This window comes from Gopherus flavomarginatus, chromosome 1 (assembly GCF_025201925.1).
Source record: "Gopherus flavomarginatus isolate rGopFla2 chromosome 1, rGopFla2.mat.asm, whole genome shotgun sequence".
NCBI classification, from domain to species: Eukaryota; Metazoa; Chordata; order Testudines; family Testudinidae; genus Gopherus; species Gopherus flavomarginatus.
In genome coordinates, this window is record NC_066617.1 from 173,290,270 (window position 1) to 173,423,835 (window position 133,566).

General features: G+C 41.4%; 2 protein-coding genes across 10 annotated transcripts; both read left to right on the forward strand.

The window, feature by feature from the left end:
- The first annotated feature begins 3,696 nt into the window (after positions 1–3,696).
- Positions 3,697–103,097, forward strand: PHLDB2 (pleckstrin homology like domain family B member 2). 9 transcript variants are annotated; one of them, XM_050956617.1, is made up of 22 exons: positions 3,697–3,746; positions 4,394–4,568; positions 24,521–24,632; positions 29,982–31,303; positions 42,930–43,316; positions 47,122–47,265; positions 48,148–48,285; positions 62,012–62,140; positions 64,251–64,406; positions 67,815–67,925; positions 69,300–69,389; positions 72,337–72,480; positions 73,262–73,435; positions 75,037–75,177; positions 76,036–76,135; positions 86,417–86,452; positions 90,386–90,593; positions 93,650–93,740; positions 95,594–95,740; positions 97,092–97,311; positions 100,258–100,343; positions 102,599–103,097. In XM_050956617.1, exons 3-22 carry the CDS (start codon positions 24,584–24,586, stop codon positions 102,737–102,739), a joined length of 4,014 nt encoding a protein of 1,337 aa, XP_050812574.1. In that variant the 5' UTR covers positions 3,697–3,746; positions 4,394–4,568; positions 24,521–24,583; the 3' UTR covers positions 102,740–103,097. The 9 variants fall into 9 exon arrangements, with proteins under 9 accessions (XP_050812574.1, XP_050812582.1, XP_050812607.1 ...); XM_050956625.1 differs by lacking the exon at positions 86,417–86,452; XM_050956650.1 differs by lacking the exon at positions 73,262–73,435.
- A 3,710-nt stretch (positions 103,098–106,807) lies between these two features.
- ABHD10 (abhydrolase domain containing 10, depalmitoylase) lies at positions 106,808–121,123 on the forward strand. Its single transcript, XM_050960899.1, is given in 6 exon segments — positions 106,808–106,938; positions 106,940–107,084; positions 114,916–115,099; positions 116,197–116,308; positions 117,212–117,349; positions 120,340–121,123. Coding segments are annotated over 6 exon segments (1,017 nt in total). The 5' UTR covers positions 106,808–106,842; the 3' UTR covers positions 120,682–121,123.
- The last annotated feature ends 12,443 nt before the right edge of the window (positions 121,124–133,566 follow it).

Here is a 133,566-nt window from a genome sequence, read left to right on the forward strand (position 1 = left end):
GGATGCTGCGGGCGAGAATGAAAAGGTTCCTACTTTGCTTTAATGTAGTCCTGTTTGAGGAGCACATTATTAACATGGAGTAGGGACATTTTAGTGGCCACAGTGTTCACATGGGAGAGTTACAGAGAAGCACTTAGGTCCACACTGATAATCACACTTCCATAGTCCGATGGCAGGGTAGTGTAGACAAGCCCTCAGTGTCTTGGATAAATTCCAATAGAAAAATCATATTTTGCCTCAAAGTTCCACCTGAAGTATCCATTATCTACAGTGTTCATTGTTTCATGAACTAAGCGCTTGTATACTATTAATCTTCACTGGTTAACAGCTGCTGTGTTTCACTACAGAGGTGGCTGTAAGTGATCCCTCTATTAACCTTATTTACGACAAAGGTATCAAGAAGCTTCCTTAATGCTTGTGAAGTCCTTTGAAGAATCTTGGAAGAAAGATGTGCTAGAATGTTAGAAATGACTGAATAAAACATCTTTCATGAATGTTCACTATAAGCTCACTGGCGCTGTACTTGCTCCCATGTAATGTATTCTTCCTGAAAACATTGTAGTCCTTTATGTTTTACTTGCATGAATTGTAATGGAAAGTAAACTTTTACTGGTCACAGTTGCATACCCAGGGGTAGTGACTTTTAAATGCATGGGTGCAGGCACTCACAGTGGGAGTGGCACATGGTAATAAATAGGATGTTACTGTTGACACCTCCCAGAGACAGAGCTTTCCAAATCACAACTGGAACAAAAGATTAATGAGGGGCTGGAGTGACTGTGAGGTCCATTTAGAACTTTAAATGTAGAGTTCTGATTCAAGCCTCCCTCCCCCTCATCAAAATGGCAGTACTTTGGGTTCACTTTTCAAACTAGATTAAATATTTGAAGCTCTGTTACTTTTACAACTTCACTTATGTCCGTTTATTCATTATTGATTTGGTTTTAGTCTAAATAAATATTAATTTTAAAATGTACCCCTGGACCCTAAAACCTATCCATCCACCTTGATGGCCCTTGTCGCTATAGTATCTGAGCACCAGCCATTACTTTAAAAAACATATATTTTTCACTGTCTCTCTCTTCTGTCACCAAGAAACGGACTTGTGTTTTAAAAAAATAAACCAATTTGTGTGAATGAAAGAAAGCCTATACATGCATTAGCCTCTGAATGTGACAACATTAACATTCATATTGATTCCAGCAGACTGCATGCCCTTGTCCATTTATTACATACATGATAGTGTCTATCAGGCCATCTTAGCCCCCTGCTGAAGACATTGGCACTCTGATGCCCCTTGCTTAAGGAATCATAGAATATCAGGGTTGGAAGGGACCTCAGGAGGTCATCTAGTCCCCAACTAAATCAAAAGGAAAACCCACTCAGGCTGGGATAGTAGCAAAATTTAGTCTGCCAGAGGCCTGCAAGGGACAAGAGGTGACACTGACCAATAGAGAGCCAACAGGCCAGGTAAGAAGCCTTGCCTGCTTTTTCAGCAATTAGTGCTGATTGAGAGTCTGTGACTCAGTGCTAACCCAGAATCCTAGGGCCTAGGCTTAAAGCACTGGCTGTGACCAAGCAGCTGCCTTTTATGTTTGTTTGTTCAAAGATGTGAATGGCCAGATTCTGAGTTGGTTAATTTTCAACCATTTACACACTTGTACACTGAATTCACAGCATAGGCTGCCCTGCTCTGGACTGAACTGAAGCAGCACTATGCCCTGACACAAGGAGGCACAACAGGGTAGGAAGCATTGCTTACAGCATGTTTTTATTATTTTAATTGCTTGTACTACTTTCTTGTTTGACAAATGAGCAAAAACTTTTGGCCAAGTTCAACACCAATAGAAGGGGGCGGGGAAATCACCCAGCAGGCATTCACAGGAACCTCAGAGAGGAATAGCAGATTTGGGCTCTGGCTTGTTGGAATCAATCTCAAAAGGCTTACTTTTTAGATAAAACTACAGTGAACTTCAGCATGGCCGTGGGCCACATTTCTAGGACTCCTTGGATTATGTATTTGGCATTCCTATTGTATACAGTCTAGACTCATTAGGAGTGATTTTTTTAAGTTTATATTATGGTAGAGTAATGGTCTTAACCAAATAAAATATCATTTGTATATTGCAAGACATGAACTAGAATATAACTTACACTATTTCCAGCAAATTATAGTAATAATGAGCACTTTGATATAGTGTTTTACATTTGCAAAACACAGTATAAAAATTCACTAATCCTCACAGACACACCTCCCCCGCCCCTGGCCAGTGTGGTAGATAATGTTACTATCTCCTCTTTACTCACTGGAGAACAGTGAAAGGTTAAGTGACAAGGCCGCACAGCAAGGACCAAGATCAGAATTCAGGAATTTCTGGCTGACAGCCCAGTCCACTAGACCAGGTTGCATCTCTATCGCTGAATTTTTACTTGTGAAGTTGACAATGTACCACTTGAGCTTTTGTTGGTGATGGCCACAATTCAGTTACTAGCCTCACTTTGCGTATACGTTACCTTAGGGGAGGCCTCAACTTGGGACCCTGGCTTGTGTTTCTCCAGCTAGCAGGTCAAGCAACTGAGCTTTCCACCAATTAGTAGCCTAGCTGGCCAAACCTAGCAGCAGCACCATACAGATGTTACAGCAGTGCTGTTCCTCTTGAATCATAGGGAAAGCTGCTTTTTCTGAAGCCTTAGTGCATGCAAAACAGTTGACTCAGTGTCCTCAAGTTACTGTGGAAGCAGGGCAGATAAACACAAACCGGGTTCCTGTGTAATCCAGGAAGCCGGGCGCACACATCCTTTTCCTGTAGGTCTGACTCCACTCCAAACTGGGAGAAAATCTGCCATGCGTTTTTATAGCGATCAGCTCTGTTGTGCTAATGTCCCAGATAGGAAATTGACTCATTTTTTTTTTTTATGATTTATGGTTTAAGCGCCGACAGGCGGCTCTCTGCTGAATTTCGCTGGAAGTTTGATTAAGCATTTCTCATGGTCAAATTGCACAACCTCCAAATCTCCCCCCTACCCCGGGGGCGCTACTTCCATAGGCAGTGAATGGCGTCATCACACTTTCCTGTGTGCGGTGGGGAGTGTCAGGATTCATGTTGTGTCCCCTCTAGTGTCACTGGGCGGCAGGAGCCCAGCAGCTTGGGGACACAAAGAAGCGCATCCCTGCCCAAATTCCAGCCTGGCTCTTGGCTCACACGACTGAAATGTCCTAAACATGGTTAACAGCGAGAAGAGTTTCTCAGTGTCCCAAAGCACTGCCCGCCCCCCTCCGCCGGGGATTGATACTGGAACCATTACTTCAGCAGCAGACCCCCCCCCCGCCCCTTCCTTCCCGCCTTTGTGTGTCTCTTCGCCTTTTTGCTGGCCTCCCTTTTCTTCTTTCCTTTCCCTCCCGCCCCTCATTTCCTTCTTTTCTCCTTCTTTCCCTCTCTGCCTGGATTGCTTTTCCAACTCCCCCTCCCCTTCCAGCAGCCCCCGCGTGCCAGCCCCAGCTCGCAGGCGGCTGCATGGCTGTGGGAGCCCTGGCTAGGCGGGGGGGGCGCAGCCCCTCTGGCCCGAGGGAGGAGGCAGCCCCCGCGCTCGGGGCAGGCTGGGCTCGCTGTTGTGTGGGGGGCCGGGCTCTGCGCGGGGCGGTGCTGGCCGCGGGGCTGGGAGGCGGATCCCTGTCGGCTGGGGCTTGGCGGCGAGGCGGGGGCAGGAGCGGGATGCGCCGGGGGCAGCCGCTGCGGGAGCAGGAGGTGAGTGTGCACGTTCTCCCCGGGGTGCGCTGCTCGTGGCTCTGAGGAGCCGGGGTGGACGGGGGCTGCGCGTGTGTGTGGCGGGGGGATGGGGGGCTGAGACTGAGGTTGTGGGGAGCAGAGACTATAGGGCAGAAGGAGTAGGGAGATGCTCGTGTTTGGGACTGGGATTTCCCTACCCCCCAAAACTCCGTCATCTCCCCCCCCACCGGTGGTCCACTAGTTTCGCAGTGTTGCCAATTTAGTTGTTTTCCACCCCCCCTTCATAAATTCGAACACCCCCTCTGATTTCAATTCCAGGGGGAACCACTGATAGATTGGGGAAGGGGCTGCTTGTGGGAGGAAAATGGGGCTATTCTGACTTGCTTTAAACATCCCGTGTTAAAGGGGCTTCGCCCAAAACAAAGTGAGGAGACTCCAAAGGCCCTTTTAAGGTTTTTGGGAGAAGGGGGTTGGGGAAGGGGTGCTAAGGGGAGATTTCCTGTTAGGGGGAAAACAGGAGACTTAAACACTCAGATCTTTCCAAATGCCCCTCTGCCCACCCGCCACTGGAGTTGAGTAGTTTGCCCTTAGGGAGGCTCTTGTCTTTTCCTCTTGTCTGGTCCCCACTTTTCCCTCTCATAATTTGTGGTGCATTTGATTTAAAGGTTACATGTGCCCCCAAAGGGACCCTTAAATTGTGGGCAATGCCTCAGCTATGAAAATGGACTAAGGTTCGCTTTCTGTCTGTGCTCTGAGGACTAGTGACTGAGCTGAACTGAACACAGCCAAGGATCTTTCTCGCTGGTAGAACGGATGATCCCTGTTGTTTAGAGATCGTGTGATAGGTTCTGGTTTTATAAATGTTTATGACAATACTATAAATAAAAAGTAGCTTCCTTTCCCTCTCATTGGCTCTTTAAACTGAAGTATTTTTTTCCTCTCTTGTTTGTGTGTTTTCCTCTTCTGCTAGCTAACATAAATTGTTGCGACTTTCCTTTTTACTAAACAAAGCTCACCCCCCTCCACCCTCCACCCCTTCACATCTCATCCTAGCCTGTGGTGAATCCAGACAGTTACATTTGTAGGCTGGGATGCTATAAACTGAGGCTGAAGTCTTGATTGTACAGTCCAGCAGAGAAGTAAAGCTGGGATGTGAAGGAAGGAAATAGGCTCTTATTCAAACACTGATATCTTACCATACTTATTAGCGCGGGGGGGGGGGGGGGAGCACAGAGGAAGACTCAATGACTCTTTGTTTTTTTACTGTTGGTTTTTTCAAGTTTCCTCCAGTGTGGCAGTAACTCTCTAAAGCCACCCTGCTGTTTATGGCCATGGCAGGGGGTTTGTTGGTGAGCAATTCTATTTAGTACAGCTATAGTTAAAGAATGTGAATCCAGCATGAAATCTGATTGTCTTGAATTAATCATGACTTTTAAACTGGATCTTCACTGTCAAATTTCGGACTCCCAATTGTACCTCTGCCAGTGGTAATGATGAAGGCTGTGGTGAGTTCTAAACTGTCCCCATGGAGATGCAGCCTCAGAGATTATGTTTGTAGCCCAGCCTCCTCCCATAAAACTGCCCACTAGCAATAGAAGCACAGGATGCTATCCCAACGTGCTGAGAGATTTCTTCATGGCTGGCACCGTGGAGTGTCAGGGTTGTGGACTGCACTTACACTCTTTGACTTGGCAATGGTTTCTAAGCAGAACTTCTTACACAGATATATTGTTGGAACTCAAGACCAGCTGTGTAATATTGCCATTCAGAATGTGGATGAACATGTAATGATCCACTTACGGCACGTGTATGCTCTATTTCAGTGATTCTCAAACTTTTGTACTAGTGACCCCTTTCACATAGCAAGCCTCTGAGTGCAACCCCCCTTAAATATATTAAAAACTGTTTTTAATTAATAACACCATTATAAATGCTGGAGGCAAAGCGGGGTTTGGGGTGGAGGCTGACAGCATGCGACTCCCCATGTAATAACCTCGCAATCCCCTGAGGGGTCCCAACCCCCAGTTTGAGAACCCCTGCTCTATTTCAAGGAGACGGGGTAGGAGGCAGGCAATTTTACCTGTTTCCAAACTTGGCCCTTACTTGCTTCTCTGTTTAGGTCCCCATCCCTGCCCCAGCATGGTGCTGATTGGGGGGAGAAGGAATGGCAAGGAGAAATACTCTGTATCCAGCTTGATGCTGACTGACTGACAGACTGTCCTTTCTGAAGTTCAGTGTATATCTGTATACTGCACATTTCTTTTTAGCACAGTATGTTTGTTTTGCCAGCCACGTGAAAGAAATAGGAGGATGTCCTACTGGTATTCAAAGCTACTTGGAGGATGTAAACCTTATGTGCTGAGGATTGCAGTGAAAGCTTTCAGGGCTATTTGTTTAGTAAACGTGCATTTAAGTAACTTCACATATGATAGAAAGCTACCTACCTGATAGTGTTATGCTCAACTGTGTAAATACATCTTGAAATTATATAGGATCCTTATGAGGACTAGGTGAGGGACATATGTGCAAGAGGTCATTACCACAGTTTAAACCAATATTAGCTTAAAACCCCAATTATTTAAAGTGTATATGGGGAGAAAGTGGGGGCACATAGGTGATGCAATGAGTTTGTAGAGCTTTTATTTTTGAAGGCTGGAGTAAAAATGTTGATGTGTCACAGGTGAACATGAACTTTAAGATCTTACTCTAGTTTCTTCTTCATACTCTTATAACCACTGATCATGGTTCAATTCTTCACAATTGGTACAAGCCTAAAAAAGCAGTGTCTTGTAGGTATTGATTAAAGGGCACTGGAAAAGCGGTGTGGAATGGCAGACAAGGAAGATGGGTTTTAGCTTTCAGGTTATGGGTACACTGAAAGAGGGTGACAAGGGAACCAGGGAGATAAACAAGGAGGAGGTAACCAAGGCAAGTCTTCTAACTGAGAGAGAGAGGCAGAAAAGAAAGGATGGATATTTTTCAAAATGTTATGGAGAAAGAAGTAACAGGAACAGAGACCACCTCGCTGTGTGGGAACAGGAGGAGGGATTGAAAGTAATAACAAGGTTACAAAGTTGAGTGACTGAATATGGTTGTCTTGTCAATAACTCTGAAAAAAGAGGCAGGGAGGATGATGTTAGGGTAAAGATTAGCTCAGTTTTTGCTCTGTTGAGTTGGTGAGACATCCAGGTGACACATCAGAAAGGCAAATGTGACAGTGGCTAGAGAGGCAATTTGTCCTAGTGGATAGTTCAGTGGACGAGGAATCAGGAGACCTAAGTTTCTGTTCCCAGTTCTGTCAATGGCATGTTGTGTGAACTTGGGCAAATCACTTCGCTGCTGGTTCCCCTCCCACTATTTGTCTGTCTTTTCTAATTAGATTGCAATTTCTTTGAGGTGGGGGCTGTCTCTCACTATGTTTGTACAATATACATAAGGTTGGTTCCTCCAAGTCAGTGGTTCTCAAACTTTTGTACTGGTGATCCCTTTCACATAGCAAGCCTCTGAGAATGACCCCCCCCTATAAATTAAAAACATTTTTTATATATTTAGCACCATTATTTAACACTGGAAGCAAAGCGGGGTTAGGGTGGTGGTTGACAGCTCGCGACCCCCCATGTAATAACCTCATGATCCCCTGAGGGGTCCTGACCCCCAGTTTGAGAACCCCGGCTCTAAGTGTTACTGTAATACAAATACAAATTATGATAATGGCAGTGGTGAGGTGAATAACATTGATGGGGGAAACTGAAGGACAAGACATGGAGGAACTGTCATGGAAATAAGAGCCCTAGAAATCAAGTGAGAAAAGCAAATCAAGGGCAGTGAGGTAAAGGTGACAGAAGAATAAAGGAGGATGAAGATGAAGAAGGCCTTAGACTTGACTACAAAGGAATGGCTGGGGATTTTTGTGAGGAGTCCTTTGTTTTTATAGAAAGAAGGTAAAATCTAAGCTACAAGGGAATCTTAAGGAAATATGAGAAAAAATTGTGAGAGTGGTTAGAGGAGGGGTATTATCAAGGAGCTTAGTGGAAAAATAGAGTAAGGAAAAACAACAATAGCTGAAAAGGTCAAGGTATTTTGTTATAGTTTTTTTAAGGACAAGGGAATACAAGATAATGCTTGAACACTGAGGGGAAGGAGCAAAGTCCAGCAGGAGGAGTTGGGAATGGAGTTTTGAGTGGGAGGAAAACAAAGGGTGGATCAGATGTATATAGGGAGTCCACCTTCTAATCAGAGACTGGGCTAATGAAGCAAAGAATGTAGAGTGGGGAATACAAGTCACTTTGCAGATCAAGTCTGTTTCTTCTCCACTTGAGAATCCCAAGAAGAGGGTTGTGGAAAATGTGCCGGTGATGGTGTAAGACTCAGTATTGTGTTTAATGCAAGTAAAATATACTTGTTTGTTCCATTTTAATTTGTGATTACAAGCAGTTACTTCTGCTGTGCACTGGCAATACTTACTGCCTTCAAACCAACCCTAATGCCCTTAGTCTTAAGTAAAGAGCTCTAAATTGATAACCTGTACTGTGGGATTCAGACCAAGTGCTGCTGGAGAGCCCTGATCCTGAGTTCTGATCTGGATAGATGTGCCCACACAACATCCCCTTGAAATGAAGAGTGTCATTCCCTCTGAAACCACGCTGTCTTCCGCCAACATGGACTGCAGTGCAGGATTGGAGCATTAAAACATAAATTTGGTCAAGCTGAACTCCCTTTTTTCCTGCCCAAACATCCTTTGTAGGTTGAATGAGGTTTGCATTAAACTGTTTTCTTACCTGCCCTAAATATTTCAAATGGTGTAATTACTGGCATGATAGTCATCTGCCCTGCTGGATGTGTGTTAACAGCACAACCTCATGAGCCCTTTGTAAAATGTAGCTGTATTCATTAAGATTGACCTGTATCACAGTTAAGGAGCACAATAGCAACAGTGCATCCTGTCAATTTCAAGCCATTATCATTGTAACTGTAGTAATCTGGCTTGTAAAACTCCTTTGATGAGAAGCATTTAATGGAGGACTGTGTTAAGCTGCTTTTAAAATGCTGGAAAATGAATAAGGAATAAAGACTAGAGGGGACTTCTCAGATATATGGGACAAGAATAATAATAAAAGAGACAAAATTAGGAGAATGGGTAAAGGAAATAGAGAAATTTTCTTAGGATAAGTGGAGGCTGATGGAAACTGACCAATGAAAAGAAACTGACAGATGCAAAGTGGCAGTACAAGACTTATATGATCAAAGAAAACTAAATTAATGATAAAGAGTGCATAGAGACAGTGGGAAGAGGAACAATGTAATAGATGGGTGTGGGGGGTGGGGAAATGCCAAGAACATCTGAGGATAAAAAAAACTAATAATGTAAGAGCAGAAAACCCTTGGAGCTGTTGTGATTAGCGTAAACATTCTGGGGTTTAGCCAACTTCTTTGTGTGGCAAACTCTCATTAAACCTGGTAGGTACATGTATATAACTCCTAAAGGAGAATATAAGTGTCTGTATTGGTGTCAGTTAAGGTAGGATATAAAGGGATAAACTTATTGTTTTTTTATTTTATGATGTATAAAGTTGGATTCACTATTTATTTTGTTTTCCAAAAGTCCTCCTTTCCCTCAATAGTTCACCTTAAAAGTTTTAGGAATATCTATCTAGTGTTGGCTTCCCTGTCTTTTTCTAGTATATACTTCAAAGGAGTAAGGAATTAGAATCAAATAGGTTCCGTCTATTTTTGTTCTTTCACAACCATCAGGACTAGAGGTGTAAATTTTCTTTTTTTGTGGGAACTTGGCAGAAATAGACTTAGGCCTATAGCCAGCATGAAAAGCCTTTCACTTGCCACTGGTAAATATATTTTTGAAGCCTTGATTTACAAGCTTTTCCACCATACCCAATGTTTTAACAGGAAAATATGTAATGGAATAGTGTCACAGGAATACAGTGGGAGCATATTATTGTTGGGGTGAGTTGTGCACATCATAGTGATAATTGTGGATTCTTAGTTTCAACTACCTGATGGGGAACTAATCCTTCCCCAATGGAGAAGATAAAACTTAACTTGGGGGGAGGGAGAAGGGATTACTTGCCCTTCTCTTTCACCCACACTTTGCTCCATGCAAAGTTGGATTTGATTGTGGTTTTTTTTAAAGGTATTATTTTTGTTAGTGGTGGTTTTGTGCTTGTGCAAAATGAATTAACTGTATCCAGCTGGAGATGTAAAGTCTCCATATGGCCTCAATCACCTAAAGTAGCAAGAAGAAACAATGGCTTATATGACTTCAAATTAGGGAGGAAATGAAATCTGTTATTAAATAATACAATATGTACGCAAATGTTTTAATCTATTGCCTTCATATTCAAGGTGTATGGAATCTTTAAGAAAGTTGAGATCAGGAATCCTTGAAATATATTGGTTAGAAAATTCTTAAATTCTAACTTTATCCCATGAATATTTATCCCATGAACTTTATTCCACTAATTATTTAGTAAATCTTCACCTTTTTGTCACAAACAGTTTTCAATTGGACACTCTCAGCAGACAAAGATTTCTCTTATTTCAACTTTTAAACATCTCATTTTGTAGTCACCGAACCATAATATCCAAAGGAAATTCATGTTCTTCTTTTCCAAAACACATTTAAAATTTTCATCTTTCATGGAACTGATTAAACTTAATATGTGGTTTGTATTTCTTCAGTGTACCAGAAATAGCAGAACCAACTGACACGACACCATCAATTCTTATGAAGTAGTATGCTCTAACTTTTTTTTTTAAAATGTGTGGTGATTGTGCGCACTTTTTTCTTTAATAAAAAATAAAGAGAGCAAAATAAAAAGCCTAATTGTGAGGCACCTTTTTGGAACAGCTGAAACCATTCTTTCGATAAAACAGATGTGATCCAAGAGAAGTTTCTTTAGGCAGACAGGCCTAGCTGGGAGAAAAATTGTGGTGTTCCCTTTTGTCCCTACACGGTGCCTTTTCCCATATCCCACATGACATTTCCTTAGGGGGAAAAGGGCGCTTCCTCTGCCACTCCCTTTTCCACATCAGGAAACCTGTAGGACTGGGGTCAGCAGCCTTTCAGAAGTGGTGTGCCGAGTCTTCATTTATTCACTCTAATTTAAGGTTTCACATGCCAGTAATACATTTTCACATTTTTAGACTGTCTCTTTCTATAAGTCTATAATATATAATTAAACTATTGTTGTATGTAAAGTAAATAAGGTTTTTAAAATGTTTAAGAAGTTTCATTTAAAATAAATTAAAATGCAGAGCCCCCGGGACAGGTGGCCGGGAACCAGGCAGTGTGAGTGCCACTGAAAATCAGCTCACGTGCTGCCTTCGGCACATGTGCCATAGGTTGCCTACCCTTGCTGTAGGATTACAAGGGAAGGACTCTACAATGGTAAATCTGATGAACACAAAACCAAATGGATGCTTGAATTTAAGGTTTGAAAAATACTTTTGAGTTAATTTAGTGTTTGCAAAAGGTGCCAGATTGCCAGGTTTTGAGACCAGAACCTCTCTACTAACATAATTAGACTTTGTGCTCATTAGCACCACAGAGGCAGATGTAAAAATAAGTCTGTATCATAGAAAGCTAAGAACTGAGCACTTTCAAGACACTTCTGATTGTATCTTGGCATTTGATGTCGCTCAAGGTTTTGTTTTTTTGTGGGGGTGTAGAGGGGGAAAGGGGAGTGGAGAGGAGCTTGAATTTTTAGGTACCAGCCGTGGAGGTTTCTTCTACAGGGTGGTCGTATTCTCTATTCAAGTTGTAGCCATAGTTGCAGCTCTGTAACAATATATGGATACTGTATGTTCACCTGACTTTTTGGATGTTTACTATATGAGTATATTGGTTTAGTTTAATACCAGACTGTAAGGAAAAACAGGAGGGAGAGGAAGAAGAATAGCTCAAGATAAGCTACCCCTCAGCAAACACATGAGGGTTGCTACAGGACAATGTCAGGGCTATTGGCTCCAAGGAGTCTGGCTCGACTTACTGCTGAGCCTATCAGACTGGTTTTGGGCAGAGGGGCCAAAGCCTAGAAACAGACAAGAACAGAGGAACATTGATTGATTTAAAGAGGCACCCTTAATAGAAGAGGTAATTGTTGGGGAGCTGTTTGGGGGGGATCAGATTGACACACAGGACCTGCAAGGATGTCTGAAGAAAGTAGACCTTTCTAGGGTACCATCAGGTAAGCTGTTTGGTAAGATTAATAGCTTTCAAGGCCTGAAGGAACCAACGTGATCATGTAGTCTGACCTCTTATATAACACAGCCTGTAGAACTTCGCCGAAATAATTCCTAAAGCATATCTTTTAGAGAAAAAAAATCAAATATTGGTTTACAAATTGTGAGTGATGGAAATTTGGTAAATTGTTCTGTTGCTTAATTACCCTCACCGTTAAAAATATGAGACTTATTTCCAGTCTGAATTTATCCAGCTTCAACTTCCAGTGACTGAATCATGTTACCCCTTTCTCTGCTACATTGAAGAGCCTATTATCAAATATTTCTTCCCCATGTAAGTGCATACAGACTGCAATCAAGTAACCCCTTGACCTTCGCTTTGTTAAGCTAAATAGATTGAGCCCCCTGAGTCTATCACTATAAGGGCTGTTGTCTAATCCTTTAATCGTTCTCGTGGCTCTTCTCTGAATGCTCTACCATTTATCAACATCCTTCTTGAATTGTGGATGCTGAATTGGACACAGTGTTCCAGCTGCGGTCACACTGGGGCCAAATAAAGAGATCAAATAACTTCTCTCCTCCCCGCCTCCTCCTCAAGATTCCTCCATTTATGCATCCAGGGGTCTGTTTATCCCTTTTGGCCACAGCATTGCACTGTGTGGGAGCTCATTTTCAGCTGATTATCCACCATTACCCCAAAATCTTTTTTCAGAGTCACTCCTTCCCAGGACAGAGCCTCCAACTGTGTAAATATGGCCTACATTCTTTGTTCCTAGATGTATAAATTTACTTTTAGCCACAGTAAAACACATATTGTTTGCTTGCACTCAGTTCGATAAGTGATTCACATAGCTCTGTACCAGTGAGTTGTCCTCTTTATTATTTATCTCTTCCCCTCTTTTGTGTCATTTGCAAACTTTATTAGCAGTGATTTTGTGTTTTCTTCCAGGTGTTTGATAAAAATGTTGAACTGCTTTGGGCGAAGAACTGATCCCTAAGGGACTCTACTAGAAGCACACCCATTTGATGATGATTCCCATTTGATGATTACATTTTGAGACGTATCCATTAGCTAGCTTTTAGTCCATTTAATGTGTGTCATGTTAATTTTATACCATTCTAGTTTTGTAATTAAAATCTCTTGGCTGCAAGTTATCCAGAACCGCTGATTAAAAAATATCTAATTTTAGTAGCTGCTGTTGAACATCCTTCTATAGTACTGATGGAATGGAAAGCGTGTTATCATCACCATGATGCTATCACTACTATTGTATTAATGTAGATGGCATAAATGGGCCCAAAGTGTTAAATGTGTTAATATGACCCTGTCACTATCCAGTATTAAACAGCGTTAAACAAGGGTTGAGGTTTGGTATACAGAACCCTCAGCCCGGTCAGTATCATACATTAATAAAAATCATTCTTAACCTAAAAGATACAGGAAAAAAGGGGAAAACTTTTAAAGCCTTTGAAATGTAAAATGTTGAGCAAGACTTTCATTTTAAGATCATTCTTTATTCCCTTTCCTTTAGCTGGAAAAAGTCATTAGAAGACACCCTTCTCACCCCTTTTTGACAGTCTCTTAGATGGTAAAGATAGTAATTACTGTCCTTTTGGGGAGAAGAGACATTAGGTGAGATTGGCTGGAGCTGTTGTTAAAATCCAGTTATATTTCCTAGAAGACAAAACAAGACAAACACACAGAGATTGAAAAGAAAAGAACAGCAAAGATAAGAAAATACAACTTCTGTCTCTGGTATTGATACTCACTTCCAAGCTTTTTGCTGGAAAAACACAGGCCTGGCACATGGTCTTATTAGCCATTTTCAGACCTGGTAAACTTGTTCCAGTGTTGCTATTTAAGGCATTGTATTTAGCTGCCTCTTTATTGTCACAGGCTTATGGCAGTGTTGTAAAATATACGGTCTTGGCTAGCAAAGCCAAACTCTTTATCAGACAGAAGGAAAAAGGAGAGGGATAGGAAAGAGAAGAAATAAAGGGCAAAGGAAAACGACACACAAAGGCGAAGGTGGTATGATGAAGTTTCACATCCCAGACGGTGTTCAGGATTTGGCCAGAGCCTGTGGAGATGGCAGTGTTATCTGGATCTCTCTCTCTGGCCCAGTTGGTTAAGGATATCCCTTGGGATCAGGATAACAAAGGCCCATTGGTGTTATGGTAGATACAGGGGTCCCAGGAGACAGTTGGGGTGGCAGCCATCATGGTGAAGCTCTCCTTCCTAATCTCCTATATTTCAGTCAGCCAGAATCTGCATCTGTCCATCCATAATTTCCCTGCAAAGTTTCTCTCTCTCTCAAAAAAAAAAAAAAAAATCCCAAAAGAGTATGATGGGTGGAATAGCTCATCTCCTCCTTATATTGTTCACCATCTAACTTCTGACATACCAAGTTTGGTCCATTGATTTTTGGTCCCACATTTCTCTTATTTACCAGCTATGACTTTAACACATACTTTGAATTAAATTACAAGGCCCTTTTGTTTATACTTATTCAGTTTTCCTGTCTCCCTTTTGCATCTTTTCTCATTAACACTTGTAATTATAGGCTACTGTGACAATTTATGAACTTTCATTTATTTTTCACAGTTGAACTCACTATTAGGCCCAATTATTACAGCACTATATGTGTTTCTCCCTCAAATATATAACAAATATTCATTGAACACTTCTGCCTTTTCTGCATTATTATTGATAATTCTACCATTTTAACCTAATAATGGGCCAATACCATTGTTAGGAACAAAACAAAATTGTAAATATACTTAAAAGACTCCTTATTGTCTTTAATTACACTGGCTATGTACACTGGCCAAACCAAACAGTCTCTACGCAAAAGAATAAAGGGACCCAAATAAGACATCAAAAATTGTAACATTCAAAAACAAGTAGGAGAGCACTTCAGTCTCCCTGGATACTCAATAAACAGACTTAAAAGTGGCCATTCTTCAACAAAAAAACTTCAAAAACAGACTTCAACGAGAAACTGCAGAACTGGAATTAATTTGCAAACTAGACACTATCAAATTAGGCCTGAATAAAGACAGGGAATGGATGGGTCACTACAAAAACGTAATTTGCCCTCTGCTTATACTCACACCTTCTTGTAATGGTTAAGAATGGGCGATGTCCACCTTGATTGCATTGGCCTCGTTAGCACTGACCCCCCCACTTGGTAAGGCAACTCCCATCTTTTCATATGCCGTAATATATATATTGCTTACTGTATTTTTCACTCCATGCATCTGATGAAGCGGGTTTTAGTCCATGAAATTGGTTAGTCTCTAAGGGTATGTCTACACTGCTAAATTAGGTCAAATTTATAGAAATCAATTTTTAGGAAGCGATTTTATACAATTGATTGTGTGTGTCCCCACTAAGCTCATTAAGTCAGCGGAGTGTGTTCACAGTACCGTGGCTAGCATTGAATTCTGGAGCATTGCACTGTGGGTAGCTATCCCACAGTTCCCACAGTTTCCGCCGCCCATTAGAATGCAATGCTTGATGGGGCAAAAACATTGTTGCAAGTGGTTTGGGGTACATGTCATCAGTCACCCCACCCTTAATGAAAGCAATGGCAGACAGTTGTTTCACGCCTTTTTTCCGTGCAGGCGCCATATTGCTTTCAGCAGATGGTGCAGTAGAACTGCTAACTATCGCCATTGAACGACTGCTTCCACTGCCACTCTGCTCTCCTGCTCTAGCCTCAGATGGAGCAATAAGTCGGAAAAACTGGCATTCCAACCACCATATCTGCTGCTCTCCTGCAGATGCCATACCACGGCAAGCATGGAGATCACTCAGATCACTGCAGCAGTTATCACCATTGTAAACACCTCGCACATTATCCTGCAGTATATGCAGAACCAGAACCTGCAAAAGCAGGTGAGGTGACAACGGCAGCATGGTGATGAGAGTGGACACAGACTTCTCTCAAAGCAAGGGCCCTGGCAATGTGGACATCATGGTGGCAATAGGGCAGGTTCATGCCGTGGAACGCTGACTTTGGGCCCGGGAAACAAGCACAGACTGGTGGGACCGCAGAGTGTTGCAGGTCTGGGATGAATCCCAGTGGCTGCAAAACTTTCACATGCATAAGGGCACTTTCATGGAACTTTGTGACTTGCTTGCCTCTGCCCTGAAGCGCAAGAATACCAAGATGAGAGCAGCCCTCACAGATCACAAGCGAGTGGCAATAGCTCTCTGGAAGCTCCGCCAGACAGCTACTGGCCAGTTGGGAATCAATTTGGAGTGGGCAAATCTACTGTGGGGGCTGCTGTGATCAAGAGTAGTGACTCTGAGAGATGTGCAGGCCATAGTGGATGGCTTTGCTGCAATGGGATTCCCTAACTGTGATGGGGTGATCGATGGAATGCATATCCCTATCTTCGGTCCGGAACACCAAGGTAGCCAGTACATAAACCAAAAGGGGTACTTTTCAATGGTGCTGCAAGCACTGGTGGATCACAAGGGACCTTTCATCACCACCAACGTGGGATGGCCGGGAAAGGTACATGACGCTCGCATCTTCAGCAACTCTGGTCTGTCTGAATGGCTGCAGCAAGGGACATACTTTCCAGACCAGAAAATAACCACTGGGGATGTTGAAATGCCTATAATTATCCTTGGGGACCCAGCCTCCCCCTTAATGCCATGGCTCATGAAGCCATACACAGGCACCCTGGACAGTAGTCAGGAGCTGTTCAACTATAGGCCAAGCAAGTGGAGAATGGTGGTAGAATGTGCTGTTGGATGTTTAAAAGTATGCTGGTGCAGTTTACTGACCCGAAGGCAGCACGTGAGCTGATTTAAAGCACACTAATGCAGTTTACTGACGCGAAGGCAGCACGCGAGCTGATTTTCAGTGGCACTCTCACTGCCCAGGTCCTGGCCACCGGTCTGGGGGGCTCTGCATTTTAATTTAATTTTAAATGAAGCTTCTTAAACATTTAAAAAACCTTATTTACTTTACATACAACAATAGTTTAGTTATATATTATAGGCTTATAGAAAGAGGCCTTCTAAAAACGTTAAAATGTATTACTGGTACGCAAAACCTTATATTAGAGTGAATAAATGAAGACTTGGCACACCACTTCTGAAAGGTTGCTGACCCCTGATATATAGACATTATAAATGTGATCAAAGTAGATGTATGCAGACTGTTATTCTTACTGTTAAAATAAACATATTTTAAAGAAGCTGTTTGGTCACTATATTCACTACTGGTCACAGACAGGGGACTAGACTAGATGAATTCTCAAGGTCTGTAACTGGGCACATCACTCACCTCCTGCTGGCCATCCTGGGAATTAGCTTAGGTTGCCAGTGCGCCCGCCTCAAATAGAGTCTCATCCATCGTCACTCCTGTCTCATGTCCAGGATCTGCATCGCTCCCCGGACCACATCATCCTCTTCTGGAGACAGTCCTCCAGCTGTTCCTCACTCAGTTCTTTCCCCACTTCCATGGGACTGACAGTCCTCAGTCCAACCACTTGCCTCAGTGGTAAACTGCAGTCTATGTTCTAGCCACTCATCTCAGTGGCAGACTGCAGTCTGTGCACAGGCCACTTCCCTCAGTGGCCAGTGGAGGCAAGGGGGAGGTGGGGGAGCCTGGGCCCACCCACTACTCGGGGCCCCAACCCAGGGACCCTATATTGGGCAGCCACTTACTGTCCCTTCTCCAACTCTGCCATCTCTTTCCTGGGCCACTTCTCTTGCAGCCCGAGCACCTCCTCTGCTCTTGTGTCAGGGCCTCAGTTTGGCAGCCGTCAGCCTGAAGCTTTCTCATACTTTGCTGACCTTGCCCAGCACGGCTCTATGCCTGGTGCTCCAGCCCTCCTCCCTTAAACTCAGGGAATGACTGCCCCTGCTTTGCTCAGCAGCTCCTTCTTATATGGGCCAGCCTGACCCTGATTGGCTCCTCCAATAAACTTTCCTCTAATTGGCTGGCACCAAAAGCCTTTTCCTTATTGGCTGCATCTCGCACAGCCGCTCCTCTCCCTCCTTTTGCTTTAAGCCCTTACATCCCAGTGAGGGACAGCTGCCCCATCATAAGGTCCCTTCCAGTCCTATGATTCTGAGTCCGAAAGGGAAAACCACAGATGTACAGATCCAGCTGGACCATTTGGGAAAGCACAATTGATACACAGGGTGTTGTAGACCAGGGCCCAGTCTTAGAGTGGGAGGACTGTGGAATTCTACATATGAGATATGAAGGCTTGAAGCCTGACCCCTGAGAGGGTGCACAGAGACAGAGAGAGAGTGAGAGCTACAACAAGCCCTGCAACCAAGACAGTCATATACTCTGCTCAAGATGTAGCCAGATTTCTAGCTGAGTTATCCTTCATGTTTATAGGACAGGAAAGTTCTTCTTCTTTGTCACCCTGAATCAGAGTCTGTTCCATGATATGGGTCTAATAATTCAGAAACCCATACATGTAAGAACACGTTGAACTCCAGTGATGACGTATGGCTGTCTTAGAAGACAGGGATAGAAAAGCTAAAGTTTTTGTCTTTGCTTACAGCAGACCATGGTTTTAATATAAGCTGGTCTGGAATCTTGAGAGAGACAAGGTAGGTAAGGTAATGTCTTTTATTGGGCCATCTTCTGCTTGAAAAAGAGACATGCTTTCAAACTACACAGAGCACTTGGATGAGAAGAAGTGGGGTACATATCTTTTCCAGAGAGTCACTATATTTTGTGAGAAAGTCATTGAGTTCAGCAAAGTCTTAGAGTAGATAGTCAAGTTTGAGGGCTTTGTTTCATAAGATTACTTGCTTAGTAAATGTGCATCTAACGCAGATGTGGGCAAACTACGGCCCGGCCCACAGGCCACATCCGGCCTGTGGGACTGTCCTGCCCAGCCCCCAAGCTCCCGGCTCAGGATGCTAGCCTCTGGCCCCTCCCCTGCTGCTCCCCCTCCCCCACAGCCTCAGCTCGCCCCGCCGCTGGCGCAGTGCTTTGGGTGGTGGGGCTGTGAGCTCCTGGGGCAGTGCAGCTGCAGACCCTGGCCTGACCTGGTCTCTGTGTTGCATGGTGGCAGCGGCAGTGAGGCCCGGCTCCAGCTGGGTGGTGCGGCTGTAGCGCTGCCAGCCACTGGTCCTCCAGGCAGCGTGGTAAGGGGGCAGGGAGCAAGGGGGGTTGGATAGAGGGCAGGGGAGTTCGGGGTGGTGATCAGGGGGCGGGGATGTGGATAGGGGTCGGGGGGAACAGAGGGTTGAATGGGGGCAGGGATTACAGCGGGGCAGTCAGGAAGGAGGGGGGGATGGATGGGGTTGTGGGGGGCAGTCAGGGGCAAGGGTTCTGGGAGCAGACGGGACAGAGGTTGTTGGATGGGGCAGGGGTGGTTGGATGGGGCAGAGGCAGGAGCAGGGGGGGCTGTTAGGAATGAGAGGAGGGGTTGGATGGGGTGGCAGGGGTCCTGGGGCTGTCAGGGGACAGGGAGTGGGAGTGTGTGGATGGGGCGGAGGTCCTGGGGGGGGCATCAGGGAACGGGGGAGTTGGATGGCGCAGGAGTCCCAGGGGCAGATAGGTGGGGGCCAGGCAACAATCCCCTCCTCTAACTGGCCCTCCATACAATTTACGAAACCCGATGCGGCCCTCAGGCCAAAAAGTTTGCCCACCCCGATCTAACATATCCGGTATCCCTGTCAGATTTATTTGGACTTGTCTTTGTGATTCGTTTGTTAGTAAAAGACTAAACTTTCCACTCTCTGGAAAAGCAGACTGTGCTATAGCCATGACAAGCGTTTCCAGGCTAAACAGTCAATGGTAAATGAGAGGAACAAGAGCACATACGGAGAGAGGATGCCATCCCAAATCTGTTTGGTAAACTGGAGGTGGATAAAGCCATTTCTATGGAATGGTGGAATTGGTGTGCAGGAATATTGGTATACAATTTATAAACTAGATGTGAACTCCATTCTTCAAAAATGAGAGGTTTTTAAATGTGAAGTAATACTTGTATTATAACTAGGGTGACCAGATAGCAAGGGTGAAAATTGGGATAGGGGTGGGGGTAATAGGCACTTATATAAGACAAAAGCCCCAAATATCGGAACTGTCTGTATAAAATCAGGACATCTGGTCACCCTAATTATAACTGGACTGTTTTGTTAGAGTAAAAGCCTGTTTGCGAAATGAATCATTGTGTTTTATGATTGTTAATAAAACAAAACTTAAAAGTTTGGCCTGGGCAATGTAAAGATGAGAGTTCAGTCCTAATGCTAATTCTGTGCAGTTCAGATGACTTTGCAAATCCCAGATGTAATCACTTTGTTTCCTAACAGACAAGGCAGAATGCACTGTATGCTCATTAATGGAGTTGGACTCCCATGGACTTATATGGAAGTCGGATCAGGCCATAAATAACTAATCTCAGTATGTGTGGACGACTATATGCAATAAATCATGCTTCTTGACCTATTCATTTGTTTATTTTCCCAGAAGTTTATATTTTGCAGCATTACTGATTTGTAACTTAAAGCAGGTTTGAAAAAGACAGGTTTAATCAGGTGATATCTATATCTATATCTATATATATATATTAGTCCCATCTCTAAAAAGTCAATTTTTAATTTATTCTCCATTGTAATTTCTGTACAAACATTAAACACAATGAAATCCTTAAAGGTGACATGCAAAAGATTTTTTACAATTGTGCTTTACTTTTTTATTAAGAAGGCCTGAAGTATTTTGTTTTTAATTTTTCTAGTTTGTGCTTTCACATTAGGAACAGCAGAAATGTCAAGGTTGGGTTATCTGATTTTGTTAGAGGTCTTCTTGAGGGAGGTCATAACACAGATGTGTTTTGAGAACTCTCAAACTTGAATTGAGATAGTGTGATATGTAATTTTTAACAAAGACATTACATTCTTTCTCTTGCTTGTTTATTAGGCAATGGAAATAAATTAGGTAGTTACAAAAACAAACAAAAAGTGTTTTCAACTGTTTCATTCAAACAGTTGAAAACACTTCCCCTCTTGGTTGCTCAGTGTTCAATCTCTTGTCATATAAAAATTTTATTGGTTACAATGTTGCCATAGAGTCTTCATGAGAGATAAGACTTGACCTTCCAATATAAAAACAAGCAGATTTTTCTTTGTTTTTAACAAAAGCCTTATCAGCTGTTTTCATATATCACAAAGCAGCTAAAATAGGAACAAGCTCAATTATGTTTTTTTTCCTTTTCAGTTTACCTTTTAAATTCTGCACTAGAGATATTTTAGTATGTATAAGCAATTGTGACTTAAAATCTTTCTTAACCTCTCCTCCTCCCCAACCATAGTGCTTCCGTCCCCTGCTTCACTAAAGCTTTCCATCTTTTCCTTTTACTGATTCATAAATATAAATTACATTTTTGGGTGGGAAAATATTGTCATAAATGTATGTGATTCTGCTGTTTGATCAGAAATTGAAAACGTACTGGGAAGTTAAAACACCTATTGCTTTCACTGTTGTGTGGCCATCAGATGTGCACCATATGTGAGTTTTTTGAGCTTTCCATCACTTCCAGTTCTCCTTGGCTTGTAATTTGTATGGCCATTGGAAAAGAAAGGACTATTTGCCCTTACCACAGGCTCTTAAAATGTGGTTAGCGTATATATGCTGAGAGAACTTGTTTCTTTACAGCAAATATATTTACAGTGGAATAAAGTTTTGTTAATACTGCCTTGCCTTGAAACAGTGCCCCAAGATATTAATGCAATTACAGAGCTAAATAGGATTTAAAAGTGGAGGCAAGGGTTAAGAAGTTTTCCAGCTGAGATGCTTAAAGAAATGGAGAGTGATACTGAAGGCTGTAGGAGCAGCATCAGGTAAAGTTCTTGCACTAGTAAGGATGTGACTGTGTGGAGACTAATTAGCTTACAATATGTTTTAGTAATAGTTAAAAATTGACCCTATTGCTTAACTAGAAAATTAGCTAGCTAAAAATCAACAGTGATTACATGTTGCCATGGAGTATGGAACTGAATGCTTGGCCTTTTGCTTTGTTCTCAGGCAGTTGGTAGGGGCTTGGGAGCACTGTACATGATGCTCTGTTAGCCCCTAGAGGGACTGAAAGATTGATTGGGTGCAGATGTAGCAAGGTCAACCCTTTTCCTGCTGGAAGAAGAGCGTCTGCAACATGGACGCTTTGAATAAGGACAGTTAATGGAAGAGGGATGCTGGGGGAGCTGGGAGATAGAGGCAATGGAGAAAGATCCTTTATATTCCTTTAAGAACCCTTGGAGAGGTCGCAGAGGGGTGAACTTGACAATAAACTCTCAGTGGCACAATAACACTAAACTAATGTATTAAGTTTTAAACCTAGGCTTAAGTGCTCTCTGGAAGACTTGGGAGGGCCCTCGTTTACGGGGGTACAAGGCTATCTCTTCCCATCATTTGATCCCTGAAGCAAGAAAGCTGGTAGTGTTTTAAGAAGACACTAGGATGGCAGCTCCCTCCTCAGCACAGTGAGATCTATGATGGGGCAAATAGGCAAATACTCTCCACCCCCAGAAGGTGATTCACTAAAGAAAAGGCATCATCACTGGGGTCAGCACAGGAATGAATTTTAGAAAAGGGGCTATGACTGAGGAGAGGGAAGGGGACTGGGTGTATAAGAAAGGAGAGAATATTCCAAGTGTAAGGGGCAACATGATAAAAGGTAGGAGAAGACAAAGGCTCTCTGTGGAAGGCTGTGGACAGCTTGTTGTGCTTCACCGCCAGGAAAATAATGTACAAAAGCATGACAGGCAAATTCTGTGCAAAGACAACTGAGACACCATATTTTGTGACTATTAAAATTGGTCAGGTTGCCTGTCTATAGAGAAGGTTATACAGCTGCCTCTATTCTTTGCTTGTCTCCTGCAAACCCGTTCCCTCTTTTTTTTTAAATGGGAGAAACCTAAAAACAATCAACATTCACATTGTCATTTAATGGGCAGAAATGGTGTCCCAGCCTCTGTTTGCCAGAAGCTGGGAACGAGCAACGGGATGGATCAATTGATGATTGCTTGTTCTGTTCATTCCCTTTGGGGCGCCTGGCACTGGCCACTGTTGGAATATAGGTTACTGGGCTAGATGGACCTTTGTTCTGACCCAGTATGTCCGTTCTTATGTTCTTATGCATTTTAAAGGATTTTATTTCACTCATTTGTAATCACAGTTGCATTAATTAAAAAAAGACATTTAATTATTTCCTTATTACACAAGGGGCTACTTGACATTTCCCGTATTGATTTTCATTTATTTTTAGATCTCTAATTAATGTCAAGGATTGCGCACTGGAAATCTCATGTTAAAGTTGGGGGGTTTGTGGGTTTTTTTGTAATCATATTTAGAGTGAACATATTTCCTAAAGTAAAATCTAGATGGCTGGGCCCAAGCCGCCCCCCTGCCCCTGCCTGCAGGTCTAGCCAGAGCCACCCCCCACTGCTGACACACACCCCCAGCTCCATGCCCCATGCCACCCATGAGTGGGGCTGGGGCTGAGTGCCTGAGCTCCCTACTGCCCATGGTAGCGGCTGATCCCCCCCCAAGAGCCGCACCACTGACCACTGGGACTGACCTCCCCTGAGCTCTGTGTCCCTGCCATCAACGGCTGGGGCTGAGCCCCTGAGCCCCGTGCTGCCCGCAGTAGCGGATGATGCCCCCGAGCTCCGCACCACCTGACCTCCTCCGCCCCCAGCCCTACCCCTCAGTTGCCACCCTCCTTCAATGTTCCTCCACGTCCCCACTGGGGGGACGGGGGCATGTCCAACTTTTTTGGTAAACTGGGTATCTGTTCGTTTGCTCTTATCAGCTGATCACTTGGGAAGAGCAAATGGGAGAAATGCCCATTTTTCTTAAAAAAGTCGGGACCCCCCGGACAGAGCTTAAAAACGGGCCTGGCCTGGCCAAAATGGGACATATGGTCACTGTAGCCATATCCAGAGATTTTTTCTAAATAAACATGAAACAGTCTTTGTTGTTCTCTTATGGTTTAATTCCTTTAGAAGCTTGAGCTAGAAATTTGTCCTTTCTAAAATATTTTCTATATCTTGGCTTGTGCACTCTGTTTTGATATATGTTTTTGTGTTATTGCAGGGCTGCTGGCATTAAATTTTGTTCAAGTATATTTTTATACTGATAATACTGCTATAGCACTTTTCCCATCTGTCTCAGAGTTTTATGAAGACTCATGCATTAAACGTTTCAAAAAGAGCCCTGGTGAGGTAACTATTCAAAATTTTTACGATTTCTAAAAGAAGGAGACAGTCAGGGCTGCAAATAGAACATTCTCTCTTTTAAAGGAAAAAGAGAGGTTAATGATTTTTTTGTGTGAACAGGAGAAAACCATTAAGTTACATGGACTTTCAGATTGACAAAAGAAGCCTAACAATAAACTGAAATGTTGATGACCCCTATTTCAAATATTTGATATATCCATGCCAAACATCTTTGTACCATTTCTGTTCCAGATGTCGGTGGTATTCCTGTCAGTCAGAAGAATATTGTGAAAAGCTCATTTCAGCTGTGCATTTTAAAAATGCCTTTTAAAAAAGTTTCAGCATGTATTTATTAAAATATATTTTCCTTCTGTTACTTGCAGGTCAAAATTTACCTGGCTGATTCAAACTCGCTTTGTCTTAACCATGCTGTAGAAAAATAAACATGATGCCAAACAGAGGTAACCTCTCTTCCTTCCAGAGCATTGCATCAGGTATAAAATGCACAAAGCACATGTTTTGTAACTTTACTGGAGACTTCATTATTTTTGGTGCTATAATTTTGTTTGCTCTGTAAATTGTCAGTTCTCTGCTCTTGTTATCTTCATAATTTATTTACTAACTAAGAGGGACCTATTGTCATAGCACAGAGGTGGACAAACTTTTTGGCCCGAGGGCCACATTGGAGTTGCAAAACTGTATGGAGGGCCGGGTAGGGAACACCGTGCCTCCCCAAACAGACTGGCCCCTGCTCCCTATCCAACCCCTCCCACTTCCCGCTCCCTGACTGCCCCCCTTAGAATTCCCACCCATCCAATCCCCTTGCTCCTTGTCCACTAACCACCTCCTCCCGGGACCCCCTACTCCTAACTGCCCCCTGTGAGCCCACCCCCTATCCAAGCCCCCCTGTTCCCCATCCCTTGACTCCTATCCAAACTCCCGCCCCCTGACAGGCCCCCCAGGACTCCCATGCCTATCCAACCCCCCACCCTATTCCCCATCCCTTGACTGCCACCCAGAACCTCTGCTCCATCCAACTGCCATAGCATGTGGGTGCATCACAACAAGAACAAATCTCAGTTTTATGTCTGTCCTCAGTGAGTAGCAGAACTGACCCTCTAATTAACCACCTAGACAGAGAAACCAGACAAGGAAGAAAAGAAAAGATGCTGCCTCTTTATAACTCTCTTCAGCAAATACTTGGCTTAAAAGATGATCCTTGCACTGTGCACTGAAGGTTAAGCAATTATAGCTCTGTCTGACTTCCAGAAGGAATGAATTCCTTACACATTACCTAGCACACTCTGCCTCTAGTCTTCATGAGTACATGTGTAGGGAGTGCCAGCAAGAGTATCTAAGGAGCCATGGTACATTTAGAGAGTCATTATTGAAACAATAACTTTAAAAAACTCCACCAAAGATCTGGTTTATGGACAGACAGCTAGATTCAGCTAAGTGTAGAAGTCCTATTGATTTAAGTGCTTTGCTTCATTGAGGCTGATGTGCTGAGGAATTCACATAAGGTAAAGTGTGGAACAGTTAAATTCAAGTGGCTGCATAGAGGTATTTCTGACTTTTGTTTGTTTTGCTCTTTGACATTTGCAGTCCAAGGAACCCTTCATTGCTCTGATGAACAAACATGATCATTTTCATTAGTTTACTTGTTCTTTCGCAAATGGCTTTATTCTTCATTAAATTAAACGTGCCCCTTCAGTGTTGAAGGGTAGTAATGAAACAGTCCCTAAAATTACATTACTGTGTCTGAACGTGTTTCTGTATAGGCATCAGTAGAAATTATGCAAAAATAGGGTAATGTTTGATGCTAATTTAGTCTAGTTGCATCATGATCTTGTTTTGAATGGTTAGTATTTGATGCAAGATTAATTTGAAGTGTGAGAGAGATTTGGAATGGGGGAGATGAGAGGGGTTGTTGAGTACTATTAAGAATGGAAGGGTGGATATGAAGAATGAGCTCTCACAATCACAAACAACTTTCATGTTTTTGGTCTTCGGGATTTGAACTTCTAAACACCACTCTGACAAGTGCTTAATCTTTTTCAGCTGGTTTTGTTTTGTTTTACCAGACAGAGGCCTGTGGAACACGAATGGCTTTTTTTTCTTGTTGTCAATTTGAACTTGATTGTCACCACTAAACAAAACTTCTAGAAGTCCTGCTGAAGTTTTCTAACTAAAATTTCACATTATAAGGAACTGTCTGGCTCAAAGTACCAACAATGAGATATGAAGCCTTTCGTCACTAAACTTGCTGGCTCAAATCCAGCTGAGATTATTAGTATTCAGAAGTTATCAACATTCGATCCTGATTGACTCTGTGAAATGAGTTGGTGGTGGTGTCCACTTTCCAGGGACCTACATGCCCTAGCATGAAGGCATGAAAGGGTATGTAGAGTCAGACTTTGGGTTGAGGTCTGAAGCTGCAGATAGTGTCTTCAACAGGCATAACAGGGAAGATCCTCTCGTGGATAAGTAATTGGTTAAAACAGGGGTTGGCAACCTTTCATAAGTGGTGTGCCAAGTCTTCATTTATTAACTCTAATTTAAGCTTTTGCATGCCAGTAATACATTTTAATGGTTTTAGAAGGTCTCTTTCTATCAGTCTACAATATATAACTAAACTATTGTTGTATGTAAAATAAATAAGGTTTTTAAAATGTTTAAGAAGGTTCATTTAAAATTAAATTAAAATGCAGAGCCCCCAGGACCAGTGGCCAGGACCCGGGCAGTGTGAATGCCACTGAAAATCAGCTTGCGTGCCGCCTTTGGCACATGTGCCATAGGTTGCCTACCCCTGGATTAAAAGATAGGAAACAAAGGGTAGGAATTAATGGTCATTTGTCACAATGGAGAGATGTAAACAGTGGTGTCCCCCAATTGTACTGGTACCTGTGCTATTCAACATATTCATAAATTATTTGAAAAAGAGAGTAAACAGTGAAGTGGCAAAGTTTGCAGATGATACAAAATTATTCAAGATAGTTAAGTCCAAAGCTGATTGTGAAAAGTTGTAAGGGGATCTCAGAAAACTGGTTGATTTGGCAACAGAATGGCAGATGAAATTCAGCATTGATAAATGCAAAGTAATGCACATTGGAAAAAATAATCCCAGCTACACATATATAATAATGGGTTCTACATTTGCTGTTACTTGGGGTCACTGTAAATAGTTCTCTGAAAACTTCAGCTCAGTGAGCAGCAATGGTCAAAAAGGCTAACAATGGTAGGAACCATTAGGAAAGGGATAGAAAATATGACTGAAAATATCATCATGGCACTATGTAAATCCATGGTACACCCATACCTGGAATACTGTGTGCAGTTCTGGTCTGCCCATCTCAAAAAAGATATATTAGAATTGGAAAAGGTATAGAGAAGGGTAACAAAGATGATCAAGGATATGAAATGGCTTCCATACAAGGAGAGACTAAACAGATTATGGCTATTCAGCTTAGAAAAGAGATGACTAAGGATGGGATATGATAGATAAAGTCACAAATGGTGAGGAAAAAGTGAATAGAGAAATGTTATTTACCCTTTCCCAAATACAAAATCTAGGGGTCAGCCAATGAAGTTAATAGGTAGCAGGTTTAATACAAACAAGAGGATGTACTTTTTCACACAGTGCACGGTTAACCTGTGGAACTTATTGCCATGGTGTGTTGTGATAGCCAAAAGTATTACTAGGTTCAAAAAAGAACTAGATACATTCATGGAGGATAAGTCCATCAATGGCTATTAGCCAAGGTGGTTAGGAATGTAACCCCATGCTTGGGACAACTCTAACCTCTGATTGCCAGAAGCTGGGAGGGAATAATGGGGGTGGATCATTCCAACTGCTCCATTCAATACATTCCCCTGAAGCTCTGATACTGGCCACTATTGGAGACAGAATACTGGGCAAGATGGACCATTGGTCTGACCCAGAATGGCCATTCTTATGTTCTTAACCATTAGATGAGACTGCACGGGGTCTATGTGGTGAATAGGGATGAGATAACCCTTTCCAGTTAATTGATTTCAGTTGGAACTGCAGGTATTCAACACCTCAAAAAATCAAGCCTATGACCAGTCCTGTACCCTCACCACAAGACATTGTTGCTCTGAAGGATAATTGCTTCCTTAACTTCAAATACACAGCTCATTCCTTGATTTAGCTTGCCAAAGAGTTGCTTTAAAGGTTAAGTGAGCTGTTTTACATCAGCAAAAGCCTGAGATCAAGCCCCCTCAGGGTTCTGTGTGTCTCTGACAGTGGTTGATGTTATCACTGACAGAAGGAGAGCAGGAACTGCATTCCTGTCACTGCTTTAGGTACCAGAGATTTACTTTCTAACGGGAAACTCAGAACTCTTGGGCTGAAATTTGGATCTTGACATGTCACTGAACAAAAAATGATTTTTCATCTCGTGATCTGTTTGTGTATTTATAGCGTGTAATTCTGAACTATTGTTCTACTCGGGACATAGGATCTTAAACAGCTTAAAACTTTATATATTATTTTACATCTTAAAGACTGTAGTGCTTATAGAGAGTTTTTCATCTTTCAAGTGTTTTACAAACATCAAAGAACTAAACCATAATACCCTTGAAAAATAGGTTGTATTCTCATTTTACAGTGGGAGAAACTGAGGCAAGGGAGAGATTTGTCCACATTTATATAGGACCTTGGTACAAAGCCCACTGAAGCACTCTCATTGACTTGAGTGAGCTCTGGACCAAATACATAGTTAATAGGTTGCACTTGGTCTCTCTGTGTCTTAGTTCTCTATCTGTAAAATGGGATTAATTTCACTTCCCAACCTCACAGGAGTTTTGAGAAGATACATATATGAAAGATTGTGAGTTGCGCAGATTCTGTAGTGATGGGGGCTATATATCTACCTAAGATAGATAGATAGGGATAGGACTTGAGTTCATGAGTTTGTTTCTCCTTCTCATATGTTCTAAACAAGTTGTTCTCCACCATTTTGAGCTCAGGACCCATTTGTAATTGTTTGTGGCCTGTCGCCACCCAGTAAATAGTCTGGAGTGGAGGCCCTGGGGCGGTTTCAGTCATATCCTGCCCTCCCATAGTGTTGGGTCCTGCCCAGCACTCACCCCACAGTGGTAGCTCCTGTAGCCCCTGTGCTGTGGGGCTGGCTGGGATTGGATCTCCACTCCGGGCATTGCAACCTCCATGGTTGCAGTGCTGCTCAAGTTTGGCCCCACTCCCCAACTGGACCAAATTTCCGTGAGTGGAGTTGTAATTTGGCTCATGGGGTTGCAGTGCCAGACACTAAAATATGGCCTACCCGGATTCCCGTCGTCATAATGGCTGGGCTAATGGTGGTGCTGGGACCAGTGAGATGGCAAGGAGGTGAGCCCAGCCCGCCCTGTTGGACAGGAGCCACAGGAGCTGCCCCACAACCCTTTGAAACATTCTGGCTATCTAGTTTTAGGTCCCGAACCATGGGTTGAGAAACCCTGTTTTAAACTACACCTTTTAAAAACTCTGTTAGAAAAACTAGAGTCAGTATTTCTAGTGGGTAGGTCACCAGAACAGGCATCAAGGGGTGTAGATTCTTTTCCCATCCGTGTCACTGATATACTATGTAACCCTGGGGAAATCGCTTGACTGCTCTCTGACTCAGTTTTCTTCTCTGTCAAATTGAGATTATAAAATGTACACACCCACCTTTTCTAAGTGTTCTAAGATATAATTATTAGAAACAAGTTATTTTTCCATGATAGATTAAGTATATACTATTATTTTTAACTAATTGCAGGTTGAGGCTTTCTCATGTATTTGCTGAAAACTAATTTTTCCCCTTTTTTCCTCTCTCTCACAGATTCCAGTAAGATTATGGCAGAGTACAGCCACATACAAAACCAGCTGGAATTACAAAATACTAGTTTAGGAAAAAGCTCTGTGATGAATTCCTTTGAAAATGATCTCCAGGATATTATGGATAGCCTCAACCAGAAGAAATATTCATCAAGCCTTAAATTTAAAACAAATGGGGATTCCTCTGGTTCCTATTTAACCCTATCACAACCTGTGCCAGCTAAACCTAGCCCTTCATCTAGTGTTAAAAATATACATTCCGCTACCAAAATTCAAGGATGTAAACCTTTTTCTTGTGAGAGCCCTTATCTTTCAGATAAAAATGTCTCTGTAAAGCATATTGGTTTCACTTCTCCATCCTCTAGTGGGTACAGTCTGGGAAGGACAGACTTCAATATTCATGCCAACAGAGAAAATGAAAAACTCTTTGGACATGTGGATAAGTTTCACTATTCAAAATATAGTCAAAAAAATAAATCGTATGACAATGTCTTCTTCCCAACAATGCTGGATGGGAAGAAGAACTCAGGCTCTCTTCTTGCATGGAATGGAAGCTCAGGTAGTGAAATAATTCTTTCACCTGTTAGCAGCTCAGGGGCCGCAAGCATGCCTTCCAGCCCAAAACAAGGCAGGAGGATGAATATTCAAGACCACCTGATCCTTCATTCAAGACCAGTTAAGCATAAGGAGGCCATGACTGAGACTCTGGGTTCAAGAACTAGGAAGTATTCTGGTGGGTCACTGGGTCATATGGGAGTTTATAGTCGTTCTCTGCCTAGATTGTACAAATCGACAGAAAGCCAGCTGATGCCATTAAGTTTGCCTCCAAGAAATTCTCTTGGTAATTCCAAAAGAAAAAAACATGGAGAAAAAGATCTACCTCAAAGTGCATTAGATGCTGATAATTACCTTAATTTTTCTTCTTGCAGTTCAGGAGTGTCACCATATACAAATTCTGTGTCTGACAGTAATTCTTATGTTAGTTCAACTCTTAGTGTTCCTGCAAGCCCCCGAATAGCTAGGAAAATGCTTTTAGCATCTTCCTTCTCCCATGTTTCTGATGATTTTGGTAGATTTGGACTCTCAGGGACAAGTCCCAGTAACTCTTTTTCCCCTGTGGATCATGACAAAACATTTTCTGTCAGAAGAAACACTTCCACTAGTTCCATGGAGTTTGATGAAACTGACCTAGAAAGCTTCAGACAGACACCTACCTTACGGGAGAGAAAGAACAGTATTAGTTCAATTTCTGGAAGAGATGACCTAATGGACTATCACAGGAGACAAAGGGAAGAGAGGCTTAGAGAGCAGGAGATGGAACGACTGGTAATTTTTCTTTTCCTTTTAGTTTTCACCACTGTTTAATGGTTGCAAAACTAACTTTCCAAAGCAAACTGTTGAGTATACAGTAGATGCAAAACATCTGCTGCTGTATTTTGAAATTCAAATACATGACCTTGTGTGCTGGTGGCTTGTTTACTATGTCAGTCTCTAAAGTTAATGGGTATATAGTATGCTACATCAGCATATCAGATGGTATCATTCAACCATCTGAAAAAAATGTAGGAAACTCACAGAAATTATGGTAGTTCAATCTGTGGGTTCCACCAAAATATCTATGTTCATCTATGTACATTAAACTCACAAATTGCATGGCAGGAATCCGACGATCTTTTTAATTTTTTCCCCCCAAGCTGATGGCACTGTTTTGTGGTAAACACTGGGTAAAAAAAACCAAACCCAAACCCAAACCCAAACCTATGTCTCCACTATAAGATTTCAGGGTCATGCTTCAATAAGCAACAAAGAATTGAACAACAAAATTACCTGATGCTGTATGTCACCACGTCTAGTGAGCACATTTGCCTTGCTTGGTCAAGACTTTGCCTCCTGAGTATCTTCATCAAAGCATTGATTTCTCTACTTGTTGGTTCTTTCTAGTGATCACAAGGCCAGGGAAGAGGGGAATCATTTCTCTTCTGTAACACGTCCAAAATGTTTGATGCACAAGAAAATTTTAAGATTATATAATGCTTCAAAAATTAAAGGTAAAATAATTAGTTATACTGATCCATCAATTTAAACTGAATAATACCCCAAAAGGAGAAATCATATAACAGAAACACACTATTTGAAAAAAATCAAATCTTACATTTTTTTTAAATTTACATTTAGAATTTGAAAACTTCCCCATGAGAATATTTACCTTTTTGCCCAAATATTTTTACACTTATAGGAAAGTAAAATGCACCCTTTGTTGCAAGAATCATATAAGGTCTTATGTATACACAGAAGTTGCACTGATTTTATTCCATCAGTTTAGAAATTGATGTACTTAAATGGGTGCAGTCTCATTTGTGAACACTCCTAACTAGTTGAAAAGTGACTCTGTATCAATTTAGTTCTGGGGTGGGCAAACTACTGCCCACGGGCTGGATCCAGCCCATCAAGGCTTTGGATCTGGCCCACAGGATTGCCACCCCCATGATGCTGCAGGCCCTGCACCACTGCCGGAAGTGGTCGGCACCATGTCTCTGCATCCCCTGGGGGGGCAGAGGGATTCGTGTGCTGCCCTTGCCTGCAGGCACCACCCCCCGCAGCTTCAATGAGCTGTGAATGGGAAACCGCGGCCAATGGGAGCTTTGGGGGAGGTACCCGTAGGCGAGGGCAGTGCACAGATCTCTATTGCCCCCGCTCTCCCAGGGGCCGCAGAAACATGTCTTAGCCCCGCAGGGAGCCTGTCTTAGCCCCGCTGTGCACTGCTGCCACCCCAGAGATGCTCCAGGTAAGTAGCACCGGGCCGGAGCCCGCACCTTGTACCCCTCCTGCACCCCAGCCCCCTGCCGAGCTCCCTCCAACCCCCTGCCGCACCTCTCCTGAGCCTCCCATACCCTTCCCGCACCCCAGGCTCTGCCCTGAGACCCCTCCTGCACCCTGCCCACACCTCAACCCCCTACCCTGAGCCCACTCCTGCACTCTGCATCCCCTCCTGCACCCCAACCCCTTTCTCTGAGCCCCTTCCGGCACACTGCACCCCCTCCCATACCCCGCACTCCCTCCCACACCCCAGCCCACTGCCCCAGCCCTACATTCATGGCCCTGCATGCAATTTCCCCACCCAGATGTGGCCCTCAGTCCAAAAAGTTAGCCTACCCCTGGTTTAGTTTGTCAGTTCCTTACACATTTTGAGGTAAATTAAACTAAGGCACTGTTAAACTGATCTAGTTATATGGGTGCAACTTTTGTATGTAGACAAAGCCTAATATCTGCAGCAGAGTTTACTTGTTTCTGCTGTGTCAGATCATTGTATGACAAAATTCAGGGATAGAGATGGAAATTTGAGGAAAGAGTGGTGGCTGGCTATTGAATCCACAAATATGCTGATCCAGCGACCACAGATACTCATATAATGAGTATACAGGGTCATGGCCTTTATTCTAGGCCAAGCTGGAGGGCGGTCTCTGGTTGAGGACTGGATTCTGTTTAATTCTTGCCCCTAAATCCTGTGTATTCCTCCTTCCCCCATTCGCCTCCCCAACCTCATTTACATGAGATTCATACCAGTATACAGGTATTAATTTCACCAATATTAGTTATTTAGAGATACTGAACATATTATACTATAATAGGTATACTCAGAGTTAAAGTCTATTATTATTTTAAAAAACAAAGCAAACATTTTTGAAGTTGGTTGCTTAGAGTAAGGTCCCTAAATCTATAGCTGGATTTTTATTTTAAGAGGAAAATCCTGGATTTTGGGGGGAATGCTTCTACAGTTAGTACTGCTGTTCTCTCGAAAGTAAAATGCCAATCTAAAGATATGTTCTGATTCTGTTTTTAGATGAGATGACTAAATCTTTCCTTTTATTTAGCATTTGTTTCTCCCAGCTCAATACTTGCTTAGAATCCTGACCCTATAAAAGGAGAATTAGCCCATGTTTTCTCAGCATGTTAAAATGTGTGAAAGATTGACTGTTTTAGGTGCTGTATGACTTACACATGAAGGAATTTGCTTGTTCTTGATTTAGTCTTCTCTTCAACATCCTACTATATATTACTTTTTGAAGTTATCCAGTTAAAGATTGGAAATCAGAACAATACATTTTTCAGGGATTTGAGAGCTTGAACAGTCACTATAATTAGTTAGCCAAGCCCTGGCAGGAAGTATATATTTGTAAAAATACCATTTCTTTATACCCTGTATATAAAAATCAGCATTGGGTCTCCATGCATTCAGAGCCTGATTTTTTCGAATGGGCTGAGCACCCACAGCTCCTTGGGACTTCTTTAGTTTTAGCTTGATTTTCCACACCTGCTAAAGGTACTTAAGCCTTCTTCTTCCTGCTTGATGGAATGTAGATTTGTACAGCATGTTTCCTGTGGAAAAGGTGATAGATAACCAAAAATGTGTGGGTTCAAAGTGCTGAGTAGAAGTGTGAGTTGAATGGCTAACCTATAAATGATTTGGGGAAGTCAATTTTTATCCAAATATTTGACCTCTTAATGTGAGGTAGGGTAAGCCAGATAGAATGTGTTTAGAGAAATTCTGGAAATGCAAACATCAGTTTTGAAACAGTGTTTCAGGCATTGTAATACTTTAAAGAGTCAGTGTAGTTTGGCCCACCATTTTCCTTTGAACTAACTATTTTTTTCCTTTTCTTTTTATCGTTATGATTTTTTAAAAAACACCTCTGAAACTGCTTTTTTGTGTGTGTTTGCTTGCTTTTCACTTGCACAGGCTGGTGGAGAATGTTGAAACTGCAGCCTTTGTTAGTCCCTGAATATGAAACGAAATGGTCTGTTTTTACTGTTCCCAGAGAGTTAAACACCGAAGTAAACAAATAGCACAAACAATGAAAGTCCATTTCAATTTCTGGAATAATTTTAGCTTCAGTAATGTAATTCTAATTTTGTTACCCATGTGACAAAGTAATTTTTTTTTAAGAGCAGGGTTTGGTGTTCTTTCTCTCTTTTTAAAAAATGTATGTATCTATGGGCCAGAATCCAAACTGGTGCATGGAGGTGTCAATCAAACTTTCCTGCGCCAGCCTGTTTCCCTGTTTCTCATGAGGGTGGTTGTGTCCCTGATCTTGTCCTCCTCTCTGGATTTTCTGTAATGGGTATAAGCTACAGGGCAGGGAAGACAGCTTTAGGGTTATGGCCAGAATTCCATAAGAGCTATGCTGATCAAGATTGCTGAGGAGATAGGCTGATTGGACTTTGCATCTTGGAGGAGTGGAGTGTGGGGAGGTTCTTTCAGAATTTTTACCATCAGAAGCCATGTAAATTCTAGCTGAACTTAGCCAAAGTCTTTAAACATATCTCCCCCTTATAAATTGGTTTATGAATGTTTAAAGGGAAGACCTATTAGACAAATAAACATTCATAAAATACCTGGCTAAACCTCACATGTTTCAGTATAATATTAACCCCAATACATATTGAAGTTTGAATACAATCAATCATCTGAATCTAAGAAAAGTGGGGGGGATGAATAGCAGTATTGATTGAAATACTGACTGTAATAAGGAATTATACACAAACTTCCAGAGACAAGTTGGATAGATATTAAGGACAATCTAGGCAAGTTGATACTTAGGTGCCGTCAAATAGTCACAACCTTGTTGGACAAGTATCAGAGGGGTAGCTGTGTTAATCTGGAGCTGTAAAAAGCAACAAAGAGTCCTGTGGCACCTTAAAGACTAACAGACACACAATAGCAGATTTAAAGGTAGCCATCCTACAGCAAAAAAAGTTCAGGACCAGACTTCAAGGAGAAACTGCTGAGCTTCAGTTCATCTGCAAATTTGACACCATCAGCTCAGGATTAAACAAAGACTGTGCATGGCTTGCCAACTACAAAACCAGTTTTTCCTCCCTTGGTTTTCACACCTCAACTGCTAGAAGAGGGCCTCATCCTCCCTGATTGAACTAAACTCATTATCTCTAGACTGATTCTTGCCTGCATATTTATACCTGCCTCTGAAAATTTCCATTACATGTGTCTGACGAAGTGGATATTGACCCACGAAAGCTTATGCTCCAATACATCTATTAGTCTATAACAGGTCAGCAACCTCTGGCACGCGGCTCGCCAGGGGGCTGGGCCAGTTTGTTTACCTGCCACATCGGCTGACCATGGCTCCCACTGGCTGCGGTTTGCTGTCCCAGGCCAATGGGGGCGGCGGGAAGCGGCGCGGGTGAGGGATGTGCTTACCCTGGCGACCAGCGTGCCAGAGGTTGCCGACCCCTGATCTATGAGGTGCCACAGGGCTTTTTGTAACCTTGTTGGAGATTGTCTAGTGCTGATTTAGAGGCAGTACAATATTTTACCTGTAGGTGGAGCCATGTATTTAAAAATTACTATTTGAAATTATGTAAAATATTGTCCACAGCCTATCTCTTGGAATGGATCTGTAAAGCATACTTTTATACGTCAAGCAGCCTTTCTGGAAATTGGGAATGTAAATTTAAATGAGCAATGAATTAACAAGCAATATGAATATGAAGTTGGAGGAGAACATGTTTTAAGAGACTTGTTTCTCTCAGTTTGCTGAACATTTAAACATGGTCAAAGTTTATTCTGTAAGTAGGAAATAATACAAAATTAGGTTGAATGTAGAAAGCTTGTGGCATCATCATATTTATATGTGATGTGTTCATGTGAGTTAAAAAGAAATAAACACAGGTAGGACTTTGAAAGCAGTACAGGGGATTCACTCACATATCATCCATTAAAAATAATTATAATTAATTTTACAATTAAATTTTATAGAAGATCTCTGGCTCAGTCTTCCATACTGCTTGAAAATCTCAATCACTTTATTTACTCTATCACTTAGGATATTGAAGCATTATGTAAAAAACATTAGTTAGTTAAGTTTTGCAAACAGTGCTGTGAGGTAGCTGAAGGCTAAATATAGATAATTTCTCCCACTGTTTATATTTAGCAATCTTTGTGGTGTTACAGGGCAGCTGTTTAAGAGCAGTTGCATTTAATACAGGAACAAATACCACACATCAGGCTGAAGCCACTAGATGTTTTAGATACACAGGATGTAATTAACCTTGGTATCCTGGTGAATTTCCATCTTAAGTAACACCCCTATTTTTGCAAAATAGTACTGTAGAATCTTTAATGATCCGAAGTGTTAAGGATGACCTTACTTTAGATCTCTTTCAACAGACCTAAATAAATGTAAGCAGTTAACTTATTTTTTCCTGCTTTCTCTCTAACTTTATATGTACACATACACACACACGTAGCTTAGTTTCTCCAGCCTCGTCTTTAATTAGAAGGTGCACTATAGGCCAGAATAGAAATCAATTTCAATTGAGTTACTTTGTTTTTACACAGAGATCAACATATGGAACCATACGAGGGCTTGAATAATTTTGGACTCCTACTAGCCAGACTGTGATATGAAAAATAAGTACAAGTGTGTGTGTTTGGGTAGGGAAGGAAGGCACCAATCTGAGCAAAATGCAATATCCTGGTGAAAATCTCAGCCTCTGCCTCAAAATGTTTTCAAAAAAGAAAAAAAGGTTGGGAGGGTGAGGCTGCTAGGATTCCTGGCAAGTGTACTTTCTGCTCAGGAGCTTCATGTTTGCTGGGTAACTAGTGTCTGTTCTCCAATTCCCCCACCCTTTTCCTGGCTGCTGGAAGAGAAAAAGAGCTTTCTACACTGGGAAATTGACCCGAATAGCTATTATGGAATAAACAATAGCTCTTCCAAAATAGCTCCTCATGTGGACATACTATTCCAAAATAAAAATCACTTTATTCTGGAATAAATAGTGTGCCCACAAAGTGCAGTGATTATTCTGGACTAGAGTGTCCACATGGAGAGCTATTCTGGAATAGTTTATTCTGCCATAGGTTGTTCTGGTCAATTTCCCCATGTAGTGCTCTTCTGTTTAACTAACCTTTGCCCCCTCCACTTTGAGAGTGTGTGTGTGGGTATGTCTACACAGCATTTTGGAACCTGAGACGTAAGCCTCCCAGCTCAGGTCAACAGATTTGGTGGTATTTGTGCTAACACTCTAAAAACTCTGGTCAGACAGTGTTTTGAAGTTGCAACTGGAGAGAGTCCAGAGGAGAAAAAACAAAAATGATAAAAGGTTTAGTAAAGCTGACCTATAAGGGAAGGTCAAAAAAACTTGGCATGTTTACTCTTGAGAAATGATTAGTGAGGAGGACAGGGGACTTGATAAGTCTTCAGAAATATTGAGAGCTGTTATAAAGAGGACAATGATCAATTGTTCTCCGTTCCACTGAAGGTAGGACAAGAATTGAGAAGCTTAATCTAAAACAAGGGGGTTAGATATTAGGAAAACTTTCTAACTACAAGTATAGCTAAGCTCTGGAATAGACTTCCAACTGGGGAATCCCCATCATTGGAGGTTTTTAAGAACAGATGGGAAAAACGCCTGTTAGGGGACAATCTAGGTTCACTTGTTCTTGGCTCAGCACAGGGAGCTGGACTAGATAACCTCTTGAGGTCCCTTCCAGCCCTACGTTCCTAGAATTCTATTAAAGAAGCCTCTGCTCTTTCTGTCTTCAGTTTCCCATAAGCTCCTGGATCTGCGATGAGGAGGAGGAGGTGTCTCTCTACTACTCTACCCCATCTCAGTCTCTCTTTTTGAGTCTTTCTCCCCTTTGAATAGCTCCAATGCACATACTGTTGCTGCTTGATGCACCAGGAAGCTGATAAGCCTCTTGTTAGTTTCTTTGCAACTCACAAGGTTCTAAAGAGTAGTGGTGGGAACTCTGGTCAGTTTTCAGTCTTCTGCTGCTCCTTGGTAAAGCTCTGAGCATATCAGAGGCATTGGAGCAATCTTGCCTGCTAACAGCGGTAGGCATTGTTGCATTGATTATATCTGGTTCATGTTAACTTGTCAATAATTAGGGGTATAGACTCTATTTCTATATATTTTATTAATGGAATCTTAGATTCTGCTAATGGCACTTTCCGTGAAAAGCTTCCTACTTGCTACAGATGACTCATCAAGTGGATTTTGCAAGCCCTGCCCTGATATCTTGATCTGACATCACCATTTTGCATTTACGTAATTCATACACCTGCATGTAAATGAGATTCACAGAAAAGAGGAGTAGCTGAAGTGGTTGCCATGTCTATCCAGATAGCTTCATCAGTGCTAACAATGGTGTGTGTGTTAGTGTAATATAGGCACTAGAGTTGTACACATCACTTTTCACAGCAGATGGCATGGTTAGAACCCTGCATGGATACAACATTTGTTATCTGTGGATATAAAGTGAGTATCTGTGGAGCTGTAGGGCTCTAGCGACAATAGCAAGATCAGCAGGGCCGTGGTCAGCAACCAGGCCAGGAACTGCATAAGTAAAAGCAGCACTGCCACTTGCTGGCTCCTGCGAGCGGCAGCCCAACATGCTGCTGCCTTTGCCACTGTGGTTCCTGGCTCAATCACTGGCCGTGGCCCTGCTGGCCTCATTCATTGTGGCTAGAGCCCTGCAACTCTGGAGATATCTGATTTATGTCTGCAGACAGGGGCAGCTCCAGGCATCAGCATGCCAAGCGTGTGCCTGGGGCGGCAAGCCATGGGGGGCGTTCTGCCGGTCGCCATGAGGGCAGCAAGCAGGCTGCCTTTGGCAGCATGCCTGCGGAGGTTCCACTGGTCCCGCGGCTTCGGCGGACCTCCTGCAGGCTGCTGCTGAATCTGCAGGACCGAGGACCTCCCGCAGGCAAGCCGTGGAAAATAGCCTGCCTGCCATGCTTGGGGCGGCAAAATACCTTGAGCCACCCCGTCCGCAGATATCCACATCCGCTGATATACATTTTGTATCCGCGCAGTGCTCTAGGCATGGTGGGTTAAAAACACAGGCAAATGGTATACACTAGTAGAAAGGAAACTTAAAGGGAAAATGTACTGAAAAAAGGCTTAAAAGTCTTGATTCGAAGCCTCATGCATCAAATGTAAAACAGCACAATCCAATTTGGCATTTTTAATATTTTCTGTAGTCTGTAACCTGAATGCTAGTATGATACATTCCTTGCATAATGTAGTTTAATACATTTTTATCCACATACCACCTCCTTTATCGCTTCAGTTGCTGGGACATTTTCTTGGCTTGCCAGTTGATTTAAAAATTTATGGCTTGAACTGGTGAATGCAGGTGTGTTGGAACTAGAAGAAGTTGGCTGCAAACAAAGTGATAAAAATAGAATACACGAAATAGGATCAGACAGAACTTCCTGTGTGAAAGCCTCTTAATACACTGCTGCACATTTTGAAATAGAAATGAGATAACTTATTCCCCTCTTAGTTGTGCAGTAGGGAGGACAGCAAACGACACTATTTTTGATACTGGACATAAGTATTTCTATAACGTGTCTTCAAATATAGAAGTTCATCAGAAACTTTCTGAAAAGTGAGAGAGATTTTTGCTCTAATTTGTGTTTTTCCCCAAGTGTTTTTCTGCATTGCTAAGACTTGTAAAGATACCCAAAATAACCCTGCCTCCCATCAGCTGACAAAGTGGTAGTTTATCATTGATCCCATAAGCCTTTTAACGAAGATAGTAAAGAATCCTGTGGCACCTTATAGACTAACAGATGTCTATAGCAGGTGCCACAGGATTCTTTGCTGCTTTTACAGATCCAGACTAACACGGCTACCCCTTTGATAATTAACAAAGATAAAATGTTGTTGTGGTTTTGAATCAGGTATGTCCTGTATTGATGAAGTGGGAGACAGGAAATATATCCTGTCATTGCGGGGGAAATGGGACTGTATGTTCTAATATTGTCTGCCTCATTTCTATCTCTTATGACAATAGTATCAAAGGGCTAGGCCTCACCCAGTGGCAACGGCAAGAGATACATAAATGATGGAGTCCCTGGCCAGCCGTTGCGCAGTGTTTTAGGGATTGGGTTGCCTGCCCTAAAGGTAGCAGCTAGGAGGAAAGGAGGATGAATCTGTTAGGGGAATAAGGAGAGGCTTAGAAGCTTGGGGATAGTTGCATGGAGGGCTTTTGGAGACTGGGGTGGGTGGGGTGTCATAGATTTGAAGTTGACATCTATCTGCTGAATCTGCCAACTGGTTTATTGAAGAATGTATAAAAATTACCATATCCAATCAGACTAGTGGACCATATAGTCCAACAGCTTGTCTCAGACAATGGCCTCAGTACCAGAGGCTTCAGAGGATGGTGCAAGAAGCTCTACAGTGGACAAACTGGAATAAGCTACCCAAAAGGAAAATTTCTGTCTTATTTCTGTTGCTTATGCCCTGAAACAGGAAGGTTTAGATCTTTTTAAAAAAATACATACATCTGTTCTCTTTAACATTAACTGTGGATGCTCTTATCCATGTAATTCTGTAATCCTTCATTGAATCCTACTAAAAGTTAAGTACTTGTTAATTTGTGTTAAGATTTATTACACTCATAGTTTGCTTCAGAGAAACCGGAAAGAGTGTCTTGCTCTAACTCTTCTACTTGGTTCTTATTTCTAATTGCTGCTGATTCAAGTGAGATAGGATTACAAGAAGTTAGCTATCTTGCAAAATCTGATTTTGGATTTACTGCCAGGAAGAATTTGGAAAATGAATAAGCCTGTAGCGATTCTGGCAGGAGGGAGATTCAGAAGAGATGTTGTTGCTGTTGTTATTGTTTTTAAATGTTCTGGGTGATAGTCTAGAAGTGTTTCCTAGAGATAAAATGAAAAATGTACAAAAACCTTATTCATTAGTGTTGGTATTAATGCAAAACATGAAGCTATCTTAATGAGGTCTTAATATCTTTAAGTAGGCTTATGGTAACCAGTTTTCCAATTAAATTTTTTTCCCTCTTTTTTTAACAAAAGGAAAAAGGAACTTAAGTCATAGTATATTTTTAAAAATCTAGTAATTTTGTTCTGAATTTGATATTAAAAGAAATTATATATAGCATTACAAATCTGGTTTTGCTTTCTAATAATTTTTTAAAATATTTCAGAGCTGTTCAAAACTTCTGAGGAATTAAGTATTTCTATAATAGCTTGAGCCATGACAGCTTGAAGTCTGTCATAGTTGTTCATATTCTCAATGTTAAGAAAATGGTGTGACTCCTTCATGAGCTTTTATAACTTAACAGTTTGCTGGCAAAGCAATAACCCCATTTTAGGTTCTGTTCCATTTTGGTCAACCTTTGGTCATGACATATTATTTTCCTTCTTAACCTCCTAAGGATCAAAGGTGAATGTCTCCAGATGTAAAGCAACTTACAAAATTGGTGGGGGAGTGTGGAGAAGAAGGGGGAAATGAAAGTTAATGAAACAGAAAATCCTAAAAAAGGGGAATGACTTCTGTGTAAATTGGTTCTATGTAAAATTAGTGTAATCATTTAATCTCTGGGAGGAGCGTAGCCAAAAGTACAAAGTAGATTGACACATCTTTTAGATAGTAAGCTCTATTGGGCAGGACTATTCATGTTTGGGTGCTACTGGAAATAAATAAAAATTATCTTTTTCTGTGGTGAAAAGGGAAATTTGAAACTAGAATGTGGGATCTTCTTTAATGGAGAACAGCTTCTATGTTCTCTATCTTACAACTCACTTTTGACCCAGTTGTTTTTTAAATCCCTTTTTATATGACATTTATATATATATATATATATATATATATACACACACACACACACACACAGTATGACAGTGTTTACTGTTACACTGATTTTACATTAAACTCTTTTCTAAAGAAATTATTTCCCAATTTTAGGATTTCTTGCCTCATTAACTTTTGTTTCCTCTGCGACACCATCATTTTATGTATATGTATAAACATGTATAACACTTTATCCCTAGACTGGTAAAGGCACATAAGGAAATTTAATGACTTTTAAAAAAATAGTGAACCTCTGTGTAGCTTTGGCATTTTCTTTGCTTGAAATTTGTATGTTAAGTTTAGCACTGTTTGTTTCAATTACTAGGAGCGACAGCGGCTGGAGACCATCCTCAATTTATGTGCTGAATATTCCAAACCTGATAGTGATCCTGCTGCTGCTACCACTGTTGCTGATGTTCAAAAAATTAATAAAGAACTTGAAAAACTTCAGCTGTCAGATGAAGATTCTGTATTTGAAGATTCTCAGATGAATCCAGACGCAAGATTTAGAAACCACTTGAAATCGTCAGCAAGTGATTCTGATTTCTCAGAGTGTAGTAGTAATCTCAATCGAAGTGCTTCCACTTTCCTTTCCTCTAGAGGAATTAGAGCTGATGAACACTTCAGTGACAATATGAAGACTCCACCTTTAGCTTCTTTTGCCTTCTTGAAGGGTTCCAATGAATCTTCGTACCTAAGTATCATACCAAAGGTAAGATTCTTGAGAAGTGAACATCGCATATTGGGAACACTTGGCTGAAGTCTTCCAGTTGAATTCAGTTTTCATGGTGGAAATCACAAAGAAAAAGGCTTAAAGATAAGTTTTAGTCACACAGTACAACTGTTTTGGTCCAGTATGAATTGAAATATTGGTGATTTCATTTGCTATGAAAACTTTATTTTAAGTACTTTTCCCAAGTGATAAACTGTCAGGAAGAGGGAGCTTGGTAAATAACAATATTCAATGATTTAAATAAGTAGCATTTCAACTGTCCTGTAGACAGCTCAAGTTTCATGAGCAAAATTAATTTATAATTGTTGTCATGTGGAGACTTACTGTTTTAAGTATTCAGGTCTGTTGCCAGAAGAGGAAAAAATCACGTAATTTCTCTCTTCCCCTTGACTGAGATTTCTGCCTGCTCTCAGATCACCAGATTTTTTCTGACCAGCGAACCAGAATAGTTTTAAAGGGGGCAGAAAAGAATCGCCTCGCTGAATTTACTCCCCAATCCCTTTTTCTTATTCTGAACAAAGCCATTGCTCCAATCAACATGCTGCTTCTTGTGAAGTGTACTGTGACAGTCGACCTATTCATACACCACAAAATCTGTCCAAGGATATTCTCCAATAAATATCTACTGCTCTTTAAGAAACTGCTTCAGAATATTCCCCATTCATTTCACAGTGCAGTCTTGTAAATTAAAAGGGTGCTCCTTTTAATAAAATAAAATAATGTCCTTAGTGATGTTACTAATAGCTAACAATTCAAAAATCAAATTAATATCTTGCTATTCATTATGTCTGTTTATCTTTTGGCAGCTTTCCTTCAGATGGAACAGTGATAGGCTAATCTTCTACATTTTGTGTTGTAGTTAGTTTTACTAGTAAGTTCCTTTGCACTGAATATATGTTGTAACTTTCAGTGGCTCTGTAACCAGTTGGCATGGAATGAGCAAATTTAATTTAGAATTATTTTCATGTAGAGCTGGTTGAAATTCAGAATTTCCATTTCATGGAAAATTCCATCATTTTGAAAAAATTAGAAATTTTCTGCAGAAGGGAAATTAAAAAAAAATTGTTTCAGAAAAATCAAAGTTTTTCTGTTTGTTTTATTTTTAAATGAAATCACAAGCTCCATCCTTCCCCACCCCCAGACTCCAGGGGTCTCCCCTCCAGACTTTGGAGTTGTAGGAGTTTCTGCCATGGAACAGGCAGCCTGGAAGCCCTGAGAGCCCTGGTTCTGTCAGACCCCTGCCTGTCTATCAAGAAAAGTTAATTGAAATCGAAACATTTCCATGAAACATTTTGGTTTTGATGAATGAGAATTTTTTGATCAAAACATGTTTAATGAAAAAATTCCCAACCAACTTTGTTGTCAGAGTTCAAGCAGTCAGGCCTGTGGCCAGAAGAAGAGGAAAGAATTAGAATCATCTCTCATTCCTTCCTCCCTAAAATGTCCACTGTAATGGAAATGTTTCTGTTGGCTTCTTATTTTTTAAGACAGTCGGGGCGCAGAGGCTTGCCCTGCTCCGCTTGCCCACCTGGTGCTCCAGCCAGAACATGGGGTTTTGGCGTGGGGGCTTGCCCCACTCTGCCCACCTGCCTGGCCCCAGCAGGAGTACCAAGTGGGCAGACAGGTGGAATGAGACAATCCTCCATGTCCTGATCCTGCACCCTGGCTGGAGCACTGGGTGGGCAGAGGAGGGCAAGCCCAGATGTCCCAACCCTGCTGCCTGGCAGAAGCACCGAGTGGGTGGAGCAGGACAAGCCTCCATTCCCCAACTCTGCTCCCCAGCAGGAACTCTGGGCAGGTGGGTGAAGCAGGGCAAGTGCTGGGGCCACAGCAGAGCTGGGGTTAGGGGGTGGGGCTGGATGCTAAGCGGGTTGGCCACGGCCCACCCAGTCCCACCCGGGGCTACAACCCTTCCCCACTCTCGCCCCAACTCTTCCCGCCTCCGCTGTACCCCTGCCCTCCTCTTCCCCACCTCATTTCACCTTCTCTCCTGAACGCCCCCCATCCCCGCTCCTCCTCCTCCCTCCCAGTGCCTCCTGCATACCGCCGAACAGCTGTTGCGCAGCATGCAGGAGACACTGGGAGAGAAGAGGAGGAGTTGATCAGCGGGGCTGGTGGGCCCAGACATGACTCGCAGACCCTCTGGAGTACCCTCAGAGACCCCCATGGGTCTGCAAACCCCAGTTTGAGAAATGCTGAGATAGATTATATCAGGTCGCAACAGGAATATCCAGTCAGTTACAGTATAACTAGATCATCATTAATCCATTTCAGTGCTAACTCTTTAAGGACTCTCAAAATAAAGAAGATGTCAAGACGCAACTCTTCAGTTTAGTCATCTTAATCATCACCTCATAGCAGGGGATTTTTCACATTGTGTGCTTGATGGTGGCTCCTGTATTTGATGGTAGCTTTCATATATTTTCTGTTCCTCTCCTTATCCCTTTGTAGTAAGGGCTACATTCACTTCATTGCATTTAAATGTAAGTATCTTCTGTATTGACTTGTTTTTGGTCATGTACAGGTAAAAGGGGATATCATTTACTTTAAAGGAAAAAAAGAGGGATGCTTCTCTAAAAGTCTTTCTGCCGAGCCTTTAGAAATAAGGGTATTTTAAGCAGAAACCAGTTCCCTGTAACTACACCTTAATATTATTGATTCTCTCCTTTCTTTTATCTGAAATTTACATTAAAACACTTCATGTGCATGTTATTATACTCTTGAAACCCTTCCATGCTCATGACTTACTTTCTTTCCATAAATGAAAGATCCTACTTTTAATCTCTATTGGGAAGTTGAAATTGAAGATGATATGTCACCATTAGCCAAACAGGATACCAGACAAACAGAGGCTTTCCTGATAGGATTACTAGCACTACTAAGTAAGGAATACCATTCATTCATGGTAAAGTGTGTTCTGCTAAAGGAAGAGAAGAGCTGTAACAGGCACCTGAGTGTTAATGAAATGCAGTTCATTGTTCTCAAATATCAGGGTCAGATTTGCACATGATCTCCTGTTAAAATGTCTGCCCTCAGAATAGTAATTAGGTAGATGAGCTTCACTGGCTTTTGAAGAGGGCCATATGGTCTAGCAGTTAAAGCAAGGGATTGAGAGCCAGGATCTGATTCTAATTCTGTCTGGAGACAATGAATGAGTGACCTTAAAAAGTAATTTGACCCTATTGCGTCAGCCTTTAGAAAACAGGATAATTTGCAGGAACACTTTAAAAACTAGCTGCTGTTTCAGAACGAGGCTTTCCTGGGTAAAATAAACTCCAAAAATATCTTTAATGCTACTTTTTATATCTGTCATAATCGTCCAATAAATAATTGAGGCAGGAGAGAGGGATTTTAAAGATGGTTTGCCATGCTAATTGTGCACCCATCTTACAAAAACCGCTCATTTTGACACTTGCTTGTGAAATGCTGTAACATCCAGGTTTTTGTTATATATAGAACTGAAGTATACTTTAAAAGGAGAAATTTATCTTCCTGTAACTGTTTTACTTAGTAAGAGAGAACGTTGTGTTATTACAGCCAAAATAACACGATGTATGAAGTGTCTGAAGAATATAGCTAACAAGAAGAGTTAATGAGAAAAGACTTCATATAGTATGAAGTTCAGTAACCAATGCTTCCAAGTGAAGTGTCAATTAGCAGGCATAAAAGGAGAACTCTTGAAATGCAACAATTGTGTAAAGTAGTTGAACACAGAGTGAGAGGAAGGAGAAAATGTACTGCTTTGGAATTTTATTAATAAACACCACCTAATGACTAATTACAGACACCAGAATGCACAAGCGATGAGCAAAGAGGGCAGGAGCTTGGTCGGCTGGAGGAAGAACACATAACAATACTAAATAACTTAGAGGAACTTGAACAGAAGATCAAAGAGTTAAATGACCAGATGGATGAATCTTCAAGAGAGGTATCAAGAAATGAGGTCTCCTGTTTCTTTTCACATGTTTTGATTTTAAATGTCATGTTCATTAAATAGCTAAAATTGTATATATGCACACATCTTGTTTTATACGTGTGTATATATATATTTGTGTATATATATATATATAAAAATATATAGGAGTCTCATGTATCTACATAGCCTTTAAATCCTGTGCCTTTTGGCCAAAATTAAGTGCAATATCATATTAGCTGATATTTCCGTACTACAGGGACTATTTTCTTCCCTTGCAGGAGGCTAGATTATACGATCTATTTGGCCTTTTCTAGTTCTAACTACTATGCTCCTAAATGTAATTAAAATAGTCCTGATTATTGAATGGTTGATGGATTCATCTGAGTATCTTGTCTCACTTGGGAGTATTGTATCTCATGTAGCCTTTTAAAGGGTAAGGATGTGAGATAACTTCTTTTTAAATCTCCTCACCCTTGTGTTGGCAAGACTATGAAGCACTGTTGGTTTCTGGAATCTCACACTTGCAAACCAAGCTGTATGGGCCTTAAGTTGTCCTGTCTCTAATTAGTAACAACAGGAAAGAAGCAGCTGTTCCAAAAGTGGTTAGTGCAGAGGCTGGCACAAGTAGCAGGTACAGGATCATACAGAAGGAAGCAAAGAAGAGGAGAATTAAAAAATAAATGCTGAACAAATAATATTTAAAAGTTGGTTTGTTAGTTTATGTTTCAATATTTTATGGTGAGGTTTTCCTTTTTACATATTTGTGATCTCTTTGTAACATGTAGAAGCTCATGCTTGGTGGCATCAACACTACTTTTTAAAATGTAACAAAAAATGTGTACGAAGAGTTCTTTGTAAGATGGACTGCTTTTGAGAAATGTTTTGTGTTCCTAGCTGGATATGGAATGTGCTCTTTTGGATGGGGAACAGAAATCTGAAACAACTGAACTTCTGAAAGAGAAGGAAATATTGGATCATCTGAACAGGAAAATAGCTGAGCTGGAGAGAAATGTTATTGGTGAAAAGACAAAGGTAAATAAAGTTATCTTCACAAATTTTGGGCTATTTAGTCCTTGATCTTCAAAATATATTCAAATTATTAACATAAAGGAAGAGCTCTGTAACATGCACTGGCTATAGGCGGGTTACTTGGTTTATATATGGTAGAAAATATCTCAAGAGCTTGTACTGTTGCGGAATGATAAATAAGACAGCTGTCCAAATAAATTAATAATGTATACTTTTAGTACAAGTATGCAGGTTCATTCAATTTGGAAATTGTTAACTTTTTAAATTTTGGCAATCTACAAAGAATTTTCTACATGTGCAAATTAATTAATTAGTTCTTTAGTATGTGTAGTCATAACTGTCAAATGTTTTTTAATAGAGTTACTTCTGTGCAATACTGACATAACTCAAATACAAATCATAGATACCCAAAATGGAAAAGACCTATTAGTCCCCATCAAGCCAGAGAAGAATTGCTTCCTCTAAGCTCTTGTCTAGTGTGTTTTCAAATCAGCATGTCTTTTCTTGCAAGACCATTTCACAGCCTATTATATCTAACTGTCAGGAAGTTTTTCTGGATATTCAGCCAATAACTGGTCTTTTCTTAATTTCATCCCAGAACTCAGTTTAAAACTGTCTCCCTGGAACTACTCTAAATAATTCTTCTCCATCCTTTAGTCACTTAATTCTGTTCCTTTGGTTTTAAATTTTGTTCCTTGGATGATCGCCTGAAACAGGCTTCCTTGCAATTATTCCATGAACCTTTCACCATCCCCTTGTGTGGTTTACAGAAACGACACATTTTTAGTTCTTGTAAACTTTCCTTCTAAGTAAAGCCTACAGTTCCTAATAGCTTTTGTTGATTTTCTCTGAACTCTTTCCACGCCATTGCTGTCTGTCATGTATTGAGCCTAAACTCCACATTTCAGCTGCATGCTCACTGAAGTTACACAGAGAGTAATCCTGTTGCCTCCTTGTTCTGTGAAGTGACACATGTAAATATGCTTAAACTTTATTAGGCTTCCCTACCTGCTTCCTTCCTCAGGCCTGCACTCACTTTATATATCAGTGCTGCTGCAACTTTTAGTAATGCTCAACTTGCAGATTCTTTAGTCATATTTTTAACTTGAGCATAAAATCAGTTTAATAGGTTTCATTTTTCTCATTGGCCAAAGACCTGTCTAAAGCTGGTCACTGGCCAGGCTTCAGGTGAAATGGTGGTAAGTTACAGCTCTGCAAACAGCTTTACTTTAAAGGGATGCTGCCAGGGAGCTTAGATTCTCAGACTGTATTGTGTGAGCCCCAAATATTTGGATAATTAGATAGAAATTCAATGTCTGAGTAATGTTTTCTCTCTCTCTCTCATACTTGTTCTCTTTTAATCTCAAACTTTATGACAAATAGAAATTAATCCTTATTTTTTCTACGTTTTTACATTTTGAAGCACTTTTAAATATTCCCTAACAGAACTGTGAATCCAAACATAGCAGCATTGTACATGTGAATGCTAATCAGCAAGTGAGAATGGCAAGTCTAGTTTAATTTTCCAGCTCAGTGCAAAGCAGAAAGTAAACAAGCTGCCTAAAGAGGCTTTTCTTGTTTGAAAAGTAAATTTATTTAAAATATTTAGTTTTTTACAATGCAAGATGCTGTTAGTAATATAGGTTAAAATATTTTAGTTAGTTTTGTCTTGAGTGTACCTTTATAAATGGATTTAATTTTTTTTTCAGAATGCTTTCAGTACTCATACTCATGGCTTTGCCAAAGTCTGAAGTTTCTTATATTAAAAACAAAAAATGTAAGTGAGAGAATACAAATCTCCTCCAGTAGTGGCCTGGGAGGCTTAAAGAAAATAAAAAGTTTTAAAAAAAGAAAAAAAAATCACATCATGCAAATTGTGAAGTAAAATGTCATAAAGTCATAGCTGTAATATTTTGGAGGAGGAAGGAAAAGTTAACAAAAAAAAATTGGGCATGTAATGCAAATAAATATAATTCTTTAGCTAGCTGAAAAAAATAATTTTCAGTATCTTGTTTAATAGTTCTGTTTATGTAAGATTACACTCTCTGAATATCTCATGAGCTAAGCAAGTTCTTGCCTATCCTATAGTTGGATGGGAAACACCTTTCCCCTTCTGTGCCCTCCCTCCCCTCCCAAATGCTGCCTAAAGTGATTCTGACGATTCAGCATATTTCCTCTGAGGCAGTATTAAACTTATGCCCCCTCCTACCTCCCCAAATAGTGTCAGGGCTCAGTTTGGTGCTTGCCGGTGCCATCTGTTGACCCCTTGTAATCATTAAAGGTTCCATGGCTTTTTTTTTTTTTCTCCTAGAGCATATGTGTTAGAAATTTGGCCACCACAGATACTCTCTGACTACTTGGGTATCCCCAACAACAATAGTCATCTTCTTGTGAGGCACAAGTAGTGTTAGTGCTCCAGAATGTAAAATGTCCATTACCCACCCATGACAAAGAGAGAGACCTGGAACTGTCTTGGCCTGGGAGTGCTAATGCAATTTGATACTTGGTTGTAGCTTCATGCTTCCTGGGAAAGAACTTTACTACAGATTTTGACAATGATTTTAACCTGGCTTCTTTGTATAGAACCAAACTGTACAAGTACAAAAAATAAACATTCCCTGCTCCTGCCTCCCCCCTGCCCCGTACCGCTTCCCCAACTTGCTGTTTACTGGAAAGACCACGTCTGCATTCTACTTATGTGATAGTGACACAATTGTGAAGGCTGAATTAGCACCTCTGTTTCATTGCGCTATTTTCAATGACAACTTCCTCCGAATTACACTTTGAGATGGAGACCTGCCATACTCTGTCTCAGTCTATGAGTGATTTTTGTCTTTATGAAAGTTGTATAAAACTGTATTTATCCATGTTGAATTATCCAGATGTGAAAATAAATTTTGTCATATGTAGTGAAATACCATCATCGACTTGGTTTACGCATAACCAAGTTAAAGCATTTTGAAAAAACAGAGATGAAAATTTAGTGAAAAAGAAAATGAAATAATGAATAGGTGGACATGACAAAAGGACAGTGCTTGTGAACTTTGGCACTGATTAATAGAAGTTGTGGCAGAAAGGCTTTGCTGCCTGGAAATAAGTGGCCCAGAGACTTAAACATAAATTTTAGGAGTGAAGAGTTATCCCCTCTCATGTCTTGCTGAAAAGTATACTCTGGAATGATGTCTCTTATCATCCATAGTGTTTCCTGTCCATTTCCTCACGAGTATATTCCATACAGAAGTCAGGGAGTGGTTGGCAGAGGATAACACACCTTACATTTTATTTTGTGAAAGTATTTTGGGGGCAAAAAGTAAAACATCTCACATATGCCAGGATATTTGAAACTTGGCTCTTCAGAGCCAAAACTGTACTGTAAGGATTATGGAAATTGAGCCAAGGAAAAGATGCCAGTCTGCCAATCTTTTAAAAGGGACTGCAAGAAACAAAATTATACACAGTGGTAGTTCTAACGGTGAGAGTCCAGTCTCTTTTGGATCTAAAATTCAGGTTACTGTTTTTGTGCTGCAGTGAAAATGTGCAAAGCCTAAAGAATCAGACAGATTAATAACTCCATAAATTTTTACATCTTCCCTGCTCAATTTAGCAAGATATTTAAGTATATGTATAATTTTAAGCAGTTGAGTAATTTAATTGAAATCAGGGCTACTGGTTACCACCTAAAAGTAACAAACATGCTGAAGTCTATAAAGGCTGTGAATAGGGTCCGGCAACAATGAGGATACTGGTAGGGGAAAAGGATCATTATAGGTGATAATGGATAATTGGAAACCTCAAGTTCATTCCAAGACAACTATAAAGAAAGTAAATTGAACAGTTGGTTGTACTGCTAGAAGGATACGTGTTCTTTTGTATCCTCTTGTTATTAACCAGTATGTGTTAAGATTGTCCAATATTTTGAAGTTTTCGTATTTAAAACATTTTGTGTTGCTGGGAATATTATGGTTAGCTGGGAAGACTGTTACTTGTTCTGTTCTGGGAGTGCTATTAAAGGTGGTGTTTTCCAGAAAGGGAGATGTTTTTAATCAGTGAGGAAGCATGCTTAGAGTTTGAGTTTAGGAACTCCAGTTCTCCATTGCCTTGCTGTGTGTCTGTCAACATGTTGCAACGTCTTTCTGTTTCTCCGTGGGTGAAATGGGGATAATACTTGAAGGATATTTTAGGCTAAATTAGTTGAAAATTGAGCAGCTTTTGGAAGATATGAAGTTCTTAAGGTGTACTGAATATTAAAATGCTGACAAACTGGAAAAAACTTGATGTTTTAAAAAAAATAAATTGATATCCGCTAGTGTGGGGCTGTACTTAAAGCAGCAGTATTGTTTAGTCTAATACAGAATTGCTTAGCTTTGTAGTTGTTTTATGCTTGCGGCATTTGATAGAAAGCTCCTGATTCATATGAGTGAGCCCCTCCTACAATATCTCCTCCTGTATGCCATCTGTTATGGTATGCATGAGAAACAGCCCTTGTTCCACCATAGGAAGTATTTGGAAAAGATAAGGAAATGGCTTTCTCTTTCGTGTCATGTTCCTTTCTCCATGTCTGGCAGGCACTTATCATTCCTCACCACTGGTGTCTGAGTGACAGCCTTAACCATTAGTAATTAAATTGTGCCAGCTTTCATCCACAACTGTGCTTCTCTCCTAAGACAGAAGAGTGTGGGAAACAGGCCGTAAAGAAACAGGGGAAAGTACAGAGGGAAGAACAAACAACGTGTCTGCTTCATTCCATCTTGTTTTTTTGTTCTCAGAATGTCAAGCAGTCCTCTTTGTTTTATGAAATCCAGCCACAATGTTGCAAGTGCTTTCAATTTTGGGAAACTGGCAATATGTTAGAAACACTAGAAAGGCTGACATTCAGCCCTGTCTCACTGTTCTTCAATTAGCCTCCTTTACTGTCTGACCATCAAGGGATGTGTTCCCCATCTGCTGTCTAGTTGGAGGGCTAAGGCTGACTTTTGGGGGGTGGAATATATCTTGACAAATTCCCTACAGATGTTATAGCCCTACTGATAGCAAGTCACTAAAAGCAGAGCGTCCTCCTTCCACTGAAATAGTTAGAACGCAGTGCCACTAAGAATTTTATTTTATGGACAGGGTGAGGCTCCCCTTGGGAGCATATACATGTCTATATAGTGTTGTGACACTTCTCGGGGCACCCGAGGCTGTCAGTCACCTTGTTGACACCCTCCTCCTGCATGAGGGAGGCTTGCCTATGCCACCTGGGTGTCAGATCCCTAACACAACCAGTCTGTCAGTCACTCAAGCACTCTTCTCTGGGACCAGTGCTGCTGGTTGACAATAGATGCACCTCAGCCCCAGAATCCCTTCAGAGTGTCCCCCTGTGGTATCCAGCCTCTGGAGAAATCCCAGAACATCCATTCCCAAAGGAAGCGTATACCCCGGTTTGTACTTGAGTTCAGGTATAGTAAAACAAAAAGAAATTTCTTTAAGAAAGAATAGAGACCCAAATAGAAACAGGTGAAAGTGATGGAAACAAATAGTTGCATACAAAACAAAATACTAAAAGATGAACTAAGGCCTACACTTTATTAATAGTTACCTTCTTTATCTAATAGAGTCAATTCTCACCCCAAAGTTCAGTCTTTCGCAGCATTTGCTTCCCCAAGGAACCAGGACCTCATCTTTCATAAACTACCCCTACACACTGGCATACCTCCTCAGTGAATGGGTGCCGAGTGTCTTCTCCAAACTGTGATATAGTGAATCAGTCTTTTGTCTTTATTCTTAGCCAGGGCAATTCCCTTGCTGTCATATTGTTCCTTTAAACTCCCAAGTGGTTTTGATGTTTATAGTTAGGGCCCCACCAAATTCACAGCCATGAAAAACATGTCACAGACTGAGAAATCTGGTCTTTTATGTACTTTTACCCTATAACAGCATTTCTCAAACTGGGGGTCCCAACCCAAAAGGGAATTGCAAGGCTATTGTAGGGGGTTGTGATATTGCCACTGTTACTTTTGCACTGCCTTCAGAGCTGGGCAGCTGGAGACCAGCAGCTGCTGGCCAGGCGCCCAACTCTGAAGGCAGTGCCATCGCCGGCAGCAGAGCAGAAAAAAAGAGTGTCATGGTATGGTATTGTCACCCTTATTCCTGTGCTGCTGCTGGCAGCGGTGCTGCCTGCAGAGCTGGGCGCCTGGCCAGCAGCCACCGTTCTCCCGCCGCCCAGCTCTGAAGGTAGCACTGCAGCCAGCAGCAGCACGGAAGTAAGGGTGGCATGGTATGGGGTGGTTGTCACTTTTTGGGTGTCGTCATGGGCTTTACATGTTTATATTTTGCTATATTTAAATATGTGTTCTTGTTTTGTTAAAACACTGTGAAATTTAAGATTTAATTATGTGAAACTGTGAAATTCAAGATTTTAAAAATGCTATGACCATGAAATTTATGAAAATGGGTGATGAATTTGATAGAGCCATGTTTATAGTGTATCTTTGATGGTTTCAATTGGTTTTTCTGAGTTGTTGCAATTGTGCAATACATTACATATTCAGCTAGCCAGGGAGGGTTGACAGCTCCTTCCTGCTTGAACAGGCCATTACTGAACATATGATTCTCTAGTGACTCACTTTTGCTCCAAAGCTATAAGTCAGGGTTGAGCAAACTTTTTGGCCTGAGGGCCACATCAGGGAATAGAAATTGTATGGAGGGGCATGAATGTTCACAAAATTGGGATTTGGGTTCGGAAGGTGGGAGAGGGAACAGGACTGGGGCAGAGGGCTGAGGCGTGGGGAGAGGCTCAGTGGTGCAGGCTCCAGGTGGCGCTTACCTCAAGTGTCTTCCGGAAGTAGTGGCATGTCTCTTTTCCGGCTCCTACGCAGAGGCATGGCCAGGTGGTTCTGCATGCTGCCCCATCCACAGACACTGCCCCTGCAGCTCCCATTGGAGCTCTGGAGGGGACCATTGGAGCACATAGGAGGGGGAGAGGGGCCATGCCGCGGCTTCCGGGAGCCATATGGTGCACTCCCCACCCCTGCCCTGGCTGGGTGCAAGCTCCAAACCCGCTCCCCAGCAGGAGCTTGCGGGCTGGCTTAAAACACGTAGTTTGACCACCCCTGCTATAAGGGTATAGTTTTCAATATAGTTACAATATTTCTTAAATATTACCCATATACACCTCTCTCAATAATTATGAATATCACTAAATTACAAGTTTTCATGGAAGACCTCATAATACTACTCTTTATGGGTAAATACCATGAAAATGGTTATTGGGTATAGTGAGTTTGTCAGGTCTAAGATAAGAGTTGCTTGTAAAGAACAGTGAACCATTTGCCAGTTGGCACCAATGGGTATGTCTACACAGCAGTGAAAAACCCATGGCTGGCCCGTGCCAGGTGACTCTAGCTAAGGGGCTTGGGCGAAGGGGCTGTTCAATTGCAGTGTAGACGCTCAGGCTGCAACCCGAGTTCTGGGACCATCCCACCTCTCAGGGTCCTAGAGCCCAGGCTACAGTCCAAGCTGGAATGTCTACACTGCAACTGAACAGCCTCTTAACCTGAGCTCCATGAGCCAGAATCAGCTCACACAGGCCCACTGATTTTCTAAAGAAATGTTCTTTCTCCTCCTTTGCTTGCTGGCCAGTTCTTATGACATCTTTCTATCTGACTGTAGGCTTAGGGGGGCTTTTCTGGAATGTGGTTATGGGTGGCTGGCCATACATGGAAACAATTGGAGTGTGTGGAGATGCTATTCAGAATGAAGACCCGTTTAGGTCCTTGCTTGCTTTTCGGAAAGCTCTAGAAGAATTTGTTAGGGAAGTACTGATTTAATAGTCTAGTCTATTTGAAAGGGTAATAAGCATGATGGGAATGACATCCTCATATAAAGTCTTCTATCTTAGAACAGTGTTAAACGGATGTGGGTTTGGATTCCTGACCGATGCAGATCCTGAGGTATTTCAAATTGGAGTAATTGAAGTAGGAGACTTGACTCTGTGTTGGATCTTTGGTGAACGTTTATTATTGCATGTAGAATTGCCTGTTTGCTCTTTCTTCTTTGTCATGTTTCTCATGTCAAATAACATTTCTTGACCTTTTTTTTTTGAAGGCAGCAGAGTCAGATCTTTGTACCCCATCCATGCAGTCCCTTTCACAATGACCTTAAGCAATTTTTTTATAGTTTCCACTAATTATTTTTTAAAGTTTTTCCCCGGCCTGTCTTTCTCCTGTCCCCCTAACTGCGAGGTACAAGGAAAGACAACTGATCAAACCCTTCCCCCACTAATATCATCGCAACAGAAGGCTGTACTATGTCAGAATCCAGGCTGCGATCATAAATGACCAATTCCCAACAAACCCACAATGCTGGGTTAATTTTGCATTGCCAACCATATTGTACTGTTCCTATTTAGCTTGTATTTTATTATTTATGGATCCTGTATTCAAGCACACTTTTTGGTTTGTGCTGTTAATACTTTGCTGGTTCACTTGAACAAAGCAATCATGCGCAGAATGTGTCATGCCATGGCCATCCAAAATGAAGCTGGTGGTTGAAGTTCTTGCTTACTAACCTTATTGCAATTTCCTCTTAAATCTTGAATGTAAAGAGAAACTGTAATAGTTGCAGACAGATGTTGGTGTTTCTTTTGCTCAGTTTTCTAAGAAAGGTTGTGTTGAATGACCTACAGGACCAGTAAATAAGTGTCCAAATCACAAATACTTTAGATTTAATTATCAAGGTTGCTTCATATTTCAAAGTAATAAATATACTACCTATGTATCCCATAATTGGTTACTGGGCAAAATTATCTGTTTCAAGGGTGCTTCTAAATACCCAAATATCTCTCTCCCCTCCCCGCCCCCCCAAGATACTTACATGTATCTGTAGTTAGATTCAATGGGAGATGAGCACCTGTATATGAAGGTGGAATACGGTCCAAAGTGGAAAATGTGTCAGGGCAACATGTCTCATTCCTGGGTTTTCCTTTTCTCCTGCAGAAATAGGTGTTGATTAAAGGGTAACTCATCTGAATCTAATGTTGTTATGGAATGAAGACTGAAGTTTGGAAAGCAGTTGGAATTGCAGGGAAGGTGTTTAACAGACAGAAGTTGACTTTGTGGCTCTCCCTGTTGTTGAAGCTAGTTTTAACTCACATTTATAACTTTGCTCTGGGCTTGTCTACATCAGAAAGTTGCAGCGCTGGTGAGGGAGTTACAGCGCTGCAACTTAGGAGGTGTACACATCTGCAGGGCACCACCAGCGCTGCAACTCCCTGTTTGCAGCGCTGGCCGTACTCCCGTTTTGTCTCGGGTGTAGAGGATCCAGCGCTGGTGATCCAGCGCTGGTAATCAAATATAGACACTTACCAGCGCTTTTCTTGACCTCCGTGGAATAAGCAGGTATCCCAGCATACCTGAGGAAGCCTCTGGTAATCAAGCTGGTCTCCTTCCCCGGTTTGCTCTCGCGTTCCCCGAACCCCGAGCAAGCAGGTCTCCTTCCCTGAGGTTTGCTGGGTGGTTCCGGGAACGCGAGAGCAAACCGGGAAAGGAGACCAGCTTCGCCGCGGTTTGCTCTCGCGTTCCCCGAACCCCGAGCAAGCAGGTCTCCTTCCCTGAGGTTTGCTGGGTGGTTCCGGGAACGCGAGAGCAAACCGGGAAAGGAGACCAGCTTCGCCGCGGTTTGCTCTCGCGTTCCCCGAACCCCGAGCAAGCAGGTCTCCTTCCCTGAGGTTTGCTGGGTGGTTCCGGGAACGCGAGAGCAAACCGGGAAAGGAGACCAGCTTCGCCGCGGTTTGCTCTCGCGTTTCCCGGAACCACCCTGCAAACCGCAGGGAAGGAGACCTGCTTGTTCGGGGAACGCGAGAGCAAACCGCGGCGAAGCTGGTCTCCTTTCCCGGGTTTGCTCTCGCGTTCCCGGAACCACCCAGCAAACCGCAGGGAAGGAGACCTGCTTGTTCGGGGGTTCGGGGAACGAGAGAGCAAACCGGGAAAGGAGACCAGCTTCGCCGCGGTTTGCTCTCGCGTTTCCCGGAACCACCCTGCAAACCGCAGGGAAGGAGACCTGCTTGTTCGGGGAACGCGGAGAGCAAACCGCGGCGAAGCTGGTCTCCTTTCCCAGTTTGCTCTCACGTTCCCCGAACCACCCAGCAAACCGCAGGGAAGGAGACCTGCTTGTTCGGGGGTTCGGGGAACGAGAGAGCAAACCGGGAAAGGAGACCAGCTTCGCCGCGGTTTGCTCTCGCGTTCCCCGAACCTCCCTTGAAGCCGCCCAACAGCGCTGCAGTGTGGCCACATCTAACACCACTTGCAGCGCTGGTTGCTGTAAGTGTGGCCACTCTGCAGCGCTGGCCCTATACAGCTGTACTAATACAGCTGTAACAACCAGCGCTGCAAAATTTTAGATGTAGACATACCCTCTGTAATAAATTTTTTGGAGGAGAGCACAGAAAGGGAGGGAGGGGTACCACAGTGCATAAAATAACAGTAGAACGTTTATTAGCTAGGTCAATGCCATTTTAAATTGTATCTTTCTCCTACAGGTTTTCCAAACCTTCTCTTAAAAGAGTCAGGATGTTTATGTGGTTAAAGAGTAGCACAGGGAACCAGAACATATGGGTTCTAGTGACAGCTATGTCACTGACTGTAACATTGGACAGTTCACGGAAACAGACTGCAACACATTCTGTGGTCTGTAGTGTGTGGGACAGTAGTACCTACTTCACAGAGCCATTAGGTTTAACCCATGGTTATAAAGCTCTTTCAGATCTTAGGCAGAAGATACTATTGAAGTGCAGATAACTTGTTCAGTTCACTTCTTTATCATATTATGAATGTGTGAAGTAAACCAATGCAAAGTCAGTAGTGCTGGTGGAATTTACCAATTGCAAAACATATAATGCCTCTAAATGCTTAATGTGACATTTCCTGCTATGATTGCACAAGTGAGCCAGTCTGCTGGGATGTTAGAACTTCCTGAGTTATAAATAGAAGAGATGGGTATCATTTACTTTAAGTCTTCAAGGACTACTTTACTGGCTTATTGGTGGAAGTAATAATATTTCTGGCATAGTCCTCAGTGAGTTATATATATTTGCTGATGTTAGCTGTTCACACTTAGATTGATTTGCCTATTATTGCATGAGTTAGTGTGATTGTTAGGTTGCCTGGATCTCCAGGAAGCTGTTATTGGAGTAATGAAACTATGCTCAAGGTTGCAGTAGTTCTTGTCACTGTAGATGGCTCTGCTCTTCCTGATCCCACTCACATAGCAATCTGATGGTGTCTAATGTGAAACTGACAGCTAGAGTTGTGAAGACCTGGGTATTGGTTTATGAAATATTTAGATTCCCTTTTGTGCTGGGGAAAGGGTTGACTCAGGATGTGAGCTACTGCAAGGCCTAGGTCTCAGACCCAGGCCTTTATAGCTACTAGGTAGCTAACATCACCATGCTGCCACCCAGCAGCAGCTATAACCAGGTCACGCTCCACAAGCCATGACCCACTGTGGATACAGACTATGGGAAGTTCTGCCTCAAGGGGACTGACAGACAGCAGCTTCATGGCTCCTGATTGGCTCCCCGCCCTATATAAACCCACGAGGCATTCCAGGAAGTGTCTGGGCAACAGCTGTGATCTCCTGTTGCTGTCATGATCATTTCTGCTCCTGGTTTTTGAACTCCTGGCTTCAACCTCAGCTTGATTTGGACCTCGCTTCTTGACCCAAACCCTGAAACCTGATTTGGACTCTGATCCTTGATATCAACCACAGCCTGGAACTTGACTACAAACTCCTCTGCTACTCTCAGCCTCAGGTTTGACTCTGCGCAGACCTCGGTCCCGACTGCCTTTGCTAAAATCCTGACAGATACTCTGTCTGCCACTTTCTGGGCTAGTAGTGACAAAGCAGTAATTTGATGACTGTTTGGTGGCCTGTTGTGGAATGAGTTTGATCTCAGAACAGTTGACAATAAATAGATGAGGCATTGAGCTCTAGACATTATGTCTCCCGGGTTCTACTCTCAACTATATGTTGCTATCTCATTGTGTGACCTCAGTCAAGTCGGGACTGCTCCGTACTTGCCCATGAGCACTGCTTATGTTGTCTGAGAATAGGGGTGAGGATGTGGAGTCCAGGATACTGAATAGGATGATTCAATCTCTGGGTTTTTATTGAGTTTGTGAAAATTGTCCATTGTTCTGGGCAATTCTGTGGCCTGATAGCATGGCCTGATAAATGACCAAAATGAGCATTTCAGTTCACATGAGATCTGATAGTAAACATTTAAAACAAAAAAAACAACCTGCCTTGGGAAAGTGATATTACCGCCATTTTAGAGGAGAGGAGAATATAAGGAGATTAAACAAACAACATAATTTTGCTTCCTCATCTCCATGGTACTATGAAGGTTTGAGGACAGTTTCAGTAATAATGCAGAGAATATGAAAGAGCATTCAGCGCTCGTGAAACAGAAGATCTTGTATGGTGAGAGAAGTGTCTAGTCAAGGTGTACAAAACATATATCGTGACTGCAAAACCTGAGTGTGAGGAGCTGCTGAAAAGAGGCACTCATTTTCAGAGGACAGAGAAAGAGAAGATAGAGAAGAGAACAAATGAGTGGATACCGTAGCAGTCCAGAATTCAACTGTCCTTGGAAGGTTCAAAGACAGAAGCTGGAACATTTAAGACACCTAAAATATCAAGAAGACATGGAGGTCTGTTGGGAAATGAGAAGCTTGTGTGTAGCTCAAAGAGGAGGAGAAGAAGCAGGGATTGAACAATATTTGAGTGAGTCTGTGAGCAGCAGCTGACTAAAAATTGTGTTAAGAAAGCCTGGCTGTCTTCATAGGTGAAGATGGTTCTTGATGGGTATCCTCTGTTAGAGACTAATTTATCCCATCAAGGTTTCTGGAATTGTACATGTTCTGGCAGCAGCTTTCTATGGCATGTCAGGCATACTGTTCCTTCCAGACACGTTAGAAGAATGTTTAGGGGAATGCACCTAAGTATGTTTGCCAGTGATGAAGTGAGTAAGTTACATTCAAGAATTTCATGTACTCTGGAGAAATGAAAAGAAGATCTAGCTAGGGACAGGGCTGGAGTTTTCAGGGAGGAGTATGTAAAGCAGCCTTATAGCATCCTAGAGAACAAGAAACAGTTCCCTGCGGGATTAACTGAACAAGTTCAATATGTTTTAGATACTGAAACAGAATTTCCTGTCCCAAACATACTACTTCACCGTAATCTGCCTCACTTCATCATTTTACTGCTTTTTAATCTGTGCTCAGGAAGTAGACAGGTAGTTTACCCATCCTGAGAGTTCCAGTTTTCCTGTACAACCAGAGTATATATAATATTTCACCCTGCTCTTTGCAAAAACTACTTTTTTTCCACTTCTCTCCATCATCATACTAACATGCCTGCTGCTTCCTTAACCATTTTTTACTAGATAAGAAAGATTTAGATTAGATTTGAAAGATGGGACTGGACTAGCCAATGCCTTTTGAGCATGAAAGTGGGAAGAATGTAACTCCTGTGCACAAAGAACAAGGACTAGGACGAGAATTAATTACTCAACTGCAATGATTAACTTTTGTTTTATGTCAACTTTATACCCTATCATTGCAATTTCTACTAACAGTGAATATCTGTCTTTGAACTACATGCTTAGGCTTTTAGAGTTCATTAATTATCATAATTGCTAACAACTGCTTGGGTTTGAAGGTAATTCTGTTCTTTATTTTCTGGTTCAAAGGAAAAAATAAAGCTTGATGCTGAAAGGGAAAAACTAGAGAGGCTTCAGGAGCTTTACTCCGAACAGAAGACCCAGCTTGATAATTGCCCTGAATCCATGAGGGAACAGTTACAGCAGCAGCTGAAGAGGGTCAGTAGCAAGTTTCAAGATTGCACAAACTTTTTTTTTTAATTGCTGAGTTAATTGTAATATATTCTATCTCATATATGCAAAGAAGCATCTGCAAAGTTTTTGCAGCTTAGTTGTAAGGGTTAAGTATTTGTTCCAGTGCATTCTTAATTAATATTTTTCATGGTGACAATTGAGTAGAATGCAAATCAGTGGATTAAAAAATTTGTTGTACTATTTTAAAAGCTATAAACCAGTCACATATAATTAACAGCCTGCGCCTGTTGGCTGATGTGAAAGCTGATAAGAATTGTGATATTTAGATGGACATTAGAGCATCACCCTGTAACTGAACAAGCAAAGACAAATACTTGGTTTCAGTAATTAGGATAAACTTAACTCTTGTTGCTATTTGACACAATTATCTGTTGCTTTTTTGCCACACTGTAAACTGGTCTCTCTGTGTTGCTGTGCATACTTATTTTCTTCAGTACATAATTTAGTTTTCAATCTGAATCATGCATTGAAAATGTCATTCCTAAGGTTGTGTCTGCACAATTGATTTACATATCTGAGTTTCTCTTTCATTCTTTGCAGTGACATACTTGCATTTTATTCAACACTTTTACAGTCTAACTTGACTTTATTGCCTGTAACATAACAAAGTTAAAGTACAGTCCAAGTTCAAGTATAGTTAGTTACTGAAAAGACTGTAAAACTGGCATTGCGGGGTTCTTTTCTCTCCGAGATCTCTGAGGCTACCATTTGGAAATTGTTTTTCTTCATCTTCTAATCAGTTGGCACATGTGGTTGTTGAAAGGGCTAGTGAGACAATATGAACCAATGTGCTGTTAGTGCACTGCTGTCACTAAGTTCTGTCCTTCTATAGTCTTTGATGGGCTAGGAGACTCAGCCCCATCCCCATCCTGGTGGATGCTGACTTGGCCTCAGTTGTTTACTCTTAGCTGGACTATTGCAATGTGATATACCTGGGCTTCAAGTTTTCAGCACTTAGGAAACTCTAACTTGAACAAATTGCTGCAGCATGTTTCCTCAACAGCATTGGCTACCACAAGCACATCAAACCTGTCTTCTGCTCTCAACACTGTCTTTCCATAGACTATCAAATCAGATTCAAGGTTTCAGTCCTTAATTTCAAAGAGTTCCGTGGCCTGGGCTCAGCATATCTAAAACATCAACTGAGGCTCTGGGATGAAGACTGTGGTCAACAACTGTGCTCCTCTGGGACAATAGGACTTTCTGCCATTAGGGTAAAGCTCCTCTGTGCAGGAAACAGTTTTCTCTGGGGCTGGTCCAAGACTGTGGAATGACCTCCCTAAAAGCTAAGAACCATCATAACCCTGACCACCTTCCACTCCAAGTGTAAGGTGCACTTCTTTGACCTTGCCTTCTCTGAGATAAACAAATGGATAGCAATGTGTGTGTGTATATATTATATGTAAAAAATCCAAAACAAAACATTCCACTGCATACACTTCTTCCCTTGGGGAGAGAATGAAAGAACAAAAATGACAGATGTTAGTCACTTTGTTTAATCTACTACTGGAAAGCACTCGGATGATGAGCATGTTGTAAGAACATGTTCTGAATAGAAAGTTCTTTCAAATGCATGTATGCACAGATGATTCCACCTTTTAATGTTTAATTCCTGTGAAATTGAATTCTGTGTGACAGTGGGATGTTGGCAGTAATTGAGGAAGTAATCCTACAGTAAAGATCAGTTCTGTTACTTCTGTTTATGATGATGATAATGCTAACTAAAGAAATCAAGTTTGTATTTGTTCAGACAGATTTGTGGAATGAAATTGAATAATAATTTTAGACTGTGATTCATAGAACCAACTTAGAAGGGACTGCAAGGGTCATCTAGTCTAACCCTCTGTTGTGTTTAAAAAATCATCCAAGACAGATGGTTATCCAGCCTCTTTTGGAAAACCTCCACAACCTCCCTCGGCAGTTTATTCTATTATCCTACCATTCTTACAGTTAGGAAGTTTTTCCTGATATTTAATGCTGTTAAGTAACTGTTCTCTGATCATTGTAAATGCAATACTTTTTGTGTGTGTGTGTGTGTGTGTGTGTGTGTTTGTATGTTTGTTTGTCTTTAAAGGATGCTGATCTGTTGGATGTAGAAAGCAAACACTTTGAAGATCTGGAGTTTCAGCAACTTGAACATGAGAGCAGGTTAGATGAGGAGAAAGAGAACCTGACACAACAGCTCCTGCATGAAGTAGCTGAATATCAGCGCAGCATTGTCAGTAGAAAGGTAAAAGGATTAAAACTCAACTCTTTGCTTGATGTGTTTTTTTAAAGTCAAAGCACCATTGTTTCACCATTACCTGTTTCGTTGCTGATGTAAATAAAAGAGATTTAGGTGAATTCAGAATTTGACTGTCCTTAGGAAACATTACAAAACCTTTCTCTCAAAAAGGATCATAGCAAGAATGACACTCATAATGATGACAACCCCATCTATCCAATCACACTCCACTCCAAAAATTAATAGCTAGGGAGGTGGAGGTCAGTGAAACCGCACTCTACTGTTCCAACGACTGACATGGGCGGTAAGAAGGAACTGAGAGGCGGTTGGGTCGGCAGGGGTATATATCCGGCGCCACTCCAGGGGGCGCCCAGCCAACCCACCGAGTGTTGCTAGGGTAAAAATCTTCCGACGAATGTGCACGCGGTGCACGCACACCTTACTGGAATGGATATGAACAAGCACTCGAAGAAGAATGATGCTCATAATGATGACAACCCCATCTATCCAATCACACTCCACTCCAAAAATTAAATTAAATTAAACTAAGGAACAAAGCCCTATAATACAAACTCATCTCCACCCCCAAAATAAAATAAAACAAAAATACAAATAACAACAACCACAAAAAATATCCCAAGCAAGGCTATTATCCTTAAAAGGTAGGAGAGCCAGATATTTGTGATATTCACTAGGGCAGTGATGGGGAACCGTGAGATGTTTTACGGACACTGACTGTCTGCAAGCACAGCACTCCACAGCTCCCAGTGGCTGCAGTTCACCGTTTCCAGCCAATGGGAGCTGCCGGAAGGGGCAACCACGCTTCCGGCAGTTCCTATTGGCCAGGAACAACAAACTGCAGCCACTGAGAGCTGCGGGGGGCCATGCCTGCAGATGGTCAGTGTCCACAAAATGTCCTGCGGCCTGCAATCAGCTTACCCTCGCCGCATGCGTCCTGTGGGCCGCAAGTTGCCCACCATTGCCCTAGGGAGTTTACTCTTGCCACTTCATGTAGTAGCACCTTTACTATGATCAGCTTTATTAACTTCTCTCTTTATCTTTAAAGATAAATTTACTAAGAGGTGAGAAATTGCATTTCTACCTGTAGCAGGACCTCCTACCCAGTCTGGCTTTGGGTTAGCTCCTGCCTCATTTTCCTCCTTGGATTCCCCAATAACTTCGACACAGGCTTTCATGTGTCAATGAACACTCCTTCTTGGGGTCTGGGTCTGGGAAAACAAGAACTCCCAGAGAGCTTCTGAAGCTGGTTCATGACCCTTTGTGCAATGTTCTTAGTCCTATACCTGCCAAGACTTCCCTGTAGCAGACTTGCCCTCCATGCTCCAGCCTTCTTATCTAGCTCTCGATGTCTTTAGGCTTGCAGCCCCTCTGCCTCGTAGCTAGAGAGTCTTAATGTATAAAGCAATTCGGTAGCCCTCCTCCTCTGCATCTCTCCCTGCTCTCTATCGAGTAGCGACTCCCAGGGATTCCTGCAGGGAGCCTCCCTTCTCTTCCCTTTGACTCTGTAAAGGCTTCTCTTTTATCTACACCCAAGAGGCCTGACTTTAGTCACATGATCTGCCTATCATGTGGCATTACTCATTCTGTATCTCTGTGGAGACAAGTGGGGCTGGATCCACCACCCCTTAAAGGGCCAGTCACCCTCTGACACATTCCCTGATACCAGCCTTATACTGGGGTGCAATCACAATATATCAAGACCCAGATCATCTACTATGTATTGTCTTGATGTTTTTATGCAGGCCTCCCCAGCTCTGTCTATATAAAGTAGAAAAATTATTCAAACCCTCTTTCCCCATGTCAGCTTTATGCTTACCAATTGAAGAGTCCCTAATGGTTACTGCTGTTTGTTATTACTCTGTGCACTGCAGTGCCTACTCAAAAATACTTGAATGCCCTATGTATGTAAAAGCCAAAGAAGTTACCAGCCTAGGGACGCAAACAGGTGAAATAGATTTGAGTGAGGTTGCAGTCTTAATGCTGAAATATTTGATTGTACCAGATAGATCTTCAAATGTTTATGGTTTTATGGAGATATTTGGCAAACATCCAAAACTGGGTGGAATAAGAGACAGAAGCAGCCAGAATCATTGGTGAACAATAAGAAGCAGTAGGGCATGTAGGAGATGGGGATTGGCCCTGCTCTGATTAGGGGGTTGGACTTCCAACCCTGATAATCTACGATTCTAAACCAGAGATGGATAAACTAACAATGTGGCAAAGTACAGGTAATGAAACAAGTATTTATTTAAATGAGGGCAGTTGTGTTCAAGATCTTCTGTTTTAATTTTCCCCTTCACTTGTGGAACAACCTGGAGTATAGTGAGATAAAAAATTTAAAACCATCATTGCTTTTGTTTGACTGTTGCAAGCTCAATAAATGAACCAGATTGCTGCTTCAATCTTGCCCATCTCTTATCTGTATTTTAACAAATGGAAAAATATGCAATAAAATGTCAGCATCATGGCAGAACATAACTTGTTCTACTTCAACACAATGAAGTAGACTGAGAATGTCTGTCTTTTTTTTTTTCTTTTTTTGCCCCCAGCTGATCTTGTCTTGTTCTCACGTATATGGTACTTACAAGGAGCCACTCTCTGGTTCCTATGAATCCTCCCCACATTTAATGGAGTGATTGGCTGTTGTTTAAAAATTTCTTTGTTAGTTCTGTATTACTTTCTCTTAGTGCATTTCATCTTCAAAGCATTTAAACATTTTAAAGTAATTAAACCTCAGGCAAATATTATTATCATAACTTCACAGAGGGACCAATGGAGGCAGAGATATTAAGAGTCCAAAACTTTAGAAGAAGTAAGGCTAAAACAGGAATTAGAATTCAGGAGTTCCTGGTTCCTAGTCCTATGCTCATGTGATAAAGCCTCATAGCATAGCACTATAACTTGGAGAAGAGAAAAAACAATTATTTATTTTCACAGATAGGGGACTTTCCATATGCATACACACACACACACACACACAACATAAATACTTTTGCTGAAAGATAGCAACATAATCTTTATTTCTTAGAATTTAGAATGATGACACACAAGAACCCAAAAAACAGAGGCGCAACTCAACCTATCTTACTCTGGGCTGGCTCTCTGGAGACTGATTGATAGCATGCTTCCCTACAGAGACTCCAAGAATGCAAGCAGGACCAGGAAACCCCAAGTGATAGCTTGTCATTTTTAATATTTTTCCATGTACCACGTTAAGGATTCATACATTTTTAATTGTTAAAAATTATTTTCCAGTAGTTCAAATCTTAACTTTAAGAAATAGTTATTATCACAGTTTGCTAGCATGTGCACTCTCTGAACAAGAGCCATGCTGCATATATTGTTCTTTCAAACTTAAATATGTAAAATGTGGTTATTATATTTGTATATTAGGAGAAGATTTCTGCTCTCAAAAAGCAAGCTAATCATATCGTCCAGCAATCACAGAGGGAACAAGATCATTTTGTAAAAGAGAAGAATAACTTAATAATGATGCTGCAGAGAGTAAGTGCTTTCTTGTGTTTGTAGACTTTTTTTTATATTAGTGGGTTGTTTTTTTTTAAATCTAATTGTTACATGGAAGTTGGAAAGACAAAATTATCTCAGCAGGCTTCTGTTTTCCAATAGCATTAAAAAAAACCCCACTTTATTATTACCAGCCGGTTTCCTAGCTAAAAACTGTAGTGGTGTTTTGTCTTATATGAGGTTTTGTAGAGATTACTTCATAATGAACAAGGTCTTTGCATTAAAAATATAATAAACAAAAGCTGTTCCTCTGTTTTAGGATTTTATATATATAAAATGCCAACATTTCATCCGTCAAAGGCTATCTGGGAATGTGCACAACCTCTGCACCTTCCAAACCATCAACATATAATGGCCAATAATTGGCCACAAAATCAGACTACTTGTCATGACCAACTTCTGGCTAATAAAATTCTAGAATGAAAAAAATGTATCTTTCTCCTGGGACCTAAATTTTGGTTTAGACCACAAGGAGGAAGCGGATTCTGTTCTCTGAGAACACTTTGCTCTCATCTGTATGCTGGAGACAGACCTCAAGAGCTTTCTGGTTTGATCACAGCTATTGGCAAAGACTTTTAAAAGTGACTAGTGATTTTGGGTGCCCTTCCCCCTCCCCCAACTTCGTCAGGGGCGGCTCCAGGCACCAGTGCACCAAGTGCATGCCTGGGGTGGCAAGCCGTCGGGGGGCAGCCTGCCGGTCGCTGTGAGGGCAGCAGTCAGGCTGCCTTTGGTGGCATGCCTGTGGGAGGTCCTCCAGTCCCTCAGCTTCAGCGGCAATTCGGCAGCGGGTACGCCGAAGGTGCGGGACCAGCAGACCTCCCGCTGGCATGCCACCAAAGGCAGCCTGACTGCCATGCTTGAAGCAGCAAGATACATAGAGTCGCCCCTGAACATGGTACACCTTAAAAAAAGGGCCTGATTTTCAGAAAGGTTGGAGCCCTCACCTGTCAAGTCAGGCTTCTTTATTGTGTCAAGATGGAAACCCCAAAACTCATGCACCCCAAATCAACAGTCGCTTTTTACAGTCTTTGGCGATTGCAATTGGACATACAGGGTGTGATCCAAAGTTCACTGAAGCCAAAAGGAGTCTTTCCATCAACTTCAATGGGATTTGGATTGGTCGTAAAGTGTGGGACTGCTAGGTCTCAGGCCATTTGGAGCTTAAATCCCAAATGGGTGTTGGGAACCGTTGGAGAGTTTCAGTTCTGCTATAAATAAATAAATAAAATAGAAACTGCTATTGCAATTCTAGCAACACCACACACTTTCCTTATACCCTTTAAATAAATAACTGGCATTCATTTTAGGTGGATAAATATTCATTTCTGAAATAAACACGTCTATTCCTGACAGGAAAAAGAGAATCTTTGTAATTTGGAAAAGAAATACTCTGGACTTTCTGGAGGAAAAGGATTTCCTGTCAGTCCTAGCAGTCTAAAAGAGGTAAGCAGTGTTAACTGCTGTTTTCCTGAACCTCTGGTAAGCTTAATGTTTATTAACATTGTAAGCAATAGTGATTTAGAGTTTGGCAAAACTTGTAAAATATGCAATGCATTGTTCATGTGATTTTCAATATTCTGTTCTTGCTGTGATTAGGAAACTTTGCTGTGTTACTTCTGGAAGTCCAAATTAAGCCAAAAAATAGCTTCTCAGATGTTTTTCCCATTCATTAAACTTTTGCTCTGGATAAATTACCATTTTGCATTTGTTAGAGAATCTGTTTTTCTCTAAATAAACACTTGAACCTGACTGACATAAGGAAAGAGAGATCTACAAACAGCTAAGGCCAAGTGCAACTAAGTTACAGTGTTCTTGCTCTTATATCGTATATTTGATATTTTTTTGTCACTGACTTCTTTTTTGGGATAGAAAAAATCCATTATAAATGTTTATTTCAGCTTCTCATCATTTAAACACCGAGTTAAAGATTTTGAGCTATTGTAACTCTATTTATTTAATCATTGTTGGCAGTCAAAAGGGAAGAGGTTCAAAAGTTTTGGGTGAGGTATTGAGTAAGTATTCCTAATGTGAAAGAAAACCTAGACCTTGCCGTACTTGTGACGCTCCAAAGCTCTGAGGTAATCGTCAAGTCCTCACAACCCACACCTTTGAACTGGGTAAGGAGTCCGAGGGGAGCTGAGCCACAGTCCCTACTTTTTGTAGTGATTCAGCCAGTGCATATCTTAGCAATATTGAATCAATGTATTTATCATCTTAACTCAGAGGTGAAAGTAAGCCGGTCCAGTCTGGTATGGTGCACCGGCAAGAGCCAGTATGCCGTGCCGGATCACACCGGCTTCCACAGCAAGGATTTAAAGGGCCTGGTGCTCCGGCTGCTGCGGGGAGCCCCGGGCTCTTTAACCCCCTACTCTCCCCCTCACAGATCTGGCAGCTGGGCTTGGGCAGGGATTCAAAGGGCCCAGAGCTCCCGAGGGCTGCGGGGAGCCCCGAACCTTTTAAATTTCCAATGCAGCTCCGGCAGCTGGGCTTGGGCCGGGATTTAAAGGGCTCATGTCTCCCCACAGCCACAGGAGCTCTGGGCCCTTTGAACCTCTGCCCCGGCCCAGCTACTGGAGCTGCGGGGGGGATTTAAAGGGCTCGGGGCTCAGCAGCAGCCAGAGCCCCAGGCCCTTTAAGTCACCCCAGAGCCCCGGGGGCTTCCAGCCGCCTCTGCAGCTGAGAGCCTTGGGGTGATTTAAAAGTCCTGGGACTCCCAGCCACAGCCTGTGCCCCAGGGCCTTTAAATCTTGAGAGGCACCACCTCTTCCGGCTGAGGCCACACCTTTTCAGGGTGAGGCCACACACCCCCTCAGGACTCTGGCCATACCGGTAAGTCCTGTAAGTTATTTTCACCCCTATCTTAACTCATCATAATGAAGTTTCTGTGTCTGTGGACTGCAGTTTGTTGTAAACAGAAAATACTAGCGTTTTGAATAAATTGTCAAATATCTAAGGCAGCTCCCTTAACTTAGAATCACACTCAGGGTGAGCAGATGAGAGAAAATATCGGGACAAATTGGGGTGGGGGGCTCCGCCAGCGGAACAAAGATGAGTCAGGACATGGGGAAAACACCTAAATATCAGGACGGTCCCTATTTTATCAGGATGTCTGGTCACCTTAATCACACCTGAGTTTCCTGAATAACATCTGCCTTGAGATTAAGTGAATAAAATCCTCCATCTTCTAGTGTGTCTTTGCAATGCTTCTCCCTGCAGCCAAAATACTCTTTTGCTCATTCCTGAAGATCCCTTTTAAAAGCAGAAATACTGTAGCAATACGTTGTAGCTGTTCTGTTCATTTTCATTCCAAAAGAGGACATCTTTTCATGTATTAATGAATCAGTGCAGTTTTGTAACCATATTCCATTCTTTCACCTGTTTATCTTAAAAGTGGTTCACTGTTTCATTTATTTTTAAAATATATTCTGCCTTATTTTTATGACACTGTTTCAGCAGTGACTTCCCTCCTTTAAAATGGTCTTTTTCCACAGCTCAAGAGTTGGGGCATTGACTTATTTATAATCAATGCATTGAAGCTGTATTTTATTTTTGAAGTGAATGTATTTGACAGCACTAGACACTGAATTTCTCTTGACATCAGAACATTTACATCAACTGTCCTGCCATTGTGCCTCGCCTCCAAGTGTAGCATAGTCTCCATACTTTTTCAGTCAGCCCTTGGCCCTCTTCATCTAAGATTGCTTATAGAGATTCAAATTGCAATGGCTACTTTTAGGATGTGGACTCTTGTCCATTAGGAATCAGACTGATATCCATCAGCATTTTATATGAGCCTCCAAACAGCAACTTTTAGACACAGCTAATTTAAGCAACTATTAGAATAATTTACAGACTAACACCACTGTGTCATAATACCAATCCCGTGAGCCATCCAATCCCCACAAATTTAATTAAAAGGTATATCAGAAAATAAATAGGGATGGGTTTTAAAAAAAAAAAGTGAAGAGAGGAAAATCCTAAGCATTAAACATCCACAAATAAGACTTTTGTTTTGGGGGAAATGCTAATGTTATGTTTAAAACCTAGGTGGCGGCTCTAGCTAAGTGGTTCAAATTTAAACATACTAAAACAGAACAAGAAGCACTAATGGCTTTACTTTGATAAAGTGTCTTGCTCACTTACAGTTGGTTTGCCTTTTGGTAACACAGATGTATTTGGAATGATTGAAAACATTCTTCAAAATTAAACTATTCAGTATTTTAAAAATATAATTGTTATTGCTGCTTTAATGAAATATTTTGATAAGACCACAGATATTTGGCTGTATCACTCCAAACTAACCTTCATTGTACTGGATACATTAACACCTTTGCACGTCTTTTGGCTTTTACTCCTTTTTCGTGTTTAATTTCTGAATTCCTCCTTTTAGGGTTATATCAGTGTAAGTGAAATTAGTGAGCTGTATGGCAATTCCACGAATAGATCCCCTTCCACTCAGCCCCCCACAGATGCTGACGCTGTTGCCACTGAGCCTTCCACGGCTGTGCTGGCGAGCCAGCCACAAAATAAAGAGGTTTGTTTGAGAGACATTTCCCTTTGTTTACATCATTCTTTGACAGCTTTTTTTTTTTTTTTTTTTAATTTCTAGTGTAATAAATTTAACCCTAAAACGAACTGTAGACTTAGCAATGAAGGGTCAGATGTTGGTCTGACAGAAAAGGCCAAAGGAATTCTCCAATTATAAAATGTGTTTGGTTTTGGATTTTGGATTTTAGAGGCTAAGAAGAAGTCACTTATTTCTGACAGGGGCAATCATTGCCTTTCATATGGTAGGCGTCCTTCGGAAAAGTAGTCTCAGGTCATATAATATAATGATGATTTGTATGATGGAGGTGAAGAGTTGATTTCCTATCTTATTATAGCTCATTTTTGTGGGATGAATCTATGCAGAAGTAATATCTATCTTTTATATTTTGGGTACAGATCAATACCTTCACTTTTCTTTGTTGTTCCAATCTGTTCTTTCTGGCCTTTTTTGCACTGTGTTTGTAACTTTTTGCCTTTATATCAATCTTTACATTGTTTAAAAAATAAACAAGCCCCTGTGTTAAAATGGAGTAACTTTATGATTAAAAATGTCCTATATTTGTGCTGCTATAGTTTACCAATAAACTTGGTATTTAGCACTTTTACATTGCTTCAAATATTTATTTTACCAGTTCCAGTATAATATGTACTTTCATTCCAAACTCTCCCAATGAAATATTGTTATAAATTGCAGTTTGTGTGTGCCATGTGTATTGAATAATTCCTAGTAGAAAACTCTGTGTGTAATTTCTCTCTTTCCTATAAAGCTAAGATCATCTCTCTGTTCTGGATTTGTGTTTCCTCACTCTCTTTCTCCTCGCTCTATTGCTCAACTTCCATCAGTCCATTGGCCTGAGGTCATGGTTACACATGTAGATCCTTTTCCTTTATCTGATACACCTCCTCCTCTCCCAGCTAAGAAACACCGCAGGCAACAACAGGTAACAAATTAAAAACTGATCATCTTGAATTTTTTTATGGTGGCAATGAAGTCATTTACACATGAATTTTTCATGTCATGTGATTATCGAAGAATCCATAATTGATTCAAATTTGCAGAGCTCTGTACTTAAAGGTTTTGCTGAATTTTTATGAATTATTACTGAGTGGTGTCAAATGAATAGTCTCTTCTTGATGGTGGTCTGTAAATGCGTTTAGTGATAGAGACATGCACAATGAGATGAGAAAAAATCTCATAATAGCCCGTGGCAGTGTACATATTGTATGTCTGTTTGCTTTTAAAACAAATGAATAACATAGTGGAAAATGCTGACACTTGGGAGCTATCTTAATTGTTGGAAACTCTTGCAACGGTAAAGGGCAAGTGGTTAGATCTAAAGTCAAATTTAAATGGAAGGTTTTCTATTACCTTCCAACAATGGATTCACCAAAAATATTGGCTTTAAACTACCAGTTCATTAGCATTTGGAGAAGTTTATTTTTCCTTTGCCTAATAGGATGCCACTTGAAAACTTAGGCTTTGTCTATACTACATAGCTTTTAGTGACATGGCCGTTAAGTTTGCCAGTGGAAACGCTGTTTGTTGGCACTTTTACAAAATAATTCCACCCCCTATGAGCGGGTTTGTGTTATCAACAGGAGAGTGTGCCTGCTGATAACAAGCCGCTTACACTGCCACTTGTGGCAAAACTTTTGTCTTTTGGGTGGGGGCTTTTTTAAGCACCTGAAAACGACAAAACAATTGGCTGTGTAGACAAAGCCGTAGACTCCTTGTGTTCTTAAAACAATAATTGGGTGCAGGGCCAACAACGTGTTCCTGTTCTTACAATGTTTTCTTAATCAACAGGCAGTGCTGATGTAAAATTATAGGCCCATTTTTATGTATAGTATGATTGATTCAGTTGCAAATTGGTGATGATTTAACATTAAGCTTTACTTTCTGTTTATGAAATATTTTTCATTCTATGTGTGTGATATCCTACATTTTTGAGAGCTTTGTTTAAGATGAATCTCTTAACAACTCACCAATATGGAAACAAATTTTTAATTTTAAGGGTATGAGGAATTAAAACTGTTGTTTATTTCTAAAATAATCCCTGTGTCATTAATTTGGTCCACAATTGCCATAAAAAGAAATATGTTACAAGTTCCATTTCTATGTCCCATTGAATCTTGGAAATTACACAACTTTTATATGGCCATTTATATGTCTTAACTGGCAGAACTCATTAATGATAAATGCTTAAATGTGAACCCTAAGCACTGCACAAGCTTCAGAGAGTCCTTAATGCTATTGTAAATTGAGAATAGTTGATCATTTTTATCTTTGGGGACAATTGGTTACTATTTTACCATGCATCATATAATTTCTATGACTAATAATATGTTTTTAGTACTGCAGCAGCCTTCAAAAACAACAGCAAATCGTGGACAAGATGTAAAACAGAATATTTAGCTTTAAAATGAGACACGTTCTTTACAGTGAAATTTCGAGACGGTAGATTTCATTATAGTGTGGAACATAATTTACCAAACAGTTCAATTCATTTTGTTAAAACAGTGTTGCAAATTATATTTTAAGCACTTTAGAAATCTGGAAGAAAGAAAGAAACAGCACAAGGAGGGCACATATTTGAGTGATACTCTACCCCGCAAGAAAACCGCTCCCTCTATATCTCCACACTTCAGTAGTTCTACTCTCGGACGAAGTGTTACTCCTAAAGTAAGTACTATGCCTATATATAGTTTTTCCATTTCTAGAGTCCCATATGAAAAGTTAAGGAATTAAGGTTGAGTAACGTAATGATCTTGTAATTATCCCAAAAGTAAGGCTATGTCTACATTCTAAAACACTCTGCAACTGTTCCACTGTAGAGCTTCAGGGTAGACACTTACTACAGTGACAGAAGGGATCCTCCCATCTGTGTAGATAATCCATGTCCTCAAGAGGTGGTAACTGGGTTGACAGAAGAATTCTTCTGTCATCCTAGCACTTCTACACCGGGTTTTAAGTCAACTTAACCAGGTCTCCCAGGACAGTGGTTTTGAGAGACATAACCATGCCGAGGTAACTTTTCTGTGTAGATAAACCCTAGATGTTACAAACCAGCAAATTCAGAGTTGAACTTAAAGGAAATCCAAACATGTTAAGATAGGAAAAGGCACCAAAACAACCTTAATTCAAACCTGTAGTGATGTCATGCAATAACAGTTAATTTATGATTACTATATAATAGTGGTTGCAATTCCACATTAGAGTAAACTGATCTTTAAAGAAACATTTAGAGTTCTGATTTTTCTTTTCCTCTTGGTGTTACTAGAAGGTGGAGATGAAACAAAAATTGTATCTAGATTGTGGCACCATGAATCATTGTAGAGCAACCAAAAGCCTTCATGTGATTTTAGGAGGAGAAGATACTTGAAAATATTTCAGAAATTGAGAACGTGTACCACTAAAGTAGCTTATAGCTGATACTTTGTCATGAAATCCATATGAGGTATTTGTTTTGTCCGGAATTGCTGACTTACAAAGTTGTAAGGTGTGCAGTTTGTAAATATCTGTTCACAAAATTTCATGCAGGGTCATTTACCACTAGGACAGAGCAACAGCTGTGGCAGTGTACTTCCTCACTGTCTGGCAACCATAACCAAAGAGTCCGAATCAAGAAGAATGCATAAAGGTAATGTTATTTTAAAACACTTACTTTCTATTCATGGGTATCTAACATTCATTCTTCTGGAAAGTAAATCCCAAGTCAGTGTACTTATAATCTACAGAGTTTATGTTAGGCTTTGAAATAATATTTTTCCTTTCAATATGAAAATAGAAAGCTGCACATGCAATGTTCAGACTTCAGCAAAAGAAGATGTTAAAGATGTATGGAATTAAGCTATATTGCAGGAGCACAGGCAATGTCTCCTTGTCATTTTCCATTTCAATTTAAAAGTGCATCATTTTCACATATGCTGTAGTAAACAAGAAAGGTACATTGAAGAATATGTATTGGGTAAATGGGTTAACTCCAACTAAGGTGAGTGGGTTGTTGTTCTTTTTGAGACAACTTATTAAAGATGGAGTGTGTGTGTGTGTGTGTGTGTGTGTGTGTGTGTGTGTTTAGAAACATTATCCAGTGCCTTGATCTTGTAAATTACTCTTCACGGGCAGATACTTTTACCAGGGTGGAATAATCAGGGTTTATCATTGACCCTTAAAGATGAAGATTTATAACAGAGTACAGTTTATTTTAATCTATCATAGATGTGTGTGCCTAAAAATATTGATTGTTGTAGCTTTGATGGTGCAACTCTGGAATAAAGACATGACAATTCTGCATCCAGTGTACAGTACTGCTCTGAAACATGTCCCTGCAAACCGTGGGGTTCTGTTTATTTTTTCTCAGCTTGTGCTCATTCATGCTCAATTTTTTTAAGTAAAAATGTGTTTGATTCTGTCAACTCTGCAAACTCAACTGTTTCTGAGATCTGAGAATCAATATCTGTTATTTGTGGCATGTGCATCATTACCAAAAATAAATATTCTACTGTAGAAATTACTTTACAATTGTGTTAATTATGCATTAGCCAAAATAGAATCCATAGTACTTTTCCATCATAGTTTCCCATCTGTGTGTTGGCTATTCAGGGCTAACAAGTGTTAAAAGCATTATTGTAGTCTAAGAAGATGTTTGTAGTCAGCCAAATCAACAGAGGTGACTGGACATATATGGAGCAGATTTGCTGAGTAAAATTGCACCATTTTTACATAGCCACCTTACAAAATTGAACCACATTTGTGGGTTTGCCTCTTAGGGTTCAGTAATCTGGAGGGCCTTGCACAAACTGTCTGTTTTGTTTTGTGTGTGTGTATGTTTGTTTGTTTCTTCCACCCTGAAGTATTTCAGAAGCGGACACAAAAACAGTTCAATTGTCAGCCTGGAAAACTTCTCTGTTGTGTATTTTGCAATACAAGATAGTTTACAAATGCACCCAGACATAATACGTACAATTTTTTGTGACATAACTTGTTTGCTTTGGCTTACAAAACATAAGAGACAAATGTTACACAATTATTTTAAGTTAGAAGATCACAATTTTTTAAAATAGGAGTGATTTTTACAAAGTTATTTCAAGACTGCATTTAGAGTAGGTGATGTGAAACAACTGTGAATTGTTAAAGGCTTTTTTACAAATTGAAGATGCTGGGTATTATGGGAAGGATAGACCCACTAATTTTGAAAATCCTTGCCCACCTTTTATGTCTCAAACTCCGCCAATCAAATTTCTTTTGTCAGCATGCAACCAAACTATGATATATATGCCATATGAACAATTGTGTAATACACAGATCAGGAAAATGCTGAGAGAATGGGAAAGAGAATCACTGAAATTAGCCAGTATAGTAGAGGTGTAGACTAAAAATATATAGTCTAATTCAAGACTGAATAAGCAGATGGAGAATACAAAAAAGAGGTATATTTGATACTATGCAAGGTGTTTTTTTCGATGTCATCTGGAATAATATGTGCTATGGTGATTGCCATATCACAGAAAGATAATTATTGCCTTAAAAGAGGCAGCAGAGAGGATAGCTGGTGTGAAGACACTAAATTATGAAAAGAGATTTAGGGGATTGGGTTTATTCTCATTGGGAAAGAGGAAATTTCTTGATGGCCTAATTTGAAATGTTGAGACATTATAAAACTGTTGATAGATGCTTTGCTTGCACTCACACAGGTTTTAAAAAGTGGGAGATATAATTAAAACAGAGGGGATCTAGGAATAAATGCAAAAAACAGGCAGAACTGTCTCTGCTTCACTCTCCTTCCTTAGTGATATTTTTAATGTTTATTACCTTTTTGCTCAGATTTATTTTTTGGAAGGAGTTTGAAGGCTATAATGGCTTTTTTCTGTTCCTAAATTGTCTTAAGGTTTGGGGAAAGTCCTTTAAACTCACAAATTGGCAACTAAATTGTTTGCAGAAACTCTTCTTTAGATAATTTGTTAAATACTCCTGTATGTTGAACAAATCAGTGAAGAAATAAAAAAATTCATCCTGAAACAATTATTTGGTGTGTGGAAACCTGAGGGGCAAGTTCTAAAACCTTTAAAAATAGGCACAAACAGGGCTCCTATGCAATTTAGTGGGGAGGCCTATACCGTGAAGCCGGAGGCATAATTTAGCCCATTAGGTAGAACTTACATTCTTTTTAATAGTATCAGTGGAGAATGTGTGTTGCCTTAAAATAGTGGCATTAGCATTAGCATTGGTTAAAAAATTTCACTCGTCCTAAGATTTAAACATAATTTTGAATTTAGTTTAATTATTTGTTATTAGAGACAGGTCAATTTTCTGTTCTTGAATGTGGCTCCCATTGATTCAGTGGAAGATGGGCCTTGGTTACACAAGTCTAAGTTCTGCATAACTTCACAAACACATAGTTGAGAATGAAGACAAATCAGGTGTGAGCAGAAGTTAAATTTATTCTGTTTTCTTTCCTAAGTCCTGACAACTATATGATTTCCTTTCCTTACTATCATCCCTTTATTTCTTTGCCAGCTCTCCTCATATATAAAAACATAATTCATCAGAAAGATAAGCTTGGCCTTTTATCTACAAACAAGTGTAACAGCCGTTGAGTATCTGGGAAAGTTATATGCTGCTCTTGTAGGGGGATCGATATGTTGATCTTGTACATCTTTCCCATTTCTTTTAATAACACTGAACTGTGAGAAAAGATTACTTGAGAGAAGGGAAGATTCTTGTACAGCCCAACACAGTGTGCAGGCTTATATAGTGGTATATAGTCTTGTGATAGATAGACATTTGTGAGAACCAAAATATAGCTGTTGTCTAATTTTAGACACCCGTCCTGGTTTACATCATCCTGCATTGTGCTGCAGGACTTCATAATTGTGTGTTCACTATATTGAGTGGCTTTGCAGAGATAAGTAGTTTATTTTTTCCCTAATAAATAAAGAATAGATATGAGTATTGCCTGTTTGTTCAGCTTAAGTGGCCAGATCAAGAGAAAACATGTATAAAATTCTTTAGACATGTTAAAACAATAAAATCATGTATTAATCTTTAATATCCCCTACACTTCCCCCAGAAAGCTCATTTTGTAAGTACAGCGAATGTAAAAAGTAGATTCTAAACCTTGTAAACTTGTGATGCATACTAAAACATCACTTATTTCACTTGCCTTCTCTCCGACAGTTGACAGGCTTGACATTTCAGTGGGTTTCTGAGCTGAAGGTGATGTGTTGTGGGTGACATGATAGTCCCACTTTATTGCTTCCAAAAACATGCACAATCCCATTGAATTTATTGGCATTATATATGCTTATGCCAGTGGTGAATTATAGTTTTGTATGATGAATGCCTTTTTATCCTTTACTATTTGGAGCATATACCATAAACATAGCACGGTGTCACATCAACTGCAATATTAAATGGAGTTGAAGTACTGCTCAGGTGTTAATGGTGTTTCCAGTGGCTTACAAGCTTTCTTGGGGCTGAAATTCTTAGGCCAGAGATCTGAGTGTGCATATGCATAATTCTGTAGAAAGTTATTCAGCTGTCTCTGGAGGAATTGACAGTTAAGCTAATTCAGAAATGTTTTTCTAAAGTAGTATTAAATTAAATACGCTTAAAATTATTTTTCTCTAATTTTCTCTCTAATTTCTACTTCACTGACCCCAAAAACGTAAATTTGAAAATCCAAGAAGGTAAAATATAAATTTAAAGATGAATATTTTAATTTCACCAAAGTCAGGAAATGGAGCATTTTCAAATCCACTTCAATTTGACCACGTTGTGCATATTCATTAAGCTATTTGGCTTTATGCAGGAATAGAAAACACAACAGATAGGCAAGGGAACTGACTTAAATTTCATGTGGAAACTGCAGCTTTGCATATCTTGATTCTGGGGCAGTTGATGTCTCATCTGCAAATAAATTTAAGACCAAGTGACGATGGTTTTCATTTGGAAGTATTTTCACAGAGCCATTCATACTAAGTGGACTTAATTGCAAAGACTACTAAAAGCGTGAGTGACAAGTAACCTGATTTAAAAAACTAGATCTCACAAGGAAATAACTAAGACCTTGTCTACACTGGCAAGTAAAGCAGCTTTCTGTGTTGTAACACCTGAGGCGTGTACACACTGCCAAGCCACTTATTGCACAGAAACTGTAAAAAAAACCTCACCCCAACAAGAGGCGTACAGCTTTCTGCACCAGGGAACAGCACTGCGATGCCAGTGTAGATACTTTGGTCAATTACAGTGCTGTGATTGCCTCCAGGAGGTGTCCCACAATACCTGTTCTCACCTCTCTGGTCATCGGTTTGAACTCTACTGCCCCGCCCTCAGGTGACCAACTGTCATCCCCAGCCCTTAAATTACTTGGGAATTTTGAAAGTCCCCTTCCTGTTTGCTCAGTGACAAATGCAGTGGTCTCAGCGCATCTTTCCAGGTGACTAAGCCTGCTCCACGCACGATCCCCCACTTGGCGCAATGCCGAGCTGATGGACGTCATCAGCATTCAGGGAGAGGAGGCAGTCCAGTCCCAGCTGCGCTCCAGTGTAGGAATTATGAGACCTACAGATAGATTTCATGATGCATGACAGAAAGGGTCCATGACTGAGACACACTGCAGTGCAGGGTCAAAGTGAAGGGCTCTGGAACACCTACCACAAGGCGCAGGAGACAAACCATCACTCCAGTGCTGCACCCATGAGCTGCCTGTTCGACAAAGAGCTGGATGCGATACTCGGTGGCAACCCCACCTACACTGTGAAGGCCCCTGTGGCTACTTTGTTGGCTTATGTGCCAGTCAAGAGTGGACTGAGCCAGGAGGAGGAAATCTTGGACAAGGACGTGGAGGGGCAATGGGACCCAGAGGCAGAGGTTGACTTGGAGGCCAGAGATGCATGCAGTCAGGAGCTTTTTTTCTACCCAGGAGGAGCCTAGGCAGTCACAGCTATCGGAGATTGGTGAAACGCAAGCAGGAGAGGAGGCTCCTGGTAAGAGGATCTGATTTTGAGAATCACTGAAGCGAGCTTTTGGGGGCAGGAGGGTTGCAGAGAGCAGGCTTGTCTCCCACTGCATGCCTGGTCTGAGCGGCAGAACAGGCTGTTGATTGACTCCCTCACTTCACGGGGAATCTCCCTCAGAGATCTCCAGGAGACTGTCATGGAGATACTGGGCAAACTACTGCCACAGGTTCTTTGGCAGAGCTGCTTTGTTTCTTGCCCCATTAAGGGTAACTTTCCCATGCCACCAGGGGCAGCTCTAGATATTTCACTGCCCCAAGCACTGCGTCATGCCGCAGGGAGCGCTCTGCTGTTCGCCGGTCCCGCGGCTCCAATGGATCTCCCGCAGGCGTGCCTGCAGAGGGTCCGCTGGTCCCACGGCTCCAGTGGACCTCCTGCAGGCGTGCCTGCGGGAGGTCCACCGGAGCCATGGGACCAGCGGACCCTCTGCAAGCATGCCACCGAAGGGACTCTGCCTGCTGCCCTCTCGGCAACCAGCAGAGCGCCCCCCGTGGCATGCCGCCCCAAGCACGCGCTTGGCGTGCTGAGGCCTGGGGCCGCCCCTGCATGCCACTCTACCGTCTCTGGGGGGACACCATTGATGCACACAGGCGAGCTGCATAGGAGCCAGGGTGGACGCCACAGTCTTGATTCCCTGGTCACCCTCAGCAGCGAACTATCTTTCATAATGTGGAAGATGTGCCTGTGGAAAATGTGGGGACAGGAATGATTATAAGGCCCCCCCACAATGCTGGCTCTCCCCAGGAGCCACGTTCCCAGTGTACAGTATGGTCATAGAACACTGATTTCCCCTGCCCCTACAGTTATTCACCATTTTGGGGGGCTTGTGGCTCGTGTGCTTGCCTGGGGTCAGCCAGTTAGGGACAGCTATGTGAATAGTGGCTGTGTTTTAAATCAGTGGTCTGAGTGTTGCAAACAATACTGCTTCTGTAAAATGTTGCATTTTGGCTTTACAGATATGACCTTGGAACCCAGCCTTCCTCTTTGTTATTGCTGGCAGAACAGCTCCACGGAATTAGAAAGCAGCTATGAAGAACTAAAGAGGACTTTCTGTGCAATGTCATGATGCAGTCCGTGGCCAAAAAATAAGAATTGAAGGAGTGACAGGACACTGAAAAGAGGTACTGAAAGGAGAACACGGCACGCCAGAATGAAGCCACGGGGTGGCTCTTAAACACTATGGAGCACCAAGCGGATACACTCTAGGTGCTGCTAGCACTGCAAACCGTGCCCACCCTTCCGTGAAGCCACTGTCGCAAAACTCTTTCTCATGTGCCTCCCAGACATCACCAACACACTCTTATCAACCTTCTGGCTCCAGTCTGTACCCGCTGCATTCCACTCCTGCCCCGTCACAGTCCCGCCCTGCAGACTCCGAGTACCCACTTCACTCAACACCCGTTCCTCTGCAGTTTGGCCCTGCTGAAGTATGCTACCTGCTGCCCTGTACTCCAAAGGAGAAGGTTGGATATGATATCTGAACATGCACGAATCTTTAACCATCCTGGGACCCCACCTCCTCCTAGGGCTCTCCCTTCCCCCATCCCCCTCAGTGCTGATTTGTTTTTTTTTTGTTTATCTCTCTCCTCCAGTTGTTGTTTTTTAATAAAATAATTGTGTTGGTTTGAAAGCAATATTTATTCCATTAATTGAAAGCAAACAGAGCAGTTTTCTTACAAAGCAACAGGCAGTTTTCTTACACCTTCATAGTGCATCGTCTGCACCAATCACAATCACCTCCTAGCATTACAAGCACTCTACTCCCAAGCATACCAACAAATATTAGTGACTTTCAGCTTCAAGAAGAGGAAGAGGTGCTCTGTGGCATAGCTGCCCAGAGAGTACTGCTCTGAATACCGCTGCAAGTGCCGCAAATGTGAACATGCTGTTGCACAGGCAGTGACAGTGTGAACACAACAACCGTTTCCCTTCAGAGCTCTCTGAGCAGTGCTGTAACTGCCAGCGCTGTAACTCTGTCAGTGTAGACATACCCTAATACTATTTTAGCTAATGATTCTCTGAGTTAAGAGTAGTTTGTCACATGTCAAATATCTTTGGCATAAACCATTAACTGAAAAACTGTTTCTTAGCTGTCATACTTGATGGATTTCTCAAGGATTGTGGTGTAAGTACAATTCTGGCATACATAGAATTGATTTAAGAGCTACCAATAGATAAATGAGACATCCTGTTTAAACTAAGATGTCTACAAGCAAAAGGTTATTTTAAACTTCAGCCACCTAAAGAGGAGGAGACAGTGATTGCTTTGAGGAAAAATTGGGAGCTAAGGCTCAGGTGAACCCGTGGGCCTGTGCAACTTCAGTGGGACTCCATGCATGTGTATGGTTTAGCCTGTGTACGCTGGGTAGCGTGGCTAAAGAGCCATTAAAGTAGGAATGTGAGACTTGTCCAAATAATTAAATCTAACCAATTTATAGAGTGGGCTCTCAAAGGAAGTAGTAGAAGTTAAAAAAACAAGAAAAGACAAAGAGCTGGAAAACAGTGTAGAGAGCACGCCTCACCAGCTGCCTAGATAATGAAAGTGGTCTTTTTCATCTCTTAATTTCTACTGTGTCAGTTTGCCACTCAGAACGTCGTATATACAATTTATACATAGTTTAAGCACTCTTGTAAGAGCAAGATCTTGGGACATGACTTATTCTACTTTAAAATAATGGGCACTAATTTAAAAAAAAATGAAAAAACCTCTTAAATGTATACAATATGATTTTTTTTATTCTTCTTCTTATCAAACTTAGGAAAATCCAAAAAAGGTATGAGAACACCCTTTTATCTGTCTGTGTGTGTATCACTGAGGTGTTTTGCTGAAATCACTGATTAAAGTGATACTGTCAAGTAGTTCAGGACCAAAATCTGTGTAAATTTTCAAGTTGTTGAAATGTAGTGCAGAGCCTTCTGCAGATTCCCACTTTTTTTAAAAATAACTTTTCAAAATAAACTCACAACTCTGTCACTGGTACCTGCAGAGCCACTGCCTGTGCATTAGCCTAATGTTTTTGCTCTGTGCCTCAGAACCAAACAAGGGGAGTACAAATAAAAGAATTATGTTCACACAGCTGGGCTGATTTATGTTTGATCACAGGAAAGTAAAGCCAACCGTGCTATTTTGGCATATGTGCCATACAAAAAATGGGTTCAGAGGCTGAGATGTTTGCATACATACAAACAAAAAACAGGAAAAGAGAGATTTTTAACCTTCTAAGAAGGTAAAAGAAATGAAGAGAGTTTTTTAAAAGATCAGTTATTAAAAATACTTGACAATGTCTCTTTTGAAAGCAGTTTGAGTTAATATCTGTGACCTCACAATTATTCAATATTACTAGACTTGTGGCTCTGTAACAACTGTTGGTCTTGGTGTTTAATGAGCTGGTTTTGTTGTTGCATATGCATTCTTTGACTTAACTACGCAGTTACTAAAATTATTTTGTTTTGTTCTTATTACTTTAAAAAAATCCTTAATCTTGTTCTTTTGTTATTATATCACAGTTTGCTATGTCACAGGCTTTTTTGCAAGCCCCAAGGAAGGGATGGGAAAGGGGCAGAATATCGTAGTGACATCTTACTGGGAGCTTACTACTTTTAGTAGCAGCCTCTATGGTTGAGCAACTTAATTGCCAAAATGCCTGTAAGCAATGGATGCTTTCTGTGTAGTATATATTTCTCTCTTGGCTTTCGACCTTGGATATCCCTTCATGACCTTATCTTCAGATTTCTATTTTATTTTGTTTTAAATAATTAAATAATAAGCGTGAGGTCCTTATTACTCCCCTGTCAGAGGCTATTTTATTTTCTTTGGTTATCATCCTGACTTCAATATTGGGAGGGCAGGGGGAAGAGGGAGATATACCTTGAGTATATCTGTTCACAAAAAGACTCTGGATGATAAGCAGTGAAGGGCTGTAATCATAGAATATCAAGGTTGGAAGGGGCCTCAGGAGGTCATCTAGTCCAACCCCTTGCTCAAAGCAGGACCAATCACCAGGCAGATCTTTACCCCAGTTCCCTAAATGGCTCCCTCAAGGATTGAAGTCACAACCCTGGGTTTATAGCAGGTCAAGGCTCAAACCACTGAGCTATCCCTCCCCACAAAACAGGGCTTATCCAGGATTTGAACCCGGGCCCTCTTACACCCTAAGCAGGGACCATACCCCTAGACCAACAAGCCACTATGTAAGTGGATATAGGTAGGTTGTATTTTGGTGCTATTAGAAAGCTGATGCTGGGCTATATTAGAACTGGGACTAAAGTAAACTGCCTGTCTCCTAAGGCACAAAAAGAAAAGGAGAACATGGTATTATATTTTCTGCAGCTGAACACACGACCTACGTACTGTACTTAGAAAAAAACATAGTTTGTCATTGAGTTATATTGGCATAAATTCAATTGAAGGAGCAATTTTTTTAAATTATTATAATAGTGCAATTTTTCTTCACAGGAAATGATAGTCTGCTTATTTCAATGCGTATTCATAGTTGTAAATTATCCTTTTTTCTGCATTGCATTTTAAAATCATTTTGTGAGTTTTCATACCCTTCATGAATCATACATTCTTTCTGTGTGTGAAGAGGATGGAAGATAACCATCGGTGGCAGAAAGCGTTCTCACGAGAACAGTTTAAAATCCTTTCCTTTCATGATCAACAAGATTCAAATGTTTCACTGTATGTTTTATATTCAGGATATAAAAAAATAGGGTTCATTTTTTCCAGTGAAATATGGGAAATGTTTAATTTTTAAAGTAAAATTAAGGGCTTTTTTTTTTTTAGTAATCTATATTAGTAAACTAGGACTCTCTAAAATATACCCATTGGAATAATATTTCTCCTTTCAGTAATTTCTGTTTCCTTCTCTTTACATAATGAATAATTGAAAACCCTTTTAAAGGCGCAATTAATCATTCCAAAGGTACAAGTATTAAAGGTAATTTTATCAAATGTTAGAAATATCATTTGTCATAAGTTATTAAAAACAAACTACACATACAAAGCTGTAACATCAGTTATAGAAACTGCGTTACATGGTGTTTATTATTATCCATCAAAGCTGACGTGTGTGTGTGTGTCACTTTTTTCTCCTCCACTAACTAGTTCAGTTGAATTTCCAATGAAATCTAATCTCTTCTTGAATGACAAGTACAATGCTATTGGCATCTTGGAAATCAGCTTTAATTGTGTATAGGAAAACATTCAGTAGCTGACTGGAATGGGGAAATAATGTATGTTGTCTTGGAGATGTGTGGAGTGCATGTTCTCCTTAATAAAGTAATTTAATTTATGATTTGGTGTGAGCTATGCACTATGCATATACATTTTTTAGAATACTGTAGCTTTTTTTTGATGAAGCTCCAGTTACAATAGTTTGCTCTCTGAAAGGGAATTCTGCTAACTGTCATGCCAGAGAAATGATCCTAGAACCAAACTAATTCCTGTGCAGGTAAAATACCAGAGGAAGAAGGCCTGTTACTAAAAATTACTGTGGAAAATATTCCCAATTCATATTTCTTAAGTCATTAATAATGATGACTAATAAAAAATGTATAAAATATGATGTGGCAAAATCCCCAGACAAATTGTTATCTGGATTAATACATGTGAATCAGTAGATTGTTTCTTGATTCAGGAGAGATTTTAATATCTTCCAATCGGTGCTGCTCATCTCCTGGTTTATGCACAATGTAATCTGAAGTATTTAAGAATCAAAAGTGCAAGCAGCTCTTTGATTGTTTCAAAAAGAATGTGATCTGTGACCCAATGTGGACAATATAATACTTTAATACAAGCATTAAAAGGGATTTTATAGAATATCTTTATGCACCAAACTAGCAGGCTCCTTTACACTTCCTTCTTATGAATCAAAGGCTTATTTATATGGTGCGGCTATGTGCATTAAAATTGTAAAGCACACCAACATGCTGCACACTTACTGCTCCGTGAAGATCTTCCTGGTATGCAGAAGTTTCCAAAATTATTTGGTTAAAACTAAAACAGACCAAATATCTGTGTCCAAGAAGGCAAATGCTTTAACTGAGTAATTCCAATCCACTCATGTGATTTACACAATCATGATAATTTAACCTGACTTTTTTTTAAAATAAGCATTACAAATAGTGTCTTTACATAGGGCAAGAACTAAGATTTCTATTTGCATGCTTACCATCCGTACATGCTTGATGGATGCTCACAGGAAGCAGGAACAACTGGTGATTTTGTAGTGGTATTGAAACAAAAAAAACCCATGCACACAAAAACAAGTGTCTCATGAGGCTATTGGGCTACAAAAGTCTCTGTTTCAGTCTTGTAAGGGGAATCTCAAGTAGTACTGTACTTGTAAGTTTTAGGGAGATACCTTAATAATGTGAATCAAGATTACTTAAAGGATACGCTCTTTATTTTCAGCATATAAACTAAAAGTCTGATCTGCAGTTGCCATTAAGGTCAAAACAAAAACTGACTTTAGTGGGAGTTGCAGGTACTTGGCACTCCTGAAAATCAGGGCATTTTAATTAGGTGGTGATTTAGATGCTTAACTTTAGCTACCTCGAGTCACAGTTTCAGGGTAAAAGTGCTTATAGCCTCGAGGGTTGCCAACCCTCCACAATTGTCCTGGAGTCTCCAGGGATTAAAGATTAATCTTTAATTACACATTATGTCATGTGATGAAACCTCCAGGAATATATCTAACCACAATTGGCAGCCCTAAAGCTCCCTCCTGTGGTTCACTCCAGGAATGCCAAGTCAGTTCTCAGGCCTCTATCTGTCACCAGTATCTGGGTGGGGAGCTATGTCCCATTTCCTTCTGATTGGAAGTTGTAAGGCTTCACAGCCCCTGTTATACCCAGTGATACCCTAGCAAGCCCATCTGCCTAATGGCCAGTACCTGTGCACTGCTTTCTCTCCGAGGGCTACAAACTGTGTATTGCCAGCCATTACAAGTTACCACACAGCTCTTTCTATGCAAACACATTTATTCTTATGATAAAAGCATTACAGAGACACCATAATAAAAACAATAAACAGATCTAGCCTCTTATTGAATGTATGAGAAATTGCCCATCAGTCCTCTGGGGCCCTGGTAGGCCAAAGTCTTTCAAACCCTTCAGCAAGGGTTGGAAGTGCCCTCTGTCCCCACCAGCCTATTTGCTGAATCAGAAGAAAGACACAAATCTGTTTAAACTGTACTTTTTATGCAACGTGTCCTTTCTTTGTTTGAATCTCTGGAAACCCAGCTTGAATCAGTATATGCCAACCACCCCAGAGGCTGGTACCTCTCTGGAGCTGTTTACAGTCTCAGCAGCCCACCTTATCACTCACCATTCTTTTTAGTTCTTGGAGGAGCTATGGTAACCCTCCTCCATGGAGTAATCAGGGCCGGTGCAAGGAAGTTTCGCGCCCTTGGCGAAACTTCCACTTGCTCACCCCCAGCCCTGCAGCAGCTCCCCAACCCCCCCGCCCTGAAGTGTGCCCCCCACCCCTGTGGCAGCTCCCCACACCCCATGGCAGCTCCCCACCCCCTGGCCCGAGGAGCCCTGCGGTACCTCCCCACCCCAGCTCACCTCTGCTCCGCGTCCTCCCCAAGCACGCTGTCCTGCTCTAATTCTCCTCCCAGGCTTGCAGGTGCCAAACAGCTGACTGGCGCCACAAGCCTGGGAGGTGGGAGAAGTGAAGCAGCGACTGCGCAGTGGAACCCCTGGGCTGCCGGCGGCAGCATGCTGACCCAGGGGAACCCCTGGGCTGCCGGTGGCAGTGTGCTGACCCAGGGGAACCCCTGGGCTGCCGGCTGCCGACAGCGACGTGCTGACTCAGGGGAACTCCTGGGCTGCCGGCTGCTGGCTGCCGGCAGCAGTGCACTGACCCAGGGGAACCCTTGGGCTGGCGGTGGCAGCGCGCTGACCCATGGAAACCCCTGGGCTGGCGGCTGCTGGCAGCTACACATTGACCCAGGGGAACCCCTGGGCTGCTGGCGGCAGCGCGCTGACCCAGGGGACACCCTGGGTTGCAGGCTGCCGTGGCGGCGCGCTGACTCAGGGGACACCCTTGGCTGCCGGATGCTGCGGCGGCTTGCTACCCAGGACCCCTGGGTCAGTGCGCCGCCGCAGCAGCCAGCAGCCCAGGGGTTCACCTGGGCCAGGGGACACCCTGGGCTGCTGGCTGCCGCAGCAGTGCGCTGACTTAGGAGACCCCTTGGGCTACTGGCTGCCGTGGTGGCGCACTGACCCAGGGGACACTTTGGGCTGCCCCGTGCCGCTGCCGCCGGCAGCTCAGACTCCCTCTCCATCACAGCAGCAGCGGACCGCTCAACCACCTAAAAAAATTGGGGGGCGCTGCTTTTTGGTGCCCCCAAATCTTGGCGCTCTAGGCAACCGCCTAGTCCGCCTAAATGGTTGCACCAGCCCTGGGAGTAGTACAGAGTCATATATAACCATTCATAAATTTAATACACTAGACCCCACAGATACTTTATGGGGTTGCAGTATCTGTCATACCTTAGTTTTAGGTTTTTGGCCTAGGTTTTGCACCTTTGTTTCCGTAATTCACTTACTAAAAATAAATATTAAAAAAAAATGGTTTGAGAGTTGCTGAAGTTTAGCCAATAAACTAATCCCACAAGTAATGAAAGTGAATTCCTTGGTGTCAGTCACAAACAAATCCAGTTTTCCCAATTCTTCTGTATGATTATGATTATTTTATTAAATTCTTTAGAGCACCTCTAGTTTGGTCACAGTGCAATTTTAGATTGAGATGGTGTTCAAAATGCTTCTGCAGCTATTTATAAACATTTAATTTTTAGTTCAGAGAATTTTATGTCTAAAAATTAGGTAAGCTTACTTTTCTTTTCTTTGATTGCACTCTGTAGGGTATAATCATCAACACATATGTGAAGAACAAAGGCAGAAATCTCCTGAATTCTACAGCAGAACTGCATCTGAGTCTAATGTGTATCTGAATAGTTTCCATTATCCTGATCATAGCTACAAGGACTATGCATTTGATACATTAAGCTTAGATAGTTCTGACAGTATGGAGACCAGCATATCTGCCTGCTCCCCTGATAATATTTCCAGGTAAATGTTAACTTCTCATATTTTTTTCTTAATGGAAACTGTTAGAACAAGTTGTAAATATTGAAGCAAGAGATGATAGAAGCTTTTACTAACTGGGTAAGAAAATCTGCAAGAGTTGGACAGAAATATTATTTAGCATTTGGATACTGTTTTTCATCTTCAAATCAATTTAACTAATTCTCATCTCATCCTTGAGTTCTGCTGATGGAAAATTAAAATATGGAGAGGTTAAGTAACTCGTTTAAGGTCACACAGAGAAATCAGTGTCACAGCTGGGATTAAACCTATGCAGGAGTTGACTTTCTGTATGTTTTAGTGGATTTGGCATAAGACTGCCTTTCTGATCACTGTAGACTTCTTACATAGGATATTCATTGTCAAGTCCCTGATCCAGCAACTAAGTTTACTCTGTCTGTGTCTAGGATGTTACCTCACTGGGGCTCGGACTGCTGAACTTTTTGGATTTCTTGCCAATAATGCTAGCAAACTAGTCTCCCTTCTCCAAATCAGAATAAAAAAAAAGAGTTATTGGTTCCCAACCATGGGCCCTGATCTCTAGGATATGTTTCTCTTATTTTAGGAGCTTATCAATTTACCCACTGAAGATAAAAGCAATATATTATATTTATTTAAAAACAAGAATGCACAGCAGCTGGGGTCTGAAAATAGCATGTTGACAACCCTTTTTCTCTGACTATCCTATTGCGGTGATAGCACTTTGCTTTCTGCCAAATCCCTGTTTGGGTAGTTTGGGAAAGCATGAGAATCCTGTCAATGAAACAGAACATTGTCACAGAATTAGAACTTCTTCTGAACATGAGGAAAGCTTTTTGGCTGCCATATTGTGTTTTGTCTAGCATCTGTTTCCTTGAGTATCTGCCCATTGCGCTCCTCTTTTATTGTGATAGTACTGTGGCAGCTTTTACTAACATTATGGAGCAGTTTGAATGTAATGGAGAAGTTGGTTAGTTGTTGGAAATAGATATTCAGGATCAATATTTGCTGCAGTCCTCTTGTTTTGTTTATAGCAGCAAATTGTAATATGGAAGAGGTTTGTGTTCTCAAAGCAGGAAATGTTGATACAGTGACAACTGAATTTTCATTATGTGTTGTTACACTATGTGGCAAATATAATTTTAAACTTTTCTATCCAATGTATATTGATGTAGGGAACCAATGGTTGCTCACGGATGGGCCAGATTCTGATACCCTTACTCAGGCTGAGCAGCGCCTCAATGATGCTTTTTGTGTAGTACAGTAAAGTACAATTCAGCTTAGTAATGGTATCTGAATCTGTCTCTTTCCTATGATTGACTTATTGCACTGTGATTCTCTTTAACAGAGGCATCATGCACCTAGGTTACCCACAGACTAGCTTGCAAATAGAAGCTTAAAGGTGGGATTTTCAAAGAGACCTAACAGAGTTAGGTGCCTAGCTCCTGTTGATTTTCACTCAGGTTCTTTTGGAAATCTCAGCCTAATTTCTAAATGTTAATTACACACAAACACTCACACACAAATGCACTCAGTACTTTTATGGATCAAATGATTTCTTACTGGATAAAGTTAGCTTGGGTGGGTATTTGTTTATTGTTGTTGATCATTCACAGATGATAGATGTCTTCCTCTTCTGAGACTGATTCCAGGACCATAAGGCATATTGAATTACAGAGGTCTCAGGGAGTATTTTAAAATTATTTCCAGCCATGTCCCACCTCCAGGGGAAAATTCAACATTGCTGTTTACTAACTCACATACAACATAAAACATACAAAAGAAATAGGTTGGGGATAAGGAGAGAGGTTAATTGCTGAGAGTACCTAAAGTCCCACAGTGCTCAAAATACAACTGAAGTATAAATTTTGAAAGGTCATTCTTTAGCCTATAAAAATAAGAGATCCCATGAACCATTAGTAACTTCAGTTTTCCTGGTTGAAGTATCAGAGTGTAGCGCCTTGAGCTTTACAACCTTATCTGAACCTGACAGGACCCAACTACATGTGTTAGGGTCGGGTCGGACCTGCAAATAACCTGATCTGAACTCAGGAGAATTGGGTCATCTCTGATTACCTCCTCTTGTCCAGGGTGTTGGCATGGCGGTAGCTGCATGCCCCACTCCTGCTGACCGCCACCATCTCACTGCAGTCCATATGTGCTACAGAGTGAATGTGCTGATGAGTTGCAGTTGCAAGACAGCAGCTGATGACACACCAACCTCAAGGGTCAATGGTGGCTGGAGAAGGATCCCAGGCACTATGTAGGCCTAATTTCCAAAGCACCAATTTTGGTGTATTCATTTTATGGTACCCTACTCCTCCTCTTACCAGCCCATGACTGTGTTATCAGTAGACTTTCTCTGCTAGAATTAATTCAGCCTTTTTGTCTCTTCCTTACATTCTTTCTTAAATAATTTTATATAACCTGGCATTGTGAAAATTCATGAACCTTTACCCACTTTCCACCAGTTAGGCATAGAATTAAACTAGACCTGCTAGGGCTCAATGATTACAATAGGACCTTCAGTCTTTCTCTCCTATCTTCAATACTGAGATGTGAGCCTTTCAGAATATGGGATTGTGTGTCCTGTCATTCAGTGCATTTTACTGATATTCCCTACTACCTGCTCTTTATTTTAATTTGGTAAATTCTGATGACAAGTTCAGTGATACAAGAAGATAGATAATCAGTTCATGGCCAGAGGGACTTCAATTTTACAATTAGATGGTTATTGGCGTCAATGCAGGGGATCAGTAAATGAGTGCTATGTTTTGGGCTAAGTGGCCTCTTTAGACCCACGTGTTCTAGGGATGGCAAACCACAGTGAACCCACAAACTCTATAGACTCTCGGGTCTGCATTTTTGGACAACTCTGGATGAGAGACTCTATTTATTGAGAGTATATTATACTTAATACAGTATTTGTACTTGGTGCTAGCTGTACTAAATTGGACTTGACTTTTTGTCAACTCTGTTATTAAATTATCCAGAGTTAGTTTGTAAAATATGGCTTCAGTCTTCAAGTATTCTCATAGGTAATTTTTTTTTAATGTATACAGTGCCAGCACTTCAAATGTTGCAAGAATAGAAGAGATGGAGAGACTTCTGAAACAAGCTCATGCTGAAAAGACACGACTGCTTGAATTCAGGGTAATCTAAAGATTTCTTTGACAGAGGTTAATAGATATTTTGTTCAGATAATAAACATTTCATTTGGCCATTCTTAAATTGTAATTGCCTAACACAGCCCTGATGAATTCATTTTCCACTTCTCCCAACTTTGTCCCACTGGAATCCTGCCATTCCTGATACTCTGTGCAACAGCTACCATTTCTGTGGCTGAGGTGGACAGAAAGCCTTTCAGAGCGAATCAACATTGCTCCTTCATTTGCTAAAGGGATGGCTTATCAGTAGTACTTGCTTACCACCCCCATCTTTATGAGGCTGCTTAAAGTCTACTAGTCCAGGAGGCAAGAGACCAGCCCCTGTAACTGAACCAAAGTCTCTCAAATGGCACGGCTCTACTCTACTAGTATATATAGACCAGTCCCTATGGCTGGACTTCAGGTAATGATTTTAGATGGTTTAAAATAAAATCAGCCCTATTTTCAAATTTTAAAGTGACTCATGAGTGAAGAACTTGAAAATAAAACCTGCTTTAGCTGTGAAACAAAATAATACCGCACTTTAGAACTGACATTAGTTATATTTGCTTACATTTAAATTGGACACAAAAGATTTACAGTCCTATTTCAGTCTCCTAATATTAACAAATACACTTCCCAGACAGCAAAATGTTTGATAAGAAGTAGCATTTCATTTCATATTACAGTGGATAGATTGTTCTCCATTCAGGCATATATTTTGACCCTCTTACAAGAAAATATTAATGCTTTAACAATGAGTTTCCCTCAGAATCAGTCAAATTAACAGACTACACAGCACAGAGGGTCAATCCCTGATAAAGCTAGGATTGGCTATACTGAGCTCAAGTAGACCCTGCCCAAGCTGTGGGACAACTGTTTACATCTCTATATGTAAGGGGGAATGACGAGATTATATTGTGTAGATGCAGCTTTAATGTAACTCAGTACTTTTGTATAAAAATATATTATCTTCTAGCTTTCTGTTTAATATGGCCCTGCTCACTCTGGGATTGGAACCTGCTAGCAGTGTTTAAACATCCTTACTGCTATCATAGTGCACTTACCATGACATAATGCAGGCATGGATTTTATTTATTTATTTAATTGTGAGAACTGTTTTGTAGCCAACTGGTGTATTAGACTATCATGCTTTCTGGTCTCCATTGCTCCAGGTAATAGACAGTGGTCCCTCTTATAAACTTCACTGTTGCCTTAGATCAGTGGTTCTTAACCTTTACTGCAGCCTGCACCCCTTTGGTTCTCAAATTATGTTCTCGCACCCCTTAAACCTAAAAAAAAATGTTCTTGCACCCCTTAACCTAGATATATTTTTTGTTTGTATATTACAGTAATCGTTAAAAAATGTATAATGTTAATAAATAAATAGGTTTGATTAAACAAACTAGTTGTACTTATGTGCCTGTGCTTAATTTGTGTTTTTGATGATTTACCTTCTAAAAAAATCTGGCATGTCTCACACGCCCAGAAAGGGAATCTCGCACCCCCAGGGGATGCATGCACCCCAGGTGAAGGACCACTGCCTTAGATCATACTCTATATAATGAACCAATGATACTTCACTATTTGTAGCATTCTAGGTTTTCTGATGTGATATGGTTCCTAGACAAAGCCCCTTCAATCTTAGCCAGGTTTATTAGAGAAACTGTGCTTGTGACAACCTTGTTCACATGTGATTCTGATCCCTGTTCCCAATCCACCTTGCATATGTTCTTAGCTCCCTGAGAGGTACAAAGAGGCTTGTAGGAGCTCTGGGTGGGATCAAGTTACTTTTAATGTTTATCAAGTGTAGTTTTACATAGCCTATAACTTAAACTCTGTGTGCACTGTGGTATACAGGAACGGGAAATGGAAGCCAAAAAACGAGCTCTGGAAGAAGAAAAACGTCGCAGAGAGCAACTAGAAAAAAGATTACAAGAAGAAACTAGCCAGCGGCAAAAATTAATTGAAAAGGAAGTCAAGATACGTGAGAAACAAAGAGCACAGGTGTGTTGACAATCTACCATGTACACACTGAAACAGCTATATAGCAAGATTCTCACGATGAAGGGAAGGAGTTTCTGTGGGGTGGCTGGTTGCTTGAGTGCCTGTTGAATTGCTTATTTTAATACTTCTCAGATTTTGTCAATGGTCTGTTAGAGGCCTTGGATAGGTATCTTTTTAGTTATTTAAATCTAAATGAATAGATAGTTAGGTATCTCTTCCCGTTTATATTGGCATTGTAAATGTACTGTATTAATCCTATAAAGTTTGTCACTAAACCCACTCATGGCAGAACTGTGCAGCCTGTATCACAACTATGCTGAATAATGGACATTTCTGAGAGCAGTAACTTTGTGAAAGTACACAATGACTTTTATATGCGGGACATTTTGGATTGTGAGTTGTCCTCTTCCAAATATTTTATTGAAAAGAACAGAAAAGAAGACTTTTATTTCCCCCCTTTCCTCCTATACACAGCCTCTTCAAAGCAACTGAGTGATGAATATTTATTTTGCCAACATTATATGAAAGAAACTATAGTTCATATTTGGTGAATGCATCCCAAAGTACAGACACCATGGAATTGGATTGATATGATGATATAACTCATCTTTCATAAGCACGATATATATATATATATATATATATATATATATATATATATATATTTTATTACGAGTTTTTCTTTTGGTTACCCAGAAAGACCCAATTTCAGGATTCTGGGTTTTTCTTTTCAATGCTTCCTGACATTTAAACACCAAAAAGAGTGGAAGGAGCAGCATGTTCTGCAGAAACCAAAGCTACCCGAAGCTTGTTCAGTATAGTGATGTACAATTTCGGAGGGTGCCAAATATGCACAATACAAAAGGCCACCACTGTATGAAGAAGGATGCAATGATACTGAATGTCTCAAAGCACTCGAAAACCATAACGAGTTAGATATATACCACTCCATTGCATAGATAGAGAAACTGAGGCACACAGCAGTTAAGTGACTTGTCCAAGGTCACACAACCGGAGTTCTTCTTTTCCCAAAGCTGCCACAGATACTTTGACACACACATCTGTGCTTTAACCCACAAAAAATGCTTCTGTCATTTGAACTCTATTACTTAATGACTGATTTTAAGAAATCCCCCCCCCTTTTCTTTTTAATCCCAGTATTCAACAGTTGACATAGGTACATATTGCAAAAATGTGTCTGTTCTCTTAAGAAAATCCAAGTCTGCAACTCACAGTTTTAATCTTTGCTACCTTCATAGTCTGAACCTGGGTGCTACTTGTACTTTTTATCTGCTTACCACATATAGAAAAAGATGAAAGATTTATGGAGTATCTTTTTGCTCTGTGTTAGGCCCGCCCCTTGACTCGCTACTTGCCGATCAGAAAGGAAGACTTCGATCTACGAGGTCACATTGAAACAGCTGGTCACAACATAGAGACCTGTTACCACATCTCACTCACGGAGAAGACCTGTCGAGGCTTTCTGATTAAAATGGGAGGAAAAATTAAAACATGGAAAAAACGGTGGTTTGTTTTTGATAGAAACAAGAGAACATTTTCTTACTATGCAGGTAGGTTGTGTTTCTTTATCCAGGATTGAGCCCTTCTGTGGCAGTACCATTCTTATGTTCCTCACCCCCCAACATTTGTCATGTAGAGCCTATTGTTACATTGTGTCATTTATACAATTTTTACGGGTCTCCAAACCCAGCAGGGACAAACAAAGTTACTTGCCTTGAATAGGAAATCATTGTAGAACAGGGAGCTGATATGATCATGGTTACTCAGTCCAATGTGCAACAGTGATTGCTGGTGTTGTGGAGGCATTCAAGTTCTCAATCAGAAAGGGCCTCCATTATGCTGGGTGTTTTATTTCCATATACACACATATACCACTCACCCACACTCATACTGTCTCTCTTTCCTTTTTCCTGTTCTGAAGAGTTTGCAGTCTAAGGGCTGGTCTACACTAGGGGGTGGAAATCGATCTAAGATACGCAACTTCAGCTACATGAATAGCGTAGCTGAAGTTGAAGTATCTTAGATCGATTTACCTACCGTCCTCACGGCGCGGGATCAATGTCTGCGGCTCCCCATGTCGACTCCGCCACCGCTGTTCGCGTACGTGGAGTTCCGGAGTCGACAGGAGCTCGTTCGGGGATCAATATATCGCGTCTAGATGAGACGCGATATATCGATCCCCGAGAAATTGATTGCTACCCGCCGATACGGCCGGTAGTGAAGACGTATCCTGAGATGAAACACAAATGAGTGCAACAGACAAAGGGAGGGAAGAGGGCAGAGAAGGGTAACAACAATAAGATTGTCAGGTTCCTACTGTACAGCATGATGGTTTTGTGTTATTTAATTATTAAATAAATGAGTTATAGCCGACTTTGGTATAGCCTAGTCCTGATTTCTGGTAGGCGTCACAGAAGAACTTGATTTGTGTTAACTTATTTTTTAAAAAAATCAGATTAATAACTTGCCTTTATAATGCATTTTCTTTAACTTAACATCTCATCATATTTTAACATTGTTCCTTGTGGTCTGGAGATGACGAAGATCATCATCATAATTTAATGATAAATGTGAACTAGATTCTTGGTTTTACTTGTCATATTCCTAAAGGCAGTTAAAACACAGAAAAACCAAACTTCTGTCATTTCTAGACTAAGGAAATCCAATAAATAAATTTCAGAAACAGCTACATCTAGATTACTACCATCTTTGAAGATAAAATCACAGGCTTTAAATTGCTTTATTAGATAGACTAGTTTTAAATAAAAATACTGGAAATATACAAACAGATGCAAATATACAAAAAATCTGCAGTGCTATTGTACAATTCTGTGGTTTATTGTTTGAATGTGAAAGTTGGGATGGACCTAGAAATATATTTTGTAGTGTTTTAACTTCCATTGGTAGAAGAAATCAGGCAGAGGTTTACTCTAGGTGATAACTATTACCAAGCAAAGGAACACATATATGCTATAAAAACTGAACAGTTCCATTTCCTCACATGGCGTTACATTAGCAGCAGGCAGAATGGAGCTGGATATTCGTGGTATAGGAATATATTACAAATTACCAATTTTATGTTTTTGAAAAAGTGATACTTATAGTCACTAAATGTCCATAATATTTCAGCATAGTTCGCAATATTAGTTGTGGTAAAACTTAAACAGAAACATTCACTTTTACTGTTCTGAACATCTGGTTTATTTATTAGCAAGCCATTTAACAAATAGTATAGTGCTCCCATCTGGTACTGATTTTTAAAAGATAAATTAACAGTTTCAGTTTCGAGTTCAGCACAGCTGCTCTAATGTAGTGTCAATTATCAAACAAAACATTTCATAACGTCTCGAGGACTCAAGCCAACAAACAAAATTAAATAAAAACCTCATACCAGCTGAGTACAAATGCAGCTGTAGAAACTGTCAATGTGACTTTAACATACAGCAAATTTCCAAGTTCTGATGGTATAAATAAGTATTGATGGTATAAATGTAGAGCCCATGGCCTGTAACTGGACATACAGGTATAGTGTCCTTAGGATTGCAGGTGTACTGAGCAGCAAGAGAAACTGATCCCAAAGCCTGTAATGTAGCACAAAGACTAAAATGTAGTTAGTTCTTGACCTGAAAATTATATAGAACTTACTTGGTACAAAGACTGAGCATTGTCTAAGCACTGAACATTATATCATCAGATTAACATTTTGTCATGAATATTTCTTCCAAAACCGTAAGAATGGTTACTCATGTCTATAGGGCCAGACTTTGGAAGGGCAGGGGAAATGAAAGTAGCCTGCCCTCTTTGCATGTAGAAACTGCTAGCACAAGTAATGGAACTTAGATGGTGAACATGTCTGCATAAATAACAGGAATCAATCCCAAACAAGAGGCCAGTTGGAGGCTGTGCAGAAAATCCAGTCCGTAATCTTTTTCTCTTTAATGTCTCCTAATTAAAGCCATCCCTGATTCAACTTCTCCTTGGTCTCTTAATACCATCTTGGCTCCAGTAGCGTTATAAATCTGTCAAGGACCCACTTGCACCATTGTTGAGTAACAAGTACAATTTTTGTTTGAAGCTTCTGAGAGTTTACCGTAAACAGGAAAACTTTTTTTTTTTAATAGAAAAAGTCCTCATGCAATGTTGTTTTGAAGTAAAACTAAGTATCAAACTGTCTGCCAGATTTGGTCTTCATAGCAGCTTTGGGGGGGGAACGTCATTGTTAACATGCCAGTTTTGTTGTAATGTTTTAGCAACAATGATCTAATAAAAAAATTAAGGTGAACACTATATTTAACTTTGTGTGCAATTTTACCCACTGTATGCTACCCAGTTGAAAAGGCAGGCTGAAGATTCCATGGGGTATTTTGCAAATGAAAGTGCTAGCATGCAGTCTTTGATTAATACAGGAGTGAACATTTAAATTCAATTAACCCTTCAACGCTTATGGTATATTGTTTGTTTCAATTTTCAAAACCCAGTTTCTCTCTCATTTGCAGACAAGCATGAAACTAAATTAAAAGGAGTAATATATTTCCAAGCCATTGAAGAAGTCTATTATGATCATCTAAAGAATGCATATAAGGTAAACATTATCATTTTTTTTATTTTTATTAATTATCCTATAATAGCACCCAAAATGTGGTAGATGTTGTACAGACGTAGGAAGAAAAAATTCATGTCTCAAAGGGCTAAAAAACAAACAAACACAAAATCCCTTACACACAAACACACACGACATGGAAAAGCATAGAATATATAGATAAAGTGGCCAGGGCGATGACTGGCATACCTAATTTTGTATGCAGTCTTGTAGCGGTGTCAGTCCCACGATATTAGAGAGACCAGGTGGGTGAGATATTATCTCTCATTGAGCCAACTTCTGTTGGTGAGAGAGACAAGCTTTTGAGCTTATACAGAGCTCTTCTTTAGGTCTGGAAAATGTACTCAAGTGTTTCAGCTAAATACAAGATGGAATAGATGTGTTAACTATTTATGGTAAACAGTCTGTTCCAGCTTGTATTTAGCTGTGACACTGGGTACATTTCCCAGACCTGAGGAAGAGCTCTGTTTAAGCTTGAAATCTTGTCTCCGACACCAATAGAAGTGGGTCCAATAACAGATCTTACCTTACCTACTTTTATGTCTCATACATAATTTTGTTAGTTCAATATATAAAACAAGATATTGAGAGACAGAACAGATGCAGTCCACCTGGCAAGTGATGTGGTCTCAAAACGGGCCAGGGGCTCCAGGTAGTCCTGAGTTTTAATTCCTGCTGTGCCACTGTCAATCCCGTTGTGGCTTTGGGCAAAAGTAAGTCCCTCAGCTTACATTTCCCTCATTATAAAATGAGGATAATAATGCACTTTAATCAAAGGATTGGTATTGTTTATTACTTTACAAGAAAGAGGAAAATGGTTTTTCCATTCTGAGTATTGGGGCAGCACTCTGCTATCTCCACTCAAAAAGTCCCAGTCTGATGAGAGACTTCAGATTTTCCAATCGTCTGCAAAGTTACCAAGTAGTCAGATCTCATCCTTGATTATAAATGTTTAAAAATCAGCAGAGGTTGAAAACAAGGAGTTAGACCAATTAGATTTGGCCTCTTTTACATTAATGGAGTTTTCATTATATAAAGAGAACAGTACTTAGATACAGAGCCTACTCTCAGACTTAAAGAAAATTTAAAGATTTATTTCTGTGCACAAGGGAAATGTAACTTCTGCAGTAAATCCCTATCCTATACTACCACCCATACCAGGAAAAGAGAGAGATGGTGGTAGAGTATCTGGCAGCATTAGGGTTTAGGGAGGACTCGGCAGGAGAGATGACCACATGGAGCCTTTCATATCTGCCACCAGTCGCAGATGCTGAAAATGCATCTGATGACACATACACAGAGGTTCTTCCTGTATATGGTGTTTTAGGGATGAAATATTGACTCCAGTGAAGTCAATGGGTATTATGCCACTGACTTCAATGGACCAGGATTTCATCCTAGGTTACTAGAGCTGCAGCTACAGGTGGCCTAAATCAGGGGATGTAGTTGTGTTTCTAGCCCATTTGATTTGATTTTGAAGCTCTGGGAGGAGTACCCCTGACTAGCATCTGCACTTTGGAAGGACTGTGAGCCATTTCAACCCAGCCTCAAGAAGTGGACTTTAAGAATTAAAATCACTTTTGATTACTTGCTGCAGCAGGTGCACAGAGGAAATTGTGGTTTAGAGATGAAACAACATTTGGTCTCACATATTGCTGCTCAGTTTAGGAGTAAGTCATACAGTATATCTGCATTAGGCCTGAATACTCTCAACACCGATTTCCTGCTAGAGCAGCGGTCCCCAACCTTTTTGTCTGGCAGGCGCCAGATGAAGGACCATGGCAGCGGTCAAGCATCCGCCAAAATGCCGCCAAATTTTGGCGGCGATGCCTCTTGATGACATCTCTTGTCAGTGGCAAGCGGTGTCATCCAGAAGCATCGCCGCCGAAATGCCACCGAATTTCGGCAGCGACGCCTCTCGATGACGCCGCTTGAACAGCGTCATCCAGAGGCGTCGCCGCCGAAATGCCACCAAATTTTGGCGGCATTTCGGCGGATGCTCGACTGCCGGCCAGGATGCGGGCGCATTTAGATGCATGGGCACCACGTTGGGGACTCCTGTGGTAGAGGTAGCAGGATGGGGTTGAGCAAATCCTGAGTTACTCAGGATGAGATGTGAAGTAGCCATTGCTCAACTGGCTTTTTCCTTGTCAGTGTCCCAGTACAGGATTTTACTCACTGTCAGTAAGCTGCTCTCATGTCATATAACTGATTTTGCTCCTTCTTTTTTATTTTAGAGTCCCAACCCATTACTCACTTTCAGTGTTAAGACTCATGACCGAATATATTACATGGTTGCTCCAACGCCAGAAGCCATGAGGATATGGATGGATGTTATAGTTACAGGAGCAGAAGGCTACACCCACTTCATGTTATAATAAAATGGTGCAAGAGTTCATTCACAAGGCATATTGCAATAACCTTATACATGAATTTAGCCATATGCAAGTGAATTTGAAAAGCCATATACAATATTGATAACTGTCACAAGTATTCTTCTCATGATGCGCACACAAACTCTCAAAATCAAAGATTTTGTACACACAAGTCAAAGTAAGATTATGTGCTTCTTTTAGTTGATCATTATAATAGCAAAAGAACTAAAGCTATTGAAAGTGTCATAGTGTTCTACAATGGGTAATCAAGTCAACTGAAGTATGGTATGTTGATTCAATAGTAATTTCTTAAAAATTCTATATAGAAGATGTCTTCATAAATACAAACTAAACAGTTTACAGAATTGTTTGTGTGTGCTCATTGGTATGCAAACATTTTAGTAACGGAACAGAATGATATAATAGCATATATTTTTAATATGCAGTATTTGACATTTATAGGTAATTAGACGGCTTTTTAAAATCTTTACTTAGATAGTTTATAAAAAAAAACAACCCAAACTTACCAGCCTACTATACATGTAGTTCTTGTCTTAGTATTTTAAAATACTACAGAGCCAAAGATTTACATGATTCCTGTACAAGAATGAACTCAAATTGTGAGCTGTGCTCAAAATGTCAAAATTCTTCCTAAATTGTAATATAATTCAATTGCTACAGTATTCTGTACATTTAAATTACCAGTTGCATAAACTGTATGTGTAAAATCACTTACAAAAAGCACAACAAAGAAGCAATAGCTTCACAAAGATGGTCGCTCTCACAAGGTAAAACTGAATGGAGACAAGAGTATCAAACTTAACTTTGCGGTAAGTTTTCTGTATTGTCTCTGCAGCAGGCGTTGAACTGATTCTCTGGCTTGTTCCTGTAGCAATTTCTGTTGTATGGAGTTCAATCCTGCCATAGATATGATTCTAGTCTAAAGCTAATGTGCTGAAATCAGTGGGTGAAATCTTTGCCCAATTGAAGTCTGCATGAAAACTCCCATTGACCTCAGCCAGTGAGTCTGTTCAAAGTATACACTGGCATAGAATTTCACCATATGATAGGATAGAGCACAAAGAAAGGCAAGTTGTGAGAGCTAATACTAAAACAGTAATATAAATAAAAACTTTTAAGTAGCAAACATGGCAAAGACCTATTTTTTCATGTATGCTCCTTGCAAATGTTCTTCCATTTAAAAACTGCTTTCTAGTCCTTAGCTATTGTATCAAAATAAATTATTATTGAATAAAACCTGGACTTCAGGCAAATCTTCAAATAGTTCCTTATTTTAGTATTCTGGATTTGTAAGTGCCATATTTATCATTTAATTAAAGAAATCACACTAAAAGCAAAGAAGAAAGTGGCTTTTGATTAAACCGGGGTGCCCAACCTGTGGCTCCGGAGCTGCATGTGGCTCTTCAGAAGTTAATATGCGGCTCCTTGTATAGGCACCAACTCCGTGGCTCGAGCTACAGGTGCCAACTTTCCAATGTGCCAGGGAAGTGCTCGCTGCTCAACCTTTGGCTCTGCCACTGGCCCTGCCCCCACTCCTGAGCCTGCAGTGCCCTCGCTCCTCCTCCCTTACCCTCCTCCCCTAGCCACCTGCATGCCACAAAACAGCTGATCAGGAGGTGTGGGGAGGGAGGGGGAGGCACTGATCATCGGGGCTGCCGGGGGGATGGGAGGAGCTGGGAAGCTGATGTGGGGCTGACGATGTATTACTGTGGCTCTTTGGCAATGTACATGGGTAAATTCTGGCTCCTTCTCAGGCTCAGGTTGGATTAAACAAATTAAAATCTGAAAGCAGAATTATGATTGCAGAAAGTGTTGCACTTTTAAAATCCTATATCTGGCATGAATGGGTATGAATTTATTTTATTTTATTTTTTTGTGGTATGCACAGGTCACACACAGGTTGCTCTAGAATTATTGTATTAGTTTTGATGTGCGCCAGATTTGACATGATGAATCGGGAAAGATGGAATTTATCACCAGGAATATTTTTTATCTTTAATTTCTGTGCAGATTACAGCTACAAGAAACTTGTAATCTAATGATTTTAAAACATAAAAACAATACCAGAAAATAGTTGCTTTGAGTTATGTAATTACCGGTATATTTTTTTTCTGTGATTGTACCTTGATTTTACTTTAATATATGGTTATACAAGTTTTCTAATAATGATTTTTGTATCCTGCATGATGCAATTAAGATGTCTAAATAAATGTTTTTAAAAATGCTTGTTTTTATTTTTAAATATTGGCCTGATTTCTCATTGTGAAGCAGTCTTGCTTTTCTTATCACTATAATCATTTCCATTGCATATAATTAATATTGTTGACAAATGCAAAAAGGAGTTGAAATCTGATGATCCAATATTTCTTTTCATAAAAGAACTGTGGAACATACATCTGTAAGTATAGGTGTATGTTGTACCTTATCAAGAGTACTACCTGCCTACATTGCATGTGCATATCTTTCATTAACCTTCCTTCCTTTTGTAATGAGCCTGAGGGTAGGTGGGTATGTCTGTACTACCCACCGGATCGGCGGGTAGTGTTCGATATATCGGGGATCAATTTATCACGTCTCGTCTGGACGCGATAAATTGATCCGCTAATTGACACCCATACTCCACCTCGGCAGGAGGAATAAGTGCAGTCGACGTATCTTAGTTCGAACCCCCTCTCCCCAGTGTAGACCAGCCCTGAGTTTGAGAGTTGTGAATTGCCAGCCCTTAATTTTTATTTATCCACTAAACAGGAACAGTAGAAGTTCACGTTTTTTTTCCCATGCTTGAAGGCAGAAGATGTTAGTTCAGTCTCTATGGCCTATGTAATCCTTGATTCATCTGCTGAGACTCTATAGAGTGGTGGGTTTTGTGCTGTGGATGCCTAAAAGCTGGACCAAAACTACCAAATTTATTTTATATAAACCCTGAAAAGGGACCCGGGCATCTCATTAAAAATCCAGTTGGCCGCCCTCAGTTGGGCAGGCAGGTTCCATCCCCAGCAGCTCCGCAAGGCTTCTGGGAAGCAGCGGCAGTCTCTGCAACTCCCAGGCAGAGGGGCTGCCCAAAGTAGGCCGACCAGACTACAAGTGTGAAAAATCGGGACGGGGTAGGAAAAGACCCAAAAATCAGGACTGTCCCTATAAAATTGGGACATCTGGTCACCCTAGCCCAAGGGGCTCCGTGCACTGTCAAAGCCCTGAGTGCTGACTCCACAACTCCTACTGGCTGGCTTGGAGTAGCACTCAGGGTGGCGCTTGCAGGCAGGGGCAGCACGTGGAACCAGTCAGGCAGCCCCTTCACTTAGGAGCTGGAGGAACATGCCGCTGCTTCCTGGGAGCCATGATTGCATGGACTTCCTCTGCCTCCGTCCTCCTGAGGGCAGCAGTGCCTGCACCCCATACCCTTTCTCATGCTTCAACCCCCTGCCCCAGCCCTGAGCCCCCTCCGGCCCTGCGATCCCCTCAGCCCCAGCCTTGAGCCTCCTGCTGCACCCCAACCCCCCCTCCCAGAACCCACATCTCCAGCTAAAGCCATCCTGCCCCCCAACCCCCTATCCCAGCACTACCTGACCCCTCACCCCCTGCACCCCAACCCCATCCCAGCACCACCTGAGCCCTCACCCCCCTAACCCCCTAGCTGGAGCCCTCCCCCACACCCAGTGCACTTGAGTTAGTAACTGAGGGTAGGGGAGAGCGAGGGACAGGGATGGAGTCAGCAGGTGGCAGAGCGGGGCCTTCAGTTTTCTGAAATTAGAAAGTCAGCAACTGGAGGGGGGCGAAGCACTCGTTCCCCCAGCCTGGGACGGGCCACGCGCCCCCTAGCGCTGATTGGCGGCGCCTGCGTCTCTGGCGCAATGAGGGTTCCTCCCCCCCCAAGACGAATGGGCCAGTTCTCCCGGCTCAGCCTCAAGGCGCATGCGTACTCCTTCTCCCTTTCCTCCTACGGGAGCAGGTGCATGCGCAGTCCACCTTCTGTTTTTGGTCACGCGCAGGCGCCTACGCACCTTCCGATAGTCTGGTTCTTAAGCGCCCACGCAGCGTCCATATCGCGTCGGAGAGCGCTCGTTCGGCCGGGAACGCAACAACGCATGCGCATAACCTTCCTGTCTCAGCGAGGCGCATGCTCAGTGCTTCCCCGCGCGGCCGAGGAACGACGAAGGCGGGACGTTCAGCCCACGCGGGGCAGTGCGGAGCCGGGACATGGCAGCGGCGGGCGGCGGGGCTTGGGCGCTGTGGTGGCGGGGCCTGACCCGCGGCAGGGCCGCTGCTCGCTGCGCAGGATTCGGGGCCGGCGGCGCCTCCCTCCTGCGGTCTCCAGGGCAGCTGCCGGGTAAGCGCGGGGCCAGGCCGTTATCTGCGCCCAGCCCGGCTCAGGCGGCCCCGGGGGCCGGGCCTGGGCGCGCTCTGCCCTGACGTGGGTGCTGCCCGCAGCCCCGGGGATTCACGTGCCGTCGCAGGGGGCTGGGTGCTTTGGAGGAGCTTTGTCAGCGCGTGATCGCTGTGACTCCCGCCTAGCCCTGCTGCTGCGGTGTCCGAACGCTTTTTGGTCCTCCAGGGTTGGATGTCGCTTGTTCTTGCTACTCTGCTACCAAAACCCGGCGGTTTTTCCCAGGAGCGTTTCATTTTTCCAAGTAGCTACCTGGGGTAGGCTGTAGCGTGCTTGGCCCACACCGCCAGCTGCCCAGGGTTACAGTCATAGCGCACGTCCAGACTAACCCGCGGCATCGGCGGGTTAAAATCGATTGCTCGGGGATCGATATATCGCGTCTAGTCTGGACGCGATGTATCGATCCCCGAGCGCGCTTACATCGATTCCGGAACTCCATCAACCCGAACGGAGTCCCGGAATCGACACGGAAAGCCGTGGACATCGATGCCGCGCCGTCCAGACGGGTGAGTACCTCGATTTTAGAAATTCGACTTCAGCTATGTTATTCCCGTAGCTGAAGTTGCTTATCTAAAATCGATTTTAATACCTAGTCTGGACGTGGCCTTAGGATCATTCTGTGTGCCCTGGCATGTGGAGCCACAGAGGTAGCAAGCCTAATCTTGATCTTCTCGTGGACTGTCGTGCCAATTGTTCCGCGAGCATACATACATGTAATGTCCTTTTCAGAAGTGCAGATCTTTCTCAGTGCATGGTGGGGATGTCAGGGCTGGAGGGCTCATGAGGAAGGTGTTAGGCCTCAGGCCTCAACTTGGAGACTGTTTCAGCCAGCCTTAAGAACATAAGAACGGCCATACTGGGTCAAACCAAAGGGTCATCTAGCCCAGTATCCTGTCTTCCAACAGTGGCCAATGTCAGATGCCTGAGAGGGTGTGAATGTAACAGGTAATCATGAAGTGATCCATCCTCTGTTGCCCATTCCCAGCTTTTGGCAAACAAAGGCTAGGGACACCATTACTGCCCATTCTGGCTAATAGCCACTGATGAACCTATCCTCCATGAATTCATCTAGTGTTTTTTTTAACCCTATTATAGTTCTTTTGACATGTAGATAAGGTCCAACCCATTCTGCCATTGCCTTGTCATCTGTTCATGGTCTAGGCTCAGCATGCCTTCCTGAGGATCCCACTGCCTTTGATGCTCCTCCTTGATCTGCGTAGACTTCCCCTAAGGTGCTGTATGCTGGGTTCAGCTGACTATAGCTTGCTTTAATAAATATTAAAAGCAGCCATGAGCCCTTAGGAAGCTCTTGTCCATGCTTTCACTGGAGCAAAGTTTGCAAGCCCTTGCAATAAAACAGTAAGGGGGAAACGTTAAGTTGTTCACATAGTATTTCTTGAGATATTTCAAATCTGTAACTCCAGGAAAATGGCACCAAAATGATCTGAAACAGACTTAGCTTATTTATTGCTTAAGTATTATCACCAGGCTGTACAGACAGACCCAGTAATGTTGTTCTCAAACTGAGTTAGCTAAATTTAAAACTCAAGTTCAAGTGCAATTATTTGTCTGGCCAACATCAGTAGATTGTTGTCACCTGTATAACTGTTTCTGAAATCAGTTGAAATATAATTTAGTTTGTGCAATCCAACCATATTGTTTCAGCAGAATCTGAGTTCTGAACCAGTTTAGCAAAATCAGTCTGTGAGCCCGTTGGATATAGAGGCTGTAGAGAACTTGATTTTTGAATAAATTATGTACCACTTAAACTGGAGCTACAACTGTGAACAAATTTAACTGATTTACTGGTAGTTATTCCGCTTCCCACATGGGACTATCAATACCAGTACAAACTCTTTTTGTACTGAGGTAACTGCATCCCCACTTACACTGCTAAACCATACCAGTATAGTTTAAGTGGTGCAATTTTCTAGCACTGTATAAACAAGGAGTGTAAGAGTATTGGAGTGTTCCTTTGGCCAAAATTCTTTTTCCTTTCCTCTCCCTTGTTTTATACACTCGTCTCCCATAGATATGTGTTGTGCTATATACTGGGAGTGGAGGTGGTGCTCCCTCCCCAGCCCCTGCTGGGCAGAGCTGGCCCAAGCCTAGCCAGGCCTTGCTCCCCTCCAGAATAGAAATCAACTATGCCAAAGGTCCCCCTGCCCACTAGCCAGTGCTAAAGCCCCAAGCCTGCCCTTTCCCTTTCTGCCTGCTGGACCCTGGAGTTTTCATGGAATGTTGCAGGGGCTCAGAAAGAAAAAGGTTGAGAAACCCCTGATGTGGGTGATTTGTCTAATGTTAACTAGGCCCTCTGACTTAACTGTTCTAATATGTGCAAGACAATGGAATTTTTTCAAACCTCGGTAACTTGCGGATAGTGGAACAACATGAACTATAGGAACCATTTGTGAGTCTGCATTGGCAAAAATCCCCCAAACCACACTGAGGAATCTGTACCTATTTAGCAGATGATAATTAGAAATTATCTAAGTATACTCTTTTCCAAGCAAATGCACATCTGACAGACTAAATGCATCATTATTGTACCTCCAAGCAGAAATAGAATAAGAGACAGAAAAAAAGACGACCACAACAGAGAGATACTTATCTTCACTGTATACCATGAATTTTAAACAGCGTTGTTCATAGTGGTAGTATTCATCTTAAAAGCTTGGAGGACAGGAATGATAAATTATCAGAATCCTACTGGACAGAAATGGCATGCAAACGTGATAGCCTTTTGTGCTGCACACTTTCACACATGTATTGTTCCAGATGCAGCCTTCAGTTCAAACATACAGGTGACTCCAGCATTCAGTATCTCCTCCGTCACATACCCTCTGACTTTTTAGTAACTGGATTCTTGCTCTTATGGTATGTGGAGAGAGAGAACCAGATATTTTTGCTTCAGCTTTTTAGCTGACATGATAAATGTTGTCTTTATCTGAGAGATCAGTCTGACAACTCCAACTAAAATGCTGGTTTCATCCTGGTTCTGTGCAATAAATAATGGCTCCAAGGAATCATTATAGTCCATCATGTCATCTTAGGTATACTTTTTCTATAGATGACATTGGAACTAGAGAACTACATTTAAATGACATTGAACTGATCACTCAGTTTCCTTGCTTTTATGGGTTAAGCTCAGTCCTGAGCCAGTTTCTTTGTGTCAATATTTCAGCAGTTGCTGAAAAGTAACTGTTCTTCCCATTATTTAGGGTTGGGATACCTAGTAATGGAGTCATTATGGTTTAATAAAATGGTGTCAAAACCAGATCCCAGTTCTTAACTGTTTGTCACTTTTTTTCATAGCTTAGTGGTTTGAGCATTGGCCTGCTAAACCCAGGATTGTGAGTTCAATCCTTGAAGGGGCCATTTAGGGATCTGGGGCAAAAATCTGTCTGGGGATTGGCCCTGCTTTGAGCAGGGGGTTGAACTAGATGACCTCTTGAGGTCCCTTCCAACCCTGATATTCTATGATCTATGATTTTTGTTGCAATATCTAGACACACAATGTTGAGTCCATGATTTATCACCATTTTGGAGGAGAGACCCTTAAGTTTCTTGCAACTGCCTTTAGTCTCCATGCTACAACCCCATTTCACTCAACATTGCCATGTCCAGTAATAACCAGAAGGGGTTAGAGCTACACGGGAAGCTTCTCCCATCAGGAGTAAATCTGCTGCCTTTAAAATACACCTATTCCTGTGGCCTAGGGAGCTTTCCCTTTATTAGAATGCATTTCTTGAATTTAAAAATTGATGGGTTTTTTTGTTTATTTTTTGTTTCCACTTACTTTTGAGTGAACAGGACATGAAAATTTGGCTTTAAATCTCTGTTGAAATTTTCCCTTCCCTATTAATCATAAGCCTTTTATATTTAACTGGTAACTTGATCATCCTCTAAACAGCAGCTCAACCAGTTACTTTCCTTGTTGTGTTTGGGGTTGGTTCTTTCTGCTAAACAGAAAAGCTTATTGAAATACCTTCTACAGTATTATTTGATGCTTTATCCAGGTGCAGTGGGACTCTTGAAAATATTGTTTTATTATTATTAAAATAACTACTATATTAAGACTTCATGGGGAAGACTGGCTTCAGTCTGAATTTAAAATTGTTTGACCAGAAGTTGAGTCCTCTAAGTATGACAGTGACTTCAAAATATTTTTAGGATATTTGTGGTGTGTACTCTTCAGTATCTCCAGAAACTAACTTTGCCTTTGTGTGTGTGATTAATCTGGTAAAATTTTCACCAAAAATAATCATGTCATTTTGAATCAGCAAATTTGTCAACTTACAGAAATTATCTAATGTCAGTGAGTTCATGGGAGCATACTGTTGTTTACTAACGGGTACATCTGTGCTAGCTCTTAACATTGGGCGCTGGGGTGGATTTGTACTACTTGGATATTTTTCTCTAATATAAAGCCAGCCCTTTATACTGAAATATTTTTATGATAAAGGATTTTAGTTTTTGGAAAGCCCATGTGGCAATTCTGTCTTTTCATTGAAGCTTTTCTGAGCTTCATTTTATTAATTTTGAAATTAAATCTAGATAAAACTGCTGTTGTAACTTCTTAAATAAGTGATGGATTTCAGTCTCTGATTGAAGTTCTTGTACAGCAAGAAATGTACTTGAACTTGGTTTTAAGAGGCTGGTTGTCTAACTACAGTATTGCTAGTAGAGGGGTATAGTTTTTTTTTAATTCAGAATTATCATGTGTGTCAGCATTTGTACGTAACTGAACAGTTATTTCAGTTAAATACAGTTAACTTAAGTAACTTAGCTAAGGTGCCCTGAGATGGAATAGTCAATTACAAGCAGCTCATTGTTGATTCTAGAATGGCTTAAGGATTTGAAATGAGGTGCTTGGCTATCACTACTTAAAATTTAAAGCTCCCGAGGAGTCCAAGGATCTGAATTTTGTTCTTTACTGATTCAGAATATTAAAATTACAAAGGAGAATGTGAAAAATGACCAGTATTGAAAATGCTCAATTCATTTGAGGAACCAGAAGAAGAGGCATGAGGTCATAATACACATTGACTGAAATAAAACCCCTCAACTTCAAGGACCTAGCTTGAAAAGTAGTACTATTAATACATAGCAAGCGTTTTTTTCTGGCCATTGATAAGATCAGAATGACAGAAAGGGTCTGCCAAACTTGGTTTCTGATCGCACAAAGCAGACCTGCCACTGGCAAAAGCCCAGTGGGGGGAAATGATGCAGGCAGTCTTTGTTGTATCAATAATGCAAATGGTCTAGACAAGTGACTGTCATTTTAGTGTTGGCATAATAACTAGATAGTGTCTCTGTTGGTTGATAACCATTAAACACATGATTTGCACCTAAATGTATCCATTTTACTGAACTTGATATTTTTTGCTGACCACGAGGGGACACTATCTATATGCGCTCATTTAAGCAGTTATATAGAACTTGTTAATTTTTAGCTTTATGATATTAGAAAATGATGAACAATGTATTTCTTATTTACTAGATGATTAACTTTTCACTTATGATTTGGGTAAAGCTGTATTTGGATAAAAAATCAATTAAAAATGCACGAAGATATTTTACAATTTATTTAATCAAATAAAACTACTATAAAATTTGCTGGTTAAACTTTTTTTTTATCATAGAGTATCAAAACATGTTTTGATTTAAAATGAATATGTTTATTAAGCAAAGCAAGTGTTATTTAAACTTGGTGAATTAAACTTATTGTTTCAGGTCTCCACATGTCCTTCAAGATTTTTAAATTAGTAAGAGAATAAGATCTACAATTAGTTTTATGCACAGTTTGAAAGAGGAAAACAAGCGTTGCTGTTTTTTTCAGTTCCTGGTTTTGAGAGAGTAAGAGTTTTAACTCTGAAGGAACTAGTCATTGAACTGAACTAACTGAATATATTGAAATGAAGAACATATTGTCTCTACTGTGGCGGAAGAGGCTACTGCTGTCAAAAGCTGGTTTAGCCCTTCAACAAACTGATTCTAGGTGCTTAGCCAGTGACTCCCACCAGTTCAGTGGTTTGACTTTAAAACTTCCGAAGCAAATATGTGCTGCTTAATGCAATTTATTGTATTTAATTTAAATGATTTTATGATATTGTAGTAAGTTTAGGCCTTAATATATGTTGTCAATTTCAGATTTATTTTTAAATAGCTTTATTTTTTTTAAATGAATTTTTGTATTTAATTTGAACTAAAAAAAAAAATTTAAAAAATGTTTACCCATCTGTAAAAGAGATTCCATGTCAGATGCTAGAATTTCACACCTTCAGTTTCTTGTTTTATTGCTATAGAAGCCCATGTTATGCAGATGAAGAACTGAGTAGCAAATTTAGAAAATGACATTTTACGAGAGCTGTACTGAGCAATGAAAACCCAGCTTGTATCCAGCCTCAAGCCTGTTTGTTTCAAACAGTAGTGTCTGTACACCAGGGATCGGCAACCTTCGGCATGCCAATCTTGGCGCAAGACGAGGGATGTGCTGGCCGCCACTTCCCGCAGCTTCCATCAGCCTGGAGTGGTGAACCACGGCCAGTGGGAGCTGCAGTTGGCCGAACCTGCAGACGCGGCAGGTAAACAAACTGACCCGGCCCGCCAGGGGGCTTACCCTGGCAAACCGTGTGCCAAAGGTTGCCTATCCCTGCTGTACACCTACAAATGACAGGAAGACCAAGTGTCAATTCTAAGTGTGTGTGTGGGTGGGGGTTGTTTGGTATTTTTTAATTGGGCAACTTGAGAACATGTGTTCAAAGACTCCAGTAGGTGAAATTCTAAGACTTCTAGGTTTTCCTTATTAGTAAGCTGAAAAAAGAGAAAAATGTGTTAGATTTTTTCCTTGTTGATACATATCGTTGAAACTGTATAAGTAGCAGCAATTTAGGAGGGAATTATGAGTCTTGGGAAAAAAACTGTTTTAACATACAAATTTCTGATTGCCCCATTAATATTGAAGTATCAATTGAAAAGGAACAAAATAACTAGCAATAGTCTCCAGACTAAGTTGGCATTACTGCAATGATGTTAGTTGCACTACCAAAGTTTGACTAACCTTTTATTTATTGAATTTCTGTTGGGCTCTCAGTACAGTAATGTTACTTCCATGTATTGGTTTTCTTATGGTGGAAAAACCAAAGCTTGTTTCATTGTTCTCACATCCTCCCAACCTATCCCCATTCTGTTTAACACTGATTACAGTGAGACTCTGGGCAGGAGATGGGCTAGGTTTGTAGTTCTCTATAGAGGATTGGTGCCTTTGATTGTAATTTGTTTCACACCTGTGTCACCATGTAAACAATAACTTTTCTTCTTAAGAGTAATTTTGAAAAACATACTACTTTGGAATAGCAGAGAGGCAAATAATAAGGAAGCACAAATAAATAATTTTAAACTAACCAGATCACTAAAGTTATTGAGGAAATATGAAATTAGTAATCAATCAAGATTCAGTAACGTTCAGTTGTGTGAAAACCCTTTAAAAACCACGCTTCTGATTACAGAGTGAAACTGTTAGTATTGCATGACTTGAATATCATCTTGCTTTTTTCACCCAGATAGCTGTGTGGTCCCAGAAGATTTGAAATTGTCCTAATAGATAGTATTGAACATAATTGCCAAACTCTGTTGGGATTGAGTATTTTACTTAAATTAAAATATTTTGTTTCAAGATGATTTTTAATGTTTTTTGGTATCTTATCCCAAGTACTTAAGTATTTCTGATGATAATTTTCTTTATAAAATGTCTTTTCTTGTGTTTTTAAAGCGTGCAGACAGAAGTCATCAGTCAGTTTCCTTAGTCGACCTGATCGTCCAAATCTAGCGTATAATAAGATAAAAGGCAAGAACCCAGGTGTTGTCTTCCTCCCAGGCCTTCATTCAGATATGAATGGGCAGAAAGCAGTTGCACTCCAGGACTTCTGCAAATCTCTTGGTCATGCCTTTGTAAGGTACAGTCAAGAAGATTGGTTAGATAAGCTAGCATGAATTATAGTATAGCTGCCAGGAATGAGGAATTCTGTGAAAATACGTCAAAGATGCTGAAAATTCCTCCCCCGCTTCAGCCTGTTAGATTGAAAGCATGCAATATAAGAGATAATGTCCGCCTCTTGTGATGGTGTCACCGTCAATCTGTATCTGAGATATGTTCATCTTTTCTGTGCAGAGGTTATTTAAATCAGTAAAATTAATTTTTCAATACACTTGCAAGACTCACTGAAATTGTAATGATCTCTTTTCTAACTTGAGTGATATGCTTCATGAAATAGTAAGATTATCAGCATAAAAATGAAAAATCTTTGAAATGGGAAATCTTCACTTATACTATGGTTAATACATATAAATTAAATAGTTACTACATGCTTAAATTCCATCCTGCAAGGGGCACCGTGTTGGACTCCTGCTTGGAGCCTCTGGATTTGGGCCTTAGGACAAAGCTCTTGTTTTAGCTTTCTTATAGAATACTATTTGTGATGACTCAGCTGCTAACTCTTATGAATGCAGATTAGTGTCTATTGGTCAAGCATCTTGAGTGGGTTTAAAGGAGTGTACCTAGTGAAATGAATTGCATAGTACAGATGAAACATTATTTAAGAAGGTACAGAATGTAATAAGGATGTACAGTCTCAGTACTTGACAACGCATTTATGAACCATGTGTATGATATGAAGGAGACGCTTGACTTGGAAAATCTAAAAATGAAAAAATCATGTAGGTCTTTGTCTCGTTCTTCAAGGGCAGTCCTGTCCATATGTCTGAGTTAAATTTGGTTTTGCAGATTTAAAAAGCTAGTTAGTGCATGGGTACACTGCATCTCCTACTTGTCTGGTGCTCCCAAATACCTATGTATATGATTTGGTGTCCGAGAGTAACTTTCTCCTTAACTGAAATTTCTGCAAACCTCCATAATTATGAGGTATGTTGTCTCTTGCAGTTGTTTAATTCTGATTAACAGTGAAGAGTATTGTTCTTGTTCTGTGTAGGTACTGTCTGATGCAGTTTGTTTTATAAGTAATATTAAAATTTTATCTTGACTATTAACTTGCAGATTTGATTATACAGGATGTGGAAGTTCAGATGGTAATCTTCAAGAGTGTACGGTTGGAAAGTGGAGGAAGGATGTTTTATCTGTACTAGATGAACTCACAGATGGACCACAGGTTATATTTTATTTTTAAATATAGCATAAGCTGTTCTCCCAAGTTAAAGCATTATATAGCCAGAAATACAGTTTAATGGTCTTTGTGAATGATCTTCTATTAAAAAAGAAAAGAACTACCTTTGTACTCCTTTCCAGTTTGAGTTGTTTCAAATGGAACAAAAATGTATCAGTCACGAAGTACCTTACACAGGGATGGAGGTGCTGATCAACAAGCTAATAGCAATGGAAATAACATTGCAGAACAACCCTAAATGGAAAATAAAGTAGATTAGGTAATGAAACAACTTGGGGAGAAATCATTTTAGTTCAAGACAGAATAAAGTCAAAAAGTCAGTGTTAAGCTGTCCATTGCATAGATACCATGGCAATGGATGCTTTCAAATACTACATACAGCTCAGTTTAAATTAATGAGGAAGTTCTACTAAGTAATTACATCTAATATAGCTCAGAGTGAATATTAAAACTATTGTAATGTGTTAAAACTTGTTTTGTGTGTTTTTGACTTTTTTATTAATGAGCCTTTACAAGGCTCATTTCTTTAAAGAAAGAAACATCAAATGTTAAGCACTTCCACAGCTGGAAAAATAAAAAAATAAAAGTACTTGATGCTCACCTACATTTCAGTTCTCGTTTTGTTTACAGTGGGTCAGTCTGAGAAAGCAATAACCTGCCCCACTGAACAAAAAACAGTAGTTAAATGCCAGATCTTGTGATGCTTACTCAGGCAAAATTCCCATTGGAAATGACAGCAGTTCTGCTGAGTAAGGGCAGCAGGATTATGTCTCAGGTTTAAGTAGCTAAACAAAACTGAAAATATTTTGATTTAAAAAACAAAAAGTAAATTGGTAGTTTAGATTAAAAATAATTTTGTGTGTTTTGCTTTTCAAATCTTATTTTAAGATTCTAGTGGGATCCAGCTTAGGTGGATGGCTGATGCTTCATGCAGCAATAGCTCGCCCAGAAAAGGTGGCCGCTTTAGTTGGAGTAGCTGCAGCTGCAGACTATCTTGTAACAACTTTTAAACAACTTCCCCTTGAGGTAAATGCCAACGGCTTTTAATGTTCTGTTATTGCAAATTTTGAAAACTTACTGGTGTGAAATCTCTTTATTAAAATTTTTCATTGTATATCTTATGGTTAAATAAACTGTAAAAGTTGACGTTGAGTTAACAGCCTGCAAAAAGTGAAATTTCTGAGTAAAATTGTCAGAATTAGTTAAAATGAAGACTTCTTACAGCCACCGTATATAGAAGCCTTAATTGTGAACCAGGGACTCATTGTGTTAGGCACAGCAGAAGCACAAAAAAAAAAAAAGATCATACCTGCCCCAAGCAACTTAAAATCTAAGTATAAGAAGAAGAGACATCAGATATATACAGATGAATGGAGTACAAAGACAGTATTGGTAAGCATAATAGGCAGTGGTCACATCACACCAGCAATCTAACTGTTGTCAGGATTTTATAGGCATCATGGCAAAGAGTTCTGAGGAGGGTTATGAAAGGGGATAAGAGGTAGGTAGCTTTGCGCTTTTTACCAAGAGCACCTTCCATATATGAGGAGCAGCATAGGAGAAAGCAAAAAGATGCTGGTTTGAAAATTTAACAAGTGGCCCTTTGAGGCTGGTAACATGGACTAATCAGAGGCAGGAATTGACATTTCAATAGTGAATGAGAGATGATAGGTAGGGTGGGGATAAGCAGTGAAGACAAGTAGCTTATATTTGATAAGATAGAGAAAAGGTAGCTGGGCGGGTGCACGGGAAAAGAGTGGTGATGTGGTCAAAGCAGCAGACTAAGAAAATGATATTTGAAGAAGCATTCTGAATGGATATGAATGGGGCAAAATGCCATTTGTCAGGGCCAAAGGGAATGATGGTGCAGTAATTGAGATGTGAGATGATTAGGGCTTGGATAAGTCTTAGCTTCATGGATGGATAAGATGGTGGTTTTTTAAAGATGTTGTGCAGAAAGAAGATCTGAAGGGAGAGCCTGACTGAGGACCTAGAGAGAAGTCTGAATTAAATGACTTCTGGGATATGGGTCTGAATGACAGGCAAGATGATTGAGCAAAGAGTTGGAAAGGGTAAGGTAAGTGTAACTATTCTATGTCAAAGGCTGGAAAGTAACTTCATATACCAAAAGGACTGTGACAGATATGGCAGTTTCCTGCAATATCTGTGGAAGATCTTGCTGCGTTAAGTTGAAATAGCTTTGGAATCCTTTGTGTCATGAATGCAAAGTTGATGTATGATTTTTGGGATTGTATGTGACATCTCTTGGGGAAGAGATGGGGCCAGTGTAAACCCTGGAGAAGTGTAATGCGCTTTAAAGGACTGTTTCAAACTATATGCCAGACAAAAAGGAACTTTTGGGAGAAACCATGTTAAGTGGGTTTGCTAGGAAGTACCTGGAGGGAGGTGAATGCAGGTTCCCATCCCAACCTTTTTGAAACTATGCCCTGAGGGGAGAACCATTGTCTGACTGATTGTCTATTCGTGGTCTCTGAAGACCCAAGTGAAAGAAAGGTGCCTGTTCAGAGTAAAAGCTTGTATGAACTTGAAACCACACACCCTCTGGTGGGGTTTTAAGGACTGATGGCTTACCAGAGCCCTCCTTAGAGTTGGAGGTAATCTCTGGTATACATATTAGCCTGCATGTATGTTTTATTGTTTTAATAGGTCTTCTGTAATGCTTTCATCTTATGAGTAAATGTGCCTGTTGAGGAAAAAGCTGTGTGGTAACTTGTAACTATGGCAATTACACTGTTTATAGCCTCTGAGAAAGCAAAGCAGAGACACAGACCTGTTTTAAGTAGTCTGTCTTTCTGGGGAATTCACAGTGAAGGCAGGGAGCTGTGCAGCCTGGAAATACCCCAGTCAGGAGCAAGAGAGATACAGGTCTCTCCACAGAAGAGGTAACAGCTGAGGGGTCTGGGAGCCTAAAATGGGTGTCCTTGCTGGACCATAGAGTGGGAATACAGATGCAGTTGTGACAACTACTGTTAAGGTTGCAAATTAACTTTCATTTGAACCTGACTTAAATTTGGTAGGTTAGATCTGGGGTTGAAGTAGGATTTTTCTGCATAATTTGAAATGAACTGGATTTGGACTCCAAATTTGATACATTAATTATTGAAGTGTTCATCTGTGTGCCGAACTGTAGTGTAGTAGCTTTTTGTTTCTTGCTAGCGATACCTTTATAATATAACCTGATCTCAAGAGTGGAGGGAGGGAATGTCCACCAAAAAGCTTTGGGGTGGGAAGGTTTGGTTTTGGTGGGCTTCCTAAATGTGTCTCTTTTTGTGAGCCTTAACTCCTGCATACTCAAAGAATTTCCCCAGGAGGAAAGAAAGGCCTCAAATCATCTCCTCCTTCCTCCCACTGGTAGCCCCCCTACTTTCATCAGGTCCCCTTCCTTGATGACTTCTTCATGAGGTCCAAAGGAATGAAGCTCTGAGCCTCTGGAGACCTGAGGGAAGTCAGTTGAGATTGGAGGGTGCAGGGGTCTTCGGCTGGGGGAAAGCAGATCGGGTAATATTTCCACCTTTCCCTTTGTGAGGACCTCCTGAGGTGTGATAGAGGAGAGAGCTCATGGCAAGCCTTTGGAGGCCAATGAGTGGACATGAGTGGCTCATGGACAGTTAGTGAACTCTTCAGAGCCGTAGTTGACTTCACAAGGAATAAAACCAGTTGTGGGTTGTAGGGGAGCTGCTGACTTTTTTGGCTAGGTCATGGCTGAGAGGCCTGCTGTGTGAGAGCCCTGAACAGCTGAAGTTTGTGGGAGGGAGGTACAGATCAGCTTCTGAGGTTCATTGTGGGTGTTTTCCTCCTGCAGATCTCTGGGGGGTTACAGGAATGGGTCAAATATACCCCTCTTACTCCTTCTGACCTCAACTTTGTAAGAGTTTGGGGTTTTTTGTTTCTTTGCACTTAGTAATGTGCAAAAAACAGAGTTAAGGAGTCTGGTTGCCTTGTTTAATAAGAGTGAATCACATTTGTCTGGAATATTCTTTTTCTTTTCTAAACAGGTCCAAAAAGAAATAGAAGAAAAGGGTGAATGGAAGCTCCCAACAAAACACAATGAGGAAGGATTTTATTGTTTATCATATGAATTCATTAAAGAAGCAGAAAACCACTGTCTATTGAGCAATCCTATTCCTATAACCTGCCCTATAAAACTTATCCATGGCATGAAAGATGAAGATGTTCCATGGAAGGTATCCATGCAAATTGCAGATGATGTTGTCAGCACAGATGTGGATGTGATCCTCCGCAAAGTTGGTCAGCACCGAATGAATGAGAAGGATGACATGAAACTTCTTGTGTACACTGTTGATGATTTAATTGACAAGCTGACAACCCTAGCATGAGTTGCATGTTAGCACTAATGCATGAGCTTAACACTCAGATCTCTTCTGTGATTAACCAAAACCTCACTTTTTTTGTGGCAATGGAACACTGCTGAATCTGGAAGGATGCAAAGGTCACGAAAGAAAGGAAGTGGAGCTTTAACTTCTGTCTCCTTACCTCTGTTTTGTAAATAAAGGTGTTTTCTTAATGCTGCGTTTGCACAAATGGTAGAAAATGTGAAGAAAATGCTGCTGTTTGTTGGAAAATTTTCCCCCACTTTGATTTCCTGTGACTTTTTTTCCAAAAGTTTCCTACACTATTTTGTACTGAAACATGTTTATCTTTCTTACATTTGTGCCAATGGTTAATTTTTTGCTACTATTAGAACTGTACAGAACAACTTAATTTTTTAATTCCTTTTGACATTCTAAAATAAATATTGTGCTTTATGCTTTAACATTATTCCATTTCTGAGTTCTGAAACTTGTGTGGGAGCATTCCAACCCCAAATAGGTACCTGAAATGTTCAGTTAAATGCCCCTAGAAATAGAATAGGGGAAAATGCAGCATAATAAAGCTGGCTTCAAATATAAAATGGAGTTTTAGTACTGATATTAAGCCATAAAACAACTGCACAATATCTTAGAGTCCTTTGTGCCTGGGATAGTGATGAGCAAGTTCGATTTTTGAGTTGCTCAGAATAACTAAAAACTGAAACTTCGGTTCTACAGATGTCTTTCTAAGCTCATTATACCAGATGAAAAGTAATCACATGATCATTGTTCTAGGGTCCGAAGGTTTATCTCTACCATCGTATTCTATAAGAGCTGTAGTTCACTTACACTGAAAGATTTAGATATATCTGCATTAGTGAATATATTTAATCCTATTAAGGCAGAGTGAAGCAAGGAAGCAGGACTGCCCAACATCCCTTCCTAATGTCATGCAGAAACTTACATACACAATAACACTTCTTTAAAAAGCTGTATGCCTTACTTGATCTTGGCATATCAGGAAATAATACTTTTCAACATTTATGGAGCTTCCTATTTGTAGAATTGGTTATTTGTGTAGCATGAAAGCCTACTCAACCAGTCAGTTCAGCTATCTCTGTTTGTGATACTTTGACTTTTCTGCAACAAATCCATGACTTAGCCATACTTGTAAATGGGACATACATCCATTCTAGGAATGGTTTTTATTTAGCTGTAACTACCTTTCCGTAATATTTACAGTTGTGGGAACACTAGTAGAAAAGACAGCTGGATGCATTTGCCCTGGGTGAGGTAACCCTATTGACCATACTTTGGTTTATCTGGGTTTCTCCCTATTGATTTCTTGTTACAGAGGGGTGGAAGGTACCTTAGCATGTGTATATAAAAATGAAAAGGGAAGAGGGGCCATGGCTGACTCATTCTTGCCTTTGAATGGAACAGTTAGTAACCAAATCAACTCAATAGACATCAAACCTAAGCAACGTAATAAATTGCAAACCTGAACAATTTACAACTGAAACAAAAAGGTGGGCAGTCGAATGTATCTACTGAGAATATAAATCACTCAGTATCTGTATCGTGTGGATTAAGTTTCAAATGTTGCTTAGTTACTCATCCAGAAATGAACCCTTGTCTATGTGTATGAATTGCAAGATGAGCATATCTAGATGGGAGCCTGGAATTGATTACCAAACTTGAGCAATGTTGCATCTCAATCATAAGCAAAATCATTTGGCATTTACTGGTTTCATTTAATTCAAATGGTAAACTTCTCCATTATGGTAAACTGAGACTCAAGCCACTACAGGGACAAGTTATTAAGGAGAATTTCACATGATTATCAAGCCCCTAACATTTTTAACGTGGAGATTTTACTATTACTTTAGCAGGAATATAGGGACTTCTGAATGACTTTATTTTTGAAGTGGGGTTTGTGTGCATGTAGTTCTCAGCAGTATACAAAATAATACAAGCCTCATAGGTTTCAAAATTGAGGAGGAGAGATGAAATAAATAAAAAGAAGTTAGGATACGTGCATCTTTTACTTCATGCTTTTCATGGTTTTATAGACCTCTATCTTATCCCACCTTGGTCATCTTTTATCCAAGTTGAGCAGCCCCAGTCTTTAATCTTTCCTCGTATGGAAGTTATTTCATATGCCTAATTGTTTTTGTTGCCCTTTTCTGTACCTTTTCCATTTCTAATATCTTTTTTTGAGATGGGGTGACCAGAACTGCATGCAGTATTTCTGGAGTGGTTGTGCCATGGTTTTATGGAATGGCATGATAGTTACTATCATCTTATTCATCCCATTCCTAATGTTTCCTAACATTGTTAGCTTGTTTGCTGCTGCACATTGAGTGAATGTTTTCACAGAACTATCCATGAAGCCTCCAAGATCGCTTTCTTGAACGGTAATAGCTAATTTAGACCCCATCATTTTGTAGGTATAATTGGGATGATGTTTTTCATGTGCATTACTTCACATTCATCAACATTAAATTTCAGCTGCCATTTTTTAATCCAATTTTGTGAGATCCCTTTGTAACTCTTTGCACTTTGCTTTGGACTTAATTATCAAGTAATTCTTTGTCTGCAAACTTTGCCACCTCACTGTTTACCCCTTTTTCCATTCAACGTATGAATATGTTGAACAGCACTGGTCCCAATATAGATTCCTGGGGGACACTGCTATTTATTTCTCTTCACTGTGAAAACTAAGCATTTATTCGTACCCTTTGTTTACCATCTTTCGACGAGTTATTGATCCATTAGAGGATCTTCTCTCTTATCACTGCCTACTTGGGTTAAGAGCCTTTGGTGAGGGAGCTGGTTAAAGGCTTTCTGAAAGTCCAAGTACACTATACTCAGTGCATCACTCTTGTCCACATGTTTGTTTAACCTCCTCAAAGAATTCTAATAGATTGATGAGGCATGATTTTTCCCCTTACAGAATCCATCTGGACTCTTCCACAACAAATCGTGTTCAACTGTGTGTCTGATAATTCTGCTCTTTATTACAGTTTCAACCAGTTTGCCTAGTACTGAAACAAGGCTTACTGATCTGTAATTGCCAAAATTGCCTGAGGACCTTTTAAAAAAAAATTGGTGTTATATTAGCTATCCTCCAGCCATCTGGTACAGAGGCTGGTTTAAATGATAGGTTACACTCCACAGCTGCACATGCATAGATGGGTTAAAGTAGCATGGGAGGACAGGGTGGAGAAAAAACTGGCACCTTATTTATGTTTGATTCTCCAGCTAAGGCTATCCTATTGAAAATAATGGTGGGATGCCTAAAGGAAAAATGTTACTGTGGAGAGAAGCTGCCTGCTGAAGGATTCCTGATACCAGAGAGATTTACAAGCCGCTGATTATGATGTATTTCAATAGGTTCTTCAAACTTGGCTTGGATGGATGCCCTGTTTTACGGTGAAGTTTACCACTCACATGTTCTTAGCTGTGGCATCTGTTCTCCATCTTCCTTTACATAATCACCTAGACAATGAATATTTTTAATGACCACCTGCCTAAATAAATTATATTTTTGCTACCTTTGTAGAAATATTGTGCGCTGACACTCATCTTATGCATTTTATGTTTAAAAAATAACCCAATGTCAGTGATATAAAAAAAAATCATTATTTGAACTATTGTAGGTATCGATTACCTTCCTATTCTCTCTGTCAAACAAAATTCACCTGCTTTCGTAATGATTATAATTTGTACTACATCATTTCTTTTTATTAGTCTCCCTGTCCCATTTGTTGCCAGATGCAAAGTATAATTTAAGAGCATGTAGCATATTAATTGGATCCAGTTTGCTGTACAAGAAATCTAATACACTTAAATCTGCACACAGAATTTAAATCAACAGCCCTGGCTAGTACTTGTTAATCTCATTTTTCAGACAGTAACCCACATATCTCTGCTTCCTATCTCACATTCTGTTACATGAAGCATTCAAAGTTTCCTTAGTCTAAGTATTATTAATGATCCAGGGATCACTTAAAGTTTCAAATTGGCTTTGTGGCCTATTGAAAAATGTTCAGGGTTTCACATTTTGTCACACATCTGATATTCAAAGTGAAATGAGGAGTCATCCTGTTTCCCACTCAGTCCTTGGCCTTCCTCCTCCAGCGAGCAATGTTACAACTTACTGTTGCTTGGGGTAGTGGGTTTTTGAAATGTGTATGCTTATTCAATAGGAAATAGACTGAAAGCAAAAAATTCACTTTGCAGTCATCAGAATATCTCCATTTAGGTGCCATTACTCTCGGCTGGATTTGAATTTATTATTTGCAGGTGAAGTGTTTTAAAACTCCAGTAATGAATATTTAGACCACAACCAATTTTATGTAGCTAGGACATACAGAGGATTTAGATCAAATATATTCCCTGTATTTCTGGTGAAAATGGTTACAATTACTTAGTTGTCTGAGTAGAATCAGTTTCTTTCGAAAGAAAATTCTAAGAATTTCATTGCCCTTCTTATCTTAAGAACTATCACCCTATATGCCTGCTCTCTCATATCTATAAACTCTTTACAAAGGTGATAATGAACCAACTCTTGCAGAGTCTCAATGAACAACAGCTGAGAGAGCAGGAAGGGTTTCGAAGAAATTTCAGCATGATCGACCATATATTTACCCTTAGCCAGCTCCTAGAAAGAGCGAGGGAATACAAACTCCCACTGTGCATTGCTTTCGTCAACTATGAAAAGGCCTTTGATAGCATTGAGTTCAATGCAATATTAAAGGCGCTTCCAGAGCAGGGCATTAATACGCAGTACATCAATGTGTTGAAGGAAGCAAATACTGGCTGTACAACAGACATTACTCCCCTTCGCATCCCAATCAAGAAAGGCGTAAAGCAAGGAGATACAATTTCACCAAAACTTTAATGCCCGCCTTGAAACGGTTATGAACAAGATCAATTGGAGGAGTGGTGTTAATATAAATGGAGAACGATTATTTCAGCTCAGATTTGTGGCTGACCTCATACTAATTGCCAAAAGCACCAACCAACTGCAGAGCATGCTACGAAGACTCAGCAGGAAAAGCAGTCAGGTCGGTCTAAAAATGAACCATTGCAAAACAAAATACATGTGATCAGATGCCTTACAAAAAGCCCAAATAACGGTAACAGGAGAAGAAATTGAAGAAGTGGAACAGTATGTATATTTGGGCCAAAAAGTTAATATGCACCAAGGCATGAACAGAGAACTCTCACGAAGGATTCAGGCAGGATGGTGTGTATTTAACTCCATCAAGGATGTCCTCAAAAGAAAAATCAACAAGACCACCCATACAAATATCTTCAACAGTGCTGCCAGCCATGCTGTATGGCCGTGAAACGTGGGCACTGACGAAGAGAGAAGAACAGTGGCTGTCAGTAGCTGAAAGGACAATGGAATGAGCTATGTTGGGTATTTCCCTTCTGGATCGTATCCCAGATGAAATTATTAGAGAACGCAGCAGTGTGAAAGATACTGTCATAGAAAGCAGATATGATAAGATACAATGGGTAGGCCACATAGCACAGTTCATGGACAATAGGTGGACCACAATCATTACTGAGTGGTACCCGCAAGAACAGAAAAGACCACCTGATCGGCCTCCAAGAAGATGGGCAGATGACATTGTTAAACGTTTTGGACTAACATAGAGAAAAAAGGCAAGAATGCGAGAATGGCGGATGTGTTGTGATCGGCGCAATCTTAACAACAGCTGAAGACCAATCGATCCAGGTGATCCAGGTGATTACCCTTAGTCTCCTTCAAAATCAATGTTGGTCATCTTAAAAGTTACCATTTGGGTCACCAGGTTTAAAGTGCTGTTTTTTCAAATGTTCTCAGCTTCTGGCATTTTTTATTAGGTTTACTGGGCTCATTGATAATTGACTTCACTGCAGATTTATCTGAGCTACGAATGGTGTCCCAACAACACAAAGGAGCTCTGGACTTTGACAGAGAAACTCAGCTGGGGAACCTTGCAGATTTTGATTAAACTATAATGTGTATGTTGTAGACACTAATAAGGGCTTGTCTTCACTACTGGGGAGATTGATGCTGCCACAATTGATGTGGTGGGTGTCGATTTTAGCGGGTCTAGTGAAGACCTGCTAAATCAATGTAAGAGTGCTCTCTGGTCGACCCCAGTACTCCAGCTCCCCAAGAAGAGTAAGGGAAGTTAACTGGAGAGCATCTCCTGTCAAAGCAGTGAAGATACTGGGGTAAGTTGACTTAAGCCACATCGTCTCCAGCTATGTTATTCAAGTAGTTGGAGTAGCATAAATTAGGTTGAGTTATCCCAGTAGTGAAGATTTCACTGACTTCTGACGTCAGCTCTGGTCCTTGCCTCTGGTGTCTGGTCTCTCAGTGCAGTTCTGAGCCTGGGCTTCCAATTCCTGGCTTTTGATGCCTGCTCTAACTACTCGGCCTGAGAGCCCACATCCTGGTCACTGAGGACTGGTCCCTAACCATTTTTATTATCTGTCATCCCCACCTATCATTCAGTGTGGAGAACAGTGGAGTGAATACCCTCCATGAAGGACTGTATGTGTTTTGCTAAGCGAATAACCTGCTATTGTTGATCATACACTGCAGGTGGAATGGCACACCTAACAGTTAAAGGAAAGCAGTAGTAATGAACAGTTATAATATAACTTGGGTAAATATGCATTAAAGAAGGAAACTCATTTTTATAGTTGTGAAGGCGTTAGTGACTGCAAGCCCTCACACTTTTCTGATATAGTATGCTGGAAGGATGATAGAATTAGGGACCAGTGCATGCTATGGATGATTTAATGCCTCTTTAACAAAATAATTATAATGCATAGAGTGGACTAGGCCTAAGTGTCTGGGTACTTCAGTTAAAGTCTTGGACAGGGAACCTAGATAGTTTAATGCTTTAAATTATAGAATAGGCATATTCTCACCCTGTACTAGAGTGTCTAGATTTACCTTTGACAGCTATTGTTTGAGGTTTTAGCTAGCATCCCATCAGTATTGGGGTTAGAGTGAAAATTAAGCTGTAACAGCCAAAATTTCCACTCCTTTTGAGTTGAAAGCACAAAGTGCTATGTGGTTTCCAACTGAAATAGAAATATTCTAAGATTCAGACAAAACTTTGTCCATTGTTCCTTCTGTCCAGCGTTAAATTTTAGGTTAACCTTCCAAAATGAAGTGTGTGAGTTGTCTAATAGTAATGTGACGTGAGTCACATCATAGGCAGGTGAAGTGACTTGTTTGTTCATGAGCTCTCCATTGGCTGTGTACATATTTAAACTAATACAACCAGCTTGGAGCCCAGCCCAGGATTGGTACGTAAGTGCTGCTCTGCCATTCTCTTCTCATTTCATACTCTCTGCTCCGCTCATGGGGAATATGGTATCTTCCCTAGCTGAACTGTAATGTCACAAATCAGCCAACCAACTTCTTCTTTTCTGTCGTTGTTGAATACATTTGCATACTGCCAGAGGATTGATTAAAATACATGACATATTCATTATAAAAACACATCTCTTTAAAAACAACTCAAATGACATCACAGCCAACAACATCAGAACTGTCCAGTAATTTTCTGTAATCAGATATGTTAGACCACTGAACACAATATACTGTGTGTGAGACTATTACTCGAATATTACGTCCAGTTCTGGTGTCAATACTTCAAAAAGGCTGTTGATAAAGTATAAAAGGTTCAGAAAAGAGCTACAGGAATGATTTGAGGTCTGGAAAATCAGCCTTAGTTTCTCACTGTAAAGAAGCTCAGTATAATTAGTTTATCCAAGATAAAGTTGAGTTGACTTGATCATGGACTATAACTACCTGCCTGGGGAAAAGACTTCTGCTAGTAAAAGACTCTTTAATGAAACAGGCAAAGACATAACAATATCCAATTGCTAGCAGCTAGATAACTTCAGCCTAAAAGCTGGACATTTTTAACAGTGAGGGTAATTAGCCATTGGAACAACATAACTAGGAAAGCGGGGGTTTCTCCTCTACTTGAAGAAATTAAATCAAGACTTGGTTATCTTTGAAAAAGGGATGCTCTAGTTTAACCTGAAGTTACTGGCTTGATGCTGGAATTACTGGGTGAAATTGTCAAGTATCGGAGGTGTAGCTGTGTTAGTCTGGATCTGTAAAAAGCGATAAAGAGTCCTGTGGCATCTTATAGACTAACAGATGTATTGGAGCATAAGCTTTCGTGAGTGAATACCCATTTCGTCAGACAAATGTGTGAAACTGCTGAGCTGTATAATTCCTGGGCTGAGATCAGACTAGATCAGTGGTTGGCAACCTTTCAGAAGTGGTGTGCCGAGTCTTCATTTATTTAGTCTAATTTAAGGCTTCACGTGCCAGTAATACATTTTAACATTTTTAGACAGTCTCTTTCTATAAGTCTATAATATATATCTAAACTATTGTTATATGTAAAGTAAATAAGGTTTCAAAATGTTTAAGAAGCTTCATTTAAAATTAAATTAAAATGCAGAGCCCCCCAGATCACTGGCCAGGACCTGGGCAGTGTGAGTGCCACTTAAAATCAGCTCATGTGCCGCCTTTGGCACATGTGCCATAGGTTGCCTACCTCTGCTATAAGTCTATAATATATAACTAAACTATTGTTGTATGTAAAGTAAATAAGGTTTTTTAAATGTTTAAGAAGCTTCATTTAAAACTAAATTAAAATGCAGAGCCCCCAGACCGGTGGCCAGGACTCGGGCAGTGTGAGTACCATCAAAAATCAGCTCGCGTGCCGCCTTTGGCATGTGTGCCATAGGTGGTTCTTCAAGTGCTTGCTCATATCGATTCCAATTAGGTGTGCGTGAGCTGCATGGACGATCGTCGGAAGAGTTTTACCCTAGCAACACTCGGTGGGTCGGCTGGGACACCCCCTGGAGTGGCGCGGTTATGGCGCCGGCAGGGCCGGCTCTAGCAATTTCACCGCCCCAAGCACGACGGCACGCCGCGGGGGGCGCTCTGCTGCTCGCCGGTCCCGCGGCTCCGGTGGACTTCCTGCAGGCGTTTCTGCGGAGGGTCCGATGGTCCCGCAGCTTTGGTGGAGCTGCCGCGGGCGTGTCTGCAGGAGGTCCACTGGAGCCACGGGACCAACGGACCATCCGCAGCCACGCCTGCGACAGCTCCACCGGAGCTGCCTGCCGCCCTCCCAGCAACCGGCAGAGCACCCCCTGCGGCGTGCCACCCCAAGCATGTGCTTGGCACGCTGTGGCCTGGAGCCAGCCCTGGGCGCCAGATATATACCCCTGCTGACCCAACGGCCCTTCAGTTCCTTCTTACCACCTGTGACGGTCGTTGGAACTGTGGAGCGCGGCTTCGCTGATCTCCACTTCCTTTGCTTCCTCGTAGTTCTTTATAGATAGTTGTGTCTATATAGTTTGAGTTTTTACAGTTATAGCTAGTTTTAGTTATTGGTATATATAAATAGTGTATATAGTTGCGAGGGGATTGAGGATTAGCCTCTTCCCTCCACCCCGGTACCGGGGCTCATGCCCAGGTCACCGGGATTTAAACCGTGCTCGGCCTGCCAAAAGCCAATGCCAACAGGGTATCCCCATGACTCCTGCCTCAAGTGTCTTGGGGAATCCCACCTTCTGGACGAGTGCCACATTTGTAAAGCCTTTAAGCCGAGGACGAAGAAGGAGTGGGACTTTCGTCTGAAACAGCTCCTCATGGAGGCAGCACTTAGTCCAGCACCTTCGGTACCGAGAGCTGAACAATCCACATCTGTGAGAAGCGCTCCTTCAGCTCCGGACTGCTCCAGTACCACGAAGGAGCCCTGGCACCGACCTTTGCCAGCACCGAAGTCGGCTCAGTGCCATTCCCTGTCCCCGCAGGCCAGGAAGCAACACAAGCCTCCCACTGCCTCGGCACCGTCCGCACCGCAGACGGAGCACCTACCCAAGACAGATCGCCCGCCACCGACATCTGCCGCAGCACCGCTGGCTGTGGCACTGTCGATTCCAGTCCCGCAAGGGCCGTCGAGTCCGGTGCCCGAAAGCTTCCCGGCTCACACTGTGGTCAAGCTCGCTCTTCCATCTACCCTGGAGACCTTCTCCACAGCAAGGGAATTGATTGCAATGATGGAGACCGCGCTGCCTCAACCCCCGGTACCACCGGTGCGGGTTATACAATCCATAGGCAAGCCTGCCTTTCTGAGGCCGCCCACCGTGGGAGTTGCTGAGAGGCACTGATCCCAGTCTCAGTCCCACCAACGATCTCGGTCCCGCCGACGATCCTGGTCCCGGCGCCGCTCACAGTCCCGACACCACTCTCCATCGTGGTACTGGTCGCACTTGCGGCACCGCTCAGCCTCCCGTTCACCTGCCTGGTACACCCGGTACCTATCCGGCTCCCGGCACCGTTCATGGCACCACTCATCTCACAGTCATTCTAGGTGAAGGAGATTGAGATCCCGGTCAACCTCCCAGCACCGTCACGGTGGTAAGTCCTGGTACTGTTACAGCTCCCGGTACTGCTCCCCAGTGCCGTCCTGAGAAGGACCAGCTCGAGATGTGGCTCCTCCTCAGGGTCTCTCAGCACCCCCTTGGCTTTTGAGACACATCTCTGTGTCGTCTCATGCTGGGACTGCTTACACACAGGATCGCAACTCGGACGTGCCCAGCCACACGTTCCCGGAGAGCCAAGGCCATGAGCAAGGTCACCGTCACTGGTCTTTCTGGATATCTTGGGCATACTACCAAGCCCAAGGTGCTCCCCCAGCTGCACCACGGTCTGCCCCATTGGAACATCGTGTGCCAGAGGCAACCGTAAGCCACCCCCCCATGGGTACGGATGAGGCTTCTGTACCACCGGCAGACACCCAGGCCCCACCTAAGCCTGACGCTGCCCCTCAGGAACAGGATCCCCCACAGGACCCTCTTGTCCCTGGCCTCTCCTCTTCCTCCTCACTAGATGAGGCGGCCCTCCTCCAATTGACCTGAGGGCTCATCAAGACCTTCTGCGACGGGTGGCACAGAATATGAATCTGCAGGTGGAGAAGGTCCCTGAAATAGAGGACTCAGTGGTAGATATCTTATCAGCAGACACCCCTACAAGAGTGGCCCTGCCTTTTATTCGCACTATACAGCAAACGCTGACACCATCTGGAAATCCCCAGCCTCTATTCCCCCCACAGCCAACGGGGTGGAGAGGAAGTGCATGGTGCCTTCCAAAGGGTACGAATATCTTCGCGTGTACCCTCCTCCTTGCTCCCTAGTGGTGCAATCAGTCAACGAAAGGGAACGTCATGGCCAGCAAGCTCCTGCTCCCAAGTCTAAGGAGGCTAGGTGCATGGACTTGTTGGGCGGTAAAATATATTCTGCATGGGGCCTCCAACTTAGTGTGGCAAACCAGGAAGCTCTCCTCAGTCACTACAATTACAATACATGGGAGTCTATGGGGAAATTCATGGAGCTGATTCCACAAGACTCCCGTCAGGAGTTTGCGGCCCTGTTGGAAGAGGGAAAGAAGGTAGTGAGAACCTCCCTCCAAGCTTCCTTGGACGCAGCTGACTCTGCGGCCAGAACTATGGCTTCAGGAATAGCGATATGACGAATCTCCTGGCTCCAGGTGTCAGACCTTCCACCTGAATTACAGCAGACTATGAAGGACTTGCCCTTTGAAGGCCAGGAGCTATTTTCTGAAAAAACTGACCCTAGGCTGCAGAGCCTAAAGGACAACAGAATAATTATGGGCTCTGTCTTTTCGGACCCCATGGTTTCCCAGTTCCTCAAGGGCCTGGAACGTTTGTACCCACAGGTTCGACACCCGTCCCCAGTAGATGGGAAGGGGGAGGGCTTGGAATGGATATGAGCAACACATCTCGAAGAACAACAGTTACCATCTTTTCTTGAGTGAGTAACCGTCTTTTCTTCTTCGATTCCAATTAGGTGACTCCCAAGCCTTACCCAGGCAGTGGGGTCGGAGTGAGATGTCACAGAATATAACACTGCTGAAACAAATGCCGCGTCATCTCTGGACTGTTGTACCAATGCGTAGTGTGACGCGAAGGTGTGCACAGATGACCAAGTAGCTGCCCGACATATCTCCTGGACGGGTACAAGGGCCAGGAAGGCGGCAGATGAAGCTTGAGCCCAAGTAGAATGGGCGGTGAGGTGGCTAGCTGGGACATGAGCCAAGTCATAGCAGGCACGGATGCAAGACGTCACCCAAGATGAAATTTGCTGTGAAGAGACAGGAAGGCCCTTCAGCCGGTCTGCCACCGCTACGAATAGTTGGGGAGACTTTTGAAAGGGCTTTGTTCTTTTGATGTAAAAGGCAAGAGCCCTATGAACATCCAGGGAATGCAACTGCTGTTTCCAACATGACGAATGCAGTTTCAGGAAGAAGACCAGGAGGAAGATGTCCTGATTAACGTGAAAGGCAGACACCACCTTAGGGAGAAAGGCGGGATGAGGACGCAGCTGTACCTTGTCTTTGTGAAACACTGTATATGGAGGGTCCGCTGTGAGGGCCCGAAGCTCGGATACCCGCCTTGCCGATGTAATGGCGATGAGAAAGGCAGTCTTCCAGGAGAGGTACAGCAGCAAGCAGGTGGCTAATGGCTCGAAGGGGGCACGCATGAGCCTGGATAGAACCGTACTGAGGTCTCTCTGTCGGAGTAGCTGGCAAGAAGGAACTGAAGGACCATTGGGTCGGCAGGGGATATATCCAGTACCATAACGGCGCCACTCCAGGGGACGACTCAGCTGACCCACCAAGTGTTGCTAGGGTAAAAATCTTCTGACGATCGTGCACGCGGCACACGCACACCTAATTGGAATGGATATGAGCAATACATCTCGAAGAACAACAGTTACAAAGGTGAGTAACCGTCATTTGCCTGCCCCTGGACTAGATGATCCTAATGGTCTCCTTATAAA

Coding starts and splice junctions, on each gene's coding strand:
- PHLDB2 (XM_050956617.1), top strand. CDS start 24,584: ATGATGCCAAACAGAGGTAACCTCTCTTCCTTCCAGAGCATTGCATCA. Junction 67,926..69,299: donor TAATAATGATGCTGCAGAGA/GTAAGTGCTTTC, acceptor TATTCCTGACAG/GAAAAAGAGAATCTTTGTAA. Junction 75,178..76,035: donor GACGAAGTGTTACTCCTAAA/GTAAGTACTATG, acceptor AATTTCATGCAG/GGTCATTTACCACTAGGACA.